The 144,179-nt window shown below is 38.9% G+C and overlaps 1 protein-coding gene across 1 annotated transcript; it reads left to right on the top strand.

Annotated features, from left to right (window-relative positions):
* The first annotated feature begins 59,937 nt into the window (after nt 1-59,937).
* LOC135968206 (uncharacterized) lies at nt 59,938-116,437 on the top strand. Its single transcript, XM_065533654.2, has 7 exons — nt 59,938-59,987; nt 64,483-64,612; nt 64,729-64,952; nt 90,619-90,862; nt 104,889-105,266; nt 112,709-112,757; nt 113,857-116,437. The coding sequence occupies exons 1-7, from the start codon at nt 59,938-59,940 to the stop codon at nt 114,267-114,269; spliced, it is 1,488 nt and encodes a 495-aa protein (XP_065389726.1). The 3' UTR covers nt 114,270-116,437.
* Nucleotides 116,438-144,179: the final 27,742 nt, after the last annotated feature.

Here is a 144,179-nt window from a genome sequence, read left to right as displayed (position 1 = left end):
AAGTAGGTGAGACCTTCTATTTCTGCTCTCCTATTTCCTGATTCTGTGAACTGAGGAAGCACATGAATAAGTGTGATTTCCAGTGAACAATGTAAATGGAAATCTTTCTGCTGCTTCTCCAAGTAGAGAACTTTGTTTGAAGTCTTACCTCCTAGAATTCAAGCAGCCCCATCACCACCAACCACCTGGCTCTTTGCTGGAAGCTGATATATCTGAATGGACGTACAAGAAGTAAATGCAGAGATCACAACATTCACACCTATGGAGAAAAAAAAATGGTAAGAACTTACAATCATCTAAAAACTGCCTGACAAACATGGGGTACAATACACAAAGAATTTACACAAATAAGGCCACTTCTCCTACTGTCTTTAAGGTAGCTGGCTCAGCCCTGTTTCTAAGAAGTATGGTAAGCTAATTACTTTCTTAACCCAACTACATCGGCCTTCTCTTACAGAAATTCTTTCCATAGTCTGTTATATGGTTGCCTATTAATCTAAAATTTAATATTCACTTTCTCTCTGTCTTTTCCTTAGTATCTCAATGGGGAACTAGAAGGGCTGTCAACAGCGTAGAAGAAGGTGTAGGGAAAGAGACTATCAGTCAGAAGGAAAACAACTACAATCATAACAAAAAGAGATTCAAAACCTGAACAGAAGTTGTGAGAGGAACTTTGTATAAAAAAGGTAAGAATTAAAGATAAATTGTTGGTTTTATAGATTGGACACCTCAGGAAGTTAAGACAGTGATAGTCAAGAAAAAGAAAAGCCAAATAGTGCAGCTGAAGAAGTAGGAGATGGTATGTTTTACCAAGGATACTGACTTTGAAATGACTCTCTGGTGTCTGTACTGAAGACAATATGGAGTTTAGACCAATAATTCATAATATGTAGATTTTGAATGGGCTGGCCCTCATCTCTCTTTATTTCTCACCCTTGAATTTTATGTTCCAGTCTTACTGAACTCTTCATAGTTCCCTGAATATGCCACCCTTCTCATGCCATTCTGTTTTTGCACACATTGGGTTCTAGATTTACAACTCTCGAGCACTTTTTACCAGTTTAATTTTTGCTCAGTCTTAAACGTTCAAATTAAACATCACTTCCTTTAAGAAAGTCCTCATAACCGTAGAGTCAAGGTTAGAAGTACCTCCAATGAGCTCATATTGTGCCCAACAGGTAACTCTGTAAGACACATTCTCAACTGAGGTAGTAGTACCACTAATGGGGAGAAAATCGGTTCTTGGGAGGGGAGAAAAAGAATCTTAACCATTGTCTGTATAAAACACAGATGTACATACAGAACATAAGCACACAGATATATGGTATATCTATCAGTGGTATTAGGCTTTCGTGAGAGGAGCAATTAGGTAAAAACTGTCTGAAATGTTTCATTAAGGAGGCAATGGTGAAAAAGGTCTGAGGCACACAACTCTATAATAACATTTATTATACATAATATATTGTAATTTTCTATATTTTTTCTTCTTCCATCCACTACTCTATATTATGACTTTTTAACAGCAAACACCCTGTTTTGCTCATTTTAAAATCTTTAAACCATCTATTATAGCATATTCTTATGTTAGGTACAAAATAAGTGTTCGTTGAATAAATAAGCAAACATGGAAGTCACAACATGAGTAAACTTGAACAAAGATAAAAGCAACCAAGAGAAGTCGCTAACTTAAGGGTCAGATTCAATTATGAAAGAGACTAACTAAGAGGCAAAAAGGTCGATGGTATATTCAATTAGAAATCCATGAAATCCTGAGGAAGATACTATTTCCCCAGAAAATAAGGCTGTCAAGGTACTTCAGAAAGTTCTGTCAAGGATAATAGTAAATTATGCTGAAATTCCCTTGAATTAAATGGAGAAATTTTCCTTGTTTAACAAAATAAAACATGACGTTGGATCAATTGACTACCCCTGTTGAAAAAAAATAAGCATGAATTTTGACCAGACCTTGCACAATATACAAATATTAACTCCAGATGAGTTGTAGATCTAAATAGAAAAAGTAAAACAATGAGATCTTTAGAAGCAAACATAGGAAAATATCTTCATGATCTTGGGACAGGCAGAGATTTCTGAAGCAGGACACACACACACTAGTACTAAAGTAAAAGACTGTGAAACTGGATTACACTAAAATAAAAGATGCCTATTAACGAGAGATACCCAAAAAAGAGTGAAAAAGCAAGTCACAAAATGGGAGAAGACGTGTGCAGTCTTTACATCCAACCAAGCACTTATCCTGAGTACATGTAACGAAAAAGGCAAACATGCAAGTAGAAAAGGGTTGAAACACTTGAGTTCGCCTTCAGCCAACAATGCTCTATTTTCTGTTCTGGTGCTGGTTGTACCGGTACGTTCCCTTTGTGAAAATTAACAGAGCTCTATGCTTAAGATTTGTGCATGTATATATATAGTATATTATATATAGGTATTTTATATATAATATATATGTGTGTGTATATATAAAAACACAATACAAATATACATTAAAAACGATAGTGCCCAAATTCATATGTTTAGATTTAAAGTCTTCATGAGCAACTTCTCAGGTTAAAGGGGCAAGGCCCTTCAAAAGTATCAGTGGAAGTTTTCTTCATGGCGATTTTTAATGCACAACACACTCAATCACACAATATTATAGATTTTTGCAAAACTTCATAACTGGCAACATAATATTAGTTGTCAGAAATCTTGATATCTTACCCAGATGATTTTAATGAATATTTGGATATGTAGCAGGCTTAAAAAAATCCTACTTTAGTATGACTAAAACTAATCCTGCAGAGTTCTCCAGTAAGATATTAACAAATATGAAAGATAAATTTTTTTTCATTTGCTTCATTCTTCCATTAAGTACCTTAGAAATCATATCTCAATCAATACATCTGATCTTTTCAAATTGAATTATCTTCTTTTAGAGCGTCAAACAAAAGATGTTTTGAATAGATGGAGCATTTGGTTTATTTTACATTTTGTGATGAATTCTATTTAAGTGCAATTTCTTTAGCAATTAAATTATGTTACTACTTGCTGCAAATTATTATTCTTTTTTTTTAAAAAAAAAGCAAAACTAAAATTTAAAGTGATAAACCAAGATCTCATAACTCTATAGTTGAAAAGTAAAAACTTCTAAAATGTAAAAAATTGTAATATATTGAAGCTATTTCAAATTAATTCTTATGATATTTTACTCATTAATCAGTGTCTTATTTCACAGCACTGAAAATATGGGGAATGATCATAGAAAGATTCATTTACTCAAAAAAATATTTATGCAGTGCCTCTCTGAGCTGGCCCTGTTCTCAAAGTTGGGCCTCAGAGGTAAACAGAGGCAAGGTCCCTTTTGAAAAAGCTTAGCACTTACAAGAGAGAAATAAAGAAACATGGCAAGAAGGAAACCTTGTGTGAGAGAGAGGACTGAGAGGAGCTCACTTAGATTGGGTGGCAGAAGAGGAGGTCCAAGGAGAAACTGAAATCCGAATCCTAGAAGCAGCTACTTTAGTGTGTTAGGGCTGCCATGACAAAGTACCACAAACTGTGTGACTTAAACAACAAAAGCTAATTGTCTTAAAGTTCTAGATGAGAGAAATCCAAGATCAAGGTGTTGACGGTTGGTTTCCGCCAAGGGCTGTGAGGGAAAATCTGTTCCATACCTCTCCCCTGGCTTCTGGTGGCTGCTGGCAATCTTTGGTGTTCTTGGTTTGTACACGCATCACCCCAACTCTGCCATCATCTTCACACGGTGTTCTCCCTCTGTGCATGTCTATCTCTGTGTTTCTATTTTCCCTTCTGACAAACTGATCTTGGATTTCCAGCCTCCAGAACTGTGAGACAATATATTTAGGTTGTCCAAGCCACCCAGTCTGTGGTATTTTACAACAGCCCTAGCAAACCAGTATGTGGAACAAACTCAATATTTCACAATAATTTGTCTTGTTTAACTCGCAGCTTAGCGATCTCTAATGAAAACCTTAAATATATTATAATCCAAGAAATGTCTGAAAGTCACTGTCTAGATTCTTTTCTGAGAAGAGCAAAGAAACAATTCTTTTGAAGAAATCACCTCTAGGTTCTTCAAATCGGTGAATACCTGGTATTGTATTGGTCATCTATTTTCTTCTCAACTTTCATTCACACAGTTTGATATCAATATAGATACATTCTAATTGCATATTTTATAATTAGAATAAGTTAGTGGGGTCATTAGATTTCATTTATTTGTCAACAGCTCTTTGGTTATTGAGTGAAGTTATTATTTCATTTATTTAAGACTTTTTAATACTAAATTGACATATCCCATCAACCAAATAGAAGCCATGGAAAATTTTTAGTCCCCTCTTGACAAAAGGTAATAATAAAAGATGCCACCACTATCACTTGTCAATGCAAAAGACAGATTCTCTTATCTCTTTACCCAACCCTAGTTATCTCTACAGAAAGTTTATATAAATTATTAAATTAAGAATTTCTTACATGTTATTTTCCTAGGAGATGATTCCAGCCTGAATGCAAGGTAGAAATGCCACCACCCTCTAGGTTGTAATCCAGAGATCCTGTGTCTGATCCATAAATAACAAAGTGATTGTTTTTTTTTACAACAAGCAACAGGATCCTCTAGGTCAGTCCTCAGGTGGAGGTTTCCCTTGGAAATTGCCCTCAAGTGTTCTCAAAGGTCAGGTTAAAAAAAAACCTGACAACAGCAAAAAAATACTCCAGAGAGCTTCCCTTTTAAACTGCTGGATCAATGTGTCTGTCATCTGACTTGGTGTAAAATGTGAAAACTCAAATCTTAGGTAGCATAATTACCCCATTATCCCATTCCACTGCCCTAAAGTGGCCATCACTCAATTGTCATCAGGTTAGAACATCAGTATCCACGAACCGAAGGAGTAGATTTCTCTCTTAATTCCTGACTGCAATCCTTTTGTCTTTTCCTGCTCTCTGTGACAAAGGCAGTACAGTGCTCTGAGACGAACAGCAGAAGACAGTACAACAAATTAATACAAATGAAGTCATTCCTGAGTGACTCCATCTGCTTTAGAAATAAGGCTCGGACAATAATGTGGCCAAGATCCAGATAATTAGGCCTGACTCCAAATGAAGGCACACAGGTAACTTATAGCTTCATTAACTCTCTTCAAGAAGGCAGACATCCAAAAACTAACCTTAATAGAGGCAGCATATGATCCATTGACAATCTGTTTGATATTAAAAAATGAACTTTGTTTTTGCAACGTTGCATGAACAGTAGGCAAATAACATATGCAACTCAAAATACCACGGACCAAGGCATGGTTTAGCATCCTAGATGCTAGTCTCAAAATTTGGAGAACAAAGCCCTTAATTTTTGTTTACAGAATTTAATCAAAAGGCATTAATAATCTAGCAACTAAGAAAGGCACATAAGGTGTCTGCAAGTGCCTTCTCTCTGTAATCAACAGGAAGATTATTAGGCAATAACAAATGTTATTCATCTTCGTAATGGCTAAATGACAGCCTGTTTAAAAATAACAAATGACTACTCCTCATTGACTATTACAGGGTGAACATGACCTTCACGTATTTTAAGCAAACAAGTCCTCTTTTCAAAGACTTCAGGAGTCCTTTAATTGATAATGATGAGATGTTTTATCTTTACCAAGGGACGCTAAACCTTTTAAGATGCCATTTAAATTGAGATAATTTTATCCAGCCCCCTGAGTTAGAAAAGACCCTGAAGTTCTCCCAATTTTTTTTTTTCATAAACAAGGTATTAGTGAACCACAAATGTAATTAGTTAACTGTACTGTGTATAGAAACTTTATACAGAAATGTTTCCTTTCAGTCTTTCCTGATTTTTCTACTGTGGAACAGTGGGTTTCAAGTCACAGGCCAAAAAAATAAATAAAAGATCTTAAAATTGGATTTTCAAAGATTATCTTTACTTACTTTGAAGTACAAGTACTGTATATTTCTCATTACTGTGGATATCAAGGCTTCAACTGAAAGCTCTCTATGGCTTCGAAATAGTTTTGACAATCATAACAAACATAAGTTACAAATGCCTTTTATGGGACTTCAAGTTTTCAGCTTTCTGCATCTCCCAACCGTCACTTTCGGTGACGTAACAGAATTGCTCTGTTGCTCCAATGTGACAGAGCAATTCTGACATGCAGGGACCAGAGAGGGAATCACTCAGTGATAACCTGCTAACCTTCCTGACACAGCCAAGTCAGCAAAGAAGCTACTACAACTGCTGCTATTGTTTCAACATCATAAGCCAAACAAACTGTAACTACCCACAGTACTGGGGGCCTTATTCACCTGCCAGAGCCCTGCTGTAGCAAGCAGAATAATGCCCCCCACCAAAGATGTCCATGTACTAATACCAGAGATATGTAAATACACTGTCATAATGGCAAAAGAGATGGCAGATATGATTAAAGACTCCTAGATGGGAGGGGTTAGAGTGACGGACTATGAAGATGAAGGAAGGGGCCACAAGCCAAGGAATGCAGGCAGCTGCTGTAAGATGGAAAAGGCAAGGAAACAGATACTCCCATGAAGCCTCCAGAAGGAACACAGCCCAGCTGAAACTTTGGTTTTAAGCCCATTGAAACTTTGATTTCAGACTTCTCCAGAAATGAACGAAAATAAATTTGTGTTGTTTTAAGCCACTAAGTTTATGTTAATTTGTTGCAGCCACAATAAAAAATTAATACATCTACAGATGTCTTTGAGCTCAAAACTAGCCAGTGGCTTGGGCTTCTGATGGTAAAGTCATCCCTCTCTGGGCCAAAAAAGCATCACTATATAAATAGGCAGGACAATGACAGAATTCCACGGGTAAGATTTTTTTAAGCCAAAAATTAAGTTTCACCAAACTTTTATTTGGAGGCTACAGCTATCGAAGCATTTATTACAAGAAAGAAGTACATATTTTCTCCAAACACAGGCAAGATTCTTTATATTTTAGGCTGGAATTTCTTCTGTAAACTTACAGAGCCCAACCAAATGTTTTCCAAATGTTTTCCTAGCTCTGAGATCCTAAGTCACTTGCCCACATCAGATCTGTCTGCTAACTCTGATATCGTGTAGAGGTATTTCACTTTCATTTACAAGGAAATAAGTTTCCCTTTGTGCTTTATTTGATGATAATCCTGATTATTTCACCTCAGGTCCTGTTTCCTTTAAAGAGAAATTTTAGCTGTAAATCAGCAAAGGTTATTTATCATCGACTTGCCTTTTCTCAGGGAATGAGTATACACATTGATTTTGTAACATGGTTATCAAATTATCTTCATAAATCAGCTAACGGTTAAACAAACAATGTCACAAACAAAAGTAAAAGACATCTTGGTTTTTAAAGGAAGTAATGCGCCTACATTTCCAAAAAGCTGTGATGTACACCAGCCACTGTAACTAAAAGCATCTCTTTTAAAGTCCTTCTCCTGAATTCTCAGGACAAATTAGGAGACTATCATGCTCAAGTCTGTGACTTCTCTAAATGAATTTATCTAAAGTAGCATGTCAGCAGGGAGATGGAGAAGGAGTTGTTTTCTGATAAAGCTTGAGGCACATAGTTTAAGTTAACGAGACATGGCAAGAGCAGGTGGGTAATTCGATGTTCACACAGTGTAATGGGCCAAAGGCTAATTACTATTCACTGTAAAATGAACATAAAAGTCGCAATTATGCCTTCATCCTGGTGGATGTGATGTATTAAAAGCTATCAGCTTCACCTTCTGTAATAACAGCTTTTGTCTGTTTGCACCAAGATGTGTGAAAATAAGAAGTATGTAGAAAAGGAGAGCTCTGTGACTTTACACAAGAGCAAACATTGGCTTCTCATTGTCCCCGTTTCTCTGCTCAAGACACAAAGGAAAGACGATGCCCTGTGGCTTAGAAATGTCATTTGTAAATATGATGCTTTCCTTCCTTGGCTATGAAATGCTGCCAAGTTAACTGTTCACATAAGGACTTTTCCCTTGCCGACCCTTCATGTCAACTGTGAACCACAGATAAATACAGAGTTCACAAGGTGAAAGTCTCAATCACGAAGTTCAAGTTGTCAGAGTCGGAGTCGCGTCTGAGTAATGCAGGCAGGCTGAGCTGAGTGTCTACCACCATCTTTGCTAAAGGCATCCAACCAACAGGGCTATTCCATCCTCCTGTTATGCAACTAACGAAAACTTATGAAAAGTGCATGTGGAAGATAAAAAGGAGGAAAGATAATGGATAAGGTTCAGGGATGCCTGTATTGTAGAATAATTCACCTGTGATGCTAGAATGAAAATCTTAAGCATACCAACAGAAAAGAAAACCATGATCTCCTAAGTAGAGGAGAACGGATGCTGAATATCTGAACATCAATCGCAAAAGGAATCCAGCTTGGAGAAAGGAAAGTCAATTCTGACCTTGTCTGCCAAGATCCTGCCACTTGAAGACTTCTAGGATATATCTATAGTTAGTGAGTTTCTAACCATGCATATTCCATGCATCCTGGACACTGCTTTCCTTCTTTACTTTTCGCAGCTTGTTCTCTGATTAACCTTCTGTTCATTATCCCAGATCTATCACTGATTTATAGATAATCTCCTTTTTCATACCACGGCACCGCTGAGAGGGACCAGCCAGCTCCTTCCTGTCTCTATTTCCTATCTCTAGCTTGACCTCACACTTCTACTGAGAGCTGCCTCTCAAGCAGCCCCAGAGGGTACAGCGTGGTAGTTCCAGGACCTTTCCGTGCACCAGAGGGTCAGGTACTCAGCAGATATTAGAGAGCTGCATGTGAAATGCCAACTCATTTAGGATTGGGGAAATATAATGTATACAGTTATATAACAACAGATCAACTCGGAATTCTCCAAACACAGTGAAGATAATTTTATGGGGAAAAAGGCCTTATATTTCGTATGAAAAGATGTCAGTCTAAGCAGGGATTGTGCTCAGATGATTTCTACCTTTGCTTCAATCCATGCTTCATAAGGACTCTACCTTGATTGCCAAATTTTAAAAGGAAAGTTCAATTTAAACTTACTGATGCCATTGAACATTTCTTATTCTCAAAAGTTGCAGAGATTTTAGGATAGATCTTTAGAACATTGGTTTTGGTTTAAAATATCAGCTTCCAGAGACAACACGGTCACAGCACAAAGTTTTAATCTGTGCCAGGAAAATATCAGTGCCAATGATATCTAACCCACCTGGATCTGTTGTTTGAGTCCTGCCCACCAGCTCTCCTTGCCAAAAGTTGTCCCAAACCATGATGTAGCTGCCAATGTGTCTGAGACCCCGGTCTAGTCTCATAATGGACAAAGTTGGGAAATGCAATGATTCTAGAAGCTTCTCAGACACACACCTGAGCTACACTATTGTCACTATGGCACATGCCAGACAAATTGAGAGAGTTATAAATACATCCCCAGTACAAATTACATCCCAATGTTCTAATGCATTCTAGCTACTCTGTGGGTGTTGCAATTCAATATTGATTTTATTTAGAGCAAAAAGAGTTATTTGATGACAAAATTTAAATGTATACTGCATAAAAATTCAATTTTTAAAGAAAAGCTTTACTTTCAGATATATTACAACAATAAAACCACAGCTACCAACATCCTTAACTCCTTCATTGCAATGATCTGAATGTCAAATGCAGTTCTCGACTTCTTTCCATTCTTTAAAAAATGATTTCTCTCATCAAGATAAGGCTGGAGACCACCCAGTAACTCCTGACTTCCCTGGGCTAAATATGTTGCAAGTTTTTTCGTTAATCTTACAGCTTTATAATTCGTCTGAAATAGGCTTGACTGCATTTGTGTTCCCATCATTCTTAGCTTGCCTCCTGATTTTATGCACCCTTGTCTGCTCAAGGAGATTACTAAGGTTACTGATGTGTTTTTAATGTAAATATTCTCCCTTTGTCATGAAAAGGAAAAATCACAAGGATGTCAAGTAATATTGAATGTAAATAAGCCTTTCTCACCTCAGCTCATGCTAAATTTCTACCGCTGAGTAAATAAACTGGTAACAGAGTAGGATTAATGTCAGTGATCCACTAAAGGTTGCTAGTTTGAGGCAGAACAATAAAGCAAAGACTACAAAATACTAATGATGCTTCTGGGTGTTGATATTGCTTGCTTTCCGTGAGGATTCACAGATCTAAATGCTGTTTTGCTAGCATTAACATGGCTGTGGAGCCACTGCAATACAAACACTGGCAGTTAAAAAAAAAAAAAAACTATCTGGCAATTGGACAGATGACCCAGGTGTTAGCAGTAATTCTGTGCCTCATATTTTCAGTTTATTCCCAGAAGTTTAAAGGCACTGAAAGGGACACCAATCATTCTGAGCAAGTAATCAGTCTGACCTAGCAACTAAATGATAGGGAGGGACAGACAGACATTAGTGTAAAAACACACAAACACAAGTAAAGGAAAGGGGAATTGTGACCTTAAACCAAGGGTCAGCAACGTGTCACGGCCTGTTATACGTGGCCTGCAAAGCCAAAATATTTACTATCTGGACCCTGCCATCCTGTTCTAAACACTCCAATGTGGAAATCCATTTGTGTGTGCTCTTGGGGTACTTAACAGGCTGCGGATATTTCTGCAGAAGCCAACCAAGCCTGCTAACCAGGTGTGTGCGTGCGCGCGCACCCTAGTAAGGAACCCCAAAAGCAGACATTGAGATGAGAGTTTGTACGCAAGTGATTTTTTATGGAATGCTCCCAGGAAAAGCCAGTAAGGGAGTAGGGAGACAGGACGGGTCAGAGAAAGAAGCAAAGCGAATGTGGGATTTTAGGCCAAGCTTCAGCTTCAGTCTGATCCTATAGTGAGCTCAGGAGTATAAATTACACTTCAGAGTTGGTCCCATCTTCCAAGGCAAGGAAACTGGATTCCCCACTCATGCAGAGAGCACTGGTTGTGAGATGAGAGGAGGGACAGATATAAACGTTTAGTGGCTTTTCACTCTCTGGGTATCTAGATCAAACAGCCCCATTAGAAAAGGGCTCTGAAGAAAACCACGGGTGTGTCACTCTGAGCAAGGCACCTGGAGCTGGATAAAGCACAAAGGAACCTACAGGACATCAACGGGCATGAGTGGGTGTAGGTGGAGCACAGGCAAGCCCAACATAAGGTGTGCATGCATTAGCACACACGAGGGATTTTGCAGATAGGATTCAGTGCAGAGTGGCAAAAGATTGGATGCACAACTTTATCAAACTCGTCTAGAGGCCTCTGCTCCACCTTGACACCGTGAAACACCTCTGTCCCCAGCATGAAGCAAAACGATCATTGTAATCATGGTTAATATTTATTGAGCATGGTCAAAATATGCTGAGCTCTTTGGATACACTATTTTATTTAATGCCATAACAATTGTGCAAAGTTGGTATCATTGTTCCTTTTTCAGGGATGAGGAACACAGTGCTCTGAGTGGTTAAAATAGCTAAATGATCCAAAAGCTAAATGACCCAAAGATACTTAGGAAGTAGGAGAGATGAAATATAAAGCCAGATGAAGTCTGTCCTGCTCTAAAGCCCTTAGTCTTCCCACTCACCCACCTCTTGAGCTGGGAGAACTGAAGGATACGCCATTCTCTAGAACATTCTGAAAACAAAACTCAACAAGTAATCTCCTCTGTGACACAGTACATGGGAAAACTTCAGACGGTGAGAGTGCAGAGAGAGAGACAGAGAGAGAGAAAGAGAGACAGAGAGGGAGGGAGAGAGAGAGAGAGAGAGAAACAGACAGTGAGCTGATATAACCATCTCATGCAAGAGGGTGCCAGGACTTAAAGGGCAACTAGAATGAGATGATTCTCTCTGGTTTGGGTTTTTCAATCTATTTTTAAAGAACGTGAGCTTACTTCTTAAATAATTCAGTAATCAGCTTTCAAATTTGTACCAGATTCTAAGGAAGAAAGGCTGATGTGTATGGGCAGTGGTTCTCAAACTTTACTGTGCATCCAAATTCCCAGAGAGTGTGTCTCAGTGCTCATTCCCAGACTCGGCTCTTAGAGATTCTGCTTCCGAATGTCTAGTTGAAGGCCAGGCACCTGGCTTTTTTCTGGAAGGTCTGAGGCAGGTCATCCATAAGTTGCATTTTGAGAAACATGGTTTTAGAAAAATGGGCAAGAATGACTAAAAGAACCCATGTCTACCCAAGAATAGTTGCCTTCCCTGGAATTCTGATAATTTTACAGGTTTCTCCCTCTCTCTTTGTATACATAGAGAGAGGTAGAACTATCCAGGCTGACCAGCCAGAAATGGTAAGAGATTTCACTTACAGACAAGTTAGCCATATGTGACTTCTCAGTATCAATCTGATTCCGATCTAGAGTTGGAAATTAAAAGTTGTTAATTTCTGATATCAAGTGCAATGAACTAGATCCGGATTATTTTTGAGTATAAATATGTGCACCAATTCAGTGTGATTTTTTTTTTTTTTTTTTTTGAAATTCCAAGATGAGTAGGAGGAAGAACAATTTGGTGTGCTGGCCAAGTTCTGTTCTGGGGTAATTAAAATCTGCCTATTTAAAATTCTTTTTGTAAATTTCAGTAGCTATAGGCTTCTTCTTTACTTCCCGTTCTAAAGGGCCATAGAACAGTGCCAGCGTTAGCTGACTGTCCTATGACTGCCAGGTGACACTCAGTGCAGCAAATGTGGGGCAGTCACATGTAAATCCAAACATGAATTGGACAAGCCATTAATACCAGTATATTATATGAAAACATATTCAAGTAATAAGTTCATGTTTGGCTTTGATTCCAGAGCCTCAAAAACTATATTTCTAAGTGTTGTTATACAAGTGCCATTTAACAATGTTTTGGTTAACAACAGATCGCATATCCAATATTCTAATCCCATAAGATTAGAATAGAGCTGAGAACTTCCTACTGCCTTATGACTTCATAGCTGTTGTAGTGTGATTACTTAATGGTTTTTACAGATTTAGTGTAGTCTCAGTGTACAGTGTTAAAAACATCTACAGTAGTATACAGTAATATCCTAGGCTTCACATTCACTTGTCACTCACTCATTCACTCACTCACTGACTCACCCAGAGCAACTTCCAGTCCTGCAAGCTCCATTCATAAGCCCCCTAGGGAGGTGTACCATTTCGTATCATTTATAGTGTTTTTACTGTACCTTTTCTATGTTTAGATGTGTTTAGATATGCAAATACTTCTCACTGTGTTACAGCTGCCTACAATATTCAGTACAGTAACATGCTGTGCAGGTTTACAGCCTAGGAGCAATAGGCTATATATCCTATGTGTGCAGTAGGCTGTACCATGTAGGTTTGTGTAAGTGCACTCTATGATGTTCACATAACAATAAAGTTGCCTAATGACACATTTCTTAGAATGTATCCCCATCATTAAGTGATGCATGACTGTATTTGGATCTTGTAAGGATAGCTTGATATAGCCAAGGAAATTCATACTAAATTAATAATACATGATTGATTGGAGTGCATCTTGTTATCTAGATAAATAGCGACTTGTCATAGAAAGGGCATTTTCATGCTGTTTGTTGTTGTTGTTCCTGAATCATTCCAATGTGGCCTTAGAATGTTTATTCAGAATAAAAGTTATGCCTCTTTTCTTTCTAAGGATTTTTTAATACTGTCCATACTTTAATGATTGACTTTAATAATGCTCTGAATAAGACAAATAGCAGTAAAAGAAATTAAGAAGGTAAGGAGAAAGGGGACTCACTAGATGAAAGTAGTGGACAAATGAATGGAGAGAAGAAGAGAGAAAGAAAGAGAGAGAGAACATGCAAACTACCACATGGTCCATAAATGAAGACAAAAAGAAAAACATGCCACCAGATGGCAAGTGGGGCAACAGCCGCTCACAGCCGTTAGAAGCAGAAGCATTCACTATAATTTCTGATATTGCTTTTCTGTCTAAATATGGTGATAAAGCCTCTTTTGACTGGCTTTAGCTTTTGTGATGCAGCAAGGAAACCCATTTGGCAGGAGGAGGACCCATGGCAGAAACAGAAGGCAAGATCCCACAGGGACTGAAAGGGTCTGTGGAAACACAGACATCAAACAAAGGCAATAGATTTAGATTGCTGATTTCAAAATGCTAGAGAGGACTATCTTGGATCCTACAATGGAAATTTACAAAAGCTTCAAGACAGAAACCAGTCTTTGCTTCCACTAGTTCAAGTTACTTCACCTTTTAGCAACAGGCTTATTTCGAGCAACAGTAACTCTCAGATGTGGCTCTCAAGAAAACAGCCTATGGCTTTCTGAGCTCTTATATAAACTTAAGCTTTTCAGACATCAGATCAAACCTATTTTTTCTTAGCAACTGTGATGTTTAAAAATCTAAGTACACTTAATATCAAAATAGAGTACTCTTAGCTGTATATAGATAAGCATAAGAGCAAAAGAGAAGTGAGTTTAGAAATCAAAGGACACCAAATAAAAATAACATTAAAAATACAAAGGCTAGAAACACACCTTAAACATCTCATTCATATGTGTAGTTTTGCATGTTAGAGAGATTATTAATATTTTTATAAAAATAATACTACTAAATTCTAGCAAATCAAAAGTGTTTAAAATACAGAAAGGTTGAATAGAGGACTTCTGGTTGAGAAATATGCAGCTTTTTTATTTGAAAATGCTCAGTAATGCATCGGTTGATTGAAATTGCTAATCAAGGTAAAAGATGTATGATTCAAGCAATTATAGAGCAAATATAGTTTCTTATTTTCAAGACACACAGTGGATGTCTAAACAGGATTTTAATAAACCTTCTGAAATACTTTATAGCTTAGATGCTTTCAATTACTTACTATTTCTTCTTTTTCCTTCTTTTTTTTCTTTTCTTTTTTCCCTTCATCTCTATTACATGACTAGCTAGCTGTAACTATAACAATATGTTCCAGATTTTCTCTTACTTCTTTCATATGCTATAACCAGTAAGTGTTTGGTACAAGAATAAATAAGTGATGGATGAATGGACAGTAGATGGATGGATAGATGAGTAAACAGATGAATAAATAAGCAAATGAACGAGTGCTGCCTTAGGTCAGGTGTTATGAGGTATAAACGAGAGATGGAGATTGGTATGTGAGGGATTATTGAAGACTGCTCCCACTTACAAAGGAGTGAGGGAAGTAAGATGGGTTGAGCAAGGAGCTAAACAGTGATGCAGTCTTAATAGAAGTCTCAGTAGTTTCCAGAGGGAGCTCTGGAGCTGGGATGGGACCACCCTTTAGAGTTGTTCCATGTTGAGGCAAATGACATGGGCTTTAAATCACACATTAACCAAGAGGGGAGGTGGCATAATTTTGGACAAGTCAGGTCCTTCTGTGAAGGACAAATCCCAGAGAAAGTTTCGCTGACAGGCGTTGGCGACCAACACTTCAGAGATTGGGAGTGCTTTGGTCCTGAATGGGAATCAGGGTGGTGACCACAGCGCCCACTAGAGTACATTTATATGAATTTTTTTTTTAACTAGAGAGTTACCAGGGACTAATGAGTACCCTGGGGTTAGCTGCATCCCCAGTTTTCCAGGAGTAACTAAGTCATAGATGAACTAAATGCATGCCATTTAAAAGATGGTCTTGAGTTCATGTCCTTTGCAGGGACATAGATGAAGCTGGAAACCATCATTCTCAGCAAACTAACACAAGAACAGAAAACCAAACGCTGCGTGCTGTCATTCATAAGTGGGAGGTGAACAATGAGATCACATGGACATAGGGAGGGGAACATCACACCCTGGGGCCTGTTGGGGGGTTGGGGGTAAGGGAGGAATAGCATTAGGAGAAATACCTAATATAGATGACAGATTGGTGGGTGCAGCAAACCACCATGGCACGTGTATACCTAGGTAAAAAACCTGCACGTTCTGCACAGAACTTAAAGTACAATAAAAAAAAATTTTTTTTAAGATAGTCTTAAAAGCTACCAGTCCATGTCATGAAACAAGGCTCAAGGTCCAACATGTGCACCTGAGACCCAATGAATATAAAACAAATAGCATTACCACTCTCCACTTGACTTTGGTAAGAGCTTGGCAATTTAAGGTTGTATTTCTGCCAAAGGTCTGTATGAAGCAGTTTTGTGCTGATGACTGAGGGCAGATACACACACTGTAGACAAACTATAAAAGAGTAAGATAGAGGTTCACAGATAGGCACTGAAGAATCGCACCAAGCCTCTCACCTGGATGACGGACAAGAAATGCCACGGATAAAATCAGGATTTTTCTTAGGAAACACTCCTAGATCCACTCTCTTTCTTGAGTGACTAATCAATTAAACACTTAAATTCTGAACATGGTCAGATGGTTTTAGTCTGAAAAATAAAATGCATCTTGTAAACCCACATAATGGTGGACGTAATAATGAAGACACAAATAATAGAGTCACATTATTAGCTTTCTTGCCTACACTACTGCTTGCTATTGATGATTTGAAGATATGGCTCATCAGTGTTTCCAGATTCTAAAGATTATGTGCCATCAATAAAGCAAGCACTCCTACTATGAATTAAACCATTATATGTGTTTCTAATAATAATAAAAATGTAATTTCAATTTTTAAACAGCACTTTATAAATCATTACAGTTGTAAGTAATCAAACAGTAAAAATCCACCAATGGCCTGGAGTCTTGTCACATCTCTCTACAACAGTGAGGTTCCAATGGACACTCAAAAACTACTGCAGGCTGAAAGGGAGAGTCTGCATCTTAGCTGCCAGAGGCTCCTTTGATTTGAACCCAAGCTTTAGTTCACTCCAGGCTACATGAAGCAGTGCCTCTCCAAGACAGAAAATAGATATTTTACAACTTGTGTCGCTGAAGAAGGTCAAACCCACCCTGTACATCCCAAAGTCATCAACACAATTAAAGGGAGAATGGGGTGGGGAGGAGAAGGAGGAACAGAAAGTTAAATTTCACAGATCTATGTATGGGTTAGATCTTGTACCAATCACTTTATTATAACTACACTATTCCTAGAGACACCTCTATTGATGGGAATTTGTCCTAATACAAAAGCCTTCTTAATACCTGAAAAAAAAATCCATCATTCACTACCTGTGAGCAGATGAATTCAGCCCAGAGATGAGTCTGCATGAATTATACCTAAAGTTCCCGTTAGGAATCTTTTTCACAGGGAGTAATGTCTCATCATATGTAACTTTGTGGGAAAATGAAAGTACACAGAGTTACTTGGTATGCAAAGCAGGCCCCAACCTACTGTCATGAAGGGGTGATTTGTGAGGTGACACTTCTTCTCCTTGCACTTCAATTTCTCCTAATTACTACAAATTTTACAGGAGCCTAAAATGACTTAAGTCTAGATTTTCAGTCCAACACTATTGTGGTCTATTCATCAACCAGTTACCACGATTATTATATGTAGGAAAATATTATCCCTAAATGGTTTCCATGTTCCTGTGTTATCAAAGTGATAACTCCAATGGCTAACTCCTTCCCTTTTCAGGTGATCCTTGCTTGGTATAATGATCAAATGTAGAAATAAGGTCATTGCAGAAATAAAATCATAATTAGGAAATATTTTCATTAAAATTAATTTCAATACCAGAATTTTATGTAAAAATCTAAAATGCAATGATTTACTTTTATAGTCACTAAAAAGAATGACAATTAATAAACTAAACTTAATAAATGATAATAATTTTATGTAAAACTTTAGACTATCAGAAATTATCTTTGCTTTCTAAAATTGCCTATTTTATAATATTTAACATTCAAAAAAGGTAGATAATTCACATTTGACTACAATAAAATTCTTCTAAAATACTTTTGTAATCTAACATCACCTCAAATAAGTTATTGAAGATAAATGTTACTGAGAATTTAAAATAAATGACTGAAAAAGACTAAATTGGTGTAAATGTCTTTTATCCTTAAGATAGTCTATCTAGCCATGTAATTTTTTTCTGTTTTAAAATGCAGTAATAATTAAAGCTTGGTGAAGGTCCCTAGTTTCCAAAATTGATTCTTCAAAAAATGCTGTAAAGGTTTAACATTACTGGCAACAGAGAGGGCAACTGATGGGAGTTATTTTTTAGTAGTTCCCTTATGAAACAAGTCAAATATAATGTTATGGGTTTATGAATTCAATATATCTGAGTCTGCTGACTTTAAAAAGTTTTTTCCTAACAGATGGTAATCACTTATTACTTGTGTCTAACAGACAAACAAAATAAACAGTTGTCCACTTATTTGCTTAATTTAGAAGCACCTAACTCACCAACAGTGGAATTATATTTCGAAAGAATGATCGTGAGCTCCTTACTTCAAGGATGGTGCTGCAATAGTTCTTCATGGAAAGTTCAGTTTAGTGTAGTGGTCACAAGGGTGGACTAAGCAACCCATCTTCATAGATTTGAACCTCATCTTAGTCACTTACCTTTAAAATGCTATTTAAACTCTCTTGGCCTCAGTTTTCTCATCTGTAACATGGGATAATAATGGAAATTTCTGTGTAAAGTTGCGAAGATTAAATGCATGAATACACATCATGCCCTCAGAACAGCCCTTTGTAATCAAGAGCTACTTTACATGCTATTTTAAATCAAAAAATAATAATAAGTTTCTACTTTAGTGCATCTGAATTTAAAACTTAGAATATAAACTACTTTGCATATAAAATCATTGACTTTATTTTAAATGTATACAACATTATTGCCTAATATTTAGCAAGAACCAAGTAAGAAATGACTCAATTCTGAATCTATTCTGAGGCTGTTCTTAGGTTCCAGTAACTATGATCATGCCCAATATGTTACATGTAAGATTCAGTCTTTTACCCCGGTTTTAGTCATCGAGCCTCTGACTTGTTCCTCTAGGTCTGAGTCGCTTCTTTCAGTTTGATCCAGAACACCCTCTTGTCCCCTCAGGCCTCCTGCACAGGAAAACCTTGTTGCTGATCAGTCCTTCTAGCTCATTTTTAACTCCTTCCTGACACTCTCAGTTTGTTTCTTCTGGCATTAACCCATCGCTTCAATCATTAAATGTTTAGTTAGCATTTACTATGTTAAATAAACTGGTTTAGACTTGGTGGTACAGAAAAGCAGCAGCAGACACACGGAGTCATACTTTCTTCTGCAGAGTTTTGCCATCCTAACTAGATACCCACTAGGTACTACCACCAGACATTCCTTCTTGAACTGGCTGCCTGGAATTGCTTGTTTCTACAGCATGTCTTAATGCATCTGTCAGACAGACTTGCTACAATTTATTCAAGAAGTCAAAGCCTTCTTTGATCCCGAAGAAAATCAGCCACAGACTTCATGGAAAGTCAGTGAACATGAAAGGATAAATGCGGCCTTCTACTTAGCATCTAGGCTACTCAGAATTCCAAGCATTTGGGACCAGGCCATTGGCTATTTAAACAAGAATGTAATCTGCTCACCAGCCTACTGGCACTGAATCACTCCAAGCCTCCACATGTATCCATTGTTCCTCCTCTGCTCAGCAGAACTGCATGCATACAGAGCACTGCTTACATGGTGCCTTCACCCATCTGCCTTTTCCTGAATCCCAAGCCCAACACTGCCACCTGGATTCAAAGGCTATCACCATAATCCAGGACTATGCGTACCCACACACATGTGCCTCAGGAAGCTGGGCACCTGTCCCCCGAACCCAACTTTACAGAGACACGGGGTTCAGAAGAAGGGGCCCAGATAAAGGGAAATCCATCCATGTCACTGCAGTCACCCTGAGGAAGGGGACTTTCCTTTAGGGAGCCCTTATTTCCCAAAATACACAAAAATCCAGCAGAGAAATGCTATGCATCCCTCTGGTAGTCAGCGTGTGAGAGAAGATGCAGCAGGTAGGAAACCAGCTTTTGTTGGAGACATGCCAATGTGCAGGGCATCACAATGGATGTGATTCATATCCAATCTCACTTAACTCTTGAAGATGCCTTGGATTAGTTTTATCAAGCCCATTTCATTGATGAGGAAATAGATTCAGAGAAGTAAGCAGTTTAGTAGATCACGTTGAGCCTGTGTAGCACAGCTGGGAGTCTTTCGATGACATAAGGCCACCCTTCCTAGAAGGGTACAGCCACAGAGCCTCTGTGGGGCAACCTTCGTAAAGAGGAGTCAGTGATCAACTTCAGGTGCTGAATGAAGCCAGAAGGACCTTTGACAGCTTAAAAAGAAAAAAAAAAAAAAAAGCAAAACAAATCTAGGAGCTTCTGGGCAATGAGTCGTTATCAGCTTCCGCATGAGCCTGCCAGTAGTCATGACACAAATTTGGTACTACCTGGCTGGAAGGAATATAAATTGTAGGATCTGGGTATGCCCCAGCCTCTCTGCTGTCTCCCAGTGAGCGTACACCAGTCTTAGAACCATTTTCCTCTTCATCTCGCGAGTAGCATTGACTCTTAATTCTGTTCCAAAAGTAGTAACCCTTCAAGTTTACGTGTGCATTTATTCATTGAACAAATACGTTTTGAACCATCAAAGGAGTTCTTGGGCCTTAGACATGAGATCAACGAGACTGGATCATTATCCCTAAAATGTTCACATTCCAGTAATGGAGACAAGTAGTTGAAGAGGTAGCTCAACATAATTTGCCAAGTACTGTAAGAGGTATTACAAAAGAAGTGTGAGCTGAGGGGTTTTGTGGGATCAGAGGAGAAAGGGGTTTAGATTCACCAACGTTTCCCTGACAAGGCAACACCCAAGCTATATGTGAAGGATGAATGATATATATGATTATTAATATATGTCTCTGGATGTGGTTTACAATCCGGGTGATCAGAGATAAATTCCAAGCCAAGTGGGGAATTTTTCTTTACAAATGTTTATAACATAATAACATACTTCTTATCTTGAACTAAATGGAGCTACTGGTGTTTTTCTTTTGGCGTTTTTCATTTTTATCCCAAATCCTTCAGCATACTCACCAAACGCTATAACTCTGGCTCAGGTAGCATTTGGAACATCAACCTCATGAGCCCACACAAATTTAATCTAGGCCCCAGTTTGGCACACTAGTTCTTAACTCTAGTGCATATTTATTTCCATAGAATCTCCAACTTAAAAAAAAAAAACAAAAAAAAACAACAAAAAAAAAACCTAGTTAGGATTCTTTTAAGTAGCATTCTCAATGCTAAATAAAAATTAAAAAGTGTCTTTTATCTTGGTTTGAAACTTTAAAAACAGACTGGCAAATATTCCCTGGATAAAAGATAAATATTTCAAGTGTCAGGACAGCAAATGCAAAGCTTTAACACTAAAACCTATCTGATTAATGCTAAGAGTCTTTAAGAGGTTCTTGGTGTGGCAGCTGTAGGGTATGTACTATCTGCAGGTCCTCGAGGTAGAAGCCAGACCTCAGAATGCTCTAAAGACTGAGTGATAACGGTTTCAAATCACCATGAAGCTTTCCTGCAAGGCAAGGTAAATCCTTCCATGAAGAAAATATATGCAGATTTAGCTAGTTTCCAAATGGAAAGATGAGCTGCAGAGCTTTATACCATTTGGAGGTTAAATTTGCCCAGTGGGAAGACCAGTTAAGGAGAATTACAGTAGTTTAGACTTGAAAAAATAAAAAAAAAAGAAAAGCAATGAATCAATGCTCCTAGATTGAGAGCAGTGCTCTTAGGCTTAATGTTTTAGTAAGTTATTTTTCCTCTAGAAGAAAAGAAATGTTTTAAATTATATTATTATTGCAATTCATAAATAAGAATATGGCACTGAGTTATTTTAATCTGACACTGATGCTACCAATAATTACAGTTTTCCATTGCAGCAGACGGGTGCTACTATAAGAGGCAAGAAGAAAGCAAGTATAAATAATATCAACATATCTATGTTTTGACCATCAAGACTATTTTTAAAAGGAGTTAATAAGAAATAAAATAAATCTAGTCAGCAAACATTCTGATGTTCTGTCTAGTTAAAGGCAATATTGATACTATTCGATATATATGTTACACAGCATGTAATACAGACAGTCCCCAGCTTACAATGGTTCAACTTGCAATTTTTTGACTGTACAGTAGTGCAAAACTGTTGCACTTCCAATGTAATGTCCAGTATTCAATATTCAGTAAACCCATTGTAAACTAAAAATATCCTAAGGCAAAAATGCATTCAATACCCCTATCCTACCGTAGCCTATCATAGTTATTATAGCTTAGCTGTCATAGCTTAGCCTAGATAGGCTATGGTAGGATAGGTGTATTGAATGCATTTTTGCCTTAGGATGTTTTCAATTTACAATGGGTTTATCAGGACATAACCCCACCATAAGTCAAAGAGCATCTGTATTCTCATTTCTAGAATAATGGTACCCTAGGAAAAGCCTGGTCTTGATTTTTGTCATGGTGGTGGTTTTATGGTTTTGTTTTCGTTTTTACCTGATGGCATGTATTTGGAGAGGAACAAAGAAAAAAGAACAAAAAACCTGATGGGTTCAACAAAGTCCAAAACCAGTACCTTCAGGGTTCGACCTGACATTGAGAGCAAAGCTTCTAATCAAGCCAAAAATTTCCAGTTGAGGTCAAAGTCAGTTCAGTTTAAAAAATGTTAAGGAATGTTCTTGTTCCACTGTTTAGCATCCCAGTTTTTTAAATCATACAGTAAGTAACTAATTTCTACAGATACTGAAGACATTTAAGTAAAACCTAACGGAGCTCTTGTCTTGAAACCTATGCCACAGGATCAAGTAGTTTGGCTTGCAGATTTTGTACAAAATTAGTGTCAGAGGATACTTTGAATATGCTTTAAAACTAGCCTGTTCAAAGTCCAGAAGCTTCCATATCCAAAACACTCACTATGCCTTTGTAGATCATTTTTATCCATTTTTCAAAGAAATAAATGCTATCAGATATCAGAAGGATGATTCATCCTCAATAATGTAAATGTGATCAATCTTTGACTCCATCCCAGTAACTGGAAGATTAAACATATATGGTTCATCACTTTCTTTAGCACAGTAGAGATAATTCAAGGAAGAAGGATAATAATGGAGGCATGCAATACTTCTGTCAGAGCGGAGAAGGGAATCAGGAGAGGGCTCAAAGACAGCTTAGAATAGTTTGCTCTCTTGATATCAATCATTGATGTCACTATGGAAAAAAAAAGAACAATCCTGATGTAAATATGTCACCAAAAAGCATTGCCAAACATCCCCAACTTTGCTGCATTCACTGTGGATGAAAGAAGCCTCTTTAGAAACGGAATACAAGAAATTCCATTCTAAAAACAAGGTTTGAAACTAAAATATCTGTTCCTGGTCTCAAATGTGCTACATCACAGCTCTATTCAGCCATGAATCCCCAGTGTCTAGGCCAGCAGTAATAGACATAAAATAAATGTTTATGAATAAATGAGTGAACTACTGATAGGCTAAATGCATCTAACTATGTGAAAGCAAACAACAGTTACACAATTATAAAGCAACTAACAAAAGCCTGGAATGTTTTTATTTCCAGTTGCCCTTACAGTTGCCCACTCTGGCTTTTCCTTTATATGCTAACTGTTCCAGTCCTTAATTTCTCTTTCTGGAAACTGGGGCAAACCTATTGTATCAGAGATGCTCATGACCAAAACAAACAAATGACAACAACAACAACAAACCAAGTAGGCTCTGTTACCTACTAAAAACATAGCCAGAAACCTGGAAAGGCTTTTCAGCAGACAGAAAGCACAACTGCAGATGTGCCTGGATACCAAAATACTAAATCCTAAAAGAATTTTTAAGTTTCTATTTTATTTATATGTATATATTATCTCTTTATATACTATGTCAGTATATATCATATATAGTCAAGTGTATATATATATCATATAATACACAATATATAGTTAAGTACACATAAATGTAACTATATACCATATATATATATATATATAAATTGCTTTCTACATAATCCCTAAATATGAGGTCCCACAAGAGTGTATCCAATGTCTTTGCAAGATTAGAATTCCAGCAGGTCCACTCCCTGGATACACTATGCAGTTTCTTCAGCTCAGGTCTTGCCATTTCCTCACGGTTCTGTCGAGAAGTGACTCCTGCTCTTAGAACTCACAGATGTCTCCCATTTATCCACTTTTATCTCCCTTCCTCTCTTACTACCCTCCACAGAATACCCCTCTTGATCCTCCTTCTTAGAGATATGCAGCATCATTTCTTCAAAGAGCTTTGGCATCTCGAATAATAAGAAGAGCCTTTGGTTTCAAGCAGTTTCTGCTTTCTGTTCACTCACTTTAAGCTGTTCCTGAGGTAAGAAACTATAAGGTCTTGATACCTGTCTGAAAAGGTAGGAAGGAAAAATGTGGAGAGAAAAAAAGAAATATTTCAATAGCAGTCACAACTTTTCTGCTTTTATTATCTCTAAAACAACACCTTAGTCCACGTTCACCAAAATTATTCATTCATTCATTCAACAAGCATTGATTAAGGCCTTCCTGTGTACTCAGCACTTGGAGGAAGTGTTCCATGTGCATAATGCCAACATGGTTCCTGCTCTCTTAAGAGTTTACCATCTAGTTACAGAGACCAAATGACAGGTAAATGAAGACAGGGTAAAAGCGCTGATATAGGGAACTCAGGGCGAAAGAGGGGACAGCAAATCCCAGGCATAGGGCCTGGAGCCAATGAAGGTTTCCCAAATAAGTGACATCTAAGGAATGCGTGAAGGAAGAGTGAGGATCAACCAGGAAAATGAAGGTGGGAGGAGAGAGGAAATGAAGGAAGGAAGATTTCAGGCTTTGAAAAATAGCCTGTGCACACATTCAGAAAGTGGAAAAAAAAAAAAAAAGCAGCCAAAGATCTAGAAGACAGTCCAATCAGTCCAATATGTCTGGAGAAGAGAAACCCAAATATGTCGCTGATAAGCAGGTGTCAAATCCAGAAAGGTCTTCAGCTTGTTAAAGAGTTTAGGTTTCCTACTACGGGCAATGTGAGCTTTAAGGGGTTTTAAGCAAGAAAAAAACGGCACCCTAGCTGTGGTGTAGAGAACCTAGAATCAGGGAGTCCGGTGTAAAATCAGTTTCAGTTGTCCAGGTGAGAGACAATGGAGCATAAACTAGAGTAGTGGCAGTAGAGACGTCAGGAAGGAGAGGAATTTGAGAGAAACAGAAGAGAGATCCAACAAATCTAGGAGCAAATCTGGGTGTTTGCACTGAGAGGAGAGGTGTCAAGGATTAATCCATCCACTTAATAAAAATATCCTGAGGCTGGGCGTGGTGGCTCACACCTGTAATCCCAGCACTTTGGGAGGCCGAGGCGGGCGGACCACTTGAGCTCAGGAGTTTGTGACCAGCCTGGTCAACACGGTGAATCCTTGTCTCTACTAAAAATACAAAAAAATTAGCCGGGCGTGGTAGCAGGCGCCTGTTATCCCAGCTACTTGGGAGGCTGAGGCAGGAAAATCACTTGAACATGGGAGGCGGAGGTTGCAGTGAGCCAAGATCGTGCCACTGCACTCCAGCCTGGGCGACAGAGGGACACTCCATCTCAAAAAAAAAAAAAAAAAAAATGTCCTGAGTCCCTTCTACATACAAGCACTGTTCTAAGTGCCAAGAACACAAGGACGACCAGGAGAGTCACACTTCCTAAGGTGAAAATATCGAGAGAATCACAAACTAAACCTGTAGCCACCAAAACAAAATTATAATTAAAATCATATCAAGAGCTATGAAGAAAAATAAAGATAAAGAATACGGTAAGAGAGCATAATGGGGAACTTGTCGAGATTAGAAGGTTAAGGAAGACTTCTCTGAAGTTGTAACCTTGAAGCTAATTCCTGAAGTGCTGAGCCAAGAGACAAATAGAGGAGTGTCCAAGGCAGAAGAAAGAATGTGAAGAGAAGCAGCAGTATTTATTAAGAGATATTCAAAAGGAGTATCCATAGGCCTTGTGACCAATGGGGTGTGTGGACCAAGGGAGAAGGATGCCTAAGGGATCATTCCCAGATCTCAGACATGAACAACTAAGGGGCAGCCCCAGATAACAATGAGCTCTTTCAGCACAATCTCTTTCTTCATAACAAACTGCCAAGCACTAGGCATCAAACATTTTTTCTGTGTGAGATGTGGTGACACAACTCATTGTCTTCAGACAGGCTGGCCAGACTCAAAGTCAGAAAAAAATGGGTATAAACTATTTTTTTCAGCCAGGCACAGTGGTTCATGCCTGTAATCCCAGCACTTTGGGAGGCCGAGGTGGATGGATCACTTGAGGTCAGGAGTTTGAGATCTGCCTGGTCAACATGGCAAACATGGTCAACATGGCAAAACCCGATGTCTACTAAAAAAAAAAAATACAAAAATTAGCCAGGTGTAGCGGTACACACCTCCCAGCTATTCAGGAGGCTGGGGCAGGAGAATCGCGTGAACCCAAGAGGTGGAGGTAGCAGTAAGCTTAGATTGTGCCACTGCACTCCAGCCTGGGTGACACAGCAAGACTCCATCTCAATAAATAAATAAATAAGTAAATAAATAAATACTCTTTTTGTCTTCATACAGAGAATCCACCCCTCCTCTTTGCAGCTTTTCTCCTGAGTATGACCATGTCACCACCTTGAGTCTCTACAAAGACCAAGGCCTTCAACTGAGTTGTAGGCACTGCTCTGCTAAGCCCCAGTTGAGAATGATTCTGATTAATTGGTAATGGCCAGGAAGGTTCTAGCCCTTTCAGATGACTGGTTTACACTTCAAAGGGAATATTTCATGCCTTAAGCTACTACTGATTTTCACACATTTTAAACAGTAGAATCATTTTATCAAACTTACAAATTTATTCTTACAAAGAAGCTCAGCCAAGAGACAAATGAAAAGGGAGCGGTTCTGGAGGAAGCTGGGGCAGAGGGTCCTGAGCCTCACCCATCGTTCTCCTCACCTCCTTGCCTCTCCCAAGTTATCACTGTAGAATTTAGAGCTTTTGCCCCAATTCAAGGTTAAGTTGGGGGAAAACAGCAGAAATCTGGGATCAAGTAAGAAACAGGTCTTCTCAAATCATAATATGAAAGCTAGCAAAAAATAAAAGGAAAGTAAACCCAACAATTCTTATGATCCTTTTCTTTTTATAAAAATGATGTCTTAACTATCCATTACAGTATGCGCGAAATGAAAACAGAACAGGCAAATCATCTGTCAGGGCTTGGCAAGAAGCAGATGGGACTCTCAGGCTGGGTCATTTGAGGGAAGTTGAGTAAATGCATACACCCATGTGAGAGGCACAGGAATAACAGTGAATCCCATTAAAGCAGGCTGGAGTGATCATCTGTGGGGTATGAGGAGAGGCCCAGTTAGGAACAGGTTCTCTAAGTCAGGGAGCAGCCAGCCTGGGTGCCTCCTTAGGAAAAAGGCTGAGGAAAATGCTGTTACCTTACTCAGATTTAACTGTGACCTCCTGTACCCAAAAGCCAGAAAACAAGGAAACCCGTTGAGACATACCCTCAAAGCTGAGTGAAAAAGGGTAGAAACTAAATCTGGAGCAAGAAACAGGAAATACGCAGCACAGGCAATTAACATGACTTGTAGGTGCATGAATATTTTAATATAATTTGAATACTTGGATTACAGTAAAACATCACAGCATGTGACATTATATAAAATAGCAATTCATATAGTGTTAAGTTCAGGAAAATGATGTAAGCTCATAAATGCTAAAAATAATACCTGTGACATCATGGGGCAATTATTTGGGTTTTTAAATATTTCTCCCTGGGGCATGTAAGAAAAATTTGTTTGACCTTTAGTTAAAGACCATCTCAGGCAGAGAATTGATTGCATCTGCCCTCCAAGGTGATCATAAAGACAATCTCACAGCACAATTGCTACAGAGAAGCTTTTTCCTCAGGTTTTTCTTCGAATGATATGGTAAAAATATTTAGGTGACAGCATCATGGCCAAATGCCTCCGAAACCTGCCCTCCAAATTTTGAGGGAGTTAGTACTTAAACTGCTTTGTGAATGTCTTTATTTCGCCACTGTGCTTGGGGACCAGCACTCACATACATGTTTGACTGGCATGCTAACCAGACACAGGATGAATGCAATTAAAGTATGCCTTATTTTTCCTTTTCTAAAGTTTCTTTGGATAGGCTGCAGGTAAACTGGGGTAACTCGGATATTTTCCACCGGTAACACTCTGACCGAGGCTCCCTTCTCCTGGTGTCTCTCCACTGCACTAACAGGCTCTCACTGGAATCTCCTGCCTGACAGTCTTCCCTACCAGGACCTGCTAAGGCTTCAGGAAGGTCACTCTCCTCCCAGAAGGGACCAAAATGGAGTCTTCAGGGAACACTCCCATGGCAAAAGGGAGTTAACCCTAGGTCTCTCCTCTCCTTTCTCTCTCCCCACCCCACCCCGCCCACGGCCCATGCCTCCCTTTCTCCTCAGCTCTCTCTCTCTCTTCCCCCCTGCTCCTCCCACCATAGGCCATGCTGTTTTAGCTTTCACTAAGTGAAATCAGGCACCAGACCCCACTGTCCCCAGCTCCAGGAAACTGGGCTTTTCAAGAGGTCCCTCCCAGCTCTCCACCTGCGGTACAGGAAAGCAGTCAGACTCTCCAATGAGGTCCACGCAGGAAGGCATCTCTCTCTCTTGTGAATTTCTGAGCCATCTCACCAGTTCTCAGTCACTGACATTGAAATTTCCTCTTGGAGTTTGGCATCTCACTTTTAAATTTCACATCTATTCTATTTCAGTGTCTTGGACAAGATTTAAAAGTTAACAATCTATTATACATTCATATGTACATTCATATATACATCCATATTCGATTTTATACTTTATACATTTAGAGCTTTGAGGTTTTGATGGTTCAACTCTGGGACTCCACTAACTACGAAAAAACCTGATTGCTGTCTGATAGAAGCTTTCATACAGTAAATAGGAGCAAGTCTAAAACTTACCTACCTATTTATCTATCATTTTGTATGGATGGAATTTAAAGATGGCTGTAAATATGCAATAACATATTTTAATGGAAGACATTAGGAAAAGCATTAACTGATTTTATATAATCCCTTGAGTTGGGCTGCATTTTATTTAATGACTTGAATGTAAATAATTAAATAGGTGATTATTCTGTACCACTGATTCTTCTGCATATATAAAAATCACATGGGGGCCATTAAAATTAAGATTCCTTGGAATGTCTCCAGCCTTCTCCATTTTATTAAGGTGATTCTGATGCATAGGTTAAAAAAAATACATTTGAGAAATTTCTCTATATCCTGATGATATGCAAACCCTAATACAACTGTAGGTACATTCGGGCCTGACACAGGGACACCTACTTTCTCATATACCTAAAAGATGCCCTTTCACGAGCCTCAGTCAGCATCCTGACCAGTTAATCAAGAAGATTATTTAAAGCTGAAATCACAAAAACAACTGAAAAAAATCCACATCTCTCTTTAACTTCAAATACAACATTTACTTATTCACCAGTCTTTATGGGGCTATCTTTTATTTTAGTATACTTCTTCCGGTTATTCTAAAAGACCATTCTTTCCCAAGCCACACTCCAAATGTATTCCCTGCAATTCCGTTTGGGTTTCTTTAAAGTGGAGTCAGAACCTAAATACAAACTGAATGCAAATCCTTTTTTTTTTTTTTTTTTTTTTAATTTTTGTTTTTGAGACAGAGTCTTACTCTGTCGCCCAGGCGGGAGTGCTGTGGCACAATCTCAGCTCATTGCAATCTCTGCCTGCTGGGTTCAGTGATTCTTCTGCCTCGGCCTGCCAAGTAGGTGGGATTACAGGTGCGCACTGCCAAGCCTGGCTAATTTTGTATTTTTAGTAGAGACGGGGTTTCACCATGTTGGCCAGGCTGGTCTCAAACTCCTGACCTCAAGTGATCCACCCGCCTTGGCTTCCCAAAGTGCTGGGATTACAGGCATGAGCCACCATGCCTGGCCCATTTCTTGACTTCTATTATTTCCTTCTAGTATTTTATAGCTATATAAAATACATAAAATTATAGTACACACCTAGTTTTACAGCAATACATTTTAGTTACTCACCTCAAGTATCTTCAAAACACTCAACTTAGTTTTCTTAAAAATAAAATCCAAAATCCCTGTTTCTTTATTGAATTCATAGGGCACTCGTTAAGGTAGGTTCAATCAGGTTAAATGACAGCAATAACAAGAGTAGCACAAGTTTGGGTAAGAAAACCACTGACTTGGTAAGAATATGACTCACCTGTGGGGAGCAGAAGTGCAGGGTTGCACGAGAGTAGGAGTTGGCAAATGTTTTCTTAAAGAGCCATATCATAAATCCTTTATTCTGTCAACCACTCAACTCTCCCTTGTGACATAAAAGGAGCCATAGGCTATAAGTAAACGAATGGGTGTGGCTGTGTTCCAATAAACCATTTTGTTATAAAAAATAAGCAGCTAGCCCATAAATATGAGTTAGACAACACTTGGACTAGATCAATGGATTTCATGCATTAATTAGTGTGCATCAAAGTCAACCAGCATTTCTAATTTGGTAGGTATAGGGTGAGGCCTGAGAACTTGCACTTCTAACAAATCCCCAAGTGATGCTGATTCTGCAGGTGCTGGTCCAGGGATCACTCTTTGAGAACCACCAGACTTGACTTTAACTGATTGGCTGTAGATGCCCAGTGAGCTGCGAGCAATGGTTTGTATATTTAATGAAGGTGTTTTATCCCAGGCTCCCTTGAAAACTAAGCCCTAAGAAAAACGTATTAGCTAATGCTTTGACAGGCAGAGGAACCCAAGGAAACAAGAATAAGGGAAAAGGAGAAGTGATAGGGGAAATGAGTGAGAGCAAAAACATGAAGGTATGTTTCTAAATAGGTCACAACTTCATAACAAACATAGCTGGTTGCCTGATCTCACAGGTTGTCTCCATACAGCCTACAAAACTACTATTTCTCAAAATAGTCTTTGATGGGGAAGAAGGATGAGGATTCTATCTGCTGGCTTCTTCCCCCATTATTGGCTGAAACTCACCAGCATGTCCAGCTGTGTTTTCTCTCCCTGCCATGCAGTTGCAGAGGTAGTCAGTGTCATGCGCGTCCGTGTGAAGAGACCACCAAACAGGCTTTGTGTGAGCAATAAAGCTTTTTAATCACCCGGGTGCAGGCGGGCTGAGTCCGAAAAGAGAGTCAGCGAAGGGAGATGGGTGGGGCCGTTTTATAGGATTTGGGTAGGTAAAGGAAAATTACAGTCAAAGAGGGGTTGTTGTTCTCTGGCGAGCAGGAGTGGGGGTCACAAGATGCTCAGTGGGGGAGCTTTTTGAGCCAGGATGAGCCAGCAAAAGGAATTTCACAAGATAATATCATCACTTAAGGCAAGGACCGGCCATTTTCACTTCTTTTGTGGTGGAATGTCATCAGTTAAGGTGGGGCAGGGCCTTTTCACTTCTTTTGTGATTCTTCAGTTACTTCAGGCCATCTGGGCACATACGTGCAAGTCACAGGGGATGCGATGGCTTGGCTCTGGCTCAGAGGCCTGACAGCTAGAGCTTCCCCTTGTCCTCTCCATCCACTGTGCAGGGACAGTAGATGCCTTTGTAACATTACTTTAGCTTGTACACTCCAACCTGTGTCTTGTCACGCATCAAATGTGGCTATTTTCAAAATGTTATCTGTACTTCTTTTTTATTTATTTTTTCATACCATTCATTCTCATGACTTCCAGTGACATCACTCTGTGATTTATTCAAATAACTATCTCCAGCGCTAATAACTTCCCCAAGTATACTACCAAAGCAAGCCCTGGCATCTTGTCATGCCCACTTCAGTTCTAGGGGAAAACATTCTTGATGCTTAGGAGGTTATATTTTATATCACATGATGCTGACGCATCTAGCGACAACTGATCAGATCTGACCCAAGAAATCAATCTGTTTTTGGACCATCATGGTAGACGGGAGGCAGGACTAGACTGCAGCTCCAACTCAAATGGACAGGGCAGTGTGCAGAGGCTCCCACAGTGAATTTTAGCTCCAGAATGACTGCAAGAACAAACCAGGAATCCTGAGAGGGCCCACAGACCCTCTAGAGGAAAAGGACTGCTCCTGTAGGACCTGGGGGGCACCCCAAATACTGAGTGCCCAAACTACAGAAGTGGGAAAGGGAGATCCTCTGCTCCAAAACACACATCCCCACTGGGGAAACATCCCCACTGGGGAAGGTCTAGTTTACAGGAGAAGTTTTCGCCCTTACCTGGAGCTGAGTCCATTCAGAGAGCCGAGTGTAATATGGGGTAGAGGAAGCAGCGGGAAAGGCCCTGGGAGCTCACTGGGTCCCCAAGCAGGCCATTCCTGCCTGGGACCACAGGGATCCTTCGACAGGGTGGCCAGAGGCATGGGGAAATGGCCACAGAGAGAAGGAGGTCTCCAGCTGAACTTTGTAACCGTTTGAACTGGGTGAGAAGCCTCCCAGCCAAAACTCTGGGGAGGGTGCAAATCCTGCATGCAGACTCCTGGATGGGGGAGGAACCAAAGCCCTTTTATTTTGCAGCTGGGAGGTGGGTAGCCTGGGGCAAGTTCTTAAGCCCTGCTCCCCCACTGCCTGGAAACAGATTTGGGGCTACTGGCGGGACACAGTTTGAGTAAGACCAGCCCTTTGGATCGGGTGGGAGCTGGATGAGGCCTGTGACTTCTGGCTTTCCCCCACTTCCCTGACAACCTGCATGACTCAGCAGAGGCAGCCATAACCCTCCTAGGTACACAACTCCATTGACCTGGGAACCTCTCCCTCATCCCCCACAGCAGCTGCAGCAAGACCCACCCAAGGAGAGTCTGAGCGCAGACACTCCAAACCCTGAACCCTGCCCCACCCTGATGGGTCTTCCCTACCCACCCTGGTAGGTGAAGACAAAGGGCATATAATCTTGGAAGTTGGAGGGCCCTGCCCACCACCAGTTCCTCTCCATACTACCACAGCTGATGCTGTCTGGAAAGTGCCACCTCCTGGCAGGAGGCCAAGCAAAACAAAATAGAACATTAAACCACCAAAGCTAAGAACACTCAAAGAGTCCATTTCATCCCCGGCCACCTCCACCAGAACAGGTGCTGGTATCCATGGCTGAGAGACCCATAGACGGTTCACATCACAAGATGCTGTGCAGACAACATCCAGTACCAGCCCGGAGCTGGGTAGACTTGCTGGGTGGCTACACCCAGAAGAGAGATAACAATCACTGCAGCTTGGCTCACAGGAAGCCACATTCACAGGAAAAGGGGGAGGGTACTACATCAAGGGAACACTCTGTGGTACAAAAGAATCCGAAGAACAGCCTTCAGCCCTAGACCTTCCCTCTGACAGAGCCTACCCAAATGAGAAGGAACCAGAAGACCAACTCAAGTAATATGACAACACAAGGCTCTTTAACACCCCCCAAAAATCACACTAGCTCACCATCAATGGATCTAAACCAAGAAGAAATCCCTGATTTACCTGAAAAAAGAATTCAAGAGATTAGTTATTAAGCTAATCAGGGAGGCACCAGAGAAAGGTAAAGCCCAATGCAAGGAAATCCAAAAAATGATTCAAGAAGTGAAGGGAGAAATATTCAAGGAAATAGATAGCATAAAGAAAAAACAATCAAAACTTCAGGAACCATTGAACATACTTATAGAAATGCAAAATGCTCTGGAAAGTCTCAGAAATCAAATTGAACAAATAGAAGAAAGAAATTCAGAGCTCAAAGACAAAGTCTTCAGATTAACCCAATCCAACAAAGACTAAGAAAAAAGACTAAGAAAATGTGAACAAAGCTCCAAGAAATCTGGGATTATGTTAAACATAATCCCAAACCTAAGAATAATCAGTGTTCCTGAGGAATAAGAGAAATCTAAAAGTTTGAAAAACATATTTGGGGGAGTAATCAAGGAAAACTTCCCTGGCCTTGCTAGATACCTAGATATCCACATACAAGAAGCACAAAGAACACCTTGGAAATTCATTGCAAAAAGATCATCACCTGGGCACACTGTCATCAGATTATCTAAAGTTAAGATGAAGGAGTCTTAAGAGCTGTGAGACAAACACACCAGGTAACCTATAAAGGAAAACCGATCAAATTAACAGCGGAATTCTCAGCAGACAACATCCAATAACAAGCAGCGAAACTGAAATGGTAATTTAAACATTACCAGAAGGTAGAAGCTAGAAGGAACTGGGGCCCTATCTTCAGCCTCCTCAAACAAAACAATTATTGCCAAGAATTTTGTATCCAGGCAAACAAATGCTGAGGGAATTTGCCACTACCAAGCCACCACTACAAGAACTGCTAAAAGGAGCTCTAAATCTTGAAACAAATCCTGGAAACACATAAAAACAGAACCTCTTTAAAGCATAAATCACACAGAACCTATAAAACAAAAATACAATTTAAAAAGCAAAAACAAAAAAACCAAGGTACACAGGCAACAAATAGCACAATGAATGCAACGGTACCTCACATCTCAATACTAACATTTAATGTAAATAGCCTAAATGCTCCACTTAAAAGATACAGAACTGCAGAATAGACAGGAACTTACCAACCAACTATCTGGTGCCTTCGGGAAACTCACTTAACACATAAGGACTTACATAAACTGAAAGTAAAGGGGTGGAAAAAGGCATTTCATGCAAATGGACACCAAAAGCGAGCAGGAGTAACTATTCTTACATCAGAAAAAACAAACTTTAAAGCAACAGCAGTTAAGAGACAACAGGGACATTATGTAATGGTAAAAGGCCTTGTCCAACAGGGAAGTATCACAATCCTAAACATGGATGCACCTAACACTGAAGCTCTTAAATTTATAAAGCAATCGCTAGGGGACCTAAGAAATGAGATAGACAGCAACACAATAATAATGGGGATTTTAATACTCCACTGACAGCACTAGACAGGTCAGCAAGACAGAAAGTCAACAAAGAAACAATGGATTAAAACTATATCCTGGAACAAATGGACTTAACAGATATATACAGGACATTTTATCAAACTGCAGAGTACACATTCTATTCAACAGAGCATGAAACTTTCTCCAAGTTAGTCCATATGATAGGCCATGAAACAAGCCTCAGTAAATTTTAAGCAATTGAAATTATATCACACACTCTCTCAGACCACAGTGGAATAAAACTGGAAATAAACTCCAAAAGGAATCTTCAAAATCATGCAAATACATGAAAATTAAATAAACTGCTCCTGAATGATCATTGGGTCAAAAACAAAATCAGGATGAAAATTTAAAAATTCTTTGAACTGAACAACAATAATGACACAACTTATCAAAACCTCTGGGACACAGCAAAGGCAGTGCTAAGGGGAAAGTTCATAGCCCTAAACACCTACATCAAAGAGACTGAGAGAGCACAAGCTGATATTATAAGGTAACAACTCAAGGAACTAGAGAAACAAAAACAAACCAAACCCAAACCCAATGGAATAAAGGAAATAAACAAGATCAGAGCAGAACTAAATGAAGTTGAAAAGGAAAAAAAAATACAAAAGATAAATGAAACAAAAAGCTCGTTCTTTGAAAAGATACATGAAATTGATAGACTACTAGCAAGATTAACCAAGAAAAGAAGAGAGAAAATCCCAACAAACAAAATGGGAGATGATATTACAACTGACACTACTGAAATACAAAAGATCATTCAAGGCTAATATAGACACCTTTATGCACATAAACTAAAAAAACTTAGAAGAGATGGGTAAATTCCTGGAAAAATACAACCCTCCTAGCTTAAGTCAGGAAGAATTAGATACCCTGAACAGACCAATAACAAGCAGCGAAACTGAAATGGTAATTTAAACATTACCAACAAAAAATGTCCAGGACCAGATAGATTCACAGCAGAATTCTACCAGACATTCAAAGAAGAATTAGTATGAATCCTTTTGACACTATTCCACAAGATAGAGAAAGAAGGAACCCTCCCTAATTAATTCTATGAAGCCAGCATTACCCTAATACCAAAATCAGGAAAGGACATAACCAAAAAAGAAAACTATAGAACAATATCTCTGATGAACATAGATGCTAAAATTGTTAACAAAATACTAGCTAACCTAATCCAACAATATATCAAAAAGATAATCTACCACGTTCAAATGAGTTTCATACCAGGGATGCGGGGATGGTTTCAAATATGCAAGTCAGTAAATGTGACACACCACATAAAAAGCACATGATCATCTCGATAGATGCAGAAAAAGCATTAGACAAAATCCAGCATTGCTTTATGATTAAAACTGTCAGCAAAACTGGCATACAAGGGACATACCTCAATGTAATAAAAACCATCTATGACAAACACATAGTCAACGTAATTCTGAATGGGGAAAAGTTGAAAGCATTCCCTCTGAGAACTGGAACAAGACAAGGATGCCCACTCTCACCACTCCTCTACAACATAGCACTAGAAGTTCTAGCCAGAACAATCAGACAAGAGAAAGAAATAAAGGGCATCCAAATTAGTAAAGAGGAAGTCAAACTGTCACTATATGCTGACAGTATGGTTGTTTATCTCAAAAACCCTAAAGACTCCTCCAGAAAGCTCCTAGAGTGGATAAAACAATTCAGTTAAGTTTCTGGATACAAGATTAATGTACACAAATCAGTAGATGGAATCATATATATAATATATATGATGAATCATATATGATGGAATCATATACATATATATTCCATTGTGTATATATATATATTCCATCATATGTACATGATGGAATACTACTCAGCCATAAAAAGGAACGAATTAACAGCATTCGCAGGAACCTGGATGAGATTGGAGACTATTATTCTAAGTGAAGTAACTTAGGAATGGAAAACTAAACACTTTCATACACCAACGGGGACCAAGTGGATAATCAAATAAAAAATTCAACCCCTTTTATAACAACTGCAAAAAAAAATACTTAGGAATATACCTAACCAAGACGGCAAAAGACCTCTGCAATGAAAACTACAAAACATTGCTGAAAGAAATCATAGATGACACAAACAAATGGAAACACATCTCATGTTCATCGATGGGTAGAATTTATGTCATGAAAATGATCATATTTCCAAAAGCAATCCACAAATTCAATGCAATTCCCATCAAAATACAACCATCATTCTTCACAGAATTAGAAAAAACAATTGTAAAATTAATATGAAACCAAAAAAGAGCCTGCATAGCCAAAGCAAGACTAAGTAAAAAGAACAAATCTGGAGGCTTACACTACCTAATTTCAAACTATACCATAAGGCCATAGTCACCAAACAGCATGCTACTGGTATTGATAAGTGCAGCAAACCACCATGGCACGTGTATAACTACGTAACAAACCTGCACATTCTGCACATGAATCCCAGAATTTAAAATATATTAAAAAAAAAAAAAAGTCACATAGACCAATGGAACAGAATAGAAAACCCAGAAATAAACCCAAATACATACAGCCAATTGATCTTTCACAAAGCAAACAAAAACATAAAGTGAGGAAAGAACATGCTTTTCAACAAATGGTGCTGGGATAATTGACTAGCCACATGTAGGAGAATGCAACTGGATCTTCATCTCTCACCTTACACAAAAATCAACTCAAGATGGATTAAGGACCTAAATCTGGTGGCACCAAGATGGCTGAACAGGAAAAGCCCCAGCCTCCAGCTCCCAATGTTAGCGACACAGAAGACGGGTGATTTCTGCATTTCCAACTGAGATATCGGGTTCATATCACTGGGGCGTGTCGGACAGTGGGTGCAGGACAGTGGGTGCAGCCCAATGAGTGAAAGCTGAAGCAGGGTGAGGCATTGCCTCACCAGGAAGCACAAGAGAAACTGTGACACACAACACCTGGAAAATCGGGTCACTCCCACCCTAATACTGCGCTTTACCAAGGGTCTTAGGAAAGGGCACACCAGGTGATCATATCCTGCACCTGGCTTGGAGGGTCCCACGCCCACAGCACCTCCCTCATTGCTAGCACAGCAGTCTAACTACAAGGTGGCAGCGAGGCTGGGGGAGGGGCACCCGCCATTGCTGAGGCTTAGTAGGTAAACAAAGCAGCTGGGAAACTCGAACTGGGTGGAGCCCACTGCAGCTCAAGGAGGCCTACCTGCCTCTGTAGACTCCACCTCTGGGGACAGGGCACAGTTGAGCAAAAGGTAGCAGAAACCTCTGCAGATGTAAATGTCCCTATCTCACAGCTTTGAAGAGAGTAGTGGTTCTCCCAGCATGGAGTTTGAGATCTGAGAACAGATAGACTGCCTGCTTAAGTGGGTCCCTGACCCCGGAGTAGCCTAACTGGGAAACATCCCCCACCAGGGGCAGACTGATGCCTCACACTTCACACGGCCAGGTACACCTCTGAGACAAAGCTTCCAGAGGAATGATCAGAGAGCAACATTTGCTGTCCAGCAATATTCACTATTCTGCAGCCTCTGCTGCTGATGCCCAGGCAAACAGGGTCTGGAGTGGACCTCGAGCAAACTCCAACAGACCCACAGCTGGGGGTCCTGACTGTTAGAAGGAAAACTAACAAACAGAAAGGACATCCACACCAAAACCCCACGTACGTCACCATCATCAAAGACCAAAAGGAGATGAAACCGCAAAGATGGGGAAAAAGCAATGCAGAAAAGCTGGAAATTCTAAAAATCAGAGCACCTTTCCCCCTCCAAAGGAATGCAGCTCCTCACCAGCAACAGAACAAAGCTGGACAGAGAATGACTTTAACAAGTTGAGAGAAGACGGCTTCAGACGATCAAACTTCTCTGAGCTAAAGGAGGAAGTACAAACCCAGCGCAAAGAAACTAAAAACCTTGAAAAAAGATTTGGAGAATGGCTAACTAGAATAACCAATGTAGAGAAGTCCTTAAATGACTCGATAGAGATGAAAACCATGACACGAGAACTACGTGACAAATGCACAAGCTTCTGTAACCCACTCAATCAACTGGAAGAAAGGGTATCAGTGATTGAAGATCAAATGAATGAAATGAAGCGAGAAGTTTACAGAAAAAAGAGTAAAAAGAAATGAACAAAGCCTCTAAGAAAGATGGGAATATGTGAAAAGACCAAATCTACATCTGATTGGTGTACCTGAAACTGACTGGGAGAACAGAACCAAGTTGGAAAACACTCTGCAGGATATCATCCAGGAGAACTTCCCCAACCTAGCAAGGCAGGCCAACATTCAAATTCAGGAAATAAAGAGAACGCCACAAAGATATTCCTTGAGAAGAGCAACTCTAAGACACATAATTGTCAGATTCACCAAAGTTGAAATGAAGGAAAAAATGTTAAGGGCAGCCAGAGAGAAAGGTCAGGTTACCCACAAAGGGAAGCCCATCAGACTAACTGCGGATCTCTTGGCAGAAACTCTCCAAGCCAGAAGAGAGTGGGGGCCAATATTCAACATTCTTAAAGAAAAGAATTTTAAACCCAGAATTTCATATCCAGCCAAATTAAGCTTCATAAGTGAAGGAGAAATAAAATCCTTTATAGACAAGCAAATGCTGAGAGATTTTGTCACGAACAGGCCTGCCTTACAAGAGCTCCTACAGGAAGCACTAAACATGGAAAGGAACAACCAGTACCAGCCACTGCAAAAACATGCCAAAATGTAAAGACCATTGATGCTAGGAAGAAACTAATGAGCAAAATAACCAGCTAACATCACAATGACAGGATCAAGTTCACACATAACAATATTACCTTTAAATGTAAATTGGCTAAATGCTCCAATTAAAAGACACAGACTGGCAAATTGGATGAAGAGTCAACACCCATCAGTTTGCTGTATTCAGGAGAACCATGTCACGTGCAGAGACACACACAGGTTCAAAATAAAGGGATGGAGGAAGATCTACGAAGCAAATGGAAAACAAAAAAAGGCAGGGGTTGCAATCCTAGTCTCCGATAAAACAGACTTTAAACCAACAAAGATCAAAAGAAACAAAGAAGGTCATTACATAATGGTAAAGGGATCAATTCAACAAGAAGAGCTAACTATCCTAAATATATATGCACCCAATACAGGAGCACCCAGATTCATAAAGCAAGTCCTTAGAGACTTACAAACAGACTTAGACTCCCATACAATAATAATGGGAGACTTTAACACCCCACTGTCAACATTAGACAGATCAACGAGACAGAACGTTAACAAGGATATCCAGGAATTGAACTCAACTCTGCACCAAGCGGACCTAATAGACATCTACAGAACTCCTCACCCCAAATCAAAAGAATATACATTCTTCTCAGCACCACATCGCACTTATTCCAAAAGTGACCACATAGTTGGAAGTAAAGCACTCCTCAGCAAATGTAAAAGAACAGAAATCTTAACAAACACTCTCTCAGACCACAGTGCAATCAAACTAGAACTCAGGAATCAGAAACTCAATCAAAATGGCACAACTACATGGAAACTGAACAACCTGCTCCTGAATGACTACTGGGTACCTAACAAAATGAAGGCAGAAATAAAGATGTTTTCTGAAACCAATGAGAACAAAGATACAACATACCAGAATCTCTGAGACACATTTAAAGCAGTGTGTTGAGGGAAATTTATAGCACTAAATGCCTATAAGAGAAAGTAGGAAAGATCTAAAATTGACACCCTAAAATCACAATTAAAACAACTAAAGAAGCAAGAGCAAACACATTCAAAAGCTAGCAGAAGGCAAGAAATAACTAAGATAGAGCAGAACTAAAGGAGATAGACACACAAAAAAACCTTCAAAAAATCAATGAATCCAGGAGCTGGTTTTTTGAAAAGATCAACAAGATTGATAGACCGCTAGCAAGACTAATAAAGAAGAAAAGAGAGAAGAATCAAATAGATGCAATAAAAAGTGATAAAGGGGATATCACCACCAACCCCACAGAAATAAAAAACTACCATCAGAGAATACTATAAATACCTCTATGCAAATAAACTAGAAAACCTAGAAGAAATGGATAAATTCCTGGACACATACACTCTCCCAAGACTAAACCAGGAAGAAGTTGAATCCTGAAATAGACCAACAGGCTCTGAAATTGAGGCAAAAATTAAGAATCTAAGTTAAGTTGGGGGAAAACAGCAGAAATCTGGGATCAAGTAAGAAACAGGTCTTCTCAAATCATAATATGAAAGCTAGCAAAAAATAAAAGGAAAGTAAACCCAACAATTCTTATGATCCTTTTCTTTTTATAAAAATGATGTCTTAACCATCCATTATAGTATGCACGAAATGAAAACAGAACAGGCAAATCATCTGTCAGGGCTTGGCAAGAAGCAGATGGGACTCTCAGGTTGGGTCAGGACTAGACAGATTCACAGCCAAATTTTACCAGAGGTACAAGGAGGAGCTGGTACCATTCCTTCTGAAACTATTCCAATCAATAGAAAAAGAGGGAATCCTCCCTAACTCATTTTATGAGGCCAGTATCATACTGATACCAAAGCCTGGCAGAGACACAACAATAAAAGGGAATTTTAGACCAATATCCCTGATAAACATTGATGCAAAAATCCTCAATAAAATACTGGCAAACCGAATCCAGCAGCACAACAAAAAGCTTATCCACCACGATCAAGTGGACTTCATCCCTGGGATGCAAGGCTGGTTCAACATACGCAACTCATTATGTAATCCAGCATATAAACAGAACCAAAGTCAAAAAACACATGATTATCTCAATAGATGCAGAAAAGTTCTTTGACAAAATTTCAACAGCCCTTCATGCTAAAAACTCTCAAAAAATTTGATATTGATGGAACATACCTCAAAATAGTAACAGCTATTTATGATAAACCCACAGCCAATATCATACTGAATGGGCAAAAACTAGAAACATTCCCCTAGAAAATTGGCACAAGACAGGGATGCCCTCTCTCACCACTCCTATTCAACATAGTGGTGGAAGTTCTTGCCAGGGCAATCAGACAAGAGAAAGAAATAAAGGTTACTGAACTGGGAAAACAGGAAGTCCAACTGTCCCTGTTTGCAGATGACATGATTATATATTTAGAAATCCCCATCGTCTCAGCCCCAAATCTCCTTAAGCTAATAAACAACTTCAGCAAAATCTCAGGATACAAAATAAATGTGCAAAAATCACAAGCATTCTTATACAACAATAACAGACAAGCAGAGAGCCAAATCATGAATGAACTCCCATTCACAAGAGCTTCAAAGAGAATAAAATACCTAGGAATCCAACTTACAAGGGATGTAAAGGACCTCTTCAAGGAGAACTACAAACCACTGCTCAATGAAATAAAAGAGGACACAAAACAAATGGAAGAACATTCCATGCTCATGGATAGGAAGAATCAATATCGTGAAAATGGCCATACTGCCCAAGGTAATATATAGATCCAATGCCATCCCCATTAAGCTACCAATGAGTTTCTTCACAGAATTGGAAAAAACTGCTTTAAAGTTCATATGGAACCAAAAAAGAGCCCACATTGCCAAGACAATCCTAAGCCAAAAGAACAAAGCTGGAGGCATCACGCTACCTAACTTCAAACTATACTACAATGCTACAGTAACCAAAAGAGCATGGTACTGGTACCAAAACAGAGATATAGACCAATGGAACAGAATAGAGCCCTCAGAAATAATACCACACATCTACAACCATCTGATCTTTGACAAACCTGACAAAAACAAGAAATGGGGAAAGGATTCCCTATTTAATAAATGGTGCTGGAAAACTGGCTAGCCATAAGTAGAAAGCTGAAACTAGATCCCTTCCTTACACCTTATAGAAAAATTAATTCAAGATGGATTAGAGACTTAAAACATTAGACCTAAAACTATAAAAACCCTAGAAGAAAATTTAGGCAATGCCATTCAGGACATAGGCATGGGCAAAGACTTCATGTCTAAAACACCAAAAGCAATGGCAATGAAAGCCAAAATTGACAAATGGGATCTAATTTAAAGAGCTTCTGTACAGCAAAATAAACTACCATCAGAGTGAACAGGCAACCTACAGAATGGAAGAAAATTTTTGCAATCTACTCATCTGACAAAGGGCTAATATCCAGAACCTTCAAAGAACTCAAACAAATTTACAAGAAAAAAACAAACAACCCCATCCAAAAGTGGGCAAAGGATATGAACAGACACTTCTCAAAAGAAGACATTTATGCTGCCAACAGACACATGAAAAAATGCTCATCATCACTAGCTATCACAGAAATGCAAATCAAAACCACAATGAGATACCATCTCACACCAGTTAGAATGGCGATCATCAAGAAGTCAGGAAACAACAGATGATGGAGAGGATGTGGAAAAATAGGAACACTTTTACACTGTTAGTGGGATTGTAAACTAGTTTAGCCATTGTGGAAGACAGTGTGGCGATTCCTCAAGGATCTAGAACTAGAAATATCATTTGACCCAGCCATCCCATTACTGGTATATACCCAAAGGATTATAAATCATGCTGCTATAAAGACACATGCACATGTGTGTTTATTGCGACACTATTCACAATAGCAAAGTCTTGGAACCAACCCACATGTCCATCAATGACAGACTGAATTAAGAAAATGTGGCAAATATATACCATGGAATACTATGCAGCCATAAAAAAGAATGAGTTCATGTCCTTTGTAGGGACATGGATGCAGCTGGAAACCATCATTCTCAGCAAACTATCGCAAGAACAGAAAAGCAAACACCGCATATTCTCACTCATAGGTGGGAACTGAACAATGAGAACACTTGGACACAGGAAGGGGAACACCACACACCCGGGCCTGTTGTGGGTGGGGGAAGCGGGAAGGGATATCATTAGGAGATATACCTAATGTAAATGATGAGTTAATGGGTGCCATACGAACATGGAACATATATACATATGTAACAAACCTGCACGTTGTGCACATGTACCCTAGAACTTAAAGTATAATAATAATAAATAAAAGGACCTAAATCTAGAACCTAAAACGATGAAATATCTAGAAGGTAACATTGGAACAACCCTTCTAGACATTGGCTTAGGCAAGGATTTCATATCCAAGAACCCAAAAGCAAATGCAATAAAAACTAAGATAAATAGCTGGGACTTAATTAAACTACAGAGCTTTTGCATGGCAAAGGGAACAGTCAACAGAGTAAACAGACAACTCAAAGTGGAAGAAAATCTTCACAATCTGTGTATCTGACAAAGGACTAAACAAATAAGTAAGAAAAAAAAAAATCCCCATCAAAAAGTGGGCCAAAGACATGAATAGAGAATTCTCAAAAGAAGATACACAAATGGCCAAAAACCATGTGAAAAAAATGCTCAACACCACTAATGATCAGGGAAATGCAAATCAAAACCACCGTGTGATACCACTGTACTCCTGCAAGAATGGCTATAATCGAAAAACCAAAAAAACAGTAGATTTTGACGTGGTTGCAGTGATCTGGGAACACTTCTACAATGCTGGTGGGAATGTAAACTAGTACAGCCCATATAGAAAACAGTGTGGAGACTCCTTAAAGAACTAAAAGTAGAACTACCGTTTGATCCAGCAATCCCACTACTGGGTATCTATCCAGAAGAAATGAAGTCATTATATGAAAATGATAATTGCACACGCATATTTATAGCAGCACAATTCGCAACTGCAAAAATATGGAACAACCCAAATGTGCATCAATCAATGAATGGATAAAGAAACTATGATGTGATACACACACACACACACACACACACACACACATATGCAATATATATATGTGCATGCACGCACGTGCACACACACTACGGAGCACTCATAAGAGCCCTGTGGTATAAGCACTACCACTATACTATCCCTTTATTTTTGGCAAGGAAACCGAGGCACTGTAGGTTTAAATAATATGCACAAAGTTACATGTAGGCACTGGAATTTGAAGGCAAGAAGTGAGGGGTCAGCATCTAGACTTCTTGCCACCATGCCATCATGCTCGGTATGGTTTAGGCTACAGTGAACAATGGTGCTGGTGGGAAACAGACACGCTACTAACACAGCAATTTCATTCTCTTAAGAGAAAATCCACAAGCCCAAATCAAGTGCAGTCTTTCAAATTCCAGCCTAGGTGCTAATAACCTAGATGATACATGCATGATATAGGAAGCAAAGACAGATAATAATGGACCCTGAGACATAATCTAATCCTCTCCTTTAGTACACCAAGGCTAGGGGAGCCCCACTGACCAGCTGCCCCTAAAACCCAACTTGATTGGCGCTAGAACTGCAGGAGACAATGGCTGAGCAGCATAGATAACTGGAAGGTGTTTGCTAATTTTTTTTTCTTGACAATAAAGATCAGAATATTATATACAAATCTCCAATACCTTTTTATGTTTCCTTGGAAACAGTCCAGCCTCAGGACAAAGACTCAGGAACAGCTGCTGATGGCAAATCAGCCTGCAGAGTTGTGTGCACAGAGATCTCTGCCACCCACCCCATGTCAATTTCCAACTCCTCCATCCCTACACCAACGCCCCCGCACACACACACACATACATGGTCTGGTGTGAGAATGTTATACAGATGTTTTGACCATGACCTCTTCCTTTATTTCATTCAAGCACTTCACCGACAGTGTCCAAAATACCACCCAACTGTCAGCATAGTTTTAAATAATTTGGCTCTGGAGTTGCTATTCTTGGAGTCAGTCATAGCTGCCTCTTATCAGCTGTTTAATTTTAAGTTAGTGGTTTTGTCCTCTCTGTGCTCAGTTCGGAAACCTATAAAATGGAAATAGTAATAATACTTCCTTCCATTGGCAGGTGGGGAGTGGATTTATATTAGCTAATATAAATGCATTTTGTAGAGCCCTTAGCTGGGATAGTAGAGCTTAACATATGACAGCTATTTATTAAATATCTAAAATGTTCTGGCTAATTCTGGCTATGTCAATCAGAGAAAACTTGTTTAACCTCTCAAATTTAATTATTTATTTGTAAAAGACAGATGACATCTACTGATTATGGTTTGGGGAAGCATTAAATAACATAACATAAGTAAAGATTATTTAGGCACTAAATTAACGTTAACTAGTTCTAAAGCTTTCCAGGTATTCACTCATAGGCAAGACTTCGATGAAATTAATCTACTCCTAATGACCCTGGTATAAAGTATCCAGTTTCTCACCTCTCAGGCAAGAGAAGCATTTTGAATGAGTTTTCCTATTCTTAAGAAGTCTGTCAAACAATTAATGCAATTTTTGTAATAGGCTAGTTTTTAAAAATCTGCTGATTACTAATTGTTCACAAATATTTTGTGTCATCTTCTGAATAACTCAGTGCTACGAAAACTTTTTTAATATAAGCAAAGTAAGGATTTGGTTCAATATTTATTTATTTATTTATTTTTTTTGAGACAGGGTCTCTCTCTGCAACCCAGGCTGGAGCACTATGGTGCAATCATAGTCCACTGCAACCTTGAACTCCTAGGCTCAAGAGATAGTCCCATGTCAGCCTCCTGAGTAGCTGGAACTGCAGGCACACCCAGCCATTTTTTTTTAATTATTTTATTTTTTTGTAGAGACAAGGTATTGCTTTGTTGCCCAGGCTGGTCTCAAACTACTGGGCTAAAGCTATCCTCCCACCTCAGCCTCCCAAAGTGCTGGGATTAGAGGCATGAGCCCCCACCCTGACTACACATTTACTCTTACGTGTTAATTTCAAACAGATTTTCGAACACCCACTTTGCAACCAAAGACACTAAACAAAAAGCTGACAACCAGTAACTTGAAGACTGAGACAAAAATCATTGTTTGCTAACTGGGTGATACATCATTCTGCACAGAACTTCAGTGTGTCCTCAGAATATGAGGAAGAGAATTAGCACTATATCAGGTTTTTAGACTTTCTTCATATTAAACAAGCCCTACAATGCCCATTGATCTGCATTTAGACAAGTTCTGAATTTAGACAAGAGCCAGCATCTGGGCGGAAATGAAGAATCATGAAACAGTAAATTATATTCACAAATTGCATAACCTCTGTTCTTTGGGGTTCCAAATGAATACAATGAGCAATTACATGCCCATCAGATGCTCAAGATAACGATAGATTTCCAGAAATCAGGGAGATTAACAATTTTGTTGAGCAAGACCAGACACAGAAATTTATAAAGGAAGAAGGATAAAGATCAAAGCTTCAAAAGAATAAAAGAGCACCATAAAAATCGTAAGCCATTTAAAATATTTACTCATTTTCAGCTCTCTCTACAGGCACTTGAAGGTCATTTGAAGAAAAACTAAAATAATGAAATTACATTCTCAGTGTAGGAGCTTTGTAGTATAAAGCGGAATTTAAAAGTGCCAAACACAGATACGAAGACAAGAGAGTCATATTAAAACCCTACATAAAGGACAGCAAGGAAGTTACAAGGGGAGGAGGGGGTGTTAAATGTGAGAATTAATAGTTACACTTTTTCCTGGCCCCAAATACTTTGGCCTCAGAGTTAAATTAATTAGAAGATATAAAAACATAAAAAGGCTTTCTTTGTATATGTAACACAGAGAAGAGAGATTAAAAACTCCCATGGGTGAGAAACACAATCATTACAAACTGAATTTCTGGGCCATTGTGGCTCCTCTCTTCCCAGCACAAAGCCTTCTGTCTCTGTCCAAGCCATTGGACTCTACTTTTAATATTCCCTTGGAGATAGAGTGCTCTCTTCTTTCACTATGGCCTGTGTCTATAACCAGGAACTTGTTTCAAAAGTCTGAGCCAATGATGGTTTTTGCATTGACAGACATATGAGAAGCTACAACTCTGCATTAATCAAGATAGCCTTAAGGGTCCCTCAGCTTGACTCAAGTTTAGACAGGTATCTTCCTAACTGTAGGCCCCACCTCCCTTTTCTTAAAGCATTTACTTTTAAAAACCTGTAATTGCAAATTCTTTCTCTGGCCCTTTGAAATGTAAATAAATCTTCCAGTCTCTTACCAGTTTTACAACTCAGGACTGTCTTTCTTAAGGACCTGGGAGCCATCTCCTTGAAATGAAATCATCAAGAAAGATAGTGTGTCTTCCTCCCAGTCTCCAAGGAATGGTAGGAAGCTAACTTCAAGTGATAAGCATCAACTAGTAAACACAATGGAACGTAACCACACTGACTAACCCTCCGGCTAAGTTCCTCCAGGACTCTCCCACCAGCTTACCCCAGTGCTTAAAAAACTCCTGCCTTTTGTTTCAGCAGAATTGAGTTCAGTCTCTCTCCCCTATTGCAATAGTCTTAAATAAAGCCTTTGTTGCTATTTAACTCTAAACTTAAAATCTGGTGCAATTTTTCCTTGATGGAATACAGGGTTTCTAATGAATTGTTGGATATCTTTTACCTTGTTAAGAGAATTTCATAATCAAGTGAAATAAAAATATTTAAAGTATACATGCAATAATGCATTTGATGCCAATATTTTAAGTGACAAATAGTTACTTCGATATACTTTGAGAAAAGTGACAATTAACAGTGTGACACAGGACAGTATCCTGTCTAGAAAGCTAAGGGGGTAGAGACATTTTAGAAAGACAGAATGATCAACACAGTCACATGTACAGAGCCGCCCAGTGCAATAAGGCAAAAAATGACTGCCAGAGTGACCTTCCCAAAACAATTCTAGTTAAAGAGTGTCGTTGAATATAAGGCAGAAGAGAAGAAAAGGAAAAAGGAGGAATAAACCAGCTTCTCATGACAACTGCTAACGTAATGACAAATCTGATATTTTTGTCTTGGTTCTACAGTGTCTGAAGGATAAGACCTGGAATACGAGCCTCACGTGGCTAAGCACAGCACATATTTCCAAATGCAGCCTCTAATAATCAAAGTGCCTTCCAAGTCAGTATGCAGAGGACCAAGGCAACAAAACAATTGGTGAAACAGCTGAGTGGGATGGAACTGAACACATCCAGGAGGCAACAACTACGTGGGCTGACAGTGAAATTTTAACAGATTACAGAAAGAAAAAGAAACTGCTCAAGTCTGTTGCTTATATTTGGTCCGCAAAGGAGTTTGATATTCAGAGTGATAACCACTGACCAAACATTGGTAAGAGGTAAATGAAGTTTATATTTGGTGGAGAGGTTGTTAGGGAATAGCTGCACTAAATAAGAGTTCAAATTCTTCTTCCCATTGAGCAACTGAATATGGTCCCTGTGACTCTGTGATGGACGGTGAAAAACTAACATTCTTGAAGAGCAGAAGTTGTGGAGAACTCGAAAGTAATTCTTTAGTAAAAAATAGACCTCAAAATATCATTCCAAAAAGCACTTACTCAGTACAAAGGAGAAAAGATATCTCTACACTGGAGAAACTTGGTGGATGCCACTTTAACAAGAGATCAACTTAAAATCACCAACCATGGGACAAAGGGACATCACCTGTCCCCTGATGTAATACGCTTAGAAAGACACACCACCTATGTAGTATTCTTGACAAAAATGCTTCACCAGAATCTGATCATGAAGAAACAATCAGATAAATCCAGATACAGAAACATTTTGCAAAATAATCGTACTGAACTCCCCAAAATTCTTCAATGTCTTGAAAGCTGTAAAAGGCAGGGAAACTATTTTAGACTTAAGGAGACTAAAAAGGCACAACAACTAAAAACAACATACTAACCTCATTTGGATAGTGCTCTGAAAAACATTACGTGGCAGTGGGTAAATCTGAATATAAACTATATATTACATAATATATTAATAATAAATTTCTTGAAAGTGATATTATATTGCAGTATATTTAAAAATTCTTCTTTGCTGTCTTCCCCTTGTTCTCAAACAATTCAGCAAAATTATACATACGTATATTACAAAGTTTAATTGTAAGCAAGATTCTATTAAAAACTACCAAGAGCTTAGAAGAAGAAATCAAGTTTACTAGAAACTGGTCGCCTACTTACTAAATTAAGTTAGACTCATTTTTGAGAGCTTAGAAAAGCTATTTCAGGAAAATAAAATTGAATTTAGTTTTTTATTCAAAATTCAAAAATGCAAGTAATGTCTATCCTGATATCATATAGACAACCTAAAGAAATATGAGTTGAATGGTCATATAGCAAACTGAATTCGATTTTCTCTGAATGGACATAATTCAAAGGGTTGACACTGGCCTGAAAGGAGCTCTCTAGTATTATGATACAGGAGTCTAGCCATTCATTGGATGAAAGCATAGATGGCATGCTAACAAAATTTGTTAATGATAGTGACAAATATTCTCTGTAGCACAGTTTTAAATCCCAAAGGTCTTGATAGACTAAGTGGTTGAAACCATTAACATGGTAGTTAACAAAAATTAATCAAAGGTCCATTACTGTCAATTAGTCAATATATGCAAATTGGACATGTGCCAGAAAGTGGGAATAGAAAAGTAAATCCAAAGGTCATAGAGCTTTTGATCTTGCATGAAAATTACACATTTAAAACAATGATGACTGAGATGAGTACATGAAGGTAGAAGCAGAGACCTTGGATGTGTGTATCAGGAAGATCTAACCTAAATAGAAAGTCAGGAAAGGCTGCCCATAGGATGCAGTGTACATGCCCAAAACTTTAGGGTGTTCTGGGAATAAATAATCAAAGGGAAAGGTGTCACAGGATAGGAGTGAGGGGAAGCAGAGCAGAGGGAAGGGGAATACACCAATATGGCAGACGAAGTATGTGCAAAGGCCTTAAGGATGTGTGGCTGTGGCATATTAATCAGCAAGAGAGATCCAGTGTGGCAAGAACAGAGCGAGTAAAGGGAGGTAACTGCAAAGAAATACAGGATAGAAGAGGCAACCCTAAAGGCAACATGAGCCAAATGGCATCACAGGTTTAACTGACTCTAATTTCATCATGATTCAATATTGCAATGAAGTTCCTCTAGGTTCCAACATCCAAAACAAGGGTGATGAGGTTCTGCTCTGAGCATTGTCAATCACACCCAACTGTATTTTTTTTTTTTTTTGGAGACAGAGTCTTGCTGTTTCCCAGTCTGATCTTAAACTCCTGGCCTCAAACGATCGTCCTGCCTCAGCCTCCCAAGTAGCTGGAACTATAGGCATGTGCCACTGGGCCGCACACATCCAACTTTAAATTTGTGCTAACATTGGGCACACTGGGACATAAAGATGGGAACAACAGACACTGGGGACTCCAAAAGGTGTGAGGGAGGGAGTGGGGCAAGGGCTAAAAAACTTCCTACTGGGTATCAGCTAGGGGATTGGATCAAGAGAAGCCCAAACCTCAACATCATGCAATATACCCTTGTAACAAACCTGCACATGTACCTCTGAATCTAATTTTTAAAAAATGTTGACATATAAGAAATTAAATAAATAATAAATCTGTGCTTAGTTCACACAAATTCATAGCACTCTGTATATTGAGGCCAATTGAAATCCCAACAAAGTATTACAGAATTAGGAAGTACATCACCTAAAGAGAAGAAGAGGGAAGATTCCAGGAGGCATGATAACTATCTTTAAGTATCTGAAGAGTCATCTGTGAAATAGAAATCGTAGCTCATATGTGTTTATCAAGAGTGAATGAATGGGGTTCTACAACGTATTTTTAGTTCAATCTTTGGAAGACTTACTAACAGGTCCTGGCTGAAGATGGAATGGCTGTCTGGGGAAATGCTGAGGCTCCCAGGCTGACTGATAAATGGGCAAGGAATTTTTACAGAATTCTTGTCCTTGATCTAGATCATTAATAGGTCTTCCTCCAATCAATCCAGAGATTCTATAATTCTGTGACAGTGCCATTTCCATTATATTGGCAACATACGAAAGAGCTATTCAGAACATTCCAGTGGGAAGAACTAAAACGTGGCCAAACTAAAGAATTTGTAAAAATTAAACTGACATCTGTACCACAAGGTTAAGACTGAATCTTAAAAAGTAAAAATAAATTTAAAAATAAAATCTCGAAATGTAAAATAAAGGTAAAATTCATTTTTGTGATGAAGGCAGCCTGGCCACTGGAACATGAACTTTGGAGCAGACCCACGGGGCTTTGGACAAATTTCTCAGCCTTTCTGTGTTAGTTCCTTACACGTCAAATGGAGATTTTTAAAACACTGGTTTATACACTTGTAAAAATTAGTATGTAAACAAATTTAAAGTGCTCAAAATAGCATCTGGCAATAGTAAACCCTATAAAAGGGTTTGATATCTGTGATCAATCATATTAGTTGGAGAAGAGGTTGCAGAGTCAAACTTGGATTACATCTTAATTCCATCATTAACTGGTTAGGTGACATTTCCCTCTCTACAAAATAGAGATGAATATATCAACTAGTCAAGATTCCAGTTTCAAACACCAGAAACCATCCTAACCAGCATAATCAGATGGAGATGTAATGCTGGGAATTAGGAGCTTATGAGAATTTATAAGGCAGTGCTGGAGGAGTCATTCTGAGTTGTGAAGTGAGACACCCAAAATAATACCTACTGCAGCTCTGGACTGACACAGGAGTTGCTGTCTCTGGCACAAATTGAAATCAGAAGAATGTCAAAGCCACTGTCTCAACTGTTAATTCCATACCACTTCCACCAGGATCTAGAGATCTAAAACTGCTACCACAACTGTTGGCTTCCAGAGCCACACCCCTGAAAATGGATGCCTACACTCAGCCTCTCTATAACCACCTTGTTATCACTGTTGCAAAACAATAAATGCCTCCATCACACTGCTTCAGAAGCAACAGAAGTGTGGATTCCACCTCATGTCTGCATTCACAATACCACGGAGGCACATCTGCTTGACAGAAGTTGGGTCACACACAAACCTGCGTTGTAAGGAAGTCTGAGAAATGTAGGCTTTTAACTTTTCAGCTATAGCAGCAATATAACATTTGGAAAGAGATACAGGATGGAGATAAAAGAGCTAATCTGCAACATCTGCTACTCTATCTCATACCGGCAGAGTGAGAATTAAATGAGAAATAATGTATGTATAGTATTTAGGACTCTATTTGGTACATGGTAACCACTCAGTAAGATTCTCATTGACTTCTCATATAAACATGGCTAAATAAGAATTCCCTTTCCATTTCTCTTCCTAAAAATTAAGAAAATGAAAACTAAAACCAAAACTCCACTTTCATTAAAACTAGCAGAAATACATAATCAACTGACTCATAAACATACATAAAGCCCTTCCAAATTAGCAAGAATAAAAGAGAAGCCACACAGGAGGTCACACAGAAAGGAAGCAGTAAGGATTCTGAAAGAACCCAATGGTGCAGACCATATAAAGCGCTGGAAAGAAAATAAACTTCCTAAAAGGGAAAACTCACACTGAAGCACAAAGGCTATATAGCTGGTTTGTAAAAATGGGTGCAGAAATGGAAATAAGAAAGCAGACAAAATAAACTTTCCTGAATGAATTGCATTTTATTTGGAGACACAGAGAGGAAGAGAGCATCCTAACCATTCACTCGCGGGAGACATGGTTGTGGAAAGCTGTCTCTCTGTGACAGCAAAGCAGAAGAGGGCCTTGGGGTTGAGAAGCATGGAAGGTTCCTAGGAATAACGCGCACATACACACTCTCTTACACATGCCACACACTCACATTCACACACCCTGACTCATACACACATTCACACATACCTTCGCACACACAACTCACACACTCACCAACACTCACTCACCTATATTCACTTACACTCACACACACATGCCACACACACCACACACACTCTCACAACTCAAACACACACACACATACACACACATATACAGAAACATTATACAAAGAAACAATCCAGGAAAATTTAACTTATTCAGTGAGTAAAATAAAAGAAATTCTCACAGAATCAGTATGAAAATATGATGTAAAAGATACAGAGGGAAACACCAAATTTTACAATTAGATGAAGAATACTGACCACAAAATGTAGCAAAAGGAACAGACTCAAATAACTAAGTATTTTGTCAAGAATTCAGGAAAAGAATTAAATGATGTAATCACTTGTTGTAGGCTGAACTGTGTTTCTGCATCACTAAAATTCATTTGTTGAAATTCTAATCCCCAGTACCTCAGAATGTGACTGTATTTGGATATTGAGTCCTTAAAGAGCTAAAGTTAAATGAGGTCATGGGGTGAGCCCAAAGCCAATATAACTGGTGTCCATATAAGAAGAAATTAGGACATAGACATGTGCAGAGGAAACATTATGTGTAGACACAAGGAGATGAAAGCAACCCTGCCAGCACCTTGATCTTGCACTTCTAGCCTCCAGAACTGTGTTGTTTAAATCACCCAGTCTGGGGTGCTTTGTAATGGCAGCCATAGAAAACTAATACATCACCTCTATAAAGAAAGATTACAAAATAGAAATGCAAAATCTCAGGAAAAAGGTGATAAGAAAACAGAAGAAATTGAAATATGAGCTGACCAAACACAAGAAATGAGTAAAAGGTGGAGGAAAAGGTATCTATGGGGAACAAAATGAACAAATAGACCCTACGGAAAGCATTATTCGGGACATAAAATACAAAAATAATAAAAATGAACAGGAGGCAGAGGAAGTAAAAGTTTAAAAGAATTAGAGGAAAATGATTATGGAAAGCAGTCACAGCAAATCCAAACTATGTATAATTGGAGATTCGAAAGATGACCAAAACAATTCAACAGAATAAATATTTAAATATATAATTCAAGAAAAAACTTCCTGGTTCTCCATACTAAAACTTCCTGGTTCTCCACATGGCCAACCATGTGTCTGTCAGTATGATGAACAACAATATCTCCTGGTAAAGTTACTGGAGTACAAAAATAAAAATAGAATCTTTGGGCAGCCAAACAAAAAGATTAAGTTGCTTTCAAAAAGGAAGAGCACAAAGCATTCTCAAATTTCTCTCCAGAAACATGCAGTGCCAGAAGTGGAGCAATACCAAAAGATAGTCAAGAAAAGACAGTGCGAGTCAAGGATTAGGTGTGCATCTATTCACAGGAGATTCAGATGCAAATTTACATACAAATGTTTGACCACGCAAATATGCAAGGAATATGCACTCATGGGTTCTTCCAGAGCACTAACCAAGAAATGCTAGGGAGGAAAAAGGTAAGAGAACTGGCAATGAGAATTTTTGTAAACTAAGACTAAAACAAATGGGAGAATCCAGATAATAAAAGAAAATTTAAAAAATATATTTCCCTACAATATAGGAATGATACAACTATTTGGAGAAAAAGGAAGTAAAAAGGCTTGATATACAGGAAGTTTATTACCTCATCTGTATGGTTTATAGTCAAAAGGTTTCATTCAATACTATTATTAAAATGATTAAATATAAGCATTGTTTATTAGCAATACAAATGCAAACATTAAGAAAATACTAATAATTAAAATTGAATTGTAACAAAAAGAGAGAAGGGGAAAAACGTGTGCTCATGGTACATAGTATAAATCAATAGATTTAATTTTTCTTTTCTTTTCTTTCTTTTTTTGAGACAGAATCTTGCTCTATCACCCAGGCTGGGGTGCAGTGGTACAATCTCGGCTCACTGCAACCTCTGCTTCCCAGGTTCCAGTGATTCTTGTGCCTCAGCCTCCTGACTAGCAGGAATTACAGGTGCCCACCACCACACCCAGCTAATTTTTTGTATTTTTAGTAGAGACAGGGTTTCACCATGTTAGCCAGGCTAGTCTCAAACTCCTGATCTCAAGTAATCCACCCACTTTGGCCTCCCAAAGTGCTGGGATTACAGGTGTAAGCCACTGTGCCTGGCCAGAAGTCAACAGATATTGACTAAAGAAATTGTAAGAATATGGTTATTATTATATAAATATTTAATTAGAAAGATAGTTACCGGAACACAAATATAAACATCTCTATCTTTTAAACGCCATTTAAAAACAAAACAAAACAAAACAAAAAAGACACACACCCAAACACAACTAACAGACCCATAGGAAATGTAGTTTAGATTTTAATAATATTATAAAAAGAGAAAACATTATATAAAATGACAGGAATAAGATCAAATACAACTTATGTGTCAAATGAGTAAATGTAAGTAAGTTTAATGCACTTACTACAAGACAATATCTTTTAATACTAGATCAAAACCGAAAACCCAATTCTTGATTTTTATAAAAGATAAATTAAGACAAAGTGAGACAAAAGATGAAAAATAAAACAATAGGCAAAAACTACACTTGGCAGAGATTGGAACCTCCAGCTGTTGTGGGGTAAAGAGATTGGAAAATATTTGCCAAAAACAAAAAGTGTAAAACTGGTCAAAACTGTCAAAATCAACTATTCCAGGGCTCTGAAAAGAGAAAAGGCAGACAACACATAGGAAAGTCCTTACTCTAGAAAAATTACTAAAGTTTCTGGTAAGAACAGAGAACGTCTATGGCTTTGTTGCTTGGGGTTGCTTGTATTGCCACCCTAGTACTCAGTAGACAAGAATGGTAGTCTTACCAGAGTGTGATTTGCTGGAAAATCAGCCACTCTGATCCAAAAAGGGGTGTATTAGTCTGTTCTCATAGTGCCATAAAGAGTACCTAAGACTGAGTAATTTATAAAGAAAAGGGGTTTAATTGGCTCACAGTTCTGCAGGCTGTCAAGGAAGCATAGCTGGGGAGGCCTCAGGAAATTACAATAATGGCAGAAGGCAAAGGGGAAGCACGTGCATCTTACATGGCCAGAGCAGAAGGAAGAGAGAAGGGGCTGGGGGAGTGGGGTGGGTGCTACACACTTTTGAACAACCAGATCTCCTGAGAATTCACTCGCTATCACCAGAAAGGGGGAAATCTGCCCCCGTGATCCAATCGCCTCCCACCAGGTCCCTTCCTCAATATTGGAGATTGCAACTGGGCATGAGGTTTGGGTAGGGACACAAATCCAAACCGTATCAGGGGGCAATTTTTATTTGGATTGGAGGCTGAGGGTGGAGAGAGGCAAAAATCATGGATTTCACAGCTAAAATGGAAAGTCTCAGTGGGAAGCAATTAGGGGAAAAACTGCCTCTCTTTTAGTCTGAAGTATGGTCATAGATGGGTTCAAGTGGTCTACCAGCCAGATCATGAAAGAGCCACAAAAGGGCTGGATAAGCTGTCCACACATCCCTGGATTGCAAAATACATGTATGTGCAGGTGAAACCCAAGAAAGCCAAGTGGAAAGAAAAACCAACAGACACTTAAAAACTGCTGATCTATGAATGTGCTTCTAGCTTCAGCAGAGTGCTGAACCCTTATGGGCTCTGTGTTTGAGCACAATCTCTGTCTAAGTCACTGATGACCACTAAGCTCTGCAGACACAGATGCAAAACCCCTGTGGAGCCTGTCAAAAAATTACAATAAGAATAACTAAATTAAGCAGAGACACAGTGGCTGCATACAACAGAGGAAACAGATTCCACAGATTAAGTCAGATTGAATCCAAGTAATTTACAAAAATAAAACAAAACTCAAATCAAAATCTATAACTGCTACACAAGGATGTTAATTGAAGGATCCAGGGTTCTTTGACCAAAATTACAAAGCGGGAAAAGAAACAGGAAAGTATGACCCATACTCAAAGGTAAAAAAATTCAATAAAAACTGACTTTAGATGAATCCAGATGTGAGTAGACCCAGATGTTGGATTTATCAGACAATAAACTTCAAAGTATTTATTGTAAGTATGTTAAAAAAATTAGTTGATAATAGTGACTCAACTAATACTCAACAGAAAATAAAATCCATATTTAAAAAATGGGAATTCCAGAGTTTAAAAGTAGAATAACCAAAATAAAAAAAAATTCATTAGATGGAATCAACAGCAGATTTGAGATGATAAAGTGTCAGTGAACAATAGAACAATAAAAAAGTATCCAATCCAAAGAAAAGAAAGAAAAAAATTGAATGAACAGAGGTTCAACATTAAGCATGCCAGCATACGTGCAATGGAATCCCAGAGAGGCAAGAGAGATAAAAGAACAGAAAAAAAATTTGAAGAAGCAATGGTCTTAAATTGATCAAATTTTATGAAAAACATTAATATACACATCTAAGAAGCTCAACGAAATCAATGTAAGATAAACACAAAGATATCCACACCCAGACACATCATACTCAAACTGATGAATACTAAAGACAAAAAAATTTAAGCAGGAAGAGAAAGTCAACTTATTCAATAAAGGGAAGAATAACATGAATAATGGCTGACTTTCCATCAGAAAGCATGGAGGCAAGAAGGCAGAGGAATCACATAATCACAGTGCAAAAGGAGAAAATCTGTCAATGAAAAACTCTATCTCCAACAAAACTAGCCTTCAAAAATGAGTGTGAGGGCCGGGCGCGGTGGCTCAAGCCTGTAATCCCAGCACTTTGGGAGGCCGAGACGGGCGGATCACTAGGTCAGGAGATCGAGACCATCCTGGCTAACACGGCGAAAGCCCGTCTCTACTAAAAACACAAAAAATTAGCCGGGCGAGGTGGCGGCGCCTGTGGTCCCAGCTACTCGGGAGGCTGAGGCAGGAGAATGGCGGGAACCCGGGAGGCGGAGCTTGCAGTGAGCTGAGATCTGGCCACTGCACTCCAGCCTGGGTGACAGAGCGAGACTCCGTCTCAAAAAAAAAAAAATGAGTGTGAAATAATGACATCTCCATAATAATAACAAAAAAAGTAATAAGCAAATTCATTGCAAGCAGACCTGCCCTAGAAGATATAATAAAGGAAGTTCATCAGTGGGCTAAAAGGAAATTACACCAAATGGTAACCCATATCCACTTGAAGAAATGAAGAACACTGGAAATGATAAGTACATGGGCAAAAGACTAACCAGCACAGCACCTGCACACTGGCTAGACTGGACCTGCAGTAGTTTCCCCAGCAGCTACCTGAAGGAGCTAACGTAACCCATCTGTGCAACCCAGAAGTGTGAGGGAGCCCCTGTACCCTACAGCATACCCCAACCAATGGGAAATGAGAAACAGAAGGAAGTCAGAAGACAAACTGCACACCTGTCTACTCCCTTCCTTGCAAAAGATCTGTTGTGAGATGCAATCATTTTAAATGGCATCTCTGTTAACATCCATGAAGAACCAGCTGTGTTTTTGTGAAGCTATGGCTTATGTTATAACGTATCCCCTTGTGTTTGTTTCACTTTCTTCCCCATTTTACTTCCATTTTCCCCTCATTTTTGCTCTCTTAGAATGACAACATCTCTCACAGTAGAGCCTCTTTTTTAGGGAACAAAGCTAAGAGAGTAAGTACAAAGGGTGACCCAAGAGATCCAACCCTCAGGATGAGATTTTGGAGTTGAATTAGTAATCTCTCTGGAAATAATAAGAAAGCTACCTCTGGTAGTTAGTATGGTACTAATGATAACCACTATTATTATTTGTTATTATTTTGCCCAATAATTTCTTATTTAACAAAGTAATTCACTGATTTTTCAATACGAATATCAAAAGAGCTTTCTCATTCTAGATTTTTGTTTTATATTCTCCATAAGGGTTAATTTCAATATAACCAGAATATTTACTGACTATTTGTTCATCCAGTATTTATTGATCCCCCATATTGTGCCAGGTATTATGTTAAATACATGAAACTCTTATCCTCATGGAGCTGGCAGCATAATGAAAAAAATAGCATTTAAACAGATGAGGACACTCAGTGGGATGATTGAAGCAATGGTAACAATTCCTGGCATTCAATGGCATGAGGATTTCTAAGGCTTTCATTTGTGGTTAACTGGGATGGGTGCAGGTAGAAGGTGAGGCACTGGACTACCAGGTGCCTCTTGCCCTTAATAGGTACAGAGCAATGATAATGATGGGAACTGTGGAGAATGTCATCTCACTTTAAAGAAATTGAAATACTTGAAAAAAAAAAAAAACAGGCTCTGCAGTACAAATAGTATGGATAATAAAATTAGAGAATAGTAAAATCAGAAATGAAAAAGGCCCTTCCAAAACACACACACACACAGACACAGACACACCAGGGGTTAGCTGATTCTTACACTAGGCAGTACTCCAGCCCAATGATGGAAGAAGAATCAAATGTCATCTCGGATTCCGATGAGCTGCTACAACAGTAAGAAAAGATCATCTAGAGTACTCAGTACAAATACAGGCTGTCCTGGCCTTCCAGCATCATAGAGGACTGATGAATTATTAAGCTTGGTGGAGGACAGGAATGGACACACACACTGGAAACTCAACTGGGATTAGAAGAGTAATAGTTAATGTGTAACAATTTATATGACAACTGGTAAAACAAGAAAAAACGTCAGAGCAATAAATAACCAGAAAGATGGAACATGCTCGCCAGATGAAAATTATCTTCACTAGTAATGCATTTCCTGCCTTAGATTAGCCTCTAAACATCTCACAGGCTTTTACTAGTCAAACCTAGTGAAACCTTGCTCAATTGGGAGGAATAGGCTGGAGGTTAGCATCGGGGTGAGGACAGGGGAAAGAAAGATGACCAAGATGGTGTCTCCCTGCTCCATGTAGTGTCTTGAAGCAGCCCCTCCTCATCTGGGAGCTCACACTTAGTCGACCACAGCCACCAACAGCCTTGTTGTATCTCCTGCCTATGCTGCTTCTCTTTCTTTCTTGAGCCCGCCTGCCTTCTGAGGGTATCACTCCTTCGACAGTTATGTTCCTGCCTCCTTCCTGCAGCTTCAAGCATGATCCTTTTCTCCTAGTGATGTCGTCGGCTCTCTCTTCACTTTTGCTTCCCTTCTTATTTCAAAGCACTCAACAACCTTGGCTAAACAGAATCCTCCGCAGGCAGTTTCCCATCCAGACTGGTCTCTATTTGAGGATGAATCCAGATACAAATATGGCAGTTCAATTACAAGCAGAAAAGTAAAGAAGAAAAAGGCTTGGCTTAGAGTACCAGAAAACCAGTCCGGAAATTGTGCAAGGATGGTACTTGTACAGATTTAAGAGCCAGATTTATGTGAACCCAAAAGTTATTTCCTAAATAGTTCTATAGATTATAACAAGTGCCCTAAAAAAATGAAGTAGCTGCTTTTCCATAGCAGAGCTATAATTTCCCAGTATGCCTCTGGCTTCCATTATTTATGTATTTAACCTGGGTACTCAATAAATATTTGCTGAAAGGTGAATGAATGGGCGAATGCTTGTAGTTTTGATTAGACAGATTATAGTCATTGGTCCTTTCATGGCAGTTGAAAAAGAACAATGTCATTTTGAATTATTTTAAGACTACATCACTGGAATTATGTGAGTAGGGAAGGCCTCAAACCGGTTGCACCAAAAGATTCCACTGAAGAACTGGATTCACTGGAGTTAACTACTTGACTGCAGACTCCCCACCAACACAACAGCTCTGAGCTGTGACCGAAGCTAACAAAATCAGAAAGTTGGAGTGGGGATGGTTCCTAGCCCTACCTTACCCTCTCACTATAGTTCATAAGTACCATTTCCTCCTGGCTCTTCAAATAAACGTCGGCTAGCTCATTCCTAAGTCTGTTGGGCTTGCCATTCTTTTCCTTTTCTTCAGTTTTCTCCTCTCTAATGCCCTAGTTCACTTATTTTAATGTGAATGTCTGATTCTTCTATACCTTGTATCTCCTTAGGATCTTTCTTCTGCTCCAAGTCAGTCATACCCCTCAATCTTCTGTTCATTCTGATAGAGTCTTCCTTCCATTATGTATTAATTGCATTATTAGCCCATGGCTGTTGGTTTTGCACTTAAGACTTTAGCTGCTAGATTTTCTCCAGTTTGAATCCCAGCTCTCGCTTACTAGCTATGTAAACTTGAGAAAGTTACTTAATTCTCTCTGTATCCATTTCCTTAGCCATAAAATGGAGATAATAATAGCAACCTCTTTAAAGTGTTTTTGTGATATGTTAGTACGTGAAAAATGCCCAGAACAGATCTTGGCACTTAGTAAGTATGGAGGACTGATTCCATTCAGCAAATATTTATTACGTATATGCTACAAGTGGGTACTGTGTATTAGGAAATGGAGACGTAAGAAGGAACAGGACACAATGTCTACTCTCCAAAAGCTTGTAGTCTAATGACTCCACAGCAGATCATTTGCTTCGTATTAAAATAACATTTAAGCACTTGGCAATAAGCACTATGGCAAACCCTGTAGCTATTCTGTTGACACTCTGGCCATGAAAAAGATAAGCTGAAATATTTTGCACAGAACATCTTGAAACTGAATGGGAAAATTGCATTTATTATTTGGGGCTTTCAATGAGCTACATATTTCATTTAGATCAAGATGCTTTTCACCCGAGTTACTTGAAGAATTTGTCTGTCTTCACTTCCTGAGGCATGAATGAACCAAGCTCAGGGATTCAAATGCTAATTCTTTACATGGCTTCCAATCTCTCACTGCACCTAAACGTGTAAGATGCAATGTGACAGCTATGCCAACCCAAAATCTGTGCAGGTATGGAAAACATAAATATAAAATTTCACATAACCAAGCTTCAGTGGGAGAAGTCCCTAGATTCAGACATAGATCTCTGATTAACATCATTATAGAAAGCAAGTTGCTAAATTGAATTGGAGAGGATGGCATGATTGAGACCTCTGAATCCAGCACTTCCCTCCTTGAAATTATAAAATTGCAATTATAAAAATGAAAGTGACTGAAATCCACTTATCTTCAGGGATTGGCTTACAGATTACTCCATAATAGGCACACCAAATGATAGCAGTAATTGAAGTTGAGACAAGGTAACATTAAGTAGGCCTCCCACCTGAAATCTCCAAGGAAGTTGTAAGAAACTGGGGCCTTTTTCCATTTCTTTCAAATACAATAATGTCCAATTTTTCTAAATCAGTTATAAATGTTAGTATCTGAGAAGCAAGTTAAAGAGGCAACAACATTTTGTTCCTCAGTTTTCTTCCCTGCCTGCGGAACAAGAACGAACTTAGTGTAAAAGATGTTAAAATAGTTATTTAATAAGAATTTTCTATTTCTTTTATTTTCTGCTCCTTTGCAGTACATCCTGTAGCCTCTTGTAATAGCACAAACCTTCTGCAGGACCAAGTCAGTTGGATGTTAAAACTGTGATGTTACTTGTTCCAACCTGCTTAAGAATTCCCTATGGGAATTCAGTCACCAATAGAAAGGAGGAGTTTGCAGCCTAAAAGGAGAGTGTGGTGGCCTTGGAAGCGGGGTGGAAGGTGCACCTACGCCTCCAAGCTAAATGGATAGTGATCAGGAGAAACACTGAAGGAGACTGGAGAGTGAACAAAGGAGACTAGCCTCTCACTCTCAAACTGTACACTTGCAGAAATGCAGAACCTGGTTAGCCCACCTCACTCTGTCATCAGAGCAGAATACAGCAACAGGGTTCTTGGGCAAACCTGACATGTATCCTCAGTAGACTGAGGCATATATGAACATAGAGACTCATGAGTCCCCTTTACTGGAAAATTCTGAAGGGAGACCATAATCCATAATAAAACAGAAAGAGAAGGCAGCAGTGAGTCAGTCTGAACTCCCACTACGGGGTATGGCAAGGATGATACTGTTTCCCTTGGGCCAAGTAAGTACCCACAGGGAAACAGGCCTTGGGCTACCATTGCAGATACCTCAACTGAGAGGGTGCCAGCAGGAACAAGGAGAATTTCCAGTAAGAGGCTACAGGATGTACTGCAAAGGAACAGAAAATAAGGGGGTTTGCAGCAAATTAGTTTACCAAAGAGAGTGATACCAATGTTTAGGAACTGTCCAATGTGGTGGTCTTTGGAAGGTCTTTCAAATTATTCAATATGGACCCTACAAGTCAGCTTACCACATCCACCTGCAGAATAGACAGACACCAGTTATATAATGTTTCATTCCCTCGTTCCTCTAATTGTCTACCCTTACAAAAGTCAGGAAAAAAAGAGAAAGAAGAGAAAGAATAAAGTATATAGAATGTACCTTTTCTCACTACAAAGAGTAGAGATGATGTCAGTTGCATGTGATGAATAATTTTTTATTTAGGCTGCATATTTTTAATATTTGAAAGACACAAGTACAGAAAACAGACTGATCTTTATTACAGAAAAGGCATTAGAAAGTTACATGATCTGCTTAAGATTTGATCAAGAGGTAGAGAACATCTTAGATAGGGGTTGGAAAAAAGTCATTTTCTATTAGTTGTCTAAGACATTCAGACTATCCCATAAACAATCATCAATCAATCAACCAGGAACTGAATACAAACTCTATGAGAGACTGTGTGTTCTGAATAAACAATTTATAGTGCCTTTATTCCACCAAGAAAAACTGGGCTAGACAGTAAATGGAGCTGTATTGCCTAGTAGAGATAGCCCATTGCTTCTCTATATTGTTTGGTACCTATGTAACCCTTCTCTATATGAATGGGAATGGACTAAGTAGGGATACTTGCTAGACAGGTATTCCTGTCAACTATCTGAACTGGTACAGTAGTGGAACCTAATAACCCTTCCAAAGATAGGAAAGTCTGAATTAAAATAAATGACAAATGTAGAGAAAAAATAGTAGCTAGGGGTAAGAAATAAAAAAATGGATATATAATAAGGCAAACACTATTGGATATTAAATTGGCAATTTCAGAGATGTTCAGAGCAAGAGAAAGATATTATCCCTTAGCACAATCATACCAGATGCCCAAAAGGATGAACTCGTGTCTTCCAAGACCACCCCTGCTTTTGGAATCCGACAAGGTCTAATGGAACCCACAAACGTGAGCAGCCTCACTCCAGGAAGTACTGTAGTTATATGATATGAAGACGAATGAAACCAATTGTTGATGGCTGAGTGGAACACTAGTGAACTACTCTTTTGACGCTTATTTTTCAGGCTGAAGCTACTATAAAGGACACTGTTTGGGGAGAAATTTCCAGAAGCTACTCCTCAACAGGCCATGCAGTATACAACTCCCAAAAGACTGATCACTGTGAAACTGTAAACCTTGATGTCCAAATGCTCAGAAAGGTCTTTGGCGAGAATGCTGAAAATGTAGCAGCGGCATTTCTGACATGCCACAGTGTGCTTCTTACAAGAATGTTACTATCCTCCTTTTTGTTGGTGGAAAGCTATAAAACAGAATTTTTTAAAAATGGGTTTCAGAAAAGAATAAAGCAGTAGTCTTCACAAGCTGAATTCTAATTTCCCTAGGGAACAGCCACAACCTAAGACAAAGAAGTCTATGGGAGGCCTTATGGCATACTCAAACTACCAGCTAACCCTGGCATGAGGGACCAAACATTTTGAGATACAAAACACGTGTGCTTACTGCACTCAGCCTGCTAGTACACAATGGTGCACTAATGTGTGGTATACTCATGGTATACTAATACATGGTGTACTAATTAGGACATTGGTGTACTAACACATGGTGGATTAAACAGCTTTTGGCCCACAAAACAAAGTGTTTGCGGGAGATAGGTAGCAGCCTAGACATCATGGGACAAATTAAATTCACTTTTAAATGAGGAGCAATATTCAGAGGAAAAAGATGTATTAACTAGAATAAACAGATTTGAGGAAATTCTTTTCCAGGAAGGACACAAGCGATTGAGATAATCTTGTCCAGATGATGAGGCTTTAGTGAAGTGAGTGAGGAAGACTCAACAAATAATGATACATAATGCCAGGATCCAGCACTGGGAAAGGGCTTGTACCCTGGGCCCCTTGACTATTTTAGTACAGATTGAGGCTGAAGCAGCCATGAGACCTTGGCCCTCCTAAGCTGCTGGGGCTCTAGGGGAACCCGTATAGGATCCTATGGATCTCTAAACTTAGGGAAGTTATCAGGAACTATTGTGACTTGCACTGATGCACAATGACTGCCCTGACCCTAAGAACAGATCAGCTAAGAATTATATATGTGCTGTAAACAATTAGCAGGGATAGGGGCTGTCCTCAGTAATACCCATGTCCTCCCCACAGAAAGGAGGTGGGTCCTGTTATATAAGAGCATACAATGGAAACCAGTCTCAGTACAAGACTATGAACAAAGGCAGGCTAACTGGGTTTGTCCCTGCCTGGCTTGAAACCTACAAATAACCAAATCATGACCAATTGTAATGATGTCAGCCCACAATAATGTCTGGCATACGGGCAGAGGCCAATTCAGTTGGGAAGACATCACAACTACCTCTGTAGTTCTTACTGATTTTTCATGTAATAAAACTGAATTGTACCATTATCATATTGTAATATGGTATTAAGACTGGCTTTGTTGGTAAACTTAAACTACCTTATATAAATAACTTATATAATAATATTCATACTAATGAGCAAGCATATTAGAAGAGGGAGTTCAAACTTCCCCAGGATGTACTCATGAAAAATGACAGGTCTGAGGAAGAAATGGCTTTAGCTAAACATCAACTTATTGCCATGCTAAATAGTTCTGCACAAGTTAATCACAGGATATGAATAAAGGTGGATCAAGGGGGTAACTGAGCAATTAAATTAGTACAAAAATACAAACGTATTAATGCCCTTATAAGGTGGATCAGTTGTTCCTTCAAGTCTATCCCTACCCTACACTGGCTCCTCCAAACGTTCAGTATCTTCATGCTGATACGATTGTTTCAGCTATTACATAAATGCTACACTAAGTATAGATGCTTGGAAAGTTGTATCATTTTAGTAAGAGAGCTAGGCAAGGAACCAGGGGTGTGGACTATATGGGAAGGAGGAAACAGAACAGGCCTGGGTTGCTCAAACCTTGCACATGCCCAATAAATGCCTGCTTTGGGACTGGCCTTTGGCTGGCTCCTGGTAGGTGAGCTCTGAGCCTTTGGAACATTCTGTGTGATAAGAATGCTTGTATATGCCTGAGGCTTTGGGCCATCCAGTACTAGTTTTAGCAGATGGTTTATACTAACAATGCGATTTATGGTGAATGCCTGTTTTTGCTCTGGGGGACTGGAGTCTGAATAGTTGAAATTGTATATGCCTATGTAACTGAGGTCAATTAAAAAGCCTAGACACCAAGGCCCACATGAGCTTCCCTGGTTGGCTAAACTTTGCACATGTTGTCACACAGCAATGCTGGGAAAGTTAAGTACATCCATGTGATTCCCCTGGGAGAGAACCCCTGGAAGTTTACACCTGGTTTCTCCTGGATTTTACTCCATAGACCTTGTGCCTTTGCTTAGTTTAATCTGTATCCTTTCACTGTAATAAACTGTAACCATGAATATAACCATGTTTTCTGAATCCTATAAGACCTTCTAGTGAATCATCAAGCCTGAGGATGGTTTTGAGGGTCCCCTAACCCACGAAGTAATTGGGGAAGGCTACATAAAGGAAATTGAATACAAGCTGAGACTTGAAGGATGGGTAGATATCCTAAGGAAGAACAGACAATTCAAGACAGGAAGGAGGTTGGACATGTATAAGAAAGTCCTCTACTGCAATTAAAAATCTTGCAAGAGAAAAAGAAAAAATTTCATCTCATCTAGAAGTTTTCGGCCTGCCTTATGGCTTCCTGGAGATTTCTTTATGACTAATTTCTAACCCTGGCAATAAATACTAGGAAACTGCATTTCTGTTTTCTAAATTACGTTTCATAAGTTTGGAAGTACATCATTAACAACTCTCCAGTTCATTCATCCTCCTTAAAACTGAACTGAAACCTGCTTCTATTTTGAATGTTAATAAGTTGTAGATTTTATCTTTCACAGAATCTAGTTCTTTTATTTTTACAGATAAAGCCCGCCTACAAATACAGGCCCCGTTGACTGTCACTTTCTTGAGAAAATTCACAAATTGTGCCATATGATAGAACTTGTACTATAAAAAGTTATTCCACATCATCTGTCACCAAAAGCATCTGAATTTTTTTTGTTTGGCCAAGGCTTTTTGCCAAGTAGCTAAAAATGTTTTATCATGGACAACTGATTTCCTAATAAAGCTTCTAGGTCATATATAAAAATATATATAAAAACATATTTATATAAATTTATTTGTATTACATGGTCCAAATATGCCTGGTATTCTAATTATACCAAGATCTACACCACAAAATGCCCTTCTTTGGGTATTTTTATCACCTCTGTTATTAGCCTTTTTTGTGACTGCCTCCAAGTTTGAAGAAATTCTTTCTTGGCTCTCTAGCTCCCGAATCCAATACTTTGAGTGTCAAAATGAAGACCTTCCACAGATATTTCAGAAGTTTTTTTTTCTCTGAAGCACCATGAAAATTATGGCTAACTTCTCACAGAAATTCTTCTTCTGTATTTTATATAAAAAAATATAAAAACAGGAGTGATGGGGGAAAGCAACTCTATAGCAGGTAATCAATTGAAGAGTATATCTCGTGAGAGAGTGTTGAGCTCAACTGATTCCTCTGATTTGCTTCCTATTTAAGATGTATCTTTCAGGGACCTAACAGTTCTCCTGAGTTCATACAAATAACAAGACTTGGAGTAGCATAAGCCAGCTTGCTACACCACAGACTGAACACCGCAGAGCTATCAGTTCTCATTCTTATATTAAAATATAACCTGGTCAAAGTCCAGTGACAGACTTTTGCTCCTGTGTTACCAGGTGGGCGACAGTGCCAGGAGTACTAACCTGTCTCATTGGGTTGCTTGAAAATTATTAAAAAGGGACATTCCAAAGAATTCTCCCAGCATAAAGCATTATACCAACGCTAAGTAAAAACACATCAGTGATTTTAAAATATCATGGTGAAAGTGTGTTATAGTAGAGACTATAACAGCCTCTCACATTTTGTATTTACACTGGCAAGAATGATATTGTTGGCAGATCATCTTTGTGAAAGTAACAACAATAGTCAGCCAAGGACTTGCCTTGAATGTGAAAGCAAAGCAAGATGTCTTGGGTACTTCCGAAGTTGGCACTCTCAACTACAATTCATCTCTGAGCCCAGCAGATACATTTAACTTGCATGAATTAGTTGAAAATGGAGTGCATTTTACCTAAGACTTCGCCTAATTTTATGATTTGCTGTGTTCTTTAGGCACCTGGCACCTGACAGATTCTAATTTCAATATTTTAAAATCATAAGTAAGACTGCACTAAGCTTTACTTTTAAATGCTTGTAATCACTTGCTATAATCTGTTTCAGCATTTTTTTAAGTTTTAATATTTTTTGGCTGTAAGGAATGAGTGAGAAGGAGCTTCTTTGCCCAGAATCTATCCAGAGCTTCTTTCACTAAAAAGATAAGAAACCTGAAAGTCAGCAAGCACAAACAACAACAGAAAACAACAAATCCGCATTTTCTAAAAATAACTATTGAAAATCTAGGATCGAATAATCCCTTTACAAGAATAATTCTCCTTTAATGCCTCCTTTATGGTTTCTGAAGCTGACAAGTGCAGAAAGCATTTGATTCTGAGCTACCTACAGAACACACTTGTGAATGATGCTCTTTTCAATCACATGAGAGAGTTCCTGCTATGACCCCATTCCACCCAATGCCCAGCTTCTCCAAACTGCATCACAGAGGAATTCAGCCTTAGTAGATAAGCATGCCAACAATGTCAACGGAGAAAAAGTGGCAGACTGTGTCCACACTCTCTCCACAATCCCACTTCCTCAAGCGGGGGAGATGTGCTGTTCATTCATCATTTACAACTTGCTGCCATGATTCTGCAAAGTCAATACACACTCCTACCTCAAAGGGAAAAGAAAAGGAAAATTGAATTTCCTCTAGTATGTGCATACCTGCCTACAGTGCAAACATATTTGTTTAAACATATACACAAACATACATTTAAACATATATAACGTCTTCCTAAATTAGTATATCTGCATATATGTATGCCTTTAATCACTTGCTTCTCATATATATATGAGTGACATGTGTGACATCTCAGATATGTGTGTATTTTTGTATGAATATATGTATGTGTGTGTGTGTGTGTGTATGTATATATATAAAGCAAGAGTCTGATCAAAAGTTTAAGATTAACTTTTATATTTCTGCTAAGGCTGGGGTATGGGAAGGACCATGCAGAGAAGAGCCACAGTAAGTAAAATGTAGGCAATTAGCAAGGTGTCCGTGAACTCTTTATCCCAGATACAGTGCACCTGCCCGCAGAAATCTGATTTTACCTAAAAACACAACTTAACTTTGTAATAAAGAGTCTGACTCCAGTTTTTATATTTGGCTACTGACAGCTTTTAAGCTCCACTCCTTCTCTTCCCCTTTTCCCCACTGGCTGGGCAAGCTGGTAAGAAAGCCCAGGGCTTCCTCCCTTGGGGTGGGCAGGAAGTTCAAACATGGAAGTCCCAGGCACGTGAGGGAACCTTTATCCTAGCCCCATTCCCTAACCACAATAAAAGCCAAGTCAGTGCCCTTCCCTGCTGTCTCAGGCCATTTTTATACATGCTCACAAGCCCCCCTGTCCTCCCCAGAAAGCCTCATTTTGTGAGTAGTAAACCTTTTCATCCCCTTTTGGTGCATGTGTGACATCAGTTTCAACAACAGAACCAAATTTTGGGTGGGTGACAAAGTCCACAGTGTCTTTGTGGTAGCCACAACAAGCATCATCTAAGTGTGATCATTATTATTAAGGTGAACTAGGATTTGAGTCATTATTACATTCACTGTTTAGTCCAGCATTTTTATTTGTCAAGGAAAAACCAGTAACCAGTGTTTTATGACATTATTTGTGTGAAAGTGGTTGTAACTCTTTGGTCATGACTATGGGAATAGGGCTCTAATTTGTCTCTGGGAGTATCACAAGTCCCTTGCCTCAAGCTCTCCAGATACCTTGGGAGACTTTACTGGGCAGCTTAGTACTTTTAACACCAACTCCTTACACTGTAGGCACACAGAGAAAAATAAATAAGATCAAAGGTTTAGTTAAATAAAATTTAAAATTATCAAGCATCATCCCACACTATATTACAACCTGTCATAAATTTTTCTATATCTAATTAGTAAATTACTTCCAAAGAATAAAAGGGAATTAATAAAACAAAGAGATGATTTGGGCACATCCAAAATCAAGAAAACTTGTCTTCTACCAAAATCTCAATCTGTTTCCATCTTAATAAAAGCAGAACAAACTGATAAAAACTAAATAGGAGACCCTTATGAGACACATAAGTGACACCTGAGTCTTGGGCTAAGAGTGACTACCACAAAGAGAGGATAATAAAAGGCAGACAGAAATATGAAGAGTTCACCCAAGTATTGTACTCTCCTAATGGAGGGTGGGGTAGCAGAAGATATCTCCCTTCTTTGGAAAGACAATAATGGTATGAAATACACAAATCAGGATAATAATGATTAACTTGCAGCTGTGAGCATCACACAACTTTATAAATTGAAAATGCTGCATAAACTTAAGCACTGCATAACTTGTAGCTGTGACTGTTTCTCTCTCTTCTATATCCTACATGGATCTCCTAAGAAGCCATGATAATTCAAGTCATACAAGAAGTTCAGCTTGATGTAAGTTCTTTTTATTACCTTTTCATTTGTCTTCTTAAATACCTGTGCATGTTTGCAACAAGCAGATGTTGTATATTTGTAATACGGAACTAAAAACAATAAATACAAGTATAATAGGGTCAATTTTGTCTAGCTATGAGAAGAGACTTTCTAATTAAATCTGCTCTACAAAGAAATGGGCTTTCTCAAAAAAGAATTGAACTTCCAATGCCTGGAAAAACTCAGATAGAAGTCATCTGTCATGGGGTTGCAAACAGCATATCTGCATTGGGAGGAAGATTGGAATACATGATTTGTAAGGTCTCTTTCCATTTATTACTAAAATGTGGTGACTGATTGATCGCATGAACAGAAAAAACATATCATGAACAGAAAAAAACATATCATGAACATGAACATTATTTTTGTCCCCTTAAAAATTTTTAAAATCTCTTTTCCAAAGGAACGTTCCTAAGGCATGTGGTGTTGATCATCCCCTGGAAGAAAGACAAACTACTCAACCTTGATTTCTCTTCTCTAAGACATAATTTCAGATTAAAAGCCAGGGGTGGGGGGATAGTGGGGAGAATAACATAGTTAATAAACCTTATAGCACAGCCAGCGCCATCAATTCACCAACAGCTGCATATTGAGTAGTTATTGTGTTGCAGGCATTGCAGGAAATAAAGGATGTATAAACGCAAAGTCCCTGGCTTCAGTGTCCTTGAAATATGTTTGGACAAATAAGACATAAAAAGTAAACGTTTATAAATAAATAAAAGAGGTTGCAAACAGCCTGCCAGGCACTAGATCCAACCTGCATGCCTCATTTGGCCAACACTGTCTTTAAATTTTTTAACTTAGAATGGCATTAGGTAGGATATATACCTTTCCATTCACCATGTTACCGATTCTCACTTCTTATACTGGCCCAACTTATACACTGACATCAAACACCTGACCCTACATGCATTTGCATTTTCAGCATGCTGATCTACAACATGAAAGATGAATAGCAGCAATAATATAGATTGGCATATGGTTACTTTCAAATAAATATTACAAATCACAAACACTAGAGAGGTGAAGAGATAGGTGTGGGCCGTCTTCTCCAAGACTTCATTTGGAAGGGAACATCTAATCTGAGTTTTAAAGAAAAGAAAATACTTAAGCAAAAAGAAGAGGAGAAGCAACCCCAAGCATGATGACAGAAGAAAAAGTCAGAGGTAGAAAAGTACAAATTATAATTAGGAAGATATGCTGAGAGCAGTAGAGAGTAGAAGAAAAAGATGAGGGTGAGAAGGTTTGTTCAAACTGTACAAGGGTTTGAAAGCCAAGCCATATTAATTAGAAGAATTAGCTAAAAGTGACAGAAGCCCAAATCAAAGGAGTTTAATCTGAACTAGGAATTCATTGGCTTCCCCAGTTGATAAGTAAAGGGTAGGACTAAATTCAAATACTGCTGGATCCAAGCACTCAAATGATGTCACCCGCTCCCTCACTCTTTCCTTCCCACTCTTGCACTTACAAAAGGACCCTGAGTCCAGGAAAATGGGGTCGTGGGTCCTACGCTGACTGCTGTGGTTGAAGGAAAGCAAGTCTGTTAATAAAAATGATGTTCTGTGCTCTGGGCAGTCATAATAAAGGAAGGGTTTATTTCCTTTATTGCTCACCCAGGTTCAGGCTACAGAAAGCCACTGAAGTTTTCATATTGGAAAATGCTATGACCAAAGCACTCTCTTAAAAAGCTTGCATGATGAATTGAGGAAAAGATGAATGAACTTGAGCAGACCAGTTGAGAGGCTCGTCTGGTGGCCTAAGAATGAGAACATAAAGTTCAGATTAAAACAGAAGACAATGAGAAACATACAGATGCAAGAAATATTAAGGAAGACAAATCAATAGGATATGGAGATTGATTCACTATGGGAAAGGGAGGTTTCAATGATAATTCATTCAAGAAATAGTCATTGAGTGCCAATTCTGTTTTAGAGACTGCTGTAGGCGCTGGTGAATAAAGTAGACAAGATATTTGCATCATGAAGCATACATTCTTCTGGGCAATACTAAAGAGAGATACATAAGCTGATAAGTAATGTAATTCCATCTCCTAATAAATGCTCTGAAGAAAAAAATGTGTAAATGACATAGAGAAGTGAGTGGAAGGTACTGTTTTAGGGTCCTCTGACAAGGCCTTTAAAGGAGGTAACACTGAAGCTGAGGGCTAAATGGTGACAAGAAAGCAGCCATATGAGGATATGAGAAAGAAGTGTTCAGGCAGAGGACCAGCAAGTCAAAACACTCCAAGACAGGAACGAACATGGCAGAGTAGCCAGGTAGGAAGAAAACTGTTTGGCTGGAGAAGAGTGGACCAAGAGACAAGGAAAGGAGAGGCAATCAGAGCCGGGCAAGACCCAGATCCAGCCGGGTCACCTAAGCCATGGAAGACAGGGTTTTATGCAAATTTCCACAGAAATTCATTGGGCAGGGAAGAGGCATGATCTCATTCGGGCAGTATGCAGATCACCCAGGCTTCAGTGTAGAGACTGGACCATAGGCAAGAGGAGAAGAAGTGAGGAGGGCAGACATCAGGTTACTGTGAAGGTCCAGACAAGAGAAGATGGCGGCTTCTGCTGGGATGTTGGCGGTGGAGACGATGTTACGTGTTAGATGTTCACAGAAATCCCAGATGTCGTGCCTGAGTAAAACCGGCATTACCATAAAGAGAAAAACAGAAGCGAACTAAAGAATGTTTTCATACTTAAACCTGAACGTATCTGCTACTCAAGAATGTATAAACTGTTGGATTTTATTCCCTTTACAAGACTAAAGGCAGACAAGTGTTTCCTTCTAACTCTGTGTAAAGTGAAAGAAACATGAGCTTGAGCCTAAGAACTGCTTTTGACTAAAAGTTTTCACCAACAGTGGAAGACTGTTGACAATAGCTATTTCTGATCTGGGAAAAGCCCTAAAGGATATCCCAAAGAAAGAGAAAATATAAGAAAGGAACATAAAAAATAAATCAAAATGAAATATTTAAAAGAAAAATTATTTCACAGAGGAATTCTTGAAAACTTCATAGGAAAAAAATGAGTGTTTTCGGCCTCTGGCTTTGACAAATTTTGTACAACAACAAAAAAGACATGATTCCCTGTGTCTTCTTCACCCTATTCTTTCTACTGAATTTTGGTCATTTTCCAGAACAAAATATATTACAGAGACATTTCTATATAGTTATTTAAAGTGTAAACGTGTACAGATTTTCTGGATGGGATTTCGGCAGAATTTATAAAAGAAAAAAAGAGGTATATCCTCTGGTCTGCTAGTTAGTTATAGGAATTTATACTAAAAGTATATTTTAAAAATTTATATTAAAAGTATATCATTTATATGAAAGTTATTAATTACAGAATTACATATATTCATTAAAAATCTGAAATAACCTAAATGCACAACAGCAGGGGATGAGCATCCTTGCCATCAATGAGTTTTCTGTATCCTTATTGTGTTAGGTACAAACACGCATGGGCAGGAGGAGAATCTGGGGAAATGCAACAGAAGGGCCTTTCTGGAGTCTCACTGGGTAAGCAAGTCTCTTCAGGTGGTACCTGGTTCATGAAAAAAAGGGAAATTCTGGCCTTGTCAGAGGAATTCCCTGAATCAATTATTTCAGACTTCAAATTCCAGTTTTGAAATGAAAATAACCAATAAAAAGAAAGGACTAAAAAATTAAAAATCCTGCAGAACTATAGGCTCGTCATTTGGGGATCAAAGCCAACTGGTTAGCACCTTGCGACTAAAGATGTAGCAGCTCTGTCAACCATATTTGTTTGCATTTTGATCCTGGAATCATCCGTGTTTTGCAATGTTGTTTGTCTCAGGCATTCCTTGGCTATATCAGAGATCTATTGCTATATCAGAGATCTGTTGATATTTTGTTCCTTGAAATGTCTAAAAATCTTTACAGTCTCAGCCTTTATCAAGTTTAAGGAAGGTACCCAGGAGCCACACAAAGAAGATAAAAAGAATTAGTTCTCAATGGCTGTTTCAGTTTCATGTTGAAAAAGAAAGAAGGGTGGGGGGAAGGGAGGGAAGGAGCGAAGACAAATGAATACAAAAAATGAAGCACATTTTACAACTACCTTAACGACTGTCTATGACACTAGCACTCCCTCCTCATCTCCTTTGGGCCACTTCGGAATTATTTTTCACAATTAGTGGGAGAAATGAATAAATAAATGGCAGAAAATTTAATTGCAGATGCTAACCCTGAGTGCAATAATTGAGGCAGAGAATTTAATCTGATGGCTCCAGGTACTGAACCAAAAAAGAAAGGAAACACAATATGTTTATATTTTAATGATTTTCATTTTTAATTAGTGACTTCAAAAAATTTTAAAAACCTGAGTTTGACCTCAAATATTATCTCGTTTTAATTAGTTTCCATATTCCTCTAACATTGTGAAAAATAATGTTCAGGCTTTGTTTTCCTTTGAGTGACAAACAACTTCATGCACTGTGACAAAGCCCCACTTTACAACTTTAAAAAATACAGATGTGTTATAAACAAGGTTTACATGCTGGTGACTCTGGTTTAAAATCTGTTTAAAAGGTAACCATGTGCCCTCGGTTATGATGACATTTGTACCATACTCATTTGGAAAAACTCTCAAGAGACATCATTCATGTTTAACGAAACACATTTGGTGCAATCAAAGCTGTATTTTAATGTCCTCATTTGCAGTATTGTCTCATAACATTGGCCTCTGCTTTGGAGGCTGAGAAAAAAGAAACAAACAATCCAGATCCTATTTTTCTTTACTTCCTCTGACACTTAGTAGCTTGCCATGATTTTAAAATAGGGCTTTTTGCTTCTTTATGCATGACGACTTAGTTTCTTGCCTGGAGACCACTTTTTCTATCACCGAGTTTCCTATTCAAGGAATGAGAGGGTAATAACCCTGCCATTGGGTTAAACTCTGGATCTATCTAGGTGTTTGAAGGGACATTTTCATTTTAATGATGAAAATGCATCCACCTCTTCTCCAGTTCTTACACTAAAAGGAAGACTTACACTAACCAAAGATCCAAGTTCAATGAGGAATATAATCATTGTTTAAACTGTGTGAACAATTCTCACGTGATTGGGTCGCCAAGGACTTTTTGGTTGGATGATCAATCACTCAAAGGTCACACTGTCCTCACAGAATCATGGTAGTCAAGGAAATGAAAGTGATGGCCCAACGTATATCCATTTGATATTGGTTGAGAATCTAAACACTTCCATAGCATGGCTTGTGGGTATTTATTTCAGAACATGCAGTGGTGACTGACTATGGCCATTAGCTTTTTCCTATTGTGATCTTCCTTTTTTTCATTTTGTGTGAGATTAATTTGTGACTGAGATTTATTAGCCTCAAGGAGGCTGGGGTTGATGAGATTTTGTTGATATACTGCGTAGAACACACATCAAGTCAAAGAGAAAAGATGAGAAATTGAAATGATAAAGTTGTACTGCTAGCTTGTTGCTGAGGTAATTGAAGTGGCTTGTGTTGTGCAGTGTTGTGATGGGTAGAAATAAAATATGTACGAATTTATCTAGATCATACTTCTGAAGAAAGGGACGACAAAATATATCCCCTTTCTATTTATGTGTTGAGAAAATCTCCCAAGCCTTTTTTGACAGTAACATTGAAGCAAAATGAAAACAAAATCCATTCAGAATGGGATCCAGAAGTGAAGCCAGCTCTATGTTATCCATGGAAATATGCTAAGGGTTAGCATCGATCACTGAAATATGAGAATAATGTAAAAAAGGTGTTTTTTCTCCTAGGTGAAACCACAGCTCCATATAATTTCTTTTTAACAAAACTGAAATAGGGCAACAAAATGGATTCATTTTTTTTTTAATGTGCCCAGCTTTCCCTCAGATAGAGATTCCAATTATCAGTGAAATTCCTGGAAAATACATACTCACTAGAATAAAAAATATAGAAAAAGCAAGGGTCATGACATTCATGAGGCACTAGAATGTCAGTTGCACAATCACAGGGATCAGCAGCTCACTGATGTGTCCCAAGCTCCTGGAACTGTGCTGGCACAGGAAAGGTGCCCACTGGGACTTTGCTGAATTAACCAAGTGCACGCTCAATCCTTTACTGCGAAGATCTGACTGGTTGGCATGGTACGATCACGAATCTTTCTTTACTTTCCAGAGTCATGTGGCAGATACACATGTCACATGAGAACCTGGTGCTTCAGAGAAGTCCCACAACACATGGCCCTGGATAATGGACCAGAGCTCAACTCTAGTGGGCACCCCCCTGCCAGGGTTGTAGAGGTTTCAGAGACTGACTGATGTTCTCCCTGTGAAGCCCATAGTGATATTCCAGGATTGTTCTACAAAATTCTATGTCTTTAGTTCATTCAAACACATAACAGTGACCAGGTAATAGAGGACCCTCACAGGGTGATATGGCTTGGCTGTGCCCTCACCCAAACCTCAACTTGAATTGTACCTCCCAGAATTCCCATGCATTGTCAGAGGGACCCAGCAGGAGGTAATTGAATCATGGGGGCTGGTTTTCCTGTGCTATTCTTGTGATAGTAAGTAAGTCCCCCAAGATCTGATGAGTTTATCAGGGATTTCTGCTTTTGCTTCTTCCTCATTTTCTCTTGCCATGTAAGAAGTGCCTGTCACCTCCTGCCATGATTCTGAGGCCTCTCCAGCCACATGAAACTGTAAGTCCAATTAAGCCTCTTTTTCTTCACAGTCATGTGTATGTCTTTATTAGCAACATGAAAAGAGAATAATACAGTAAATTGGTACCAGGAGTGGGGCATTGCTAAAAAGATACCTGAAAATGTGGAAGTGAATTTGGAACTGGGTAACAGGCAGAGGTTGGAACATTTTGGAGGGCTCAGAAGAAGACAGAAAAATATGGGAAAGTCTGGAACCTCCTAGAGATTCATTGAATGGCTTTGACAAAAATTCTGATAGTGATACAAACAATAAGGTCCAGGCTGAAGTGATCTCAGATGGAGAGGAGGAACTTGTTGGGAACTAGAGCAAAGGTGATTCTTATTATGTTTTAGCAAAGACACTGGTGGCATTTTGCCCCTGCCCTAGAGATTTCTGGTACTTTGAACTTGAGAGAGATGATTTAGGGTATCTGGCAGAAGAAATTTCTAAGCAGAAAAGTATTCAAGAGGTGACTTGGGTACTGTTAAAAGCATTCCATTTTAAAAGGGAAACAGGCAGAAAAGTTTGGAAAATTTGTAGTCTGATGATGCAGTAGAAAAGAAAAACCCATTTTTTTGAGGAGAAATTCAAGCTGTCTGCAGAAATTTGCATAAGAAGCAAGGAGCCTAAAGTCTGTCCCCAAGACCACGGGGAAAATGTCTCCAGGCCATGTCAGAGACTTTCGTGGCAGCCCCTCCCATCACAGGCCTGAAGGTCCAGGTGGAAAGAGTGGTTTTGTGGGCTGGACCAAGGGTCTCCATGCTGTGTGCAGCCTAGGGACTTGGTGCCCTGTGTCCCAGTAGTTCCAGCCATGTTTGAAAGGGGCCAATGTACAGCTGGGGCTGTGGCTTCAGAGGGTGGAAGCCTTGGCAGCTTCCACATGGTGTTGAGCCTGCAGGTGCAGAGAAGTTAAGAATTAAGGTTTGGGAACCTCTGCCTAGATTTCAGAAGATGTATGGAATCACCTGTATGCACAGGCAAAAGTTTGCTGCAGGAACAAGGCCCTCATGGAGAACCTTTGCTAGGGCAGTGAAGAAGTGAAATGTGGGGACAGAGCCCCTACACAGAGTCCCCACTTGGGCACTGCCTAGTGGAGCTGTGAGAAGAGGGCCACCATCCTCCAGAACCCAGAATAGTAGATCAACTGACAGCTTGCACCATGTGCCTGGAAAAGCCGCAGGCACTCAACGCCAGCCCATGAAGCAGTCAGGAGGGGGGCCACACCCTGCAAAGCCACAGGTGTGGAGCTGTACAAGACCATGGGAACCCACCTCTTGCATCAGTGTGACCTGGATGTGAGACCTGGAGTCAAAGGAGATCATTTTGGAACTTTAAAATTTGACTGCCCCACTGGATTTCAGACTTGCATGGGTCCTGTAACCCCTTTGTTTTGGCCAATTTCTCCTATTTGGAATGCCTGTATTTACTCAATACCTGTACCCCGATTACATCTAAGAAGTAGCTAGCTTGCTTTTGATTTTACAGGCTCATAGGTGGAAGGGATTTACCTTGTCCCAGAGGAGACTTTGGACTGTGGACTTTTGGGTTAATGCTGAAATGAGTTAAGACTTTGGGGGACTGTTAGGAAGGCATGATTGGTTTTGAAATGTGAGGACATGAGATTTGGAGGGGCTTGGGGTGGAATTATATAGTTTGGCTGTGTCCCCACCCAAATCTCAACTTGAATTGTATCTCCCAGAATTCCTATGTGTTGTGGGAGGGACCCAGGGAGAGGTAATTGAATCAAGGGGGCCCATTTTTTTTTCCGTGCTATTCTCATGACAGTGAATAAGTCTCACAAGGTCTGATGGGTTTATCAGGGGTTTCCACTTTTGCTTCTTCCTCATGTTCTCTTGCTGCCACCATGTAAGAAGTGCCTTTCACTTCCTGCCATGATTCTGAGGCCTCCTCAGTCATGTGGAACTGTAAGTCCAATTAAACCTCTTTTTCTTCCTTATCTTGGGTGTGTCTTTATCAGCAGCATGAAAATGAACTAATACACAGGGTTAAGCAAAACATAGTCTGACATTAGTGTCTTCTCCATCCTTTTATTGACCTGGTATTCTCGTATAAGTGAAATGAGGTTTAAGTCAACAAAATGCCTTGAAGAGGGAAAACTAAAAGTATGAAAAGAAACTCTGAAAGAGGTTTATGAAAGCAAGTGTGCTTCATTTTGATGAATGAGGGCTATAAAAACTGATAGCATTTCTGAGACTCCAGTTTTTCGAGGGGGCAATGGAGAAAGTTCTTTTTTGTGCAAATGGGAGTCATTTCCTTCCACTTCAGACTGCCCTCCATATAAGCTCTGCAGCAAACCAGGGGTCTCTAGCCCCAAAGTGTGTCTACTTCAATGCCTTAGGGAAAACTACAGCCTTAACCTGGGAAGAATCCACTACTGTTTTAGTACCTGTTTATTTTAGTCTTTCTCACAACAGTTTGTGCTCCAAAGGGCACCTGGAATACACTTCACATTTCTTGAATAAAGGTTCAGCTTGCACCAAAGGACCCCGTTACAGTTCTGCTCTCCCTCAGGAAAGCTCTGATAACAACAAGGAATTATCTAAGACCCTTTTCTACATTAATCTCTGAAAGGACATCTAAGTCTCAAACTGCCCCAGACAGAAGAAGCATCTCACAAATAGAGGAATAGCTAAAATTCCTGGAAATTTACTGGCCAGGAAATTTATTGGCCTGGCTCTGGAAATTTATTGGCCAGGCGACCCTGGGCAAGTCACCTAATTATTGCAAGGTGTATTCTTCTTCTCTTTTTAGGTTAATTGGAAATACAACACGCAAGTACCCACCTCTGGGGCTGTTGTCTTGATTAATACATGAAAGATATTTAGCACAAATGAAGTACTGATCCATGCCACAACTTGTATAATCCTTGAATACATTATGGTAAGTGATATAAACCAGTCATAAAAGACCACATGCCATATGATTCATTCATATGAAACCCCAGAATAGAGAAATCTATAGAGATAGAAAGCAGATCAGTGATTGTTTCAAGTTGGCGGGGGGATGAAAGGATGGGAGGGAATAGCTAAAGGGTAGATTTGAGAAAAATTCTAAACTAGATTGGTGATTCACACATCTGTGAATATACTAAAACCATTGAATTGTATGTCTCCAATTAGTGAATTATTTGGTATATGAATTATATCTCAATAAAGTTGCTTAAAAAGACATTTAGCACAGTACCTATCACACATTAAGTATTTTTAAAATGTCAGACAGTATCATGTATTGGTTCACTCAACAGATACTTATTAAGCTCCTGTTATAAAGCAGGCACTGTCTTTCTTGTTCTTCTTATAACTTTTTACCTATTTTACATTTTAAACTCTTGTATGTGCATGAAATACGCAAAGGTTTTATTATTGCAAGAAAAGTCCAGAATACTGTTGTAACTAAAATGCCTCATTTGAAAAGATAAAATTAATTTTGTGAATACAATTCTTTAGGTATAAAGTTGTTACTTTATAGTCATATAGTCATGACAACCCTGCAACCATATAAGCATCTTAAAAATACCAACAAAAAGTTTTCATTAACTTAAAACTAGACAATTTATTTATAGTCAACTTAGAAAGTTTTCCAAATAAGAAATACAGAATGTAGTGACAGCAGAGCAGTTCTATGTTTCTGTGGATTTGAGCATTTCATATTTAAGAATCATAGAAATAAAATGTGCATGGAATGGTTTAAATCAAATAACGAGTTCTAAAAGCCATATTTGCAACTCAGAAGATATTAGACAATTATTCTAAGTAGCTCTAAAAACGCCATTGTCCCTACTATATTTCCCATGACTTTTATAAAGCAATTAAATTATCCTTCACCTTACCCTTTTCTCCATCATCAACTCCCTCATTTCAATTTTCCAAGAAAGACTCTGTATAAAAGGCAAAATAATAGATTTCTAACCAAAAATATATAGTAAAGAAAAGGAAAACATAGAACTCTAAAAGCTATGCCCAAATGGTAAATTCTTTTATCAAAAAAAAAAAAAATAGATCTGCTTTGGTAAATGCAGAGATTTAAATGGTGTCAGGTTATGCCAAGTTGTTGTGTGCAACAGCTGGAAGCTGTCTTCACCATAATTGTGGCCTTAAGCACAAAAGAGAACAAAGCAGCAAACTAAAAAGACAATTCCCCTAGCAGCCAGATTACCCTCTGCAAATCCTAACTTCTTTGTTTCTCCTTTCAGATCTGGTAGGCTGCGCATCAGAAACCAAGGAGGAATGGAATGCATTGAGGACCCCTGTAACCTAATTTGTCCTAGAGAGATTGACTGAGATCTTGGCTGCAGGAGCTAGAACCCAGGTAGAAAAAGTAAGTCTGTGCTGGTGCAGGATTTTCATTTTAAAATAATGCTGTCTCGGCGTCCTCAATTCCTCCATAAACACACCATGTTTTTGTTCATTCACACTGTTTACTACATCAGCAAAAGTCATTGCAAAAATGGGGGAAATCACCCTGAAAATAAAGTATTCTAGGAAGCTTTAACTTGTAGGTGTATTCAGGATTCCTTCACAAGCACAGATTCTGAGGTGAACCAAAGTAAAGAAATTTAAAAGACTGAGTGACATGATTGTATATTTAGAAAATCCCATTGTCTCAGCCCAAAATCTCCTTAAGCTGATAAGCAACTTCAGCAAAGTCTCAGGATACAAAATTAATGTGCAAAAATCACAAGCATTCGTATACACCAGTAACAGACAAACAGAGAGCCAAATCATGAATGAACTTCCATTCACAATTGCTTCAAAGAGAATAAAATACCTAGGAATCCAACTTACAAGGGATGTAAAGGACCTCTTCAAGGAGAACTACAAACCACTGCTCAGTGAAATCAAAGAGGACACAAACAAATGGAAGAACATACCATGCTCATGGATAGGAAGAATCAATATCGTGAAAATGGCCATACTGCCCAAGGTTATTTATAGATTCAATGCCATCCCCATTAAGCTACCAATGAGTTTCTTCACAGAATTGGAAAAAACTGCTTTCAAGTTCATATGGAACCAAAAAAGAGCCCGCATCTCCAAGACAATCCTAAGTCAAAAGAACAAAGCTGGAGGCATCACGCTACCTGACTTCAAACTATACTACAAGGCTACAGTAACCAAACAGCATGGTACTGGTACCAAAACAGAGATATAGACCAATGGAACAGAACAGAGTCCTCAGAAATAATACCACACATCTACAGCCATCTGATCTTTGACAAACCTGAGAGAAACAAGAAATGGGGAAAGGATTCCCTATTTAATAAATGGTGCTGGGAAAATTGGCTAGCCATAAGTAGAAAGCTGAAACTGGATCCTTTCCTTACTCCTTATACGAAAATTAATTCAAGATGGATTAGAGACTTAAATGTTAGACCTAATACCATAAAAACCCTAGAGGAAAACCTAGGTAGTACCATTCAGGACATAGGCATGGGCAAAGACTTCATATCTAAAACACCAAAAAAACGGCAACAAAAGCCAAAATTGACAAATGGGATCTCATTAAACTAAAGAGCTTCTGTACAGCAAAAGAAACTACCATCAGAGTGAACAGGCAACCTACAGAATGGAAGAAAATTTTTGCAATCTACTCATCTGACAAAGGGCTAATATCCAGAACCTATAAAGAACTCAAACAAATTTACAAGAAAAAAACAAACAACCCCATTAAAAAGTGGGCAAAGGATATGAACAGACATTTCTCAAAAGAAGACATTCATACAGCCAACAGACACATGAAAAAATGCTCATCATCACTGGCCATCAGAAAAATGCAAATCAAAACCACAATGAGATACCATCTCACACCACTTAGAATGGCAATCATTAAAAAGTCAGGAAACAACAGGTGCTGGAGAGGATGTGGAGAAATAGGAACACTTTTACACTGTTGGTGGGATTGTAAACTAGTTCAACCATTATGGAAAACAGTATGGCGATTCCTCAAGGATCTAGAACTAGATGTACCATATGACCCAGCCATCCCATTACTGGGTATATACCCAAAGGATTATAAATCATGCTGCTATAAAGACACATGCACACGTATGTTTATTGCGGCACTATTCACAATAGCAAAGACTTGGAATCAACCCAAATGTCCATCAGTGACAGATTGGATTAAGAAAATGTGGCACATATACACCATGGAATACTATGCAGCCATCAAAAAGGATGAGTTTGTGTCCTTTGTAGGGACATGGATGCAGCTGGAAACCATCATTCTTAGCAAACTATCACAAGAACAGAAAACCAAACACCGCATGTTCTCACTCATAGGTGGGAACTGAACAATGAGATCACTTGGACTCGGGAAGGGGAACATCACACACCGGGGCCTATCATGGGGAGGGGGGCGGGGGGAGGGATTGCATTGGGAGTTATACCTGATGTAGATGACGAGTTGATGGGTGCTGACGAGTTGATGGGTGCAGCACAGCAACATGGCACAAGTATACATATGTAACAAACCTGCACGTTATGCACATGTACCCTAGAACTTAAAGTATAATAATAATAATAAATAAAAATAAAAAAAATTAAAAACAAACAAACAAACAAAAAAGAAATTTAAAAGACTGAAAAAGCAGGAATTCACTCAAGGCTTATTACCGAATTTCCACGAGGACCATACTACTGTCTCTACTCCTTGAGCACCTGGCTAACTTATCCTGCTATATTTAATGATGTGGTAAATTCAAATAATTGAAAAATTTCAAATTATTACAGAAGAACACTGTCAGTTTTCTTTTTATAGATAAATCAGACAATATAAAGCAAACTCATTATTATCATCGTCATCACCAACACCACCATCATCACCTGAAGCGATTTTTTCCTTTTATTAAGACTTTTTTGATGAATTAAATTTCCTCTATTAACAATAATACAACTATGTCCTTGTAGACACAACTACATTTACCTTAATATACTCGTCAGAAATTTTTGGCAAGTATCTGCTTGCAATGGTTCTAGGTCACTAGCTCTACCCTAAACTTCTTGAGGAAAATAACTGTGTCTTGATACTTTTTATGTCTCGGACCTCACACAGTATCTGGCACATAGTATCAATTCAGAAACTGTTTGTGAGATAAGTGAATCACCACCTGAGTTAATAATGTATATTTGGTCTAGTTTTAGAGATCTATGACCAGTTAAAACAACTTATTTCAGAAAGAGTCAGCCTAAACCATTACCAGGATTTCATGGATTGATACACAAAATATCACTGAGAAGGGAACTTCACTTTGATTTCCTCTTAAGTAGGTTTTGTTACTTGCTGGGAAAGAGAAAAGTCATTAAATGATCACTTTACTCCATTTCAGGAAAATATTTCCTGTTACTTTGAGGATTCAAATATAATAAGAATATCCCAGCTGGGTCTTAACATCCCCCTACATTGCACTTCCCCACCATTTCCCACTTTGCTGCCAGATCCAGAACCCCAGCACGGAGTGAGCCCAGATGAGGGTAGACAGAAATTCAGACACATGACCCTTCCTATATGCAGGCAATCAATGCCTGTAGCAGTGAGCCTGGGATGGATGGAATGAGTGTCCAGAGCTCCTGACAGTTGCTGGACTCATTCTCTTTCTCTCTGTTTCTTTCACATGCTTCATTCTTTGCTTTCTGTTAAGGATATATATTGACTTTGTGGAACCACTGCAGTGAGCCGTAAATGATGCATTTAATGAAAAATCCTTGCCTTGTGCTCTGAGAGAGAACACAAACAATGTAGTGCAATCATTGCTGGGCAGTGAGGGGTGTTGTAATATCACACACAATATATATTATTCCAATAATATGAATTGGAACTATTTCAAAAATATACATTAAAAAAATTAACTCACATTTTAATCACATTTTAATCATATACATTATTTGTTGTTTCTCTTGTCCCTATGGAAGTAATCCTTTATTCTTAAAGATTAGTTACTCTTTTGTCTGAATTCCCCAAATCCTATATCCCAAAAGAAATGCACAAAAGGATTTTGAAAGATTACCTTTTTTGGAAGGATTATCTTAAAATGTTGATTTTCTGCAGAGCACTGTATTTATTGCTACCATGCTTATATTTCAACGTTGAATTTCAGGTGATTGAAAAGAGTATTTTTCTTCAAGTTTCTCTTTTTTTTTTCTTTCTCTATTTCTCTATTTAAAAACAAACAAACAAAATAAACAAATAGGATGTGGACTTTTCTAACAATACCATGAAGTACAGCCTGAGTGACAAAGTCCAATTGAAAGGGGCACGTGCCAGTGACAGAAAAGTCTCATGGCAGAGTCTGGTCCGAATGAGGTTGGAGACAGTGACCAGAGCCCCGGGGCTCCTGTGGTGTCCTTCACACTAATAGTGAAGGAAAGTGCTGTCACTTGATTTCATATTCTCCAAGATGACCACACACAATGCCCTGGCACACCATGCGTGCGTTTCCTGCTGTAGCATAAGTCACAGTCTACCAGCTGGTGTGTTGAGGTGCCCCCCATTGCTGAACAGCCCTGAAACAACATCCACATGGTGCAGCCAATGACAGCCACAGGCTAAACAGACCGCAACTCTTCCAGCTTGCCCTTACCCCACATCCTGCTGAACTGGGGCTTTGCAGGCTCAGAGAGAAGAGCTGGCTCAGTGGTAACAGCCGGCAGGTGCATATGCCGGCCCAGCCCCTGACCAAGCAGGCTGTCTTGGTTTCCCCTGTGCAGAGCAGAAGTCACAAATGAACCAGTCGAATTGTATTCACATAACTCGAGGCCCTGTCCTCCCTGGAGACAGTATCTTCCTGTAATGCTCTAGTTTTCAACTACTTCCTCCCCAACACGGTATCCAAACTCCAGCCTAACAATTTGTCTTAACTGGCATTATTACTCACTACATGAACGAAGGGACAAACTTACTAGGGTACTATCACTAATGCACAGACTGGGTTTGATTTTGTTTGGTTTTTGGCCTCATCTGACCACCAGAACACATGTCCAAGTAAAGACAAAACTATTCTCTATGTGATACCTAAAGATTAGGTCAATTACGATGAAAAAAAAAATTAGTCAACCATGGTTTGCGTGTCACATAAATAAAAATAACTGGTTGACAGGATTTTGTTGTTATTTATTACTTTGGCTTGACATTGACACAGTGTGAGTTTTAGAAATGGTTACTCATTTTTTTCTATTTATGTCTAATTTTGACAGGTTTCCTGGATTCTCCAGAATGGTATGCTATACCTCCAGGTATCCTAGAGCCTACCCAAGCTTTCTGAGAAGCCTAATTAAAATTGTCGTTAGAATTGTAGTTAAAATTGTAGTTACTTTTAAGCATATCTCATCATGGAAATGTTAGCATGTGAAGATCCGTGCAGGATGACTACAATCCTGTTCATTCCAAATACTATAGAATTCCTTATAAGATTGCTATTTAAATGACTCCCTCAATTTCCCATAACTGAATTACAAAAATAATACACATACAAGTTGTAGATGTATAGTGTGCAAAATTTTATTTCTAGAAATATGCCACATCAATTTCTTACAAACTCAATATGTTCATATTTCATTTATTTATTAAATCATCACCTGTTTTATATTTACTTTTCTATTTGTTGTATTCATCTTACCAGTATTTTTAAAGTTTAGTGTCATTCATCATCTCTCACATTTAAGTTATATGAGACTGAAGAGAGCTTATCACCCCAAATCTTGTTTTCATGCTCTTTCTCTTTCTTTTTAAAAAACAACTTCTTTTGGTCATTTCTACTTGCCTCTTCTATCCCTGATAATTCTGGAGGCTGTGTGACTCCAAAAATACTTTGCTGTGTGATATTTGGGCTGATGAGATGTTGCCGTCACTTCCTCCTTACACTGTCTTCCTGGATGAATGGGAACTCCTTGGAAGCACTGTATTGGCTTTATGCAGAAACCTGCTGTATGAAACATCACATATGTAACTCCAATACTTTGCCCCAGCTTTTCTGTTTCCTGAAGTATTTTAAGGATAATTTGGATATTCTCACTCTAAGTCCATCATATAAGTACAAACCCTCTTTGCCACTCTTCTGTGACATTTTGATGGTATTCTTTGTAAAAACTCAGCCTTTATCTCTCCTGGACCATCATCTTCCTCACCACATCACTACCTGCCTATTTCTGCTTTCCAAAACATTGTTCTCCTGCAGAGACTAGCTTTCTACCAGGCAGGGAAATAAGAAGCGTGTCCCCCCAGTTGTCACATGCTACCTTCCTAACAGAGAATCATACAAAACCCAGTAGCAACTCACAACAAGTTATGGCTTGCAGCAAAACAGGGCATTAAATTTGCCTGGATCTCCCATACAGTAAGTATGCCAGCCAACATAAAATTTTCAACAATTTACTGCACGAGGATTATAGACAAGAACCTTTTCACATTGGAGTCACAGATTAGCACTAGGTAACAACTTAAATAAACTGCTACTCCTAGGCCCCAGCAAAAAACATGATTGGAAGACATGTTCTCTAAACTTCAGACAAAAATAATGAGTAAAGAAAATATTCTAAATCCAGCTGTTTTTTGCTTATGTTCTTCTACTGTGTTCTCAAACAATGGCTTGTAAATATTCAATATCTATTTTTTCTGCATTTTTATTTTTACTTCTATTTAATTTTGTCTCTTTTTTCACTCTAAACCCCATGTCCAAACTCTTCCTGTCTGCCCTTACCCTTACTGAATGGATTTTTACAACTTTCCATTTTCTTGTATCTCCAGAATTTTTCCCTTTGTTTGAGGATCACACAGTCAGTTTCCCTGGCAGAACCATTACATTTCAAATACTTTTCTTTCTCCTTACTACAGGTGGAGCATTATCCATGTATGTTAATATAAGATACTGCTTGTTTTCAACCTTTACAATATACTTGCCTCAGTGAAACAATTATTTGTCTATTTATCCCTTTAAAAATTAATTCAAAATACGGAAAGAGTTATAACACATTTCTTATTCCCGTAATATTTTCTTATCCACCACTGAGAGTAAAGATGGATGGCTATCACTTCCGTATAGAGACTCTTCATACATTACAGTAACTTGGCTCTCATTTATGGCTTTGAATGATCTTGAAGAAAAAGTGTGTTTGCTGGATCCAAAAGTTGTTCTCAGTCTAAACCTAATAAAATTTCCTCTTTGGCACCTTCCATTGGTTTTTTTCCTAAGGCTAACATCAGTCATCTGTCTTTTGCCACATAAACTAGATGTGTGGAAGTGCTTAGAAACCTGTTTAATGCTCTTTGCTCTTGCCAAGCTCCCCAGCAGCCAAAATTCTCCCACAAATTCTGTAATCAGTGCTTGAAATATCCATGACATCAAGTTCTAAGAGCTGTCTTCTCCTTCTCTCTGCTGGTCTCCCATGTGCTATTAAGAACTTTGAACATTTGTTCACCCAGGCTTCAAAAATGCATTTAAATTAGAAACGTTTAACATCTCTAAGAACTTGACACACTGCTAACTTTGAGAAGCACATACACGATGTTTCAAAAGAGGCCATCAATAATGACATTTTTTGTAGAACTGTTTTAATGGCAAGAAACTAATTGGCTCCCTTTAAAATACACACACACACACACACACACACACACACACAGAGAGAGAGAGAGAGAGAGAGAGAGAGAGAGAGAGAGAGAGAGAGACTCAGACCCTCCTGTTACCCTCTCTTGATAATTTTTCCTATCCTGCAGGCTAGGATAATCTGGGCTTGGTTTTATAAACTAAGCTGAATTTCACTAAGGAATGGGATCATTGAGATGATCGGGAGAGGACCAAAGATGAAGTAACTCTGAAGGAACCTGAGTTAGGACATCAAGGCCCAGCCCTCCCTCCTGTCATAGAGAATCTGCTTCTTTTCTTTTCTTGGAGGCTGAGGGTTTCTTTACCATTAACTGCTTCACTTCTCTGGTCTTCCCTCCATCATTTCTCCACCTCCTTTAATTTCAGAACATAGCTCTCGCTGCTCTTGAAACAGTCCTTAGAAGTGCTTCATTATTCACATCCTCTCTTGCAGCACCATCCAATCCATTTGTTTTCCTCTCCAGCCAAGCACCCCCTTTACAGCTGGCAAATCAGAGTAACTTCCCTTTGCTTGACCTCTTTTCTTTCCCAATAAACTTTATCCTATATATAAATTCTTCTTTTATTTGTTCCTTGATTTCTGTTTTCGTGCTCTAATTTATTTTCTTCTATACAAATAAATTTCTTCATTGAAAGTCTTTAGTCTCATTTCCTGCCTTGTAAGTATTCTCCCTCTTGCTTAATTAACACATGCTTTATCCCTTGATGATTTTTTTAAGTGGAGTTTCTGCTTATAATTTTTTATTTCCACATATCCTAAAGCGAATTTATTCCTCCTACATAGACCTTTACTAGAATTTTCAGAGTTTGAAAATCAATTTGACTATTATCTTAAAATTATAAGGAAAAAGGAGTCTTCATTCAGATGTTGGTATACACACACACACAGACGCACATACACACACACACACATACATACATACAGATGTTATTTTTCAAAAAAAATATTTATTTACTGTCTGTGGTAGATACGGTGCTAGGCATTTGGGCTATACTGTTGACAAGTGGAGACTGATTCTCCACTCCCAAGCTTTTAGGGTTCACTCTGGAACCAGGTATGCAAAGAAACAGCAGTATCCTATGAAGCTGCACCACCATGGGCAGTACAAGAACTCTTCATCAGTAGGAAGTGATCAAAGAGGTCCTAACAGGAAGAGGAAAGTGAAATTGACAGAGAAGACCAAGTTTGCCAAGCAGAGAGCTGAAGAGCAGGTAGGAGAGTGGACAGAAAAAGGCCCTCCAAACAGAAAAAGGAAAACGACAAAAAAAAAAAAAAAAAAAAAAAAAAAACCCAGCATCTTCCAAGTTAAAGAAGGGTAGAGAGCACGACATTTTTAGGGAATTACAGGTGCTAAATGCCTTAACAGAGATAAAATCTGATAATGCAGCCAGCCTGTTAGCAACAACAGCCCCTATTTATGGAAAATCCACTCTCTGTCCAGCAGTTTATGTTATCTTACTTAGTCCTAACAACTTTGCAATAAAGACATTATCCCCATTTTATGGATGAAGAAACAAGGCTTGAAGTATTTTTTAATGTGTCCAACCTCAATTAGCTAATAAATGGTGATGTTGCTCAGCTGTGTATGATTCCATAGTCTGCACTTCCTCCACTACACTAGTATCTCTTCCAATTTTCATTCTGTAGATGTAGGAGAGCCATCATACAATTTTATATAAAGGAAAAACCTGGTCTTATTTGCAGAGAACTAGTTTGAGAAGAGATGAGTTGTAGGCAGGGAGTCCTTCATGCCAACTATTTTAATAGTCTAGGAAAGAAATTACAAGGACCATAATTGAAATAGGCAGCTATCAGGATAGAAAAAGAAAATGTAACTCCAAAAAATAATTAGGAATTAGAAGGAAAAAACCATAATGACTGGCTGAGTGTTAAGGAAAACTAAGGGGGCAGCAATTCAAGGGTGTCTCCTGGATTTCTGAGTTGTGCAAACTGATGGTCAGTTGTGCCCCCTAATATAGAGGAGAGTGGAATGGGACAAAATGTGGCTGGTGAATTTGGGTTTTGGCCAGTTTGTCTATGGAGCAAGCTAAGGTGTACCAAAGGCAGGAAATTAGGTAGAGGCTCAAGACTGAGGTCAGAATTAGAGATAAAAAATGCAGTAGTATGAGTCTGAAGCCATGGGAAGCTAGGATATTGGCCAGGAAGCATACGAAGTGTGAAAAAGAGACAGATAAAGACAGACAAAGGAGGGAGCAGAGAAGAGAAGTTGATGGAGTCTAAAAGGCCTCCATTACTGCAGGAAGAGAAAAAGAGGAAAGTGGAGGTGGAGAAACAGAGACAGAAGTAATTGTTAAGAGAGCATAATCATGGCAGTGGCCAGGGCATTCTCCAATGATGATGGCACCTCTGGTTCTCAAGATCTGTGGAATCACCTCCCTTAAATGGGGGCTAAACTGAGCAGCTTGCTTCCCACTAACAGAATATAGCGAGGGTGAATGAGGTTAGGTTATAAAAAGGCTGCACTTTTGTCTGGGGCACTCCCTTAATCCCTCTTGAATCACTTACTCTTGTGGAAGCCAGCTGCCACACCTTCGGGCAGGCTTGAGAAAAGGGAAGCTAGTTTCCAGGTTAGCAGCCTGGGGATAGGCCACGTGGCAAGATACTGAGGGCTGCCAGCAACCCCGGAGAGAGTCAGAAACAATACTCCACCAGTAGAGCCTTGAGGTGGCTGCAGCCCCCCACCAACAGCTTAACTCTCACCTCATGAGACTCAGAACCAGAACCATCCTGCCAAACTGTTTCTAGATTTCTGGTGTACAGAAACTATGAAATAATAAATATTTCTGGTTGGTTTGTAAATTTGTGTGCAGCTATAGGTTACCACTATAATAACCCTGCAAATGTAGCCCCAAGAGTAAGATAGGACTATAATGGCCTCTGCACACTCTGCAGTCACAATTTATATTTTTGTTATACACACATCTGTCCATTTGGGGAGGTCATGTATCATTTCATTAATATATTTTGCTCTATAAAGAGGTGGATAGATATGCACTAAGAAGCAATCGAGTATCATGGTAATGGTCAGACTGAAATCCCAACACTTGGACTCCATTTCCTGCTTTAGCTCTTACTACCCGTGTAACATTGAGTGAGCTTTTTGGCCTCTCTGCCTTTGATGTCCTTTTTCACATGATGGACAGTAATAGTAGCACCTCTAGAACTGTCAGAAGGAATACACGAGTTAGTGCATATGACTCTTTTTTTTTTTTTTTTTTTGAGACGGAGTCTCGCTCTGTCACCGCGCCCGGCCTAGTGCATATGACTCTTAAAACAGTTCCTAGAGCACTGTAGACAGTCAACATTAACTACTGCTATTATTATTGTGGTGGGCTGGGGCAGTGAGATGGATGTATATAAAGAAAAAGAAAAAGGAAGAAAGAAATACTTCAACCTATTTTCTTACATTGACTAAATTGTCACCTATATGAGTCACTTTTTTCCATTTGTTCACCTTTTCCCCTAAGATACACTTCCTTATTCAACACATTCACAAACTTGACTTTTCTTCTGGATTCACTTTCATATAAGCTCCTTCCCAGATTTAATCTCATGCATCTTTAGGACAACTATTCATCTAGCCCTAACCCAGCCCTAACCAACCCACCCCTAACCCCAAGCTTAATCATACTGACAAGTGTTATAAAACCACCCACCTACGTTCTTAATATGCAGAAACCCCCACTCAGTACTGCACCCGTTCTTCAGGCTACATCTTTGCTTGGTGTTGCGTGCTGAAGCCCTCCAGCAGCCAGCTTCACTCACTTCTTACCTGCCTGAGCTACTTGCTTTAAAATTGTATGAAGGGACAGAGGACTTTACTTAGATCCACAAGGCTTCCTGCACCTTCTCCTACTTATCCTAGGGAATACACTAGTTCTCTTCTCCTATATCTTTACCTCTGGGGTTTGGGTCCCATGTTCTATGGATTAATTCTCATGGTCTTGGATCTCTGCAGTTCATACCTCTAGAAGGCCCGTTCACTTCTTTCTTCCAGTATGGACCTATCTTCTGGGGCAATGGATTATCATGTCCACTGTTGAGCAGGGCTGTCTTAATCTCATGCTGTTGAAAGCTCTTCTGACTCATCTACGTAATACTCACCCCCTCCCCATTTCCCATCCTCTGCATTTTGCCTTCTGTCTTCTGTGGCTCCCCTCATCCTATCTCGCCTTACACCTGTAGGTGGCGCCCATGCACCGGTGAGGGCTGATGGCGCCTGTTCTGTCCCTCCTGTCTCCCCCTGGCTGGGCTCAGACAGTAGGGAAGGTCTGTCCTTCTTCCTCACAGAGACTCTCCATCAACATAAAGACATCACTCTTGGGCCCTTGTTCTCCACACCTGGAAGACTTCCACGAACAGCATATTTACTGGAATAATTTCTTAAGCTGCACTTATAATTCGTTTGTCTTTGGACTGGCAAAATTAGCTAATGTGCCTCAGCCTAGCTGTCCTCATCTGTGGAGGCCATCTTAAATGGTGGTGGTTTGACAGGTTATTATTCCATCTTAAGTGATATAATATATGCAATTGCTGGGTACAGTCTCTGGCACATGGTATACACGTAGTAAATGTGTTGTTATTATTACTGTTGGTATCGTCCTCAACATCATCAGCCCCATCATACGCAAACCCATAGTCCTTTGCTCCTTAGGTGAAAAGTTCCTGGAATGTGGTTTAACTCCAGCTTCTCGCGCAGTTATAGTTCTATATCCCCAAATCTGTCTTTTTCCTTTCCAAAAATATTACCATCCCCAAAGAAGGCCCAATTGTTTCAATCCCACTGGTTTATTTCTGGAAAGAATGGTGAGAATTTTTAGCCCTAAACATGCTAAATAAAATCACAAATTTCTTCTAAGAGTTCTGTCCCCTTTTTCTCCTACATATTCTCCAAAATAAATCTATTTTCTCTATTGATCTAAAGCTCATATCAAACTTCTTTCTGAAAAATATTTGATTTACTGAAAAATATTTCCCTTGGGTACCTCCTAAGTGAACTGATAGGGTACCCAGTCACATAATCTCTTGTTGGACAGCTCTTCTTATCTTTCATCAAAAGAATCCTTGCAACAAAAAGCACCTAGATGGCATGTTACGATGCTCTCCTCTTCTTTCACAAACTTCCTAGATTTTCTTTCCTTCTCTATTCTATTTCTTTTTACTCATGAACTATATGACAGGCAAAACAGACAAACTGGTCATTAGGATTTCAATCATTCCCTTCCTTTCTCCTCCTCATTCTATTTACCCTTACCATTATTCACCCTCACCTCGCTCTTCCACATTTCTCCTGTCTCGTCCCTTCCAGATTCTCATTGTAGTGGACTCAAACCATGTGAAAAAATCATATCCAAAATTCTGTTTCAGCACACAGTACTCATGCAGATTACTGAGCCCAAGAGGTTGTAAGAATTGGGCATACTCCTAGCTCTCACTGCCTCTGTTGGCCTCTTAGACTCCCACTGCAATTGAGATGACATCTGCAACCGCTTCCTGGTATATCTCTCACAGATGGATCTGTTTCGAGCTCCTAACCATCCTGGGAGATAGTTTGATCAGATGTCAGATTATAGATTAGACAATGCAAGCAAAAGAAAAGAACTTGCCTGAAGTCCATTTGACATACAGAAACTGGGATAAATTTACAACCTCACTACTTTCACAGGTAAGCGCTTTTCTTATTTTTTTTTTTAAAGAAGTCCTTTCCAAATATTCACAGTTGGATGGTTCAGTGCATGCTGCCCTTGTGTGAAAAACATTTCAATTTCCAATATTTTGTCCCTCTCCCCTCTGTGTATCTCACACTGACAAAGCCTGTTCTCCCTTGTAAGAACAAGAATCAGACTAATTGGCTCCGTAGGGTTGATTTGGTTTAGGAATACACATGATTCATGAATATGAATCACCCAGTATGCACATGGAGAGGAATAAATGGTGTGACTTTGGGCAAGTGTCTTTGACTCTCAAGTTTAGTTTTATCAACAATCAAATGAGAAAGTCAGATATTTGACCATCTCTAAGATCCTTTATATTAGAAAATTTTGTCATTTTGTAATTTTAACAACAGCACAAATTATATTAAGCAAAATATTTCAATCTCCTTTCTTGATAATGATATTAAAAAGGAAAAAAGCATGAGGATATTTATAAGTCTGTGTTAATAATACTGAGTAACAAATATCACTTGTTCTCACTCATATCTGAGAGATTAAAAAAAAATTGATTTCATAAAGGAAATGAGTAGAATGCAGGTTACCAGAGACTGGGAAGGGTGGAAGAGAGGGGGGAACAAAGAGAAATTGGTTAATGGTTACAAAAATACAGTTAGATAGAAGGAATAAGTTCTAGTGTTCAATTGCATAGTAGAATGATTATAGTTAACAAAAATTTATTATATATTTTCAAAATAGCTTGAAGATTTGAAATGTTCCCAACATAGAGAAATAATATGAGGTAATGGATATCCCAATTATCCCAATTTAATCACAGATTGCATGTATATATCAAAATATCATCTGCAGCTCATAAATATGTACAACTATTATGTATCAATAAAATATAATAACAGTGGGTAATCTCTAATGTATGTTTACTCTGTGCCAGAATGTGTTAAGCAATTGTCATGGATGGTCTAATTAAATCCTCATAAGAACCCCATGAGTTACGTACTACTATTATACCCTTCTTTACAGAGGAAGAAACACAGGCACAAAGTTAAGTTAACTAACTTGCTCAAGGTCCCTAGCAAGTAACTGAGCCCAGATTCAAACTCAGACCAGGAGAATCCTCAGGCAGCCTTTTTAGCCACTACACTTGAATACCTTTGCTTTCCTAATGCTTTTCAATGACTAACAAATAGATAAACAGGGGCTATTAATTTCCCAGTGTTATACAGTATTAATCCTCTAATTTAGGTAACCTGCAACTTTGCCTTTAATGGGTTATCAGTAAGCATATTGAGAGCTCTTTCTTGCAATTAGTTGTTGCATAAGAATTTCAAAATAACATCAAGAATAACAAATAGTTTTTACTTACAAAGAGACTTGCAAATGGAATTTCCTTCATCTGTAAAACCTCTCCACATAAAATTAGTCATTCTATTTTATACTTTATTTTTAGGCTGCTTTATGTTCTCTTAACATTTGTGTCATTGAATATCAAAAATTGCAGCAATTCTATCTATATGTGAAGACTTTACTCACTTCCCAGAGGTTCCTGTTCAAAAATTAAAGTCCATGCTAATTTTAGGAATTAGTGTATTTTTAAATAACATGCACCTTACCCAGCTTTTAAGAGATATAGTATGAATAAGGAGTAATCATCATACCTATGTGTCATGCTGAGTGTACATGTGAATTTATCAGTGAATATACTTCATATGATTTTTTCTGCCATTTACTTTATGCCTTGATGAAGTACCAAAACTAAAATAATAGGCCAGACCCATACAATGCGAAAACACAGAAACTGCTACTCAGTTACTGACAACTTACATTTTTATATAAAGATATACCATTTAATATTATTACTCTAATTATTGAATTATTAATCAGTTCACATGACAAATGTGATATAAATAACAATAATGAAAGTAGAAGTTATTTAAACGCATTCTTCCAAAAGACATGCTACTGAAGAGTGAACTATAAAAATGACAATTTGAACATGATTGCTTAGTTTCAGTGAAAGACAAATTGGGTGACTCAAACAAGGTTCTAAACACACGTTGTGATCTTCATGCATTGATGCTGTATTTCACAACTCTTGAGATGCTAACATTATACCTAGGAGTACTGTCTGAGGGGCTGTATAGGAAACTTAATTTAAAACCATGGGTCTCCTTGATGCACACAATGTGACATAATCTAAGAACATACACTCTGCCTTCATACCACTAAAGCTGTCACATACATTACTTTCAAACCAGGACTGGGAATTTTATAACAAAATATATTTCTATAGTTGCATCTCAAGACATCATATAACTGCAGCTCATGTAGCTTGGGCATTGATACCCTAACATATTACAATACATCCAAAATAGTAAGCATGCTGGTTATCCTGTCTGTATTAGTTTTCCATTGCTGCTATAAAAGATTGCACAACCTTAGTGGCTTAAAGTAGCACAAATGTAATATCTTACAGTTCTGGAGGTAAGAAGACATTGATCTCAATGTGTCTCATTAGAAACAAAATCAAGGTGTCAGCAGAGCTATGATCCTTTCTGAAAGCTCTTGGAGAGATTGCTTCTGTCTTTTCAAACTCCCAGAGGTCACCCTATTCTTTGGCTCATGGCCCCTTCAAAGACAGCGATGGCAGTAGGGTCCTCACCTGGTATCAGTCTGACTCAGCATCTTCTGTCTCCCTTTTCCACTTTGCAGGACCTTTGGGATTACAAAGGGCCCGCTCACATGCTCCAGGATAATTCCCCTGTTTGAATGTCAGCTGATTAACAACCTTAATTCCCCTTTGCCATGTAACATAAAGATACAAGTTCTGGGAATTAGAACATAGACATCTTTATAAAACCATCAATCTGCCTACCACATCTTTCAAATGATTAAAAGAAAACCCTGGTAAAATGCTTGCCAGCTCACATGAGAAGTTTTTTTAAGATGTCAGAGAGGAGCTACGTTCTAGCCACGCGGTTTTCCAGCTATGCTCACCATCAGATCCGCCAGATGTTTTCATCTTCTCTGACATTTCTATAATCAAAAGTCATCTTCAACCCCAGGCCTGCTCTTTCTTCCAACACCAATTAATAAAGGACATAGGAGAATATTTGTAGCTGGCCTACCGAAATCCATCACTAGCCAGGATCGATATTTTGCAATTTCTCATTTTTCTTGATGCCCCACATCAGTCGCTTTTAATTCCATTCAGCCAGCAATTATCTAGTGCCAACAAAATGCCCGGCACTGCATTTGGTGCTGAGGCACAAAGAGGAAAACTCAAGCCATACTCCTGAAGAGCTTGCTATGTGTATGCGTATTGCATGCATGCCTGTGTGTGCAAGTGTGAGATACACGGGTCCATGTGTATGTGCATGCATGTGCATGTGTGTGCCAGAGCATTGTTGAGAGTGGGGCATCCAGGACAGGTAGGTAGAAATGTTATTTCAGTGTAGTATTCACACACACACACACACACACACACACACACACACACACACACACACACTGTGATTCCTTTCTACCTCTACTCCCCTTTCTCATTCTGCTTCCAAGTCTCTGGTTCAGGCCATTATCACACCTTGCTTCAGCGAACACAAGTCTCCCGCCTGCACCCCATCCCTTCAGTCTCCCACCTGTGAAAAGTCCCATTCTTAAATATAAAAACAGCTGTAGTTGCGTCACTCCCCAGCTCAAAAGTAGCACCATCTTCATTGCCTTTAGAATAACATATCCATTTCTCCACACAGTGTCTGAGGCCCTCTGGGTTCCACCTACCTTTCAACTCTTATCTCCTTTTAATGTCGTGTGTTCCATGACTCAATGCCATCATAGCCGTCCTTGAAATCCCTGCTGTGCTTTCTCAGCTCCATGTCTCTAACACTGACAGTCACTCCACTCTTTTCCCCTTATCCAAATGATGTCCATTCTTCAGAAACCAGACCAACAATCACTCCTTCCATGGAACATTCTTCTGTCCCTCCCCTACTGAAAAGAATCTTTCTCTACTCACGGGGCCCCCACAGCACTTCATTTTAGATCCTTTAGTAGGAACTCTCAATTTCTGCCTTAGATCTTTTCTTTTGCTAAATATCAAGGCCCCTCTCCCAGATTAAAAACTCCTTGAGAGCAGTCATTGGTTTTATTCCTCTTGAAACCTTTATAATCACTTGCACAGCATCTTGCCCATGGCAAGGACATTGTGGTCAAGTTTGTCAGATTCAACTGAATGGATCAGTAGTGTCAACTTAAGAAGGTTGTCACAAGCACTGTTTCTACAGCTAGTTCTCTTTGGAGATGATGGTGGTGAGATACATTTTTTTCTCTATTTTATTCACAAACATAGTGAGACACAGACAGCAATCGACAGACATCTACAGTGAAGGAACCAATTTCTTCTTCTGAAAATGACTGAAAGTCACTGATCAACCCATAAAATTAAAGGACAAAATAAGCGTATGTTACACAAAAACAAAAGTAAGATAACACAAAAAAGTCCTTAATAAAATCAGTCCAGAAACATCATCTGAATTATATACAACTGCTATAGAAAATAAAGAACCTATAGATTAGTAGGAATTCCTAACTTTGTGAATGTTGTGTATATTTTTTTTATCAACTGTTCATTAATGAATATGTATGGAAAAGACAAGCTATGAAAGCATAAAAGTGTTTTTGGTGTGTCACTGTCATCAGTTCTACTAAATAATTATCATTACACATCCAAAAATATCTTGAATGGATAATACTGAATAATCTAGATTGCCAAATTGCATTAGAAGGGTATTAGCTGACTCAGGAGACTAATTATAATGAGGTATTGAACTGCTTATCTCTCATCTCAATCTTAAAACCATAAACCACACCGTATGGGCAGTGGCTGCCAATCAGGGTCAGTGTGGGGTAGTGAAAATAGCCTTGAACAAGGGGTCAGGAGCCTCAGCTCTGTCATTAACTCTGTAACCTTGGGAGTGCTTCATAAAGATCATCCTATATGAGAAAAGCAGAGCCCTTCTTTAGAGAAATACAGCTGTACTAGTGGCTGAGGCTGCTTATTCACAAAAAAAAAAAAACCTCTTAAAGTGCACAAAAAGACTGCGCACACACCACACACACACACACACATACACACACACACACACACACACACACAGACTCACCTCTCCCAGACGAATACCTTGTTGCTTAATGGGCCAGTTTAGTGCTACTATTAACCAGATGATTATAATTTGAGCAAGTGTTATCCATCCATGTCCTAAAAACTGTAGCTGACATAAAAGTTATCAAACTGCTTTTCTCACCCATAGAATTTCTCGGCCAGAGGTTAAGGCTGAAATTATTATATTTGTTTCTGAATCTACTTTTAAATAACAATAATATATTTATATGGTGTTTTTAAATTTCCAAACACCTACCAACTATTTCATTTATTCCTGATAGCCCAGTAGAATCAATGGAACACATTTTCAGAAGTGTGCTGGGACTGGTGTTGGTGCTGAGTGCTTCCCATTCAGCTAAATTTGGGGATACAAAAATTATTAAGACAAAGTTTCTGACTTCAGGTTGCTTTTGATTACTGGTAGAAACACCACATTGTGTTCTAATTATTTATTTACACATCCCAGATGTCCTAAGGGAGCACAAAGGAGGAAATTGTCATTTCCACTGGAAAAAGAAGTGTGTGTGTGCATGGCAGGGCCGAGGGAGGGAGGGCAGAGGGAGATGTCAAAGACAGTTTCACTGAGAAGGTGACTTTGTCCCTGGATTAAAGTCCCTGTTCTATCCCTTCCTAGGAGAAGCTCTGAGTGTTACTGAATCTCTGTGAGCTTGAGATTCTTCATCAATTAAATATGGATAATAATGCTGAATTCATAGGGTTGCCGGAAGAAGGGAATGAGATAGCATATGGGAGAGCAATTTGCAAGTAGCAAAGCACTCAATAAAAAGGGTATTATGCTTTCCACTTTGCACACTCACTAATTTGGTTCACTCCAAAGGAGAATGGCTTATCCAAGAGGGCCCACACCCCCAACAAGGAGCCAGAGTCCCTCCTCAGACTCCGGTGGTCTTCCCCCGACTCCGCCCACTGAGACTCTTGAGGAAATATAGAAAGCACTCATCCTGATAACACTTTATGGGCTCTAAAATCATGTTAACATATTCATATAAATACATATTCCAACATCTAAAGACATTTCTGTGAAATGTTGCTTCTAAACCCTAAGTGGATTCTCTCTATAAAAGGAAGAACTAACAGAGCATTGTAAGGAAGGAATCATGATTGGGAAAATCATCAGTATTTAATATGAGAATGAAACAGGCATATACTTTTTTAACATAAAAGGTTTTAAACTACCCAAAGTTTCAGATAATAAAATATGACAGATCCTCAATGTTTAAAAGTGATTTAACTGTGGATTTGAATAGAAAACATTTGAATAGACATGTGCCTTGCATTTAGTGGGTACTCAACAACTGTTGAATTCAAAGATTTAACCTGATCATTCTTATCTCTACAATTACAATACTCAAATTTCTCCCTTTATATAATATCTATAAATTTTGCTTTAATCTAATATATTATAGTCCATTTTCAGTACTTGAAGGATAAACTTTTATTTAAATCTGATAGTCTCACCCATGTTTAAAAAAACAGGAAAAATAAAATTGTTCCTACCTTATTAATAATAGGCCTGGAAAATCTTAAGTAAAAAAATTACACACTGTGTGTATTGGGAGATGGAGACAATTGATATCCATATGAGAAATTCCCAAATAGTGTTTACTGAATGTATCCATTTGTATTAGTTGAAGTTCTCCAAGGAAACAGAACCAACTAAAGGCAGGAAGGTAGGAAGGTAGGTAGGTAGGTAGATTTAGTATAATAAGGAATTGACTAATGAAATTTGGGAAGCTGGCAAATCCATAATCTGCAGAGATGATGTCTGAGTTTGAAGGCCATTGGGCCAGAAAATTCTTTCCATCAGCCAGAAAATTTTACCATTGTAGAAGATAAAAGCAGCCATTTCTCATCCCAAAGGCTTTTCATAAGACCTATGAAAATATGCAAATATCTAGTCCTGAAAACTAAATACAAGCTCTGTGCAAAGAAACAGCACTTTATAATGTGCTGATTTCTTTCAGTAAATGGAATATAATTTTGGTAAAAAAAAGTTTTCACACACATGTTTTGTAGAAGGTGAAAGAAGACATTTCTTACCCCAAGGCTTCTCATAAGAACCTATAAAAACATGAGAAAAGCCAGCTCTTATTTGAGGGAAGATCAACCTTTTGTTCTATTTAGGCCTTCAACTGATTGGATGAGGCCCACCCACATTACGGAAGGCAATCTGCCTCATCCAGTCTGCCAGTTTAAATGATAATCTTATCCAAAAAACACACTCACAGAAACTTCCAGGATAATGTCCCACCAAATATCTGAGTACCCTATGGCTCAGTCAAGTCGACCCATAAAATCAACCATCACACTATCCAAAAAAAATAAAAGACTCATGATTTTTTCAAAATTTTGGGTAAGGAATTGATCACCAAAAACAAGTCACTTCAACAAAACATCAAGAAACTGATTTTCTTTTTGGACAAAAAGGCAATGTAAGCTGCTAGAGACCTGAAGGCCCTGGACCACTAATCAGAGTTCTCTGCGTCAAAGTTGATCTTCCCACTTATGAGCTATATGACCCGGGCACACTACAGTTGATCCTTGAACAACAAAAGTTTGAACTCTAAGAGTCCACTTAGACATGGATTTTCTCCCATCTGTCATCCCTGACAGGGCAAGACCAAGCCTCCCTCTTCCTCCTCCTCTGCCTACTCAACATGAAGACAACAAGGACGAAGACCTTTATGATGATCCACTTCCACTTAATGAATAGTAAATACATTTCATTTTCCTTATTATTTCCTTAATATCATTTTCTTTCCTCCAGACTACTGTAAGAATGCAGCATATAAAAGGTATAGCATATAAAATATGTGTTAGTCGACTGCTTATGTTATCCATAAAGTTTCCAGACAACAGTAGGCAATTAGTAGTTAAGCTTTGGGGAGTCAAAAGTTATATGTGGGTTTTTGACTACATGAGTGTCAGTGCTCCTGACCCCCATGTTGTTGAAGGATCAGCTGCCCTTACTTTTTTGAGTCACACCTGCATCATCTATTAAAATAGAGAAATAATAGTCTAGACTGAATAGAGTTGTTGGAAAAATGAAATGAAATAACATGTGTAACACATGTCTGTCACATAACAAGTTCTCCATAAACATTAGCTATTCTGCTATTAATAATCACTGTTATAACTATGAGTTCTAATTCTAGGCCTGCTGAAACCTATTAAAATAAGGCATGACTGCCTTAACTGGGATACTATTCCTATTGTCACACACTTGGGAATCTTATTGGATATTTATATACATCATTTTATCAGTTCTTTATACACATTGATCACATTGATCATTTGGCCACAGAGCAGTTGTACAAATAGATTATTTAGCAACCTATCAATTCAATCAAAATAACTTTCTGTATTACAATCAGTGATGGGGGAGGAAATCCTCCAAGCACCTCACTTGAAGAGAAATATAGAAACCACATGCGGCGAAGAGTCCCCCTCTAGCCACTGCAAAACCCAAGTTGTCATCAATAACTTGACATTCTAGGGTAGGAATCAGGACAGGAGAGAGGTGATCTCTCCTTTTGACCTTGTGTATTCTGACCTCAGAAATAAGAGCTTGAGCTACAGAACTGGAATTGCCTTCTAGAATGGCCTGTCACAGTATTGTGTGATTTGGGGAACCCTCTTCATCTGGGGGAGAAGGGTGGTCACAGCTTCCACCTCAGAAATTTCTGACCCTTAATATACCTTCACCCCACCTCTACTTAAAGGCTTAAAGCTCTAAGATTTTCCTATGAGGACAAAAAGAAAAGGAAATCTGAGCATTTGAAGAAATTCTTAAAAGTCGATGAGTGAGGTTTCCCTCACATATGCCATCTTCCCCTACCTCTCCTCTTGAAAACAATTAGTATTTTGCACCCTCAAGGTCAAGGTTAAACCCGGGTTGATAGTCATTTCCTTTCTGATCTTATTTGCCTTTTCCTGTTCTACTCATCAACTGCGTCTTCCAGAATCTCTGCAAAATAATTACCTCAACTTCAGGGGAAAGTTCGGATGTAAATACCCCCGCCCCCCTCCCCACGTCCACACATCTCCTTTCTTCTCTCTCCCTCTTAACATTTCCTTACGCTGTCAGCCAATAGAGGAGTTTAAACATTTAAATGCGGTATCTCAACTGCATTTAAAGAATTAACCCATTTTGCCCCTCACTGGTCTAAACCACAGGGTGCCAACCGGACGTTAATTGCTTTCATCTGGTGGGGTTCCAGACAGCTCCTCAGAAGGAAGGAGCGCACATTCCTGGCACCAACTGGCTAATTCAATTTACTTCAACGGCATTAGCCTCTGTCAGAATATTCATGAGCAGGGGAATGAGGACCCACGGCACAGGCAGGCAGCAGCCACTCCGGCTAGAGAAGGCGCGAGGGAGGGGAAGCGGACCGCGCACCGAGCTTGGGGGACGGTGACGGCGACCAGGGGGCTCTTCTCACTGGACTGACCGCGGCGGCCGCGGGAGGGCAGGACAGGGCATCGTCGGGGTTGGCGCACTTTGGCAGTGCCCCTCAACTCCTGGCGATCGCACGGACACTTTGCGAAACATCCGAAGGCAGAAAAGCTGTGACACTTCTGACAGTGGGGGTAGGGGGGTGGGGGGCGGGGACAGCGCCGCGAGCAGGGGCGAAGAGACCCAGCGGGGCACCAGCCTCTCAGTGTGGGAGGCAGCGATGTGAGCAGGACGCCCGCCCTGGAGCAGTCAGGACCGAAGGTCTCCGGAGTCGCCGGCCTTGCCAGGTAACGCAGAGGGCTCGGGTCGGGCCCCGCTTCTGGGGCCCGGGACTCCGGGGGCGCAGAGTCAGCCCTCTGGGGCGAGAGCCCCGGGCGCTGCGCGCAGTCCCGCTCCGCGCTGCGCTCTCCCAGCAACTCCCTGCCGCCTTGGCGAGCCTACCGGCCACTCTGAGTTCGACTTCCTCGGACTTAGTGGGAAAAGGGGATGGAAAGGGGCTGCCGGGACTCGGGGAGCTGCTCTCTGGAAGCAGGGAAGCTGGGGCGCACCGGGGCAGGTGGAGGACGTGGCGCGCTGGGAGCGGGGACTGCGCACGCCTGGGGATGGTGACTGGGGATCCAGGACGCGGCTTGCGGGGGCGCTTGGCACCGGCTTCACCCTCACTGGTCCCGCGGGCAGCGGCGCCTCCCTCCGCCTGCAGAGGAGACAGGGTGGCCGCGTCCCTCGCACAGAGATGTGCGCCGGGAAGGGGACCAGAGAGCGAGGATCCGGGGAGGCGCAGGCACCTACGGGGCCGATCCCTGGTCCGCGCCTCGTGCGGCGCCCCCGCCTGAGCTCGGCAGTGGGAGGAGAATGTGGTAGGGACTCGCGTCCCCGCCACCTGCCGGACTTCGCCAACTCCCCGGATTTCCTGTCCTCGGGCCCTGACACTCCCAAGGAAAGCTCTGAATTGCGCGCGCGCTGTTTGGTTTTTGCTTGTTGTAGTTACCCTGGGGAAAGAGCCGGGGGCAAGGGGGTCAAATCGGGTGAAAGTTTCATATATGCAAAGAAACGTTACCTAGGAGTCCCAACGTGTCCTTGGCAATAGGAGAGACTGCAGCGGCCTCTGCCTAGCTATCCGCCTCTGGGGCGGCAGTGGGGGCTGAAATCTGGAGGGCAGCCCGGAGACAGCGCCAGAACCTTGTTTTGTTTCTGCTGAGACCAGGCTGGAAGTGAGAGGGGCTAGCACCAGAGAATCGGGGAGTTGGTCCCCTGGTAGATTCGGAGTTTACTATGTTGTTGCTATTATTATTAATGCTCTTGTTATTGGCACGAGCACCAGGAACAATTTTGTTTTTTTCTGATTGTTATAAATCGCCTGGAAACTGAACCTGCGGCCCTCTCCCCTCAAATGAAATGTCCCCGGACCTCCTCTAGTCTCTGATGTGTGTCTTTCCACCAAAGGAAATTACCCAGTCAGGGTTGTGGTGCTGTCAGGGACTCAGCTAAGGAATTGGATCTATCCAAGAACAACCAAAAGTTGAAACTAGGATGTGTTTGAACCCATGCTTATAGATGAGTATTATGTTCCTATCTGCTCACCTTCCTCAGCCGCCTCTGACTGGGGAACCCTGAAGGCATAGCCATCTTGAGCCCCATAGTTGACCCAGCGTTTCTCTTTCATTTATTTATACAACCTGGGAAAACCTTTTCCCTTTAGTGTTACCCCTGCAGTCTCGTTGGACATACTGAAAGGATTCAGGTCCTGACACTGGAGAAATCCACAAGGGCACCTGTGGTTGCCACCTCTTGGCTTGACTCTGTTCAGATGTTGTCCAGGGTGCGGGCTTGGGCAGCTGATGAAGCAGAAAGCTGGGCGAGGGTGTGGAAGAACAGTATGGCAGAGTTTAAGCTGAGTGCAGGAGATGAGGTCAAACATCCACGCTGGCCACATCCCTTCCTGCCAGAGAAAAAAGACGAATGAAGATCAGGAGGGAAGTATTATAAATTGGAACCAAGCTCTTAGAGTCTACTTAGGCTGTGAACCAAGCTCTCAGCGTCTACTGAGGCTTTGGCCATTGACTTTGGCGTGACCTTTCTTTTCAGTGCTTCTGATTTTCGCTCTCCGCAGATACTCAAGTAACTGTGCCTTTCTAACAGGACAGTTGTCGTGAGATGATCTAATTTTGTATCCAAAAAAATGCTTTGAGTATCCTGGGAAAGGACAGTCTATAAAATATGCCATTTTAATGTTTTGTGAAAAGTTTGCTACACTGCAGGTTAAGGAGATACATTTTTAGCATGTGTGCCATGTGGCAGTGTAAAATTAAAATGGAAAAGGAAAGTACAAACATAAAAATGACTTAGCATTCTTGACATTCTTGTGCATACTTGTAGAAAAATTATCTTTCGTTTGGGGAGAGTTGCCGGGAAATTTAATCAGTGTTTATACTACTGAAACGCCCCCTTCTACCTTTCTGCCCTGTAAAATTTTATGACCCAGTTCTCACTGGAAAAGCGATGTGACTGTAGTAAGTGCTGAGGGCTGAGAGGAGAGACTGAGGTTGTTAGGGGAACTGTTACACAGGGTTTGGAGACTGGAATTGGAAGGAAGATGTCACTATCCTCAAAGAGCAGAGCAATGTTCGTCAGAAGAAAGCAGCTGAGCAGCACAGGATAACAGATCTAACATTGCTTGTCCTCTGCTCTCAGATTCAGGAAGAGGACTCCATGAGACAGCCCAGAGGGCTAACCAAGGCATTTTTCCCTCCCCCGTTGGGTAAAAGCGCTGCCTCCTTCTAGACTTTGGATTGGTATTAACTTCTCTCTTCCCGTCTGTCATAGTGCAGTAGTCTTCCCTTACCATCTCCAAGAGACTCAGATGTACCCTATACCCTCTCAGACCCTTATACATTTGTAAATATCCCCCAAGTTCTGAAGCGTCTCAAAGACCTGCAGCTGTTGGTGGATTTAAGTAAATAGTTGGAAGTCATCAAGAGAGCCACTGAAAAGTGGGTATGTTTTTCCCCTGGTGGAGAAGTTATTGAATGCCTTTTGAGGCAGGAAATTAGCAGTTCAGAAAAGCAGGAGGGAGTTCCTTGACTTCCCTCTATCCATAAACCAGTAGTTGTATTTTTCTTTCCCTCATAGTAGTGAGCACTGTTTGGCCAAGCATTTTTTACAATTTTGGACTTAAAATGGGGTTTTGCTGATGGTGTTCTATGGAGAAAGGAAAAACGTAAAGAGATACGGAAGGAAGAGCTGCAGTGGCGAGAACATAAATCAGCCAGAATATATGGGGGGTTGATGAGAATAGGTCTTTTCACCCTAAAAAAAAATGTCCACTTTGGAAGAAAAAGAAGTCTGATTATTGGCATCCAGGGCTGAAACCAAGGCAGCTGATGCCGAGAGGAGCCAAAGGGCAGTTCTTCTTAGTTTAGAAACAGCAAGACAGCCTCTGCCAAAGATTGCTGTAAACACGGAATAAAGATTTCATTGTGGGCTGGTGTGACTAGAATAATTAGACAGCTAATTGTTGATTCTGATCTGGTGGTGCTGCAATCAGTAGTGCAGAGTGGCGAAAAGAAGAGCAAGAGAGAAATAGAAAAGTAACATTTATCACTTTTAGATTCATTTGTTGTACTCTGATGGTACTTTGGGAAATCCTCGTTATTTCCCCTTACCCCCAAAGGCATATCCCCAGAATACCAGAGAGCTAAGACTCAGGGCTGCCATTTTTATTCCCTCTATATTCCACTTTGGATATGGGGAAATTTTCTTGTCCTCTAAAAACAGCATATGAAGCTATAATAAAAATAAATGCATTACCTAATTCTAGTATTAAATATATTTTATTTATATGTAAACTCCATGTTAACTCAATCAACATATATGCAAATAGCACCAGATTTTTATGCTTCTCCAATACTTTTTTCTTGGACATATAAGACTTAAAAAGTAAATATTTCATTTTTGACATTTAATTATTGTCTATTGTGAAACAAATTGTTACAGTGATTAATCTTTCACATTTAATTGAAGAAACAACCTCCTCCATATTTTCATACTAATTTAGAGACCAAGAAAACATATTTTATGTAATAAAGGTGGTTTTAAGTAACTGAGCATCTACAGGTTTTATATTCAGTAGACTGTGACTTATTGTTATTTACTACAAGAAGGCATTGTCATCAATTCCTTCTGAAATGACTACTGCAAATGAAGACATAAGTAAGGGACTATACACAGTATTAAGCACACGGTGTCTGGGGAGGGGTAAATGAAGAACCATGTGTTCATTAGGTTCAGCCCTCCCTGAATCCTGATATTGACATGGAATATAGAGCAAAGTTGTCATTAGTTGAATATAAAAAAGGAACATCTTTAAGTGTCAATGTTAAGTATAATTGTTCTGGAAATAAAAGCATTGTTATCATAAAAGCATTATACATTAGCATAAACATAATATGACTGTATAACATAAGGTCATACAATCTCATAAAGAGAAATACTTAGTTTCTCCAAAATATTCTTGTCTGTTTGCTTAAGAGGTGCAACACTATCTTTACTAGCCTTTAGTTTATTTTATCCATCACAAATCAAAAGGGATTGCAAAAGCAGAATATTTACTGAAGTGTTTTGTTTTGTTTTGTTTTGTTTTTGAGACGGAGTCTTGCTCTGTCACCCAGGCTGGAGTGCAGTGGCGCTCACTCCAAGCTCCGCCTCCTGGGTTCACGCCATTCTCCTGCCTCAGCCTCCCCAGTAGCTGGGGCCCAGTAGCTGGGCCTACAGGCACCCGCCACCATGCCTGGCTAATTTTTTTGTGTTTTTAATAGAGACGGGGTTTCAGTGTTAGCCAGGATGGTCTCGATCTCCTGACCTCGTGATCCGCCCGCCTCAACCCCCCAAAGTGCTGGGATTACAGGAGTGAGCCACCGCGCCCGGCCTTACTTAAGTGTTAAATAGCATAAGTAGTACAAAATTATGAAACTAGCTCTCAGAAGACAAAATTTTGCTTTAAAAAATGCACTGTCTACAGCAATTAAAAATAGAAAATCATATTACCACATTAAGTTATTGCAACAACCTATTTTAAAGAGAATTTTATTCTTTTTTTATTTAATTGCTATCCATGGTTTGCTAACTAGTGATTCAGAATAATCTGCCAATCTCTTGCTAACCAGGACTCTCTAGTTAAGAATGTTCCTAATTACATATGGATTAACTTAATTTTAGAACCCTGAGAACATTCAACGCAAAACATTACTCAAGTGCAATGCAAAATAGAAATGATCCAATTCACCTCAAGGTATATGTAATTTTTTTTTTTAGATTAAGCTATCATAAAAGAGAGGACATCTGGCCTACAAATATATCATTGAATAACCACTATAAAAGAGTAAAGGAAGCTATAAACTATTACATCCTTAAAACATAAAGTTTTAACAATATCACTCATCTCTTCTTCCTAAGCAGTAAGGGCTAGCATGTAAAGTACCATGCAAAAGTGCAAATGTCAGAAACATGCATAGCATTGCCTGATATGGGGGTATCCTTGCTATTTATAAGAATGTTTAACAATCTAATCACAAGTTTAGAGTGTATTCTGACTAATGCCATTACCTCCAAAGAGTAAAGAGGTATCTTGCATGGGAGCAAACTTAACTCTTCTTCTTTATAGTTCTACATCTCCTAACTAGAATCTTGCTCACAATAGATTCTTTAAAAATATGTGTTGATTTGCTTTTTAATAAGGAATATAAAATTGAATCAATTGAATTTTCAAGTTAAATAATTTGTAATATTTAATTAAATATTTAGTCAAATATCTGAATGGTCCTTGTTACTTTGAATCATTTCTTTAAATTGACAAGAATTGCCTGTGACCATTAGTAATAATTATTGGCAATATTCTGGTGTGGACATTAGGGAGGTGAGAAAGTAGGAAATCTTTAAGTTGAAGGGTTTTTTTTTCTAAGTTTTACCTAACTCTTAAATGTGTGTATGCATATATAAGCTGTTAAAATGTACAATATCTCTTTATAAAAAAAGTGGTACTATCACTGAATTTATTATTTACAAGTAGTAACATAAACAGATTCTACTCTTTAAGTACTGAGTCTTTTTTATTTTACATTCAAGGGGTACATGTGCAAGTTTATTACACACACACATATATATATGTGTGTATATATATATAGTGTGTGTGTGTGTGTATATCTATATCATAAGGAGAGATTGGACTTCTAGTATACTCATCACCCAAATAATGACCCCATAGATAATAATTTTTCAACCGTCGACTTCCTTCCAGCCTTCCCACTTTTGAAGGCCTCTATTCAGCGTCTATTCTTTCCATCCTTATGTTCATGTATTAAGTGCTGAGTCTTAGACCAAACATGACTAAGTAACTGCATGTTCTCTGTTATATCAACTAATTAAAGGGTAACTAATAAGGTGATAATTTGATTCCATGTAATGGATACATTTGATGGTCACAGAAATTTCTTTGACATGTAGCCCCCAACACCCCAACACTCCAACCATACAACCGCAACTCTGTGTTCAACATCTGGCAGGAGAACAAAAACTTAACTCTTAAAATACTTCACACTGAAATTATTTGTGACTAATACACTCCTACTTATCTGTTCCTGCACCTGGTTTATAACTAAAATAAGCTATGTTAACCTTCCACCCAAAATGAAAAACAGATGCGTGTTAGGAACTAAACTGTCTTTAGCTAAATCTTCAGCCTTTTTTTTTTTAAGGTCTGACCTTAGCTGAATGAACAAGGTAATCTAAGCATTTTCCCAGAGAACGGTACATAGTGTAATATGTTGGCATAATTGGGAGCTAGTAGTCAAAAGAAAACCAGGATATAATTAGCATGAAGATTCAATTACCACTTGTTCCCACAGAGGGTTGTTTACTAGGATTAGAGTTAAGGTTGTGGGCAAAATAGCATGGAAAGAGATACAGGATAGTTTTTTTGGTTGCTGTTCTTTAGCTGGTACCTTTGGACAGAACCAAATTTTGATTTCAACTTTCTCCCAATAATTTAAAAATACAGCTTACTAAATAGCAGCTTACATCAATTGTTGGGTAGAAATTTTAAGTGTACTCGTAAATATTATAGATATATTTATACAAATATTTGGTCAAAACTATTAATACAAAATATTTTCTGAAGGAATACGTACATCTTTTATTATACTCACGATTGTTTCACTTGGTAAACTCAACGTCTTTGAACCCCTTACTAAGTCCTAAAAAGGGATTAAATTGTACTGATTATAAATAATTGATTAACTTACCATAATTTGTTTTTAAGCCAACAGATGTAATTTCCTTTAGCAATTTAATTAAAAATTGGCTAAAGAAATTTCACTTAGAAGTAATCTTATCTATATCTGAAAGGGCCACCAAATATGTTTCTTTTTAATTTGAAAGATGTTGAGCACTAAAATAAGAGTAACAAAATAGACAGAAATGAACATTTAATGTTTGCATCAAAGGATATCTTTTTCCATGCAAATGGCTTGAACAGACATGTAAAGTAGGCAGTATCACCCACCTACCACTGCTGAAGGTCAGACAAGGACTGGGAGAAACTAACTGGAAGATACAGCCATCTCCGTGCCCACCTCCCACACCGGTGCCAATGTTCTCTTATGTTTTACTTTGTCCAGGCTGTTATGACAAAATGCCATAGACTTGGTGACTAATAACAGAAATTTATCTTTCACAGTTCTGGAGGCTGAAGTCCAAGATCAAGGTGCCAGCATGGTCCATTTCTGGTGAGGGCCCTCTTCTGAGTTGCAGACTGCTATCTTCTCATTGTATTCTCACACGACAGAAAGAGGGCAAGAGAGCTCCCTGGGGTCCCCCCTTTTTTTTAAGGGCAAGAATTTCATTCATAAGGGCTCTACCCTGATTACACAATGACTGCCTCGAGGCCCCCCTCCTAATGCCATTCCATTATGGGTTAGGATTTCAATGTGTGAACTTGGGGGAGACACAAACATTCACAGGTCATTGCATCTCATCTTCATTTTCTAATGCAAGAAACAATACAATTTCCAATATTTCTTTTTGAAATCCCTTGATTCCCTGCATCAAATACTTCATATCAATTTGCAGAGGCACCGACCAGCATTACATCATTGAAAGCAAGCACCACACTTGAGAGCATGTGTCTTGTAGGCTTTTTTGGAATATTAAGTAAGAATCTAAATCTATGCCTATACTTTGCACAAACTGGCAAGATCTCCCAAGGATGTTCATCTTATAAATAAAGATTAAATAACACTTTTGTGCTACCATTAATATCAAATTGCATTTAAAGCAAATAGTAGCTAGCAACCAAAGTACATCTTCATTAACAGCATAGTTTTGAAGTGTTACAGTTGTGTCTGCCTTTATGCTTAGCTGATACCCTCATCTCCATAATACTGGGAACATTTCAGTCTAAAAATATGAGGCATACTCATATTTGAAAATAAAATCTTTAAGCAGCCATTAAAATATTAATCCATTTGGCAGTTAGCATCTCGGTGGAATACTTCAGGCAGCTCAGCACAGAGGATGTTATTTGACTCATGGAGCTGGTTACCATTTGAAGATCAAATTGTTGAGGGTTGTTTCTTTAAACACAGGAAAACAACAGATTTCTTCATGAAATACCAAGTGCTATACATTTCTTTGGCTACATCTATCCATTTCACTCATGTCAAAACATGTACCATTCAGAGGAAAAACTGACAAAGCAAAATAAATAAATAAATAACCACCACTTATTTCGTCATACCCCTCTGCCAGACACTGTGAGTGCTTCATGTACATTACCTCTCTAATCCTCTCTTTGAATTCAGTATTGTTACCATCTTCACTTTGCAGATGCAGAAACTGATGAAGTGGTCACCACAAGAGGTTTCAAACACAGGACTCTCTGGCTCCCACACCTGTGGTCTTCACCACTCAGTTCTACTGCTTCCTCTTCCCAAGCAGCGTTTCTCACCCTGGCTATGACTACTGACATTTTGCCTGGCAAATTCTTTGTCTGGGACGGGAAGTCCCCTACACATTGTAGAATATTTAATAGCACCCCTGTCTTCTACTCACTAGATACCGATAACATCTTCCCACTTTGGACAACAGTCTCCAGACCTTGCCAAATGTCAAATCCAGAAGTAAAAGTACCCCTAGTTGAGGACCACTGCCTTAGTAAAGTTCAATTTTCATTCATTCCTTATTATAGTATACATTTTCAATTTAAGAGTAGGGCATCCATTTTCCAGATCATAATGTAGATAGTTCCCATGGTTATATCAGCCACATTATATATGATTTGTTATATATATCAGACAAAACTTTAGGAGAAAAAATCATTAAGTCAGCATGCCTTCATTAAGATCAAGTCTTTCCCTACTCAACTTGTTTCCTTTGGGACCCAGACTGGATGATCAGGGGATTGCCCTGATTATATCTTTGTACCAACAAAAGCTGGAACAATGGTTGAAAGGGCATTGTCCACAGTGCCCCCAAAAGTCCATTAATAGATGGTTTGTTAGACTCCAAGCTCCTTGAGGATAAAGATGGGAACTCTCTTGTTCATCTTTATATGCCCTGAACCCAATATCTTACCTGGCACATAATCAGGGCACAGCAAGTACCTCTTTAATAAACCAATGAAGCCCTGGTTACCCTAATGCAGGTTCTAAATGCTCTGTTCTGGGCTTCTAGCTGGATTTGCCATGTATTACATTTTGGTTTAATTTGTGGCATGGACATGCACATTATGGTATGCCAGTCATACAAATTTAATGAAACCTGAATGAATAGTTTATATTAGATGAAGAAATGGGGTCAAAAAGGCTGATATGATCCACTATATATGACCAGATAAAATTTAACACAAACATGTGCCAGTGAGAAAAGCACATGTGGAGGTTGAGTGCCACACCCAAGACCACTCTGCCAGAGAAAGGCAGACCCAGGATGCAAATTCAGGCCTTTAGATATCCACTGTATCCACTGTTTCCAGGGATGAGTCCATCCTGCTTTACTTTCTCTTGGTCAGGGTGCACTGAGATGTCCTGTTCTGTTCTACTCATCACACTGTACCTGAGCTGTATAGAAAGTAGCCACTGGTCGGGAAAGGGCTCAACAACATGCCTTCCACATGAGAAATGGTTGAAGGTCTTCAAAATAGCCGACCTGACACAGAAAAGACTTAGAGGAAGCACAATAATCCTCTTCAAGTATCTGAAATATCTTTATGTGAAACAGAAAATATATTTATTCTGCATTGCTATGGAGGCCTGGACCAGGGTCAATGAATGGGAAGCATATTTTATTCCAGCAAAATGATGAGCTTCCTAATGATGAATTACCTTATGTTGAAGTGGGCTTTCCTGGAGAGCAGTGAGTTCCCAGCAGCCAGAGGAGAACTTGCAGATGACTGGCCTATGGGAGTCTAGCACAGACATCAGATCGGGGAAGGTACCAGAGGTCCTCCAAGGTGCTTTCTAGCCTGTGGTGCCTGTGAACTCTTTTTTAGAGGCTATTGGTTGACCTTGTAAACCACTCTGTAATTTTGTTAAGAAAAGCAAGACGTACTATTTCCTCTAACCCACATAGTCACTCATAGGGGTAAATTAGAGAGAATACACAGGAAAGAGGATCCTACCATATGCTATATAAAATAAGAATCACTTGCCATGGGCCAAGCCCTGTCAAAAGCACTTCATCAGTATTATCCCATCTATTCCTGATAATGCCATGAGGTACAAATATCATCACCATTTAGTAGCTGAAGAAATGAAGTCACAGAGAAGATAAATAAGTCGCCCAAGAGCACAGAGCTGGTTATTCTAGCCTTACTGCTTGAACCTGAGTCTGTACAAAATTATGAAGTCTGTTTTGTAACTATAATACTACGGTATACCACCTCATCCTTTCAGCAGGGATGCACTATTTAATTTGAAATGTTGCCAGTTTCTAGAGTTTGAGACATATGGCTATTTAAATGCAGATACCTAAAATATCTTCCGAAGAATAAAATACGTAATTTTAGAAATTATTTGCTGTTTTCTGCTAACCATGATATCACTTCCTTCAAATAGTGCAAATTACCATGAGTTGACTTTAAGTAAATGAGCAGGCCGGGCACGGTGACTCACGCCTGTAATCCCAGCACTTTGGGAGGCCGAGGCAGGCGGATCACAAGGACAGGAGATTGAGACCACCCTGGCTAACACCGTGAAACCCCGTCTCTATAAAAATACAAAAAATTAGCCAGGTGGCGTGGTGGCGGGCACCTGTAGTCCCAGCTACTCGGGAGGATGAGGCAGGAGAACAATGTGAACCCGGGAGGTGGAGCTTGCAGTGAGCCGAGATTGTGCCACTGCACTCCAGCCTGGGTGAAGAGTGAGACTCCATCTCAAAAAAAAAAAAAAAAAAAAGTAAATGAGCAAAATAGGATTTTTAGGGCTTTAAAAAAAAAAAAAACTGTCTATAGAAGAAAGATTGGTAACGGCATTTCAGATGCTGTTCTATAAATTAGGGAATTAGAACCCAGGTCTCCAGACTGCAAGGTACTAGTGCAAAACAAGACCATGACTTTCATTTCCACAAGTTCAGAAAATTCTAATGGTCAAGGGTTTAAGATAATTTTATTATTAGAGATCATGCTGTCTTCTAATTATGATTATCTCCTTTGGTTATATTCTGTCTTATGATTATTTTGGTGAACATTTCATAAATCCAAACTGACTTTAAAAACTACTTTCTCTGCCTTTATCATTTCAACGCCAGAAAGACACTGAAAACCTCTAAATCATTCTGCCAGTGAACTCTGATTTACTTGAGGTTAACATTAACTTTGCAAATTAAATCGGTGACTTCCTGTTCTTAGGAAGGACGGCTTCATGCCCACCATTCCGGACAATATTCAGCAAAAGACTTAAAACACTGTTCAGCATTTGCTTTCTAAAGTTATTGCTGCCCTGGCGCTCACATGCACTTCAACGTTTATGGAAGTCCGTAAGTCTATGTTTACCATTCTTGCAAAGTATCAAGATGGTTGTAGGAAGGAGCCCAAGCACTTATCACAGGACTTAAAACAGCATCTTATGCAGCTCTTGGTGGGATGGTTATTTTGCCAAGAGGCAGGAGGCTTTGCTGTGCCCTGTGGCTTGCAGAGCTGAGGAAAGGCCCATTTCTTCACCGGTCATTGACGAGGGTCATCTGCTGTTAATGAAACAGTTTTAGGCCGAATGTTCACAACCCACCCAGGCACATGTGTAAAATAACTGGCTTGATGAACCTCTTACCATAACATTTGCTCATTAGGGTACCATTCCTTCATGTCAAATTGTGGCTTGAAGAACATTTATATGAATCTGTGAAGTGGAATGGAGATTAGCACATCGATGTTTTTCCCCCTAGGTTTTTACATTATTTCTCAGGGGAAAACCTATATAGAAGAAAGCTCTCAGGATACTTTATGATGGGAAATGTTCTGAATCAAAAACCCAGATGTCTTAATGAATCATGGGGAACATCTCTAAGAAGTATGTAGGATGGAGTGTGAACCTAGGAGAGCAGCCCTTCCATCCTCCACGAGCCACCCAGAACATAAGACCTGAGAGGTTGTTTGGGAATTTGGACAAAAGAGACTAGAATTGACATGGAAAGGAGACAGAGGTGCAACCCTTTCTGGATTGATCAAACTTAAGACCAGACAGATCCTAGCACTGACAAATATACCAGGCAAGTGCTGCCAGTACCTTGGCCCTGGTCTTTCCAAGTTCCTCAAGCCAATGTGTGACAGAAGTCATTATGGCATCCATCTCTACCTTTATGTCTAATTCTGCAAAGTGTAGCTGACCTCAGATGGTGGCGCTTTTAGAAGTCATTGGCTAGGTATTTGAATAATTAGGACAGGATTAAGTGAGAAATGGAAAAGAAAAAGAATGACCACTAAGTCATGGTCTTGTTTATCAGAAGGGAAGAGAGGAATTGCATCATTGTTATGAGTTATTTCTATTACAATATGCAGTTGTTAAGTTAGAGGGATCTGCTAACTTCCTTCCCCACCTTGACCCCACCATTATTAATTTCCCATAGAAGATAACAAAAATAACTTGCATCCTTGAGATGAAAGGAAACCTTTTATGCATTTGATTCTGGGTAAAAGAAATATTTATACCAAATTGAAGGCATGAAAAATAAATAACTGCATTGAAAAGTCACAGCCATATTGAACAATAAACAATTTATGGAAGGAGCTTAGAAAAAATATTTTTAAAAAAATCAAAAAGCATAGCTTCTGACAAGTACTCTTTATTTATGAGAGTAAGTAGAATTTTCAAGGAACACGAAAATATTAAAATAAAATATAAGTTTGACACACGTTTCTCTTTGAGGTTTTGCAAAAAAAGAGAAATCTAGGTAGATGTGAGGTTAATTACATAGTTTAGTTCAATTATCATTATCTACACTAATTGAGAGAACAGAAGAGGTCAGGATTATGTGAAATTGTAAGTGATCTGAAATAATTTACAGTTGAGTAGGTGAGTGATTTTTTATATTTGAGTTAAACACAGGTAAGCCCTGGATCTAGCAATTTAATTTTTCAAAAAAAAGTCAAATAAGGGAAGTCCAGGTGCCCACGCTTGGAAATTGCTCTTGTTCCCCTTCCTATCTCATTTCAGCTCCTCCCAACATGTCCATCTGGGGTGCTGGCGTGCTGCACCCACCTGGCCAGTGCTGGGCTTATCTTCTGCTGAGTATACCAGATAACCCAATGGTCCATGAGGTCTATTTTTGCTCTTGCTTTCTGTTCCTTTATAGTTGCTGTGATTTTATAAATTTGGTAGTCTGAGAGCAAGGAATGGGAGAATATGTGGAAAGGGTTAACCGAGGAAGTTGTTGCCAATAAACGTTAATGTCACAACCCCAGGTCTAACAGTCCCCAGAGTGGTTACTACTATCAAAAACACAAAAACAGGCCAGGCTCAGTGATTCATGCCTGTAATCCCAGCACTTAGGAAGGGCAGGGTGGGTGGATCACTTGAGGCCAGGAGTTTGAGACCAGCCTGGCCAACGTGGTGAAAACTTGTCTCTGCTAAAAATAATAATAAAAAAATAAAATTAAATTAAATAAAAAAAATTAGCCGGGTGTGGTGGCACACACCTGTAATCCCAGCTACTCAGGAGACTGAGGCATGAGAATCGCTGAACCTGGGAGGCGGAGGTTGCAGTGAGCCGAGATCATGCCACCATACTTCAGCCAGGGTGATTGAGTGACACCCTGCCTCAGAAACACACACACACACACACACACACACACACACACACGCTTTGTTAAACATTTCTCTGGTTCCAAGGCAAATTGGAATATGCATTGTTTCAAATTCTATGCACACAAAGTGAATGAATAGCTGTCAACAAAGATATAATTAAGGAGATGTTGTCAATAAATTTGAAATGATAATTTACCTTGGAACAGCCACATTATATCTTACCTCTCCTCTAGCCTCTCCTCACAGGGCCTCCTCTAGGATAATCTAGAGTTTCCTCAATAAAATTAGGAGGGGAAATGCCATATGTAAGTGTTTAGAGACTTTGAGAAATTCATAAACAATACTTTTTTTTCAGATGGACATGTGGCTAACATTTTCCTAAAACTCATGATGTATTTTTGGCCAAATATTATCAACTGACACCCCCACAAATAAAGAACTCAAACATAGTTTTATTAGTTGATAATTATAGCAATAAAGATACTTCCTGAGCCTATAGAATCTTACCTTTGCAAAGTTTGGCTTCCTGTGTATTATTTCATGTTTTCAGAGCTACCTACCATCAACCCTTCTCCTGGTTATAACTGATTTCATTTTTCTGGGGGTGGGGCGTGATCCACTGGAACATTTTAGGTCTCAATGTTTTTAAGTGAAAGTGTGTTTGTGCCAAATGAGTTACTTTCCTTACTCTTAGGAACTGTTTCTGCCACAGGCTTGCTCATATCATTCCCACACCTTGAGGAATCTATATTTCTTTTGAACTATCTCTGATCCTCTTCCCAAAAGATGGTTCAAAATTACTCTGTCTAAATGAGACCTTAATTAGCCATAGATTACTCTGCCCCACCCCCAAGACTCTGATGTTCTCCCCTATATTAAATTACACTTGTGCACCATGTTTGATGGTATCCTCACCGTTGTTATCTCGGGCGTTTAATGTCTCTTCCCCTAGCTGAGTCATAACCTTCTTCAAAGCAGACTGGGGTTCTGCTTTCTGCTGGCCGAGTTCCCCATTATGAATGGTGGGGCACATGGATACCAACGGCCCAGCGCTTTACAACACCCCTGAAACATACCATTGTGTCAGTTCAGTGCTGTCAGCCCATTATCCGATCCACACAGCCATAAAAACATGAGAAATCTAGATTGTCACCCTGTCTAAAGAAAGGAGGGGTTGCAAAGGTGGAAAGTGTGAGTAAGAAAGCACAACTAGCGTGGAGAGAAGAAAAGGAACATTCAGAGGGGAACTGAGAGGGAGCAGTAAGGCAAGACTGTGTGAAAAAGGAACAAACTTCAGCTTGGTAAAACTATGAATAACTACATTTTATTTTTATTATTTGGAATCTAGGTGTAGCTTTGTGGGGCAGTAAAGCAGGATTGTGTGGAAAGGGGGAAAGTTTTCAGCCTTTAAAAAATATGAATAGCTACATTTTGTTTTTACTTAGAATCTAGGCGTTGCTTTGTAATGTGCTGGAGGAAGTAAATTTATTTTTAAACTGCATGTAGGCTGTGCTTTTAAGACTGTGGGGGTTGAAATGTGTATTCTTTTTAAATGATCACTTTAGGAGTGGCTGTTAGAAACATTGGAATTACCAGAACAACTAACCATGGTCTCCATCTCTGAATTCTAGACAATAAATGGCATTTTGGCAAATCTGTTCTGTGTGCCCTACCAGCTAAAAAATCTCCTGTTTGATGTTCACCATCTGCTTCTTCCTAGCAGATCCAATCCAAATCCAAAAATGAACAGGTGAATTTAAGCCCTAGAGATTGGCGCTTTCCCAGGGAAAACAGGAGACATTCATGAACTGTTAGCACTTTGAAATTCTAATTTACAGGCTGAACCTAGAGGACTCCTTCTCTGAATACGTCTTCCCAGGTTGAGATGTATGAATATGAGACATCCAGGAAATAGGCTAATTTAGAAGGAATTTAAGTTCTTAATGAATGTTTCCTACAGATTCTATAATGACTCCATTCTGTTTTTGCCATGCAAAGAAGTATGCCCTTTTCACTGTTGTTGGCATGAACTTTTTAAAGACTCCCTCCTACACAGCACAGTGACAATTATTTTTCTGTGGATATCTACAGATTCAGCACCTAGGAGTTCTGCAATGAGTATTAGAACTTCTTCATTCAAGCCATATCTCTCCTAAGACTAAAAATCCAAATGCAGCAACATTCTAAATTAGGCCAGAGAGTATATAAACTTCTAAATTGCCACATGCAAGTGACAGATGAAAAAAAAAAAAAAAAGAAAAAACAGTATCAAAATTAGTTGTTTTAATCTATCTCACATTGCAGGTTGTCATGGGTAATTTGGCTTATATTTCTACAAACTACATGAGCTGAAGATTCAAATGGAGGACTAAAAAATCAAGGCAAAGGTGCTATTTCCACCAATAAAGCTTATTAGCTAATGTATTTGTTACATCTACATTGACTCAAGCACTAAGAAATCACTGCATGTTGTTTGGAATCCACTGAGTTTAAGTGACTTTCCTAGCGGTCACACAGTAGTTGACTAATCTGAGACTAGATTCCAGGACCTCCAAGCCATTGCTCCTGCTTGTACAATCTATTATCCTCCCACTAGGTCTCCTCTCTCCCTGCTCAACTGCCTGTATTACTACTTTGGTGGACACTGCATTTCACATTGCTTAGCAGTGTTTATTGCTGTTTTCTTCAGGAATACCCAAAGAATCTATGTTATTCTCTCTATTCTACCACTTTATGTTCTGGCCCTCGTCATTTTTATTTACATTTCTATAAAAATTACTGCTGATCTCCAAGCCTTCATACTCTTCCTTTTTGCAAGACATTTAACTTCCTAATGGGACTGCACCCCCTTTAATAATCACCTTGGATGTAGGACAGGACTTCCAGCAGTCTTGAGTTAATATATCATGGTAATTATGTAGATGCAGGGTGATTCCATGCAAGATTCCATCCTTAATCCAAAGGAACCATAATTGAATGACTGGAGCTTATTCTTCTCTTCTTGGGAAGAGGAAAGGGTGCTATCTGAGGGTTCAAAGCCATTACTGCAAACAGGGTTGAAGTGTGAACTGCCAGCTAAATAGGGTAATATATGCTAGTTACTCTAAGAAAAACACCAAGTCTCAGTGGCTTCACACCATACTCGTCTATTTCTTACTCACATCATAGTTCAGCTTTATGTCAGGTGATCCTTCTGAGTGCTTTTCCTCTAAGCAATGACTCGGAAATTTGGGCTGCCTCCATCTGGTGGCTCTATCTCCTCTAGGTAGAAGGCAGAAATCTTTCCTCAAAGTCACCAAGGGAACAAAGACAGAAAGTACAGAGGATCTTTCAGAATATCTTACGGTTAGTAATAAAGATGCCTTTCATTGGCCAGAACCTTGCCTCAACCTAACAGCAAGGGAGGCAGGCAAATGTTCTCTTCCTGTGTGCCCAGGAAGAGGAGATGGGACTCAGTAGCATCTTCCAGTCTCTGATACAGCTCATAACCTTTTCTTCATTAGCAAGCAGGATCTTGGTGCCTATGTGAATTCTTGTAGTTTGATGGCACTGATGGTGGCTGAAGGAAGTACACCAAACAATTGTCAATAAGTCCACATTAGCTGTAACGTGAAATGCAAACTCCCTAACAAATCGTGGAAGACACAATGTAGCAGTACCGTGTAATGGTTAAGTGCATTGTCTACCGAATAAGATCATCTGAGTACAGATGCTGCTGGTCTCAGGGTTACTTGTTGAGAGCCACTGCCATAAGCCTTCCCCTTTCACTCCCCCATCCTCTGGTAAGCTCCTACAGCCTCAGGTGGGGATTCAGCCAATAGATGTTGCAGTCTGGTTGACTTTAAATCATGCTCCTGCCTCTCCCTGAGTAAGTTACTTAAATTTCCAGACAAGTTACTTAATCTCTTTGATCAGGTTCACTCAATTGAAAAGTGGGAGTAATAATGCTGATCTCAAAGGAATTACATTTGATTATCAATATAAAACATTTTGTACCTTGCCTAACACATGGGAAACACACAATAAATGGTAACGGCAAATATTATCAGGAGAAAAGAACTTGTTCAGTTTGCCCCTATGTTACTTTTGGACAACAAAAATAACTGCAAAATCTAATGTAAAAAAAAATTTTCAGGTGATATGGAGGTTTATTTTAAAAAGCAGCACCTTTTGGATGCCTAAATCTGTGTACGAGCTCTGTGATATTAGCCAGGTAACTTGATGTCTTTCTTTAAAATATATTCCTACTACCTGTGTCATGAGATTGATGTCATGAATACATGCGTCCTAAGAAAACTTGTAGACGCATCTAGTATGTTCCTGTCACATGGTAGATTCTCAATATATGTTGAGTTACAATTATCAACCTCTTCTCAAAATGCTTCTACAATGAAAAGTGATTTTCAAACTACGAGAGCAAGATAAAAACATGTATAAAGACATTTTGAGAAAATGATTATCGTTTTAAAAAGATGCTTATTAAGATATTTTTGATCTTTGACCTTCATCACTGCCCACTCCCTCCTTGGAGAACAGCTTCTCGATGCCTCTATTTAAATGATAATCACTGTGCAAAACTCAAAGTCTCTTCATTCAAGAACTTACAGTACACATCTTAATAAACCATAATGAACTGGAGACATGAAGAATAACTGGATAAACAGGCCTCTCTCTCCAGCTGTCATGTCTGTTTGTGACAGCAACTGGTATTTCATTGTAAAAGATGCTAATTTCAATCTGAGCTGTGGCAGCATTGAGAGGAGCATAAAAGGAATTCTTGATTATCTATATCAGTAACTGTGGTCCCTGGGGATGCACTCAGAAACTTCAGATCACATATGGCAAGAGTGCTGTGATAAAATATGCATCAATGGAGCTTTGTGATTTATGATAATAAAGAAATGGAAAGTTTTGCCCTCTATGATAACTATTTGTGGCTGGTATTTCTCTTTTTACTATTTCTGGAGTTGTAAATGATATTTGTTGTACTAATTATTACAGCATTCAGTATCTGGATCACCGTATCATTTCTATAACTTCTGTCAAGTTCCTGAGGGCTTACCATGATACTGTTTTAATGATGATGATTCTCCCAATCTAAATTTAATAAACAATAATTACCTTAGTTGCTGGACCACATTGGCAAGTAAGACCACAATATTCTTACTTGACAAAATTAAATGTTAGTAACTCTGACTCCTCCCTTTCACTGTTTTGACCAATTCTTGAAATTTCAAAATCTAGAAGCTACTTGGACTCTTTCCTGTAACCGCCCAACACAAAACCCTTGGGTGGCCAAGGGCTTACTCGCTATTTCACAAGGTATCTGTTTCATTCATAGAAGTTCTTACCGTTAGGAATTTACTTATTAATCGAAATCTGCCTTCATAAAAACGCTATCTTGGCCCCTTATAGTGCTGCATAGAATAATTCTCATTCCTTTTGATATAATAGCTCTTCAAACATACAAACACAGCCAACATGGTCTCCCAGTCAGCCTCTTCTCTAGCAACCTTCATATGCTATCCATGGCTTCTACTTTATGGCTACCCTGGTCACCTCCCCTGCAATTACCTCCATGATGTGTGCCCCAACAAAAGCACGGGTCTGATACATCAGTTTCTAACTTAGAAACATTCATTTAATTGCCTACATAACAAAGCACAAAAGTTTTTAGTGTGGCATTAGTTTCTTTACCATCTACATCCGGTAACTCTCTTCCACGATACACACCAATACACATTCTTTCCTTTGTTCTTATACTGCTCTGGCCCTGGGCTTTTCTCATCTACATGCTGTTCTCAATCTCGCCACATCTGACTACTCATCAAGGCTCACCTCTCCACAAAGCCTTCTCAATTTTATGGGTCAATAGTTACTTCCTCTTCCCCTAGATTCTCATAAAATGGACTTTGTATTGCAATACCAGCACTAATCACTTGTCTACTTGTGGTCCTCTTGTTTTTTCTAGAAGATGATCTGTAATTGTATAGACACAGCTTTATTTACTTTTGAATATCCAGTAGTATGTATCACAGTGCTTTGTACATATTTTAGTGTTTGTTAAGATTTTGTTGTTACATTTAATGGACCCTCAAATTTAATGGACTACCCCCTATCAAATGCTCTTCGACCACCATTCTCCAGTTTGCCAACTCCAAACCCACTGAGATCACTCTTGATCTTGGCCTGCACTAGCCAATACAATAGCTACTATCTACACGAGGACATTCAGCTTTAAACTTACGTTAATAAAAGTTAAAAAAAACTTTCAGTTCCAGCTGGTCATGGTGGCTCACACCTGTAATCCCAGCATTTTAGGAGGCTGGGGCGGTTGGATTGCCTGAACTCAGGACTTCATGACCAGCCTGGGCAACAGAGCAAAACTCCATCTCTACCAAAAATACAAAAAATTAGCCGGGCATGGTGGCATGCACCTGTGGTACCAGCTCTCGAGAGGTTGCAAGTGAGCCAAGATTGTGCCATGTACTCAGCCTGGGTGACAGAGGGAGACCCTGTCACAAAAAAAAAAAAAAAAAAAAAAAAAAGAAAGAAAAGAAAAGAAAAACCTTTCAGTTTCTCCATCTCACGAGTCACATTTCCAGGGCACAGCAGCCATTCAGGGCTGGTAACTCCTACACTGGATGACACTGATCTGGAACATTTCCACCTCTGCAGATGGTTCTCTTGGCGAGTGCTGGTCTCGACACCATTCTACTTTTCCAACAGTGAAAACACTGCCTTCTTTCCTGTGGAATTACACACTCTTGGCAAAAGTCATGCAAGCCTCTGGCAAATGAAAACCCCTAGGTCTCCTGGTGCGGTGGCTCACGACCGTGGTCCCAGAACTTTGGGAAGCCAAGGAAGGCAGATCACTTGAGGTCAAAAATTTGAGACCAGCCTGGCCAACATGGTGAAACCCCATCTCTACAAGAAATACAAAAAATTAGCCAGGCATGGTAGTAGGCACCTGTAATCCCAACTACTTGGGAGGTTGAGGCAGGAGAATTGCTTGAACCCACGAGGCGGGGGTTGCAGTGAGCCAAGATAGCACCACTGCACTCCAGACTGGGCGACAGAGTGAAACTTCATCTCTAAATAAATAAATAAATAAATAAATAAATAAATCCCCTAGTTTTTTTTTTTTTTCAAATGAGTAGCTAAACTTCCCTCATGCTGTACTTAGACAATTACTTTTGGGGATCTAAAAGTAACACCCCCCCCCGCATTAAACCCTAACATACATTAATATTATTTTCTCTATTTTTATTTCATCTGCTCAGCTTATCCAGATCTTTATTTTTAATTCCATCATATTTTGAGCTATTCTACTCTAGGTTTGAGCTACCTACACATCTGTAAGTACTTCTGACGTCATATCAGTTGTCAATAAACATGTTGTCCATAAAGAGGGTGACCATATAATTTGTAATTCAAACGGGTACACTTCTCAGAGTGAAAGGCAATGCTGTAAAAAACTGTGCTTAGGCACTGGCCTTAACTGGTACTGTCCGAGGCTGACCAGGAGGGATTGCACTCCACCCTTAGAAGGTCACATCTAGAACCACTGCCGCATCACTGGAGCGCTTCTTCCAGATTAGGACTAATATAGTATTCAATAATCTGTTAATATGTTGACTAAATTTTACCTTATTTCAGATCATATTGTTCATTTTATTTATATGCTTATCATGAGAAATAAAATATTTTGCTTAAGTTCAAATTATTCTACTGTTTTCAGCATTCCATAGAAGAACCAATGCAGCTTGTTTTTCAGAAAACGAAAACACAGTAGGAAATAAAATTATTTATACATTAGGACCATTTGAGCAGAATAAATAAATTTGTAAAGTTTTGATATAGTATCATTCTTATTGTGACTGAAGGACTCCAAAGGGTTGCAGAATATCTGCCTGTACATGAGAGGCTAACAATGACCCGTAGCCATATCTTAGGATTTACACACAAGGAAAGAGCACATGTAGCCAAGTGTACTTGAGAAAGTTATTCAACATGTATCACTTTATTTGTGAAAGTGTCTACATGGAGGCAAACCACAGCTGATAGTGGTCATTAGGTATTACTTGCCATTCATCTACGGTTACCGGACCAAAAAAGTCCTTGCAAAACTCTAAACCATAAAACAGAGGCTCTGATTAAAATAAACAAGTAAATATAAACAAAAACAAGTACAGATGCTGAAAGAATGAAGAAAATAGAGTAACACTGTCAAGCCCCCAATGAAATAAAATTAAAAGATTTATGTGGACTTCTGTTTTCATGGATTTTATGCACAGAAATATTAATAAATTTGGGAAAAATTGGGCAAAAAAATCCATAAACTAATGTAGTGAAAACTCAGATAAAGGTCTTAGCATAAGATTGAAGGAAAGAGATAAAAGTATACTATTAAACTGAAACCAGAGGAGAGGGACCAACTTTGGGCTCCACTTCTAATTAGCTCTGTAAATTTAGTCAGGACCCTCTTAATCTCTGCACTTGATTCTTCATCATTTAAGAAAAAATTCTTGGCCCTCAGGGTGGGCTGGGGAAGAGTCAAGAGTGATTCCACCCCTCAAAATCTACACTCATGGACTGAACCCAGGCATTCTCCAGCTTTAAAATTCTGTAATGCTAGACATGAGTTTAGAAGGAAATACTTAGGGCTTCTCATATCCATTGAAAATATAGTTCTAAATTATAATTGCAATAAACTATTTTCATAGTTGTGATTTATTTCATGGATCTTTGCAATGTGCACCAACTGTATGCATTCTACCTTTTATACTTTTAAGACATTTTTAAAGCACTATACAGTATTACTCCACTTATTTCTTCTGCTTTTTAAAACATATTTTTCTCACATAGTATTTTCCTTAATTTTTAAATCAGGCATTTGTAATTAAGTACTTATAAATGAAATACTATTTCAACAAAATCTTACACCTTTAATAATACTAAAATGAAGATTACATTATCTCTTAAGAAAATGCTTATTTTCCTCTACAGCGTAGATATACAAAGAAAAACAATTTACTAACCCATAATTTGTGGGATGAGTATATGTTATTATTTTACTTTGGTTCTTATTTTAATTCCCAAGCTAATAGCAATTCACAGGCAGTTAAGTAACTCAATTTGGTCAATTTTCTAACTTCTTTGTTTTTCATTAGGATGATCCTTAAGGCAGGTGGCTTTCAATTAGTTTGGCTGACAGCTCTGGCTAATGTTTTAATGATCCCTAGCAAAGGAAACAAAAAAGAGGGGAAAAAATAAGGTAGAGGGAGATTTACAATGATGAGGATAATCTAGATCAGGCAGGGAGACAGAGTACATAAACCACTAATTAACTTTCGTCATCGTCATTTAAACATCTGCAAGCTAAAAGGAGATACCCAAGTATCCCTATACTGCTGACAAAGTTCTTAAAGTATTTACTTCAAAGAGTGTCTCCTAATTCCACATTCCCAGACATGTAGAAGCTAGTTCAACATCCTGCCTGATAGTACCATTACAACATCTAATTCTTGAAGGCTTAACTATACCAAGATACTTTTAGTAAAACAAATGGAAGGGACAAAAACCGTCTCTTGCAACAGCCTTCTAATTGTTCTCTCTGCTTCCATCTTGTCTCCCTGGTGTCTAATTTACACAAAGTAGCCAGAACGCTCTCCAAGAAAAAACTAGATTATACCAGTCTTTTGCTTAAACCGCTCTAAAGGCTTCCTGTTGCAATTAAAGTGCAAAAATCTTTACCATGGCAAATATAAACCCTACAGAATCTGGCCCTAACCATTTGTACTTTTAGCTGCATGAATCAGAAACCCATCTATAATGGCTTAAATATTCTAACCCCTAAACAAGCAAGAGATTTAAACTCATCACCATTAAACAACTAAGAGAGTTTTTCCCCCCTCCTATCACAAGCCTAGAGGTTGACAGTGCAGGGTAGATACAGCTGCTCAACAAAGTCATTAAGGAGCCAAATTCTATCAGGGTTTCTGCTCTGCTCTACTTAGCATGTGGTTTTTGTCTCGTGGTTGCAAAATGGCTGCTTTGTCTCCAGGACTTCCAAGCAGCAAGAGAGAAACAGCAAGAGGTGAAAGTATTGCATGCCAGCCAAGTGTGTCTTTTAATCAGGAAAACAACTGTTTTCCTAGAATAATCAATAGTCTTCATCTCATTAGCCAGAAAAATGCTGCCAGGTTGTTGAAACACAACAAAATCAAGTGTTTTTTTTAAGCTAGGTACATGACCCCCAACACAAACTTCGGGTTTGTAAGGAGAGGAGACTGAAGAGGGTAAGCAACTGGCACAGCTGCCGCCCAATCTTTCTGACTTCATCTCCTGATCTCTTCACTCCCTTTTCAGCTGTAGCCTCTCTGGCCCTCAGATACCCCTTCTTCACTCCTGTCTCTTGATTCTAGCACTTACTGTTCCCTCTGCCTGGACTTCTCTTCCCCGAATTGCTGCATGGTTCATGTCTATGCACCATTCAGATTTCTGCACAAATCGTCAATTCCTACAGGAGGCCTTATCCAATCTCTTCAGCAAACATAGTCTCATCCCACCTCCAGTCACTTTCCTTTATTTTGCTTCTGTTATTGTTCCTTTCTTTTCTTTTTTTTTCTTTTTGAGAGGGAGTCTTGCTCTGTTGCCCAGGCTGGAGTGCAGTGGCGCGATCTCGGCTCACTGCAAGCTCTGCCTCCTGGGTTCACGCCATTCTCGTGCCTCAGCCTCCCAAGTAGCTGGGACAACAGGCGCCCACCACCGTATCTGGCTAATTTTTGTATTTTTTTTTTTTAGTAGAGACAGGGTTTCACCATGTTAGCCAGGACGGTCTCGATCTGCCGACCTCGTGATCCTCCCCCCTCGGCCTCCCAAAATGCTGGGATTACAGGCTTGAGCCACCACGCCCGGCCTGTTCCTTTATTTTCTTCATAGCATTTCTTGATATTTGAAATATTTTATTGTTTTTCTTTATGTGCTTCTCGTCTACCCCTTGTATTTATATACATAATGGTGTGGGCTCCCTGTATTTTGTCTGTTACTGGAAGAGATTCAAGCATAGGGTAGGTGCCGAGTTAATAGTTTGAGTCAGATTTAATGAATGGATCAGTGGTTCTCCTGACCTGTCCTGAACTGTTGACCCTTCTCTTCACTATACTCTTACCCGTTTTTGACTCTGAAATGAATAATAGCATAAAGATGCTTAATTCTATTTGAATTTTTAATTATATTTTGTGTTTTCTTGAATTTCCATATTGCTTAGTTGGCTTATGTAAGCATGATTTTTTGGTCATAAAATATATTTGAGGAAATGATTTCAAGTTGTTTGATATATCCATTGGACTTCTTTTTTCCCTATAATTTATAAGCCTCTGGTTTTAATTGTTCTATAATAAATATTGGTGCAGTGGACATTTGTTTTTCTGAGTGACTATATTCTGGGGTTTATTATTCACAATTGGTCTCACAACCTTCCTTTTTTAAAATCTAAGCGCACACATTAAGTAGTTGCTCACAAACATCTCTAGAAACCTTTCTGAAATAAACAACACATTCAATTTTCACATTCTACTATCAGACAAATCTCTAAATCTTTGAATACAAATACTTTTAGCTATCTGAGTTTTGTTTCTGATTCCAACTTGCTAGATATAATAAGTGACCATAATGTGACGTTCCTTATTCCATCTACATTTTGCATTCCCTATAATACATTTTACAGAGCATTTTATAGGGACTCAATTTTCCTTATCCCAAAGATTTAACATTTATTATGCTTAAATCTTCTAAAGATTTTTTTGGCATAGACTTTTCCTTTATATTCATTTGTTCTGCTGCAGGGACAAAAAGCTAGGTGAGCAGCAGAAAGAAAAAAAAATAAAAAAGAAAGAAAAAAAAAAGAAAGAAACCCACAAAGCTTAGAAATCTTTTCCCTTTCCCTCACAGGTATAAATGAGAACCTTTTCATGGCCAATCTTCTAAGAATTCACTTTTCTTTTCACTCGAACTTCACTGAATAAGGGTGGGGAGCATGGATTATGTGGGTAAAGTAGAAGTAAAAATAGTGCTAAACTAAGATATGTCCTTCTTGAGAAGCTTGAGGCATGGTTTATTTTAAAAAAGAAACTTATCAAATTGTCTCCATCCCTGGGGATAATTTCTAAAGAGTCAAGAGCATTTGGATATACTGAGGAGAGTTTAACATGTATGGAAACAATAGATGTTCCTTATAGGTGACCCAAAATTGATCTTTCTGTCCTTAGGTTCTAGTCACTGGTGATCATGAGTCATCCATAATTAAGCTATTTCTTCTGCAGCCCATACTCTGTGGTAGGTGCTGGGCTGGCATTCTGATTCCCAAACTCCATCCATGTGTACCAAGTGGCAAGAGATACAGGCAGTCATCGCTTGAGCAAGGTCAACTCTTCCTGCCAATTACAGAAAATCGTTAGCAACATCCCAAAGGAAGAGTCGTCGTTAAATTTAAGTGTGTATATGAGAATCACTGGAGAGCTTGTCAAAAATGCACCCATTTCCCTTTTCACTTTAATTTCAGTGAATAAGAGTGGGGAGCATGGAATATCTGAGCAAACTGGCAGTAAAAATAGTGCTGAACTAAGATCTGATATTCAAAGGGTTGATGTGGAGCCTGGGAACCCACATTTAACAAGCTCTTCAGACAATTTTGCTGCTAGATGATCTGTAGGTTACCCTTTGAGAGAAGGTTCCCAAAACTACTTAAGAGGGCATAAGGGAAAAGCATGGCTCATACCTTGACAAGTCAGCTTGTTTTCAAAAGTTGGCAATAGTAGATACTAGATTGATGAAGGGATGGGGGAAAAATGCATGCATGAATGAATGAATGGTTTTATTCAGTAGCACTTAATGGAGGGAATACAAAATAAAAGACCCAATTCCTGCCCTAGAAGTGCTCAGGGTCTCTTGAATGAGGCACATGCAACCACCACACCCCATGTTAAGTGTGTAAAAGAGGAGCCCAGGCAGGAGGCGAGGGTAGAGCTGAGATTTATGGAGCAGTTAGACTGTGCAAAGCACTGGGAAGGCAGATACCATGGAGGCTCTGCCTGGTGGCACTGAGTCAGACCTCACAGGGGAGATGACATTTGACGAATGGACAATAATTTACCTGGTAACTAAGGTAAGAATATTCTAGGGAGAAGGAACAGTGAATACCAAAGCCCAGCCAGGCCAAAGGGACCCAGCACATTTCTAACCCACTTGCCCCAGGGCTGCATGCGGACAAAGAAATGGGGAACAGCATTTGCTAAAGTGGCCATAAAAACCAGAAATGTCTTCCCACATTCAATACTTCCTCTTTCTGTTTTAGTTTAATTTTGCAGACATCATATTTCTCACACTGATGTTAGCAATAAGGAAATGACTGTGATTTATGCCTCAGTATTTTGAAGCAAGTGTGCATGTTAAATCTCGGTCGGGGTTCTTGGTACTATATCATTAAGGTGGACAATTAATCTGATTATCATTCAGACAGATTAATTCTCTGAATGTATGTAACAAACCCTGTATGGTAACTACGAGTATTTCAATTAGTTTGCAAAAGCAAATACCACTCCCTTCTCCCTTTTGCTTTGTGGGTACCATCGTCTTCTGCTGTAGGTTCGCTGCATGGTGGTAACAGAGCTGGGGGAAGGAGGTAAACAGATGAACTCAAGGACATCCATCATACCCACACTTAACAGATACCTTTGCTGTATGTGCTGTACACCTGAATGAAACTTTAACATGAGGTGACAAATTACAAGGTACAAAAACACTGTACCTTGTTTTTCAATTATTAGCTATTCAATTTGCTTGATTTTTGTTTATGAATTTTATCATCTAAGTCAATCAGCCTTTTGAAATACATGTACAAGGGAAAATTACAACTGTTGAGCTAACAACATATTAGTATTTTTTAAAAAATGCATCTCTTCGCTCAGTCACTCAATTGGATACAGTAATAGGACCAGAAGAATCATAAGAGGTCACCTCAGTGCCAACCAGTGCCTGTTCATGACCAGTTATGTATAGAAATTGAGAGTAAGCTTAGCAATTTGACAGAAATACTTTGTTAAGTCTAAAAATAAATTTAAGATTGTAGCTCATTAAAAAATTTTTTTTCATTTTGTTTTGCTAGCAAGTCATTTTATTGTATTTCATAAAAGCATGAGAACATAATAGATTAGAAAATAAAACCTGCCTTTCCATAAGCACCAATGATACAAGATGCCCTCTTCTAAGATGATCTCTGGCATTCTACAGACCTGTAATGATTATAATTACAGTATTAGTTACAGTTGTACAGTGCTTTATGTTTTTCAAGCATTCTCTTGGTCTTATAGCAGCCCTGTTAGTTATTAATCTCCATTTTACAGGAGAAGAAATTCATCTCCAGGGAAGGTGAGTGAATCACCCAGGGTCACACAGCAAGTCTGAGGCAGATGGAGGAGCAGAGCCCATAAATCCACTTACTCCAAGAAACTATTTTCTTATCTTCCCATAACTCAAAACCATCACTTAAAAAGCGAAATTACAGAAATTTTAAGAAAATCTAACAACACGGGAGCACACATTTTTATATATTTTTAGGGCAGGGTTCAATGTAGTGTTTAAAAATTAGTTTTTGTTTATATGTCAGTAACTCACATACCCCCTTTTCTGCATTATACATATGGAAACAGAGACCTAAAAATAGAAATGCTATTTAGCAGCAGAGTCAGTGCTGTACAGATGCTAAGTCTCCTGGCCCAATGTCCTTTCCACTTGTCAGCACTTTCATGAATTTATTCAACACATATTTACTGAGGATCCATGATGCACCAAGGGCTCTCCTCAGAGTTGAGGATACAAACAAACAAAAATCCCAGCCCTCCTGCAGCTTGCATTGTAGTAGAGACAGACAGATAATAAATATAAAAAATAAGTAAATTGGACATTATGTTAGATAGTAATAAGTACTACGGAAATAAAAGTATGAGGAAGGGGAGCATGAGAGCAAGAAAGCAACAATTCGAAGTAATCATCATAGATCTTATAAAGTAGGTCTTTGCTTGACTATACATATTTATATTACATATATGCATGTTTAATTTACTTATCCAAAATTTCTCAAAAATGTCATCACTTCCGGCCAATGAGGAAATGCATTAGGAACAAAATCATAGTTAACTAACCTCCACAGAAGATAAAGCCTCTGAGTCAAGAGACTGAACATTTAGATGTCCTGGAGAAGTTGTCTTCTTGCCATCATCGTGACGTAAGGGGCAGAAATTAAGGAGAGCAGATGCACCTTTTATGATTAATTGATGAGTGTTTATCTTGGGCCCTTAATATGCCCAGATCTGTGCTTGATTTGTGAGGAAAACAAAAAGAAGGTATTTGATCTTGTCTTTGGAAAGTTTACAATCTAGCTTGGATGATAAAAAATTACATACTTAAAGCATCACAGGAGCCACTTGGGATTAAGGTAAGCAGTGTACTGGCAGCAAAACACAGCTTGGTATATTGTGCAGGTTGTTTACAGAAGCCCTTGGTGCAGATCTCTTTATTGAGCTGTGTACTTTTTATGGCACCCAAGAATTTTCCTACTTAGGAATTCTACTCTCCATCAAGTAATAATGTAACATGGTGTAATATCATCCTTTCTATTATAGCTAATTTATGGTGGGGGAAAAGTATCTCTCATGGATAAGAACGAAATCTAAACATAGATGAATAAGAGATATCAAGAAAATTAAAATATAGCATTCCTTTAATGTATCTGGTATTATTTTAATTAACACATAAAAAGGTGTGTTATTAGTATATTTGAAGCATTGTTTGTTCTTTTGGCTGAGAGAGTGTCAACCTTGAATATTCGTGGGGTTTAAACTGATGCTTGTTTTCTGGACTTGTGCTATGTGCCAAAAGAGAATAGTGACTTATTGCGGATTTATGAAGAAGGTCTATAAAATTTTATTTTGTCTTACTTAAAACAAGAGTCAGGGAATTCATCCCACCGGATGGTAGTAACAGCCTTTTATTACATCAAAGTTGGTGGTAGCTTACAGAGGAAAAATTGGCCTTCCATGGTGTGTAACTTTATGACCTAAATGAAATGAGATAGATGATCCTCCCCCGGGTGAATTTTTGTATTGTTTTACAAAAGAATAGAGAGAATGAAAACAAGAAAGAAAGGCAAGCACTAGTCAAGCTCATCTGACTGCACAGCTGCATCTGCGCTGCTGAGTGAGGTGGTACCTTGAGTCCAGCTCACAAAATGGCCATCTCTATCATGATGTTAAATTTATTATAACTCCTTGGATGATACGTGTAAAAAGTTGACTGCTGGTGGGGGGAACATGATAAAGCTATGGTCCTATAGTTTGGATGTCTGTTCCCTCCAAACCTCACATTTAAGTTTGGTTCTCAGTGTTAGGGGTGGGGTCTAATGGGGAGATGTTTGGGTCACAAGGGTGGATACTCCCTGAATAGATTAGTGTCTTCCATAGGTGAAGTGAATGCGGTGTTTTGTTTGTTTGTTTGTTCATTTGTTTTAGACCGAGTTTCACTCTTGCTGCCCAGGCTGGAGTGCAATGGCGTGATCTCGGCTCACCACAACCTCCACCTCCTGGATTCAAGCGATTCTCCTGCCTCAGCCTCCCTAGTAGTTGGAATTACAAGCATGTGCCACCACGCCTGGCTAATTTTGTATTTTTAGTAGAGACGTGGTTTCTCCATGTTGGTCACACTGGTCTCGAACTCCCAACCTTAGGTGATCTGCCCACCTCGGCCTCCCAAAGTGCTGGGATTACAGGCATGAGCCACTGCGCCCAGCCATGAGTTCTTACTCTAATTATTTCCTGAGAGAGTTAGTTATTACAAAGTGCCTGGCACCCCTCCCCACCAGCTGCTCTACTGCCATGTGATCTCTGCACATGTCAGCTCTCCTTCTCCTTCCACAATGAATGGAAGCAGCCTGAGGCTTGCTCCAGATATGAGTCTTCCAGCCAGCAGTACTGGAAGTCAAATGACCCTTTTTTCTTTCAAAGTTACCCAGTCTCGGGTGTTCCTTCAGAGCAACACCAGTGGACTAAGACAGGGCTTCAGCTAATGTTTGAGAAGTGAGTCATTCTAAATAGCTACACTAAAATTGAGGTATAAAAACGTCAATTTTAAGCATCTAAAACTATTTTATTATTTTAATGTTGACAGAAATCGCATTTCCTTAATCAGGGAAAGCCTGTGCTTCCCTACTATTATGTCTCTAATTCCAAGGCATTTAACTCACTATCTAGAAATTGCTTATTTTCACATCTGTCTGCCACCCCAGTAGATCTTACATACACTGTCTAGGAGCAGAAACTGTACTTCATTCTACTTTGCTTCACACAGAGGAGGTGATCAATACCCTTCATAGAATAAATCAACAGTAGCTTTGCCATTACTACTGCAGCATCTTGGAAAGGATTCCCTCCATGAGGAATGAAAGGCATCATTATGAACATTCATTCTTGGGTTAGACTACAACACAGTAATTCCAACTCCTGTCAGGTCCCACTGAGGATTCTGAAAACTGTCTGCCTCTATATTAAATGGTCCCAGATGCTACGGGTTTCTAAATTCCTATTCTAAGTTTTGGAGTTTTAGCTATTTCTAATCTGCTGGGTAACGTAGATAATCACACTTTTTTTCCAGATCCCTTGGCATAGAAATGGGTTTCCAGTGAGAGGACCAGGAATAAAAAAGTTCCACTGAGTAAAAATAGGAGTTTCAATCAAATGTTTTTGTAAACTCACTTCTGGGAACTCAAAACAACCTCCTTCCTCTTTTTTTTTTTTTAAACTTATATTTTAGTTGTCAGTTATGTATCAGAGAGAAAAGGTTGTTGACTGTATACCTGAAATGTTATATTTTCCAATCCTAAAAACTCCTGTAGTTCTAGTAGGTTTACAGGTTCCTGGTAATTGAATCCCTAAGCAGGTAAATGTTTTCTGGAATTCATGGATTCTACAAACTTGTAAGCTACTGAAGTAGTAAAAGTTCCTTTGCAGTGTGATACAACATTTGGCCATACCCTAGCTATCACAAGTCTTAAGTCTCTTCACAAAATAAAAATTGACCTTTGAGGGTGTAGGTGTTTAATATTTCTAAAGTATTTAAAACTCCTTAGGTAAAATTTTTTTGGTAGAAATATTGGGAGGTTTTGTTACATTTATCACTTTAAAAAAGAATATGACTTTCAACATTGCATGTTTTAAGCCTCTTATAGTTTTCATATGCATTATCTAATTTGATATTCATAATAATTCATAAATATAGGCCTTTGTGAGATCTTTATCAATTAATCTGTAATACTGAACTCTCAAATTTCATTTGGTTCTAAAACTGACCTCCTAAATTCTCTTATCCTACATATTATTCATTTCTTGTGTAAATATCAGGGGCCAGAGAAAAATAAACTCACATTCTGCCACTTAGTATAAAGTAAGGGATCTAAACCAACATCATTAGTGTAGACGGTATTTGTGGTAAGCACTGCAAATACTGAGAATGTTTTTTAAAGTTAGAAGGAAAGGGCTTTTGCTTCCCTTATGGCCTTCCTTTGACCATTTTAAATTTCCTTAGACTTTATTAAAGTACATCAGTTACACAGTTAAGAAAATTTAAATTAATGTTTATAATATGAAAGTGGTATTATATCTCCAAGATATACATTAAAGAACCGGACATTACACAAATCCTTATTCTTTTTTATAACAAGTATTTGATTTTTTAAAAGATTAGCAGGTAGTATGAGTTACAAATAGGATTTGTATTTCTTAATTTTTGATGTGAAATTAATCTGAGTAGCTAGCATCTCTGATTTTAGATATGATTTAATTGTAATTTAAAATAACTTGTTACACAAATTGGTCCAGAAAAATTTGAATGCTACTTGAAGATTTGTAATGTTGCCCCATCCCCCTTCCCTTACACACATTAACTTTTTATAATCCCCTTTTCTATTTCATTTCCAACAGTGAAACGAAGCAGAGATGGTGTTAAAAAAAAAAATCTCTTCCTGCATGGTTATATTTTAACCTAAAGATTATCTATTAATTGTTCTTTTATACAATGCTAAATTACCTTGAAAAACTGTGGAATTATAGATGAGGCTTATAAGAATATCAGATGAATATATTAGGACTCAAACAAGTAAAATCAATTCCTAATTCTTATGGCCATCTGTGGTATGACTTAGAGGTGCATCTGGGATTATAAAATAATTTCAGACAGGAAGAGAGAAATAAGAAAATGAGTCTATTGTGTGCTTTAGTATAAAGAGCTTCTCTAGCCTTTTTACAAAAGGTGCACAGTTTTAAAACATTTCCTCTCATGTAAAGCAAGGGAACATCCTAAAAGAGTTTCCCAATTCTTAAGAAAGTAAGAAGAGAAGAAGCACGACAAGTTCCTTTAAAAATGTTTTACATGTTCTCTACAATAGCAGACACGGGAAAATGAGTGAGAGCCCAAATGCTTTGAACCCAAAAGAAATGAAACCAGCACAAAAGAAGTCAAATAAGATCCTAAGGAAGTCAGATTTCATACTAAGAGAAATTAAACTCACTCACTGTATAAGTTTTCTATGGCGGCTGTAACAAATTATCACTTGGTGGCTTGAGACAACACAGATTTACTATCTCGTAGATCTGTACTTCACAAGTCTAAAATGGGTCTCACTGGTCTAAAATCAAGGGGTAGCAGAGCCTCATTTCTTTCTGGAGGTTCTGTGGGAGATTCTGTTCCCTTGACTTTCCCAATCTGTAGACACTGCCGGCATTCCTTGGCTCATGGTCCCTTCTGCTTTCAAAGTCCACAATGGCCAGTCCAGTCTTTCTCACCTCGAACCATTCTATGACTCTTGTGCCCTCTTCTTCTACATTTAAGGAACCTGCATTAGTTTCCTGGGGCTGCCTAACAAAGTACCACAAACTAGGTGGCTTAAACAAGAGAAACATATTGTCTCACAGTTCTGGAGGTTAGAAGTCCAACCTCCAGACTTCTAGGTGTCGGCAGAGCTGGTTCTTCCTGAGGGCTGTGACAGGAGGATCTGTTCCAGGTCTCTCTCCTTGGCTTGTAGATGGCTGTCTTCTCTCTGTGTTTTTGTATCATTTTCCCTCTTGTCTTCTACTTGTCTGTGTCCAAATGTCCTCTTCTTACAAGGACACCAGTCATATTCGATTAGGACTTGTCTGATGACCTCATTTTAACCTGATTACTAGCGCCGAGACCCTATCTTCAAATTAGGTCACATTCTGAAGTACCGGGGGTTGGGACTTCAACACATAAATTTTTGGGGAGACACAATTTAACCCAACAGGGCCCCTGTGATTACACTGGGCCTGCTTGGATAATCCAGGATAATCTTAAGGTCAGCCAATTAACAACCTTGACTCCGTCTGCTGCCTTAATCGCCCCTTTGCCATATGACATAACATATTCCCAAGTTCTGGGAATAAGGATGTGGACGCCTGGGGGGAGGGGGAATTATTTTACTGATCATACTCACTGTCTCCTTTTCTTTCCTTCTTTTTACTTAATTTCAAGTGTTCATTAGGAAATCTACAGTCTGATGGTGCCTATGATATTTTAGATAACTGATAAAAGGAGACTGTTGGAAGGACTACTGGGTAGGGGGTGGGGGCAACAACTGCTAAATGTAAAGGACTGACAACATATGTTTGGGGTAAAGAGATATTTTTACAAATCATAAAAACAGATGTAATACACATAATATTTTAAGAGATTAGAAAGTACACATTTTTGGACACTAGAAGACTATGTTTTACACTGATACTATTATGTCTAAATATCAGATAATGTTGAAAAAAACTGTATGGTGCTAACATTACATACCCTATCTCCCATTAAACACAATTAGTAACCAATTGCATCAAAGTAAAAGTACACTATTTAATAAACATTATTTTCAAAGACACGCTTGTGAAGAAAAAGACAGACATTTTCTCAAATGTCAAAAACAAAACAAAATTTGTAAGCTGTAGAGGTCATATAAGGTCAGGCTGGAATAAAGTAAAATAGAAACTAGTTCTTTTTCAGAAAAAAAAAAAAGGTTCCAAATAGGTTGGCAGTTCTATAAATCATGCTTTCCCATTCTACTAGTCACATGGAAAAGCTGTGCCTTGCATGTAGTAATTTAAAAACCTAGTTTCTGATAAATAATATTTTACTGAAAATAAGTTATAAGATACAGATAACTCATAGGACCCGGAAATGTTCTATGGAAACTGGGATTTGGGATTTGGGTTCAAGCAAACCAGCAAGAGCAAAAAGAGAAGCAGCACCACTTATTATGTAGGTCTACTCTGCATCCCATGGCTATGTATATTTCAAATAAGGCTACAAAGTAGAGAAGGAGAACTTACAAATGTGAAACTGAGGTTCAGAAAACTTGCATGATTTATCCGAGGTCAAATACTTGTAGGGGCGGAATTGGAATATGAACTCAGGTTTGTCTGACTGCAAAGCCCATATTCACTCCCATGCAGCTTCCTTGGATCAGAACAAAATATCCAGGATGGGATTTTAATCTCTTTAATTGTATGACAGACTTTTAATGGGAGTCTATAACTCAAAGCATAACATATATTCAAACTAAATAATCTAAAAATACCCAGCCTGAATGTTGATAACTATATATTAAGTATCATAGTTTTAAGCAATGTATTTTAAAAGAGGTGTATATTCCATGTTTACATTTTCATTTCCTACCATTTGACCCAGGAGTCCCGTTACTGGGTATATATCCAAAGGAATATAAATCATTCTGTGGTAAAGACACATGCACACATACGCTCATCGCAGCACTCTTCACAATAGGAAAGACATGGAATCCACCTAAATGTTCATCAATCACAGACCGGATATAGAAGATGTGGAACATATACACCGTGAAATACTATGCCATAAAAAAGAATGAGATCATGTCCTTCGTAGGAACATGGATGGAGATGGAGGCCATTATCCTTAGCAAACTAATGCAGGAACAGAAAACCAAATACCACATATCCTCGTTTATAAGTGGGAGCTAATTGATGAGAACACATGGACACATAGACGGGAACAACACACACTGGGGCCTAACAGAGGGTGGAAGGTGGGAGGAGAGAGAGGATCAGGAAAAATAACTAATGGGTACTAGGCTTAATACTTGGATGATGAAACAATCTGTACAACAAAGCCCCATGACACAAGTTTATCTATGCAACAAACTTGCACGTGTGCCTCTGAACTGAAAAATAAACGTTAGATAAAAATAAAGTCAAATAAATTTCCAAGAGTTGTCCCTTAATTGTGACTAAAAATTTCTGCTCTCATTAAGACAGTTAAAACTTCATGGGGTGCTTTTTCTGTTGGTTTGTCCATGTGATTTTCTTAGTAAGCTCTTTGTACTAAGGAAATGAAACAGCAGCAAGTCTCCCATCTTGGGGCGTAGGGTATGGTGTTTACAAAGATGCTTTTAAGTTCATAGGATGCTTGCTGCCTGACATGTCCTTTCCAAAAGGCATTTCAGGTGTAATTTAATAACTGAGATAGCTTAAAAGTGAATATATCTATGCTTTAGGTCCAGGTAAGTCTAATAGCTACTGGATCTAGAATAGTTTTCATAATTGATATTTTAAACAATCACCATATTACTTCTCCTATATTAACATTTTTTTCTTTTCAACAAATAAAAATTGTATATATTTAAGGGGTACAACGTGATGTTTGGTAAACATATACATTATGAAATAATCACCACAATCAAACTGATTAAAACAACTCATCACCTCACAAAGTTATTATTTTCATGTTTTTTTTCTTTTGTTTTGTGATGAAAGCAATTAAAATGTGCCCTCAGCAAATTTCAAGTATACAATACAGGATTATTAACTATAGTCTGACTGCTGTAAATTGGATCTCCAGAATTTATTCATTTTGCATAACTGAGACTTTCTTGGTGAAAGAATACAAAGTCTCAGTATTAATATTTTCTTTGCAATATTGGCTCTTTCAATAATAGATCAACATTAAAAGTATTTTTTTGAAAAATATGATCATTCAGTGACAAATCAATTTTTAAGTCGAACACCATAATCAGGACATTCTTTTTAAAGAGTGATGGTATTTTCTCCAACTATAAAAAAGTTAGACTAGGCATATAGCCCCTGAAATAGTTATTGATGGCAATGAAATCTATATTACTGAACAACCAAGGAACATTTTTAACGCAGCTCTTTGTTGATGGGGCTATGATCTCAGATCAGAGCTTCTGGATTAAGAATGAATTTTAGGCCGGGCACGGTGGCTCACTCCTGTAATCCTAGCACTTTGGGAGGCCGAGGCGGATGGATCACCAGGTCAGGAGATAGAGACCAACCTGGCTAACATGATGAAACCCCGTCTCTACTAAAAAATACAAAAAATTAGCCGGGCGTGGTGGCGGGCTCTGTAGTCCCAGCTTCTTGGGAGGCTGAGACAGGAGAAAGGTGTGAACCCTGGAACCAGAGCTTGCAGTGAGCCGAGATTGCGCCACAGCACTCCAGCCTGGGCGACAGAGCAAGACTTCGTCTCAAAAAAAAAACAAAAAACGAAACACAAGAATGCATTTTAACAACAAGAAATATTCTTTTAAAAGAAAGATAATCTTCCCTTGCATTTGTGTTTTCTAGGTTTTAAAAGGGGCAGAGAGGATTAGTAACCTGTAATTAACCTGCTGTATTTTCAAACTTCTCATTAATCAGAGCGCTTTCCCTTGTACCTGATGAGATGGAGCAGGAGGATAGTATTTCTTCATTAGTACTGGTTGACTTGTTTTTGGTTTTTGTTTCCTACCGAACACAAAATTAACTGGTGATAATGAAATGGTATCTGTCTTGAATTGCCCCTTGCTATAGGTGCTGTATAGTGAATCACTACAATCTTCTTTGAGGTTGTTATCCATATACTGAAACATGATATTGACTGAATTAAAGAGGCCAGACTCAAGAAAATGAGGTCACACAAATTTTGGAATCCATTTATATACATGGATATAAAATGTGCATTGCCTTAGATACAAAGAAAAAAATCGTTTAAGTAAAACTAAAGAGAAAAATGAGGTATTTTCTTTCCAAAAATATCCATGCCCTCTGTGCCACTACACAATCATGACTGACAGCTGCCCAGAGGGTTTGGTCTCAAGAAAGGCTAATAAATGGCCAAAAGAAAAGTAGCTCATTAGGAGTTAGCAATGATTTTTCATAACCTACAGCTAAATTGGTAACAAATATTATTATTGGCCTTATATTTTCCAAATGGTCTTCCTTCTTTCATTACGGTAGAGGAATACAAGCTCCACTGCAAGTCAGCATCTCTTATAGATGACTCCAGTAGAGGACTGCTAGGCAGCAGGTAAATACCTTGGTTACTCAGAAATGTACTAACTTCTAGAACAATATTTTAAATGCAGTCATTTCTCCCTCATACTATAAGGTTATGTTCTTAAATATCCCTATGGGAGTAAAATTGCAAGTTGAAGAAACTATTACTGTAGTAAAAACATGAGATGGGAGTTTATAAGTCAGGAAAGAACCTATAGGAGCCCTTCTACTTTTCACTCACACAATATGTGTGTATGTAAATAGTGCACACTAAATAAAAGTTATTTTTAAAGTTTTATGCATTTTCAAATTTGAAATAATGGGTATTATACTATTAATTTATATCTGTCTTTCATGGCTCTCTAGAAGTTTTTCAGGATTTCTTCTCCCCACAGTTTTACTAAATTCATTTCATTTTGTACTAAATTTCATTTTGTTCTGTTGCACAGAATATCCATGCTAAAACATCTTCTGTGTCTATTGGTCCTTTCAAATG

This window comes from Macaca fascicularis, chromosome 18, assembly GCF_037993035.2.
Source record: "Macaca fascicularis isolate 582-1 chromosome 18, T2T-MFA8v1.1".
Lineage (NCBI taxonomy): Eukaryota > Metazoa > Chordata > Mammalia > Primates > Cercopithecidae > Macaca > Macaca fascicularis.
The sequence above is the reverse complement of the archived record's forward strand: the minus strand, read 5'-3'. Positions and strand labels throughout refer to the sequence as shown.

Coding starts and splice junctions, on each gene's coding strand:
- LOC135968206 (XM_065533654.2), top strand. CDS start 59,938: ATGGAAGAAGAATCAAATGTCATCTCGGATTCCGATGAGCTGCTACAA. Junction 64,613..64,728: donor GTCTAATGGAACCCACAAAC/GTGAGCAGCCTC, acceptor CTTATTTTTCAG/GCTGAAGCTACTATAAAGGA. Junction 90,863..104,888: donor AGCAGAGAGCTGAAGAGCAG/GTAGGAGAGTGG, acceptor CACTCCGGCTAG/AGAAGGCGCGAGGGAGGGGA.